This window comes from Aquarana catesbeiana, linkage group LG04 (assembly GCF_042186555.1).
Source record: "Aquarana catesbeiana isolate 2022-GZ linkage group LG04, ASM4218655v1, whole genome shotgun sequence".
Lineage (NCBI taxonomy): Eukaryota > Metazoa > Chordata > Amphibia > Anura > Ranidae > Aquarana > Aquarana catesbeiana.
In genome coordinates, this window is record NC_133327.1 from 40,757,535 (window position 1) to 40,901,713 (window position 144,179).

The following is a 144,179-nucleotide window of genomic DNA, read 5'->3' on the forward strand; positions in this document are numbered from 1 at the left end:
GCAGAGGGGTCACCATCGTCATCTTCACAACATACCTATGGACCCCCCAAACACCCCCGAAGCCCAACCAAGCCTCCATATAAGCGCAGCCGCTTCACCACCCAGGAAGACCGTTCTGGGAATCGTTGAAGGAACTAATGGTGGACTCCACATCACCACCCTTTTGACATCGTCACCTTAGGACGGGAAGTATTAACCCATCTTTTATATTTTTTTCCTATAAAAATCTTTATCATTAAGATGAAGACGTTTTTTTTTTTTTTTTTTTTTCTTCTTTCTCTCTGAGGGGTTTTATAAACTCCCGTACATGCTCCTTACAGAGCACTACCCCATCCAGCCTGTGGCTAAAGTTACACAGTTAAGAATTATAACGTTATAATGTTATAGTCATGTTAATCAATGACTGCCATAACCCCCCATTACCCGGGAAACCTTCCCTTACAAAGACACTTGAAATGTTATGTTTGTATGTATTTTCTAATTTTCGGCTACTCAAGCCTAATTTTAAGAGGAGAGCTCTCCCCTATGTTCAGTATACCTCGCCATTGATTACTTTATGCCTGCACTACCTCCTCAGGAGATCCCCCCCCGGACCACCCCCCCTTCCTATCCTACTCCCCCCCCCTCCCTATTCCCCCTTCCTCTCCCTCACCCTCCCTATCCCCACCCCCCGTTGCTACCGCCCTGCCCCTAGCTGAGGAGCTGGCAATCAATGGGAGCTACGTTGGTTAGATAGGTGAGACCTCATGTGGAAAAAAGAGAAGTCCACAACTCGAGATTTGTATTTTCTTACACGATATACTGCCTTACTAATGTTTACATATTATTGTTGCTTAGAGAAGTTTAAGTTCATGTTTGCCAACCTAATTCCTATATCTTCAGGGGTTCCGAGGCGCTTTGGCGACTCCCAGGTGGTAGATAATACATCTACTCAGGGGCTTCTATACAAGCCCCTAAACCAAAACACTTTCAAATGCCAACTATGTCACAGTCTACACCAGGGAGTCACCTAAAGTTTGTCTCATGGAATGTTAAGGGGCTACGTTCCCCCAACAAACGTATGTCCATTCTCAGACACCTGCGGCGTCTCCGGGCAGATGTGGTTCTACTTCACTAACGTTGGTTAGATAGGTGAGACCTCATGTGGAAAAAAGAGAAGTCCACAACTCGAGATTTGTATTTTCTTACACGATATACTGCCTTACTAATGTTTACATATTATTGTTGCTTAGAGAAGTTTAAGTTCATGTTTGCCAACCTAATTCCTATATCTTCAGGGGTTCCGAGGCGCTTTGGCGACTCCCAGGTGGTAGATAATACATCTACTCAGGGGCTTCTATACAAGCCCCTAAACCAAAACACTTTCAAATGCCAACTATGTCACAGTCTACACCAGGGAGTCACCTAAAGTTTGTCTCATGGAATGTTAAGGGGCTACGTTCCCCCAACAAACGTATGTCCATTCTCAGACACCTGCGGCGTCTCCGGGCAGATGTGGTTCTACTTCAGGAGACACATCTGGCTGCAGACGATCTGCAATGTCTACGTAAATTGTGGGTGGGCTCTGTATATGGCTCACCAGCAGTGGGGCGTAAAGCAGGGGTTGCTATCCTCCTGCATAAAAATCTACAACACAAAGTCAGAGATATCAAGGTTGACTCAGAGGGAAGAAAAATGACTCTACATCTGACCATAGATGACAAATACATAGCACTTACTAACATTTATGCTCCCAACTCTCCTGACACCTCCTTCTTCCAGGACTTAGTGAAATGGGTGCTGACTACACCAGAGACGCTACACCTATTGGGCGGGGACTTTAACTCAGTCATGTCCCCCCTGACTGATCGTTCGGGCCCCCCTACACACAGAACACAAACCCGTACTTCCCCATCATGTACAACCACCCTATTGGCACAAACCATTGCCTCCATACAATTTGAGGATGTATGGCGCCTAATGCACCCAACGGAACGGGAATACTCCTTTTTCTCGCCCCCGCACAACACGTTTTCACGTATAGACTATTTTTTTGCCTCCCCATCCCTGAGCTCCATAATCAGTGCACCAGACATACAAGACGCAGTGATCTCAGATCACAGCCCAATCGTGATTCATCTCACCCAAACAGCTCGCTCATCTCCCTCCCCTACTTGGCGTTTCCCCTCCTATTTAAGTGACAATGAAGACTTTAAACATACATTATACTGCGCCTGGGAGGAATACATCTCCACTAATGGAGCACACATTACGAACCCTAACCTGTTCTGGGAAGCAGGCAAGGCCTTCTTAAGAGGTAAAATAATTTCGTACACAGCCCAGTTTAAAAAGAAAGCCAAGCAACAGTATAGTAAATCAAGCGAAGCCCTACGACAGGCTCATGAGCAGCTCACGTCAAATCACACCATAGAAAACATACAAAAATGGAGACAGGCCAAAAGCACCTTTGACCTGTGGGCAGAACAACATGAAGCGGCCAAAACATCTTACTCCCAATTACATTTTCATAAATTTGGAAACAAGGCTGGTAGGCTTCTGGCCAAGATGTGCTCAGGCCCCAGACATCCCACCCGTATCTCAGCTCTTAGAGCTAAGACAGGGTCTTTGACCACCTCCCCAGCTGAAATAAGCAACCTACTCGTGGAATACTATACCAATCTATACAAAGCTGACCCGACTGACTTACCTATCACTGACTTACTACTCGACAAAATTTGCTTACCCAAACTCCACCACACACAATTAGAGACGATTAATGCCCCCATCACCGTCGATGATATTCGGTTCACGATCAAAAACATGGCCTCGGCCAAAGCCCCGGGACCCGACGGTTATACCGCTGAATTCTATAAAATGACTAAAGAATTCATCCCTGATACTTTAAAACATGTCTACGCAGCTATGTGGGACGGAGGGCCCTATCTTCCTACGGGAACACAGGCTCACATCAAATTAATCTCTAAAAAAGGGAAAGACCCCCTATTACCGGGCTCATACCGACCAATTTCATTAATAAACGTTGATGTCAAAATCTTGTCCAAAATAATTGCGTCACGGCTAGCTCCCTTACTTCCATCTCTATTGCACCCAGCTCAATCTGGCTTTGTCTCGGGCAGATCGGCCACCCTAAACATCCGTAAGGTTTTAATGGCTCTAGAATACGCCAAAACTCACCCCAACCAAGACATTGCCATCATGTCATTAGACGCGGAAAAGGCCTTCGATAACATCAGTTTCTCCTGGCTCTTTAGAGTGATGACACAATTTGGATTCTCAGGACCGATTATGAGATTCTTGCTTCAAATGTATGCATCCCCCACCGCACGTCTAGTCACCCCTGATTTCATTTCGGACACGATTCCATTAACAAAAGGAACGAGACAGGGATGCCCCCTGTCTCCACTCCTGTTCAATCTAGCAATCGAACCCCTGTCCAGAATACTAAATTCGGCTGATGGAATCAGTGGCATCACTCTAGAAAACCACACTCTTCGTTCGGCGCTATTCGCGGACGACATACTGCTATTTTCCACCGACCCTATCACAGACTTTGACAGACTCAAACGACTTTTTTCAGACTTTAGACTCTGCTCGGGATTCAGAATCAATTTTGACAAAAGTGAGATCCTACCATTACACCCCCATCTCTCCAGTAAATGGAAACACCTATCCCCCTTGACCATAGCCAACCAACACATTACATACCTGGGCATTAAAATAGGACGTGAGCCATCCTCCTTATATTCTTTGAACTACCCCCCTTTGATAACCAAAATTGTAAAGGAGTTGGAGGCTTGGGGATCCCTACCTCTCTCGCTCTTTGGGAGATGCCATTTATTCAAAATGGTGTCCTTTGCGCGCCTGCTCTACCCAATGCAGACCATACCTCTCCTAATTAAACATTCAGACGTCCAAAAAATCCAGAGGGCCCTAACTACTTTTATATGGTCTCACAAAAAACCACGCATAGCACTACAGAAATTATGTCTCCCGAAGGGCGAGGGTGGGGCGGGACTGCCCAATATGCGTTTTTACAACCTGGCATGTTTACTTAGACAGGGCTTAGACTGGCTAACCGGAGGTTCTAGATACTCTAACCTATACTTGGAGGAGGCTATGGTACACCCATATACCCTCTCGGCCATCCTTCATTCTAATCCCAATACACTACCCCCCCACCTCAAAACAAGCGTAATAATTAAAGATACGGTTATTGCATGGAGAGAAGTCAGAAAATTGCTTAAAGTTCCATCCAGCATTTACAAATACCTCAAAATACAAGGCAATCCTATGTTCCTTCCATCTCTCATTCATAAAGCTTTTGGCCAATGGAAACTTAAAGGCCTCACAGATGTCTCCTCCTGCTACCTCAACAAGCCAGGCAAATTCAAACCATTTCATACCCTAATGCGGGAATATTCCCTACCACCAACACATGCTTTCTTTTATCACCAACTCATCAATTACCTCAAATCATGTTCTGGTCCTCATACCAACCCACTTGAAACATCCTGCATTGATACTCTCATCAAAAGCAATAACTACTCCATCTCCAATATTTACTCCTATCTTATACAACATCAAACAAGGAAGTATGCCCTCAAACCCTTTCAAAAGTGGACACACGTCTTGGGTGACGAATCTCTGCCAGAAAAAATCCTTGAGGGATACAAGACAATCCGCAACCTTACTTCTTCTGAATCTTGGAGGGAAACGCAATTCAAGATCATTCACAGAGCTTATTTCCCCTTCCGCTACAACAAGGTAGACCCCACCCAAGCTCAATGTCCCTGGTGCAACATGCCCCGACCCACGTTACTACATAGACTCTGGGACTGCAACAAGATCGATGCTTACTGGACTAAGGTGATCAACTATATCAACGAGGTCCACAAACTTCAGTGCACAAAGGACCGCCTACTATGCCTGTTCAGCATACCCCCTTCACCCTCATCACCAACGAGGGTCTCACAAAATATTCCACACTGGGCTCACCTGTGTCTTCTAGTGGCCCGCAGGACTATCATGTCTCACTGGATATCAGCTACTCCTCCTTCCCTAACAACGTTCAAAACAGCTTTAACATCACTTTTTAATCTAGAAAGGCTGGACACCATCACCCTTAATTTCCGATCAACTTCCCGTTTCTTCAAAAGATGGAGGAAATACATTGAAGCTACATTCGATCCGCAGGCTATGGTCGAAATAATGAACCCATTTCGATACTCGAAATGGTACTTAACAAATGATGTCACCAATTCCCTAGGTCGACTCAAAATACTTCCCACCCCAGATTCTTTTATTTTTAACCCACCGTAGGTTATCCATAAATTTATGGTACCCCTTGACATCCACCCTCTTGAGTTTAGTCAGACGCTGCCTCCACTCCTGAAGGTACTTAGATGTTAAGATTTTGTGTCTCGAGAAAAATTCTACCCGTAATGTTGAAGGGATGGCAAACATGAACCCCCCCATCTCCCCTTTCCCTTAATTTTTCTTTTTTTTTTTTTTTTTTTTTTTTTTTTCCTATTGTTATTGTTATTGTTATTTTTATGTTATTTTTGTCTCTCTGCTACTTCTCATCTGGTCCAATTGATATGACAAGAGTTTACTTTTACTACCATGGGAAGTTATGCTACTTATAGAATGTACGTTTATTACTCTGTGACTTTTGTAACACTAAGTCCTGTACTTATATATGTCATAAAACCCAATAAATATTTTTCAACAACTTTACACAAATTTGACTTTTTCTTTGAAGGTCCCTTCATTGCCGCTTTACAGGCTTTATATTTACGCCCTTCATCCCAAGTCCAATTATCTCCATACTTATCACCAGCTTTCTCTTTAAGAAATGGTACGAGACAGGGATGTCCCCTATCCCCCTTGCTTTTTATTCTTTGTCTGGAACCCCTGGCTTCAGCCATCCGCATTCACCCTGACATTCGTGGGGTCTCACTACGTCAAAATGAATACAAACTGTCCCTATTTGCAGATGACATTCTGTTGACTTTGACTAGACCCCACATTTCCCTCCCAAATCTGCATGATCTGCTTAAAGAATTTAGTTCCCTTTCAGGCTATAAGATCAACACAAGCAAAGCAGAAGCTCTGCCTATACTCATCTCACCCTCAGATCTTATCGCCTTACAACAAAATTATCCATATCATTGGTGCACAAAATCCCTCAAATACTTAGGAATTAATTTATCCTCCTCATATTCGAGCCTTTACCAGGCCAACTTTCCCCCTCTCTTCCGTGACATTGACCGACTCTTGCGACAATGGGACACATATCCCATTTCTCTCCTGGTCCGCATCAATGTCCTGAAGATGTCTATACTGCCGAGACTCCTCTATTTATTTGAGACCCTTCCAGTTCCCATCCCAATGTCACAACTCAAAGCCACTCAGAGGTCATTCCTTAACTTTATTTGGCACTACAAAGCCCACCGAATAGCTAGTTCGGTTGTACTCGCCCCTAGGTCCAGAGGTGGGTTGGGAGCTCCAGACCTTATCAAATATTACATTGCTACCCATCTAAAGCCGACCATAGTCTGGTCGCATAGAATGGCATCCAGTATCTGGTCAGACATTGAAATGAATGTAACTTGCCCTGTCCACCCTTGTTCCATGATTTGGAAAAATTTGGAGTCCTCTATAACCCAACTTAGAAACTTATGCTTACATCCGATGATTTTCACTCTTTCTATTTGGAAAAAATGCTCCCGCCAGTTCTCCCTTTCATCTCCATGTCCACCCCTGTTAAATGTGCTGTTTAATCCTGACATACCGGATAGTTTATCATATACTAGAATGTTTCCATGGACTCAGGCTGGAATTTTTCAACTCCGAAATCTTGTACACCCACTCACCCACACACTTTTATCCTTTGAGGAAATTCAACGGAAACACCAACTCCCTAAACATCTATTCTATTCTTACCTCGAAATTAAACATTACTTTGGCTCCAAATCCCCCACCCTCACTCTAGAGAAACCTACTCCATTTGAGCTTTTATGTGCCCAGGGCCCATACCAAACTCATCTTATTTTTATAATTTATAAGTATCTACATGAGGTTCTTCCACTCACCCCCACATATCATAACTACATGAAGAAATGGTCCCAAATCATCGAACAACCCATCCTCATCCCTCAATGGCAGAAAATATGAGAAGTTACGTCCAAATCCTCACGATGTGTCAAGCAGAAGGAGACGTCCTATAAAATACTACTATTTTGGTACAGAACTCCGGAGGTCCTACATAGATACGACCCTCAGGCTCCCCGGATATGTTGGAGATGCTGTGCTGACATCGGCTCCCACTTTTATATTTTCTGGGAATGCCCCTTTATCCAACCCTTCTGGTCCTCTATTCATACATATTTACAAAACCTTTTTGAAGCTAATCTTCCTTTAAACTCAATCCACTTTCTCCTAAGCTTGCCATTCCCAGGCCTCCCTAACATGCCCAAAAACTAGCTGGCTTTATCCTTTTGGCAGCCAAATGAGCCATACCCTTGAGATGGTTATCCCCATCCCCACCCACATTCTCACAAGTCCTGCAAATATTGGAGCAAATTCGCAGAATGGAACACCTCACTGCTACTATTCACGATACACTTCCTCAATTTTCAAGGATTTGGGATCTGTGGGACCACACAGAGCTAAACCCCGGAAATACTTCCCTCACTCTCTAAGAGCACATTATTCTCTTGAATATATAGGGTAAATGCATGCCCTATCGGTCCCATCCACATATTCCCCCGGAGATTCCATGGCGCACCCCCACCTTCCCCCCTCTCTTTTCCTTTGTGGGAATCCCTTGGAACGCCTCTGTCTGCTGAGACCCCGCTAACCCCGGACCCAGTGAGCAATGACCCCTATGATGTGAACTACTAATATACCTAGACTGTCCCCTCCCTGGGTCCTTTCCCACCCTTAATCCCTATCTACACTTTCTTTTCATGATTTATATACCTGTCTTTTTGTTAACCTGTGAAATTTGGTAACACTGTGACCTGGCTTTAGAAATCTCAACTTATGCTAAATATTTTTCAAATGATTGTACTCACTTTGTACTGACAATTGTTTGATGTTACCTTTCTTTTGTATTTTCTTTGAAACTCTTTAATAAAAAATACAATTTAAAAGTTAAAATAGGAAAAATCTGTCACCCACAACTGTGTTCTGTCACTAAGGGGTTTATTCACTATAGCACCTAGTCGGCAACTAGTCAGCAAATGGTCTCACTTCCATGGATTAGGACTACTTTTATTTGGAAAAAGGATTTACTAAAGCACTTAGTCAACAGATAGTCACGATTCCAAAATTTACTAATGGTCACAAAACTTAGCGACTGTCTAAATGAGTTCCCCTCCTACAACCAGTTGTAAAGCAGAGAAAAATAATGTTTAAAACATGATCTCAGGTAATTTATACTTCCTATACTATTGTTGAACATTTAAAGAATAACTGCTTTAAAAGAATTCTATTTTTTTCTGTAATAAAGTGATATATTTCAAAAAATACAAACAAGCATTGACTTCACCTAGTTCACACATCACTATATAACTTTTACTGTGCACAGAAACACCAACATAGATAATCTAAGAACTTTTACATTTCTTTTGTAATTGTATTTAGCTGTTTTTGATTTTTTTTTTTGCTTTTATACAATATTTTTTCTCATTATTTAAACAATGCCAGTACCATGTTTTAATATTTTTTTATTTGGAACATACATTTTCTTCACTACTTATGTATGTACTGCCATGCCTTTTGACTTTTAGACATGCTTGGAAAATTTTGAGTGGAGTTACATTTTATACCTTTGTTTTAAAATAAATGGTATTATGCTATATTATCTTCTCTGCCATTTATTACAATATATGGGTACACCTTTGCTCACAACTAAAGACCCATGCAGAAGGACTACAAAGCCCAGCAATTTGGAAGATATTTACACAAGCGCGAATGACTCCTGTCATGGGGGTACATAGCAGCTGGTGCATGAACGGACACACAGTAGGGGAGGACGGACTGTACTAAATATATGTTTACAGCCCTTGGCACTTTTTTGCACAATGGAGGTTTAATCACATATACTGTATAAGAAGATTAACCTCCCTGGCGGTATGATTAATTCGGATTTTAGGTGCTGAAAGCGGTACAATTATTTTGCATGGAAATTTGGCGTTTTATATTGTAGGCCTATAATTCTTAACAATAACACACTTAAATCTGTCCAAACAAGAGTCTAGTAGATATTCCGGGTATGATGAAGTTTGAAACACAAAAATATAAATTATAATATAATAAATAAATATAAATAATTAAAAAAAATAATAATATAATAATAATAAAATTAATTTCCCCACGATTCACTATCGCTCAATTCTGCAAGTGTTCTGATTTACTATCGCTGTTTTCTAGCTGATCTAAAGCCACTTTTGACATAAAGGGACACTTTTTGGTTGCTATGGACAATCTCCAGTTTCCAGGTAGAAAGAACAGTATATATCATATAAAACTGCATGCAGGGCATGGGCCAAAGCACTGGGGACAAAAGGGATGTGAAATAATTTCATACAGTACTGTAAGTGTTATGGTTTTTACATTTTTTTAATTCGCCGCTAGGCTCCGCCCCCACGTGTCGCGCCACTCGCAGGGAACGGAGCCTGACACAGAAAGGCTTTGGAGGAGACACAGCCCACGGACACTGCGGGGGACACCCCAGTGTGTTTAAGAATGTGATCATAAATTATTGTATTCATTTATATGAGATTAGCACTAAGATTGTATATTGGGTAGCGCTATTTATACTCATGTTTATGTTTCCAATAGTTATCTATTGCAGAGCAATCCCAAATTAGGTTAATTAAACCCTCTTCAGCCCTCCTATTTCACACCTCTAACCTGTTCTGATTGAGGGAGGGCTGGCTCAGTGTCACACAATGCTAGAAGGTACACAAAAAGCTGCTGCAGTTGACAGCTGGGGCTCACAATTTCCTATCAAAACTACACACTAATGCTAAGATTCAACTTAATTGCATTGCACTGTATTCTACCAGAACCACAGTTCAGGTAAAATCCTTATTTAGTACTTTTCACTTTTGTGCACATTTGTTTTACAGTTGCTGTTGTCTGTCTACTTTGTTTTTTTTTTCTGCAAATAATTTTCTTTCACCTATTTTCTTATCTTTTCATTAAACAATATCGGAAAATCATTAAGCTCTTTCACTAAATACTCTCAACCAAAAAACTTTTACTCTTTGAAGAACGTTACAGTTTTTTTCTTCTAGAACAGGACACTTGGGAATGCTCTTATATAAAAGCTGGGATTTTTTAGGTGCCAGTAACTCAAGTCATAGTCACATGCTAAAATTCAGTCAATTTTATTAGGTATTTCAGGTTAATATGTAGACATGCTAAAAACATGGACTTAATGCCAAACATGGAATGACTTCTGTACAGAGTCATGGCGTCCTCGTCTTCATGATAGTGTGGCAACTCTTTAGTGTCCATTCCTCCCTATGGCAGAGCTTTCTTGGAATCTCTGGGCTACCCATTAGAGCTATCTGTGATCTGAAGACATATCTAGGAGATACATCACTAATCCTGGGCTTTTTTGAACAGACAAGTCCATGCTTTTTGGCGCTTGTTCCTTTGAATTCTGGTGTTGCTTGTTTGTGGCCTGGAGGTGGGACTGTCTCCAGCCTTGCCTGTAGATCTGCGCACTTTTCAGCATTTCTGATTGGTGTTGGAGAAAGGAATACATGCATCTCCCCTGACATTGCTAAATGTTCTTCTCTTATACAAATTTTGTTCCAAACCACACACATCCCCCGAATCCCTTGAAGAAGCCAATACAGGTCAAACACGTTGGGATGGGGTGAGTTTTCATACCTTGCTGTAACTGGATTTTCATTTTACTATCATTATCTGTCATATATATGATAATACATGCGAGAAGGAAACTCTACTATCAGGGGTGCTGGTTTAAGACTATCTGTAGGAACAACCACCTGTTTTTAAGGGTGTAGACCCCTAGTATGTCTTTTAATATTTTTGTAATAAAAAGCTTTTTTATCTTCAAAATTGTATTGACTTTTAATCTGAGAGGGGGTTTTTCAGCACCTTTTAAAGTCCCATTCATGATTGATATCTAGTGAATTCATTGCAGTTGCTTATCATGATGTAGAAATCCCGACATGTTTCACCATTTGACAGGTTTCCTCAGGGGATGTATGCTACCACACCTGGACAGGTAAATTAAATGTAAAGGTAAATAGATATACATAGAAATGGTACATTCAAGATCCACAGTTTGTATTCATGTAGTAGATTAGCAACTTAAAACAAAACCTGATCATATAGGAATATCAAAATCCATAAAAACATTCAAAACAGAGATTGTTAAAGGCCATCTTGCCAAAGTGAGAAATTAGCTGCATTTGACACTGAATCCATGGGAATTGTTCAAACAAGGATTAGCATCCAAATTACCAGGGAGAGGGGAGGAAAGATGGTGTCCCTCCCAGTAGGTCAGGGTAAAAGCTGTTACGCAGTTAGCCCCAGAAGGGATAATCAAGCAGACATGCTAGCTAAAAATTGGAGATAAATTACATAGGGTTTTTTTTAGTATTTCTTTTGCATATGTGAACAGGTAAGTCATGGTGAGAGTAACCTAACAATTGTAAGCATCTAAGAAACATAGGTAAAATACCTGTTCATATGACCTGCCCACAGGCCAAGCAATAATCCAAGCATAGAGATACCATTCAGGTGGAGATTCCCATCCACAGAATATCCCCAAAGGGAGTAAAGCAGCGTGCAGTAGTATACTGAGAGGGTAAAGCAATAGAGAAGGATATTTAACTCAATCAGTCTAGTTCAGCAGAAAGCAGAAAAGCCATCATGCCACAACACCATGCAGTGCATAGCTTACCTTACCATTAATACTGCAGACACCACTTGCCATAAACCTGCCTGCCACAGCCCCCCTCCAACACCGGGGCTCGCTTCAGATATGATGTAATGGCTTGGCATGGACACACCAACCCCAAAGTCGGGTGCATGCGCAGTTCTACTTAGGGCCTTTGCAGCCATCACTCGGACTCCTCTGCCAGGAGAGGAAGTAGGAGACTAGGATGCTACCCAGACCCATCTAGTGGCCAAAAAAGAGAAGGGTACCAATATCAAAACTACAGGAAAATCACAGTTGTTCACATCCACCCATAAGAAAAAAATATGAATATTGGAAGCAAAAAAAAATAAAAATGCCATGTTTAGTTAAAGTATGGTCAAGCAAAGTTCAACCAGTCTTATAGAGATTCTGTAAATTCTGCACCAGGCTGAAGCATTGGAGCAAAATGATAGGAAGTAATGAATATTGATGAGAAGGAAACTAAAGGTAGGATTTGAAACTTAGTCCTGAGGGTTTAGTAGCCTGTAAAGTGAAGATCCACTTAGTTTCCCATTGTAGTAGGAGACGATCAACATCTCCTCCCCTTTCGTGAATGGGTGCATGTTCTAATGCAAAGAAATGAATATGGGACAAATCAAAATTGTGGTACAGTCCTATATGTTGACTAATAGGTGCTTTGAGTCGCTTTTTGAATATGGGTGAAACATGATCTCAGACGCGTTGGAAGAAAGCACGCCGGGTCTTTCCAACATAGAACGCACCACAATCACATTGCATGAGATATACAACACCTACAGTCTGGCAATTAGCAAAGAATTGTGGTGTGTATATATGACCGTTGGGTAAAGTGATGGTATCAGTACATGAGAGAAAACAACGAAAACTGCACCTCCCACAGGGTGAGGTACCCTTTTTCCGTGTGAGCAATTGGTCTCTCACCTTCCACACATAGTGACTTTGCACCATGTTTAATTTAAAGATTTGGACCTCTTTGTTGACTCGTAAACCTAGTAATGATTCTGGTAGTAGAGGGATCAGTCTGTGTTTTCCCCTGGTGTATCATTTGAGATTTGTCACTATTTTTAACCAGATTGTATGCCTTCTTAAGAAAAGATCCCCTATAGTAACTTCTCTGCTGCAAACGATTTTGTAATGCTTTTTCCTCCCTTTCAAAATCGAGAGGATTAATACAATTAGGTATTGACTATAGGGGATACTGGAGATTAAGGTTGAGGATGCAAACTCTTTGCATGGAGAATTGTATTGCCCACTGAGGGCTTTTGAAATAAAGATGATCCAATACTTCCATCACTGTTGATGAAGATTGTAACATCCAAGAACGTAATTGATTTTTAATCATATGTACTTGTGAATTTGAGATAGAGATTCCAAAAGGTTAGGCATCATTTGTCCAGCTATACCGTAGTGTGACAACGGTCAGATAAAAATCCATTATTTGAAGCCACAATCATCTTTTACAAAGATCGGTGCTGGTAATGGACAGTCAGGTCTGCAGAAATAACAATCTAATAATAGTCTTGTAGTGATAAGAAGATATTTCACACCATTTGTTATGCAGACAATGCTGTCTTTCCTGTTGTGTGAATGAAGAACCACGCCATCATGATATCAGATTAACTTGGAGGAAGATCTTAGTTTCGGGGCATAGCACAGATGTCCTGAGGAAAAGGAGCATTTGTAGTCCCCATTACAGGAGTGAGATCCACAACAGTCCCAGCTGGAGCCTGGAAGGTGAAGTTTTGTAGCAGTGTGGTAAAGAAGAGGAACAGTTCCATTTTGGCCAAACTTTCCCCGGCACAACTTCTCTTACCTGAGAAAAAATAAATAAATACGATTTATTAAAAGAATTTCTGACTAACCCAAGCTTCAGAGTGTATACTTTATGCTGGACAAAATACGCATAAACACAAAATATAGGCAGCTGATCTCACATGAAATTCTTCATTTTTAATGTAAACTTGAGCTTGCACCATACCATACCACTAGGGATGAGCCGAACACCCCCCCGGTTCGGTTCGCACCAGAACCTGCGAACGGACCGAAAGTTCGCACGAACGTTAGAACCCCATTGACGTCTATGGGACTCGAACGTTTGAAATCAAAAGTGCTCATTTTAAAGGCTAATTTGCATGGTATTGTCCTAAAAAGGTTTTGGGGACCAGGGTCCTACCCCAGGGGACATGTATCAATGCAAAAAAAACTTTTAAAAACGGCCGTTTTTTCGGGAGCAGTGATTTTAATGATGATTAAAGTAAAAAAAAAAAAAGTGAAATATTCCTTTAAATATCGTACCTGAGGGGTGTCTATAGTATGCCTGTAAAGTGACGCGTGTTTCCCGTGTTTAGAACAGTCCCTGCACCAATTGTCATTTTTAAAGGAAAAAATCTCATTTAAAACTGCTTGCGGGTTTAATGTAATGTCGGGTCCTGGCAATATGGATGAAAATCAGTGAGACAAACGGCATGGGTACCCCCCAGTCCATTACCAGGCCCTTTGGGTCTTGTATGGATATTAAGGGGAACCCCGCACCCAAATTAAAATAAGGAAAGGTGTGGGGCCACCAGGCCCTATATACTCTGAACAGCAGTATACAGGCTGTAGGTTTGTTGTTAAGTAGAATCTCTTTGTAATTTTGAACGGGTACATTTTTAACGTGTTTAGCTCCAGCCAAAAAATCTTTTTTAAGCTTTTTGGAAAACATAGGGAAGGGTTATCACCTCTGTGACATTTGTTTTGCTGTCTTTCCTCCTCTTCAGAAGATTTCACCTCACTTTTTGTCCCAATGGATTGGAAAGCATCAGTGGAAAGGAGAAATGTTTTTCCCATATTAACTCTTACAGGAGAGAATTTCCCTTCCTAGGGGTAGATTTATTCTCACTTCCTGTTGTCTCCTTCCGTTTGCAAGTAGGAGTCATTTGTAAGTTAGTTGTTTGAAAGTAGGGTCCTGCCCTATATACTCAGCAGAAATTTGGGCCTTAGGTGTTGCTGTGGCCACAACACTGTAAGCCCTCACAGGGCTCTGCTGTGAAATATTAGATCAAGAATTGTAATTACATGCCCCTGTTGAACAGGAGCTGAAAAATTAGGCCTTAGGCACTGGTGCTGGTGCCACAACACTGCAACCCCTCACAGACACTCTAGTTGGAATGCAGGAACGAGCCCTGCTGCAAAGTATTGCATCAAAAATTGTAATTACACGCCCCTGTTAAACAGGGGCAGAAAAAATGGGCCTTAGGCACTGGTGCTGGTGCCACAACACTGCAACCCCTCACAGATACTCTAGTTGGAATGCAGGAACGAGCCCTGCTGCAAAGTATTACATCAAAAATTTTAATTACACGCCCCTGTTAAACAGGGGCTGAAAAATTGTGCCTTAGGCACTGGTGGTGGCGCCCAGAACCAAAAATGTTCTTACAAGCTATCAGCGTGATGATTGAGGAGGAAGAGGATAATTACTCAGGGATAGTCACTCAGCATCAGCATAGGCAGTCTTTGAAGGGATCTGAGATTTCAAAAAAAATTATTCGCTTACATCAGCATCAGGTGCTTGGTAGCTGGTGGTGATCCAAGACTCATTCATTTTTATGAAGGTCAGTCGATCGACCGAGTCAGTGGACAGACGCACCCTGTGATCGGTTACCACGCCTCCAGCAGCACTGAATGTGCGTTCCGAAAGAACGCTGGATGCAGGACAGGCCAGTAGCTCAATTGCATACTGTGCAAGCTCTGGCCAGTGATCCATCCTCAAGACCCAGTAACCCAGAGGATTTTCGGTGGGAAAGGTGTCCAAGTCTGATCTTGCCCCTAGGTATTCCTGCACCATGTAAAACAGACGCTGGCGATGGTTGCTGGAACCGATCATACCTTGGGGCTGCGGACCAAAAAATTGTCTGAACGCATCGGTCAGACGGCCACCTTCTCCACCGCTCCTTCTTTGACTGACCGAAGCCTCAGCAACACGTTGTCCAGAAACAGGAGTTTGTAACCTCCCAGTCTCTGGGAACGCGTTGCACAGACCTTTCTGCAAGGCCTCCCGAAGATGTTTCATCCTCTGCTCCCTCTGCGATGGCAAGATAAGGTCCGCAACCTTACCCTTGTAACGTGGATCAAGGAGGGTTGCCAGCCAGTATTGGTCCTTCTCCTTGATACCACGAATACGAGGATCCTTACGCAGGCTTTGCAGGATCAGGGAGGCCATGCAGCGTAGGTTTGCTGAGGCATTCGGTCCGGAGTCCTCTGGGTCACTAAGGACGACATGGTCCGCAGCCACCTCCTCCCAGCCACGTACAAGTCCATGTGTTTCTTGGGACTGATCCCTTAAAGACTGCTGCTGATGCTGAGTGCCAGGCTCCACCTCCATACTGACACAATCTTCCTCCTCCTCCTCCTCCTCTTCCTCCTCGTCCTCTTCCTGTGTGATCGGCGGGCACGCAGGAACACTGTCTGGATAAAGGGGGCCTTGAGAGCTAAGGAAGTCCTCCTCTTCCTGCCTCTGTTCTGCCTCAAGTGCCCTGTCCATTATTCCACGCAGCGTGTGCTCCAACAGGTGGACAAGGGGGACAGTGTCACTGATGCATGCACTGTCACTGCTCACCATCCTCGTGGCCTCCTCAAATGGTGACAGGACAGTGCATGCATCCCTAAACATGGCCCACTGGCGTGGGGAAAAAAAACCAAGCTCCCCTGACCCTGTCCTGGTGCCATAGTCGCACAGGTACTCATTGATGGCCCTCTGCTGCGTGTGCAGCCGCTGCAGCATGGCCAACGTTGAGTTCCACCTGGTGGGCATGTCACAGATTAGGCGGTTCTTGGGCAGGTTAAACTCCTTTTGGAGGTCCGTCAGCCGAGCACTGGCATTATATGACCGGCGGAAATGCACACAGACTTTCCTGGCCTGCCTCAGGACATCCTGTAAGCCCGGGTACCTGCCCAAGAACCGCTGCACCACCAAGTTAAGGACATGAGCCAAACAGGGCACATGGGTCATTTGTCCCTGTCGGAGGGCAGAGAGGAGGTTGGTGCCATTGTCGCAAACCACCATTCCTGCCTTAAGTTGGCGTGGCGTCAACCACCTCTGAACCTGCCCCTGCAGAGCTGACAGAACCTCTGCCCCAGTGTGGCTCCTGTCCCCCAAGCACACCAGCTCAAGCACCGCATGGCATCTTTTGGCCTGCGTACTTGCGTAGCCCCTTGAACGACTACGGAGCACCGCTGGTTCCAAGGAAGAGGCCATGGAGGAAGAAGAAGAGGAGGGGGTGGAGGAGAGAGGTGTGTCACAATCATTAGCATTTTGGAGGCGTGGTGGCGGAACAACCTCCAACACTACTGCACCTTGTCCTGCATCCTTCCCAGCTGCCAGCAGAGTCACCCAATGCGCCGTGAAACTTAGGTAACGTCCCTGTCCATGCCTGCTGGACCATGAGTCAGCGGTAATATGCACCTTACCGCTGACCGCCCTGTCCAGCGAGGCATGGACATTGCCTTCCACATGCTGGTAGAGAGCCGGAATCGCCTTCCGTGAGAAAAAGTGGCGTTTGGGTACCTAGCACTGAGGAACCGCACATTCCACAAACTCACGGAAGGGGGCAGAGTCTACCAACTGAAAAGGCAGCAGTTGAAGTGCTAGCAATTTTGCCAAGCTAGCATTCAAACGCTGGGCATGTGGATGGCTGGGAGCAAACTTCTTTCGGCAGTGCAGCAGCTGGGGCAGGGAAATTTGCCTGGTACAATCTGACGTCGGTGTACCAAAATCAGATTGCCCACAAGTACGTGGCTGTGACACACCTAATTCTACACCTTCATTCTTCTCAGTGCAGGTCTCAGAGAGGACTGAAGGTCTAGTGGGGTTGGAAATCTCAGCTGATGAGGACCAAGCAGAGGTCCTCTTTGTTCTTTGGTGTGGGCCTTTTAGATACGCTTGCCAACGAACTGCATGGCAGGTCAACATATGTCTGGTCAAGCATGTGGTACCCAAGCGGGAGATGTTTTGGCCAAGCGAGATACGCTTGAGACATATGTTGCAAATAGCAGCGGTGCGATCTGATGCACTCGTCTCAAAAAAGGCCCACACCAAAGAACTTTTTGAATAACGCGCAGAGACTGCAGCGCCCTGCACATGTGGAGCTTTGGGGTGTGATGCAGTCAATGTGCTGCCCTTAGGCTGGCCCCTGGAGGGCATCCTGCCTCGTTGGTGATGTGCCGCCTCCTCCTCCTCTCTCCTATCAGGCACCCACGTTGAGTCAGTGACTTCATCATCCCCTCCCTCCTCATCACTGGAGCAAACCTGGCAGTATGCTGCAGCAGGGGGAGCATGACTGCCAGATTGCTGTCCTTCTTGGGCACCCCCTCTGTCCGTGCTCGTGTTACTGCCTTCATCGAGCTCAGTATCATCATCAGAGCCTTCCAAACGCTGGGCATCCTCCTGGAGCATGTACCCAACACTGTGGTCAAACAGTTCGAGGGACTCCTCAGGAGGACATGGTGGGGCTAGGGAAGGAGTCACTGATGACATTGAGCCGAGGGAAGAGGCCGCTGCTTTGCCAGACAAAGTACCCTGGGCATGGGTGAGAGAGGATGAGGAGGATGAGGACGGCTTGGTCATCCACTCGACCAAGTCTTCCGCATGTTGCGGCTCAACATGGCCAGCTGCCGAAAAAAAGGCCAAGCGTGTCCCATGGCCACGTGCTGATGAGGATGCACCGTCTCCACGACCAGCACTAGACACAGAGCCTGCTTGCCCTCTCTTATTGGCTTGTGACTGTCTGCCTCTCCTTCTTGGCCTTCCAGACATACTAATGGCCTGTAGCTGCACTAAACTGGGATATATATATATATATATATATATATATATGTACTGATACTGCAGCTAGCAAAATCAACTGCCTGCCTGTAGTATGAGAACACCACCAACCTTCTACAGGTAGCTTTAGCTGAACACTGTGAGGTGGACGCACCCCACTAGCTTGTAGGTTTAGCTGAACACTGTGAGGTGGACGCACCCCACTAACTTGTAGGTTTAGCTGAACACTGTGAGCAGGACGCACCCCACTAACTTGTAGGTTTAGCTGAACACTGTGAGCAGGACGCACCCCACTAACTTGTAGGTTTAGCAGAACACTGTGAGCAGGACGCACTGCACTAACTGTAAATAGTCTAGCTGCCTGACTGTGGTACTAATAGGATCAAAAGAACACTAGTAATTTTCTTTAAAATACTGTAACAAGACAAGCCTGCCTGTCAGTAAGAAGATAACAGGAACGGATCTAGCTGAACACTGTGAGCAGGACGCACCCCACTAGCTTGTAGGTTTAACTGAACACTGTGAGGTGGACGCACCCCACTAACTTGTAGGTTTAGCTGAACACTGTGAGCAGGACGCACCCCACTAACTTGTAGGTTTAGCAGAACACTGTGAGCAGGACGCACTGCACTAACTGTAAATAGTCTAGCTGCCTGACTGTGGTACTAATAGGATCAAAAGAACACCAGTAATTTTCTTTAAAATACTGTAACAAGACAAGCCTGCCTGTCAGTAAGAAGATAACAGGAACGGATCTAGCTGAACACTGTGAGCAGGACGCACTGCACTAAATGTAAATAGTCTAGCTGCCTGACTGTGGTACTAATAGGATCAAAAGAACACCAGTAATTTTCTTCAAAATACTGTAACAAGACAAGCCTGCCTGTCAGTAGGAATATAACAGGAACGGATCTAGCTGAACACTGTGAGCAGGACGCACTGCACTAAATGTAAATAGTCTAGAAGATAACAGGAACGGATCTAGCTAAACTGAATACAGTGTATATATATATATATGCAACACCTGGGATGCATATATATACACAATACACTTTAAGTGCAGCTAACTGACTGACTGTCCTGCCTAATCTAGCTAACTCAAATGAAATGACACTGTCTCTATCTCTCTCTATTTCTCAGAACACCGGAACACACTGCACAGGGCCGCCGTGCAGGCGGCCTTATATAGTGTGGGGCATGTACTAAATCCCCTGAGCCATAATTGGCCAAAGCCTCCTTGGCTTTGGCCAATTATGGCTCTCTGTTAAGGCGGCGCTGTGATTGGCCAAGCATGCGGGTCATAGTGCATGCTTGGCCAATCATCAGCAAGCAATGCACTGCGATGCCGCAGTGAATTATGGGCCGTGACGCGCCACGCGAATTTGGCGCGAACGGCCCATATCGTTCGCAATTCGGCGAACGACCGAACAGCCGATGTTCGAGTCGAACATGGGTTCGACTCGAACACGAAGCTCATCCCTACATACCACCCACCTCAGTGCTGTTTCTTGGCCTAGGCTGACAAGGCCCAGGCCTAGGACAGCATTTTGCGGGGGGGGGGCAACAAAAAAAACCCCCTGCACAAAAAAAGCCCCCCGATCCCTCCTCCCAGCTCCCGCACCACCTCCCGCACAAATCCAGGCCCCGGTGGTCGGCTTGCTGGCTGTAGCACGGCAATTGCTAATATTATGGTGAGTGAACGGCGTACTTGGCCGGGGGGGAGCGACCGGTGCCCCCAATAAAACGTCCAGTTTCTGGTCAGACCAGGTGCATGTAATATAACTAGTGGAGGCGGCGTATTAGGCTCCACCTGCCCTCCTCCGTGCGGCATCTTTACCTTGCATCTTCTCCCTGGCCTGGTGGGGGGTCTGTCTGTGATGACGAGGAGGAGGAGAGAGAGAGGAGGATGACGGGAACCCCTAGGCGGCGGCCAGGACAGCAGCAGGTATAATCAATTACTATCAATTACCATTACAGTAATTTTGTAAGTCCTTATGTGCGGGTGTGCCAAACAGCCAGTCAATATAAAGTGCTTAGCATGGATTAAATGAATATACAGATCATATTGCAATGCAGTGTTCCATGCATGCTGCATGCATGCTCATTAAACAGTCCACACATTCAGTGAAAGTTCATGTACTTTGTTTAATAAGTTTGCATTGATTTCAGCATGCACAGAGCACTTTGCAGTACATGAACTTTCACTAAATGTGGATTGTTAAGCCTAGGTTCACACTTGTGCGATGCGGAAACCAGTGCAATTACAATGCTGGTTTCCGCATCGCATCTCTCCCGCAGGCAGTTCACACTGCGGGTGTCATTACATTGTTAATGACACCCCCAGATCAGTTCACAGATCGCAGTGCGAACTGTGAGAACACTAATGCAATCTGATTTCAGTGCGGAGGGGGGAAGTCCCAGCACTTTTTCTCCTGGGAATCTAATGCGAGTTCAGCCATACAATTGTATGGCTGAACTCGCATCTCACAGACATCGCATGTAATCTGCACCGCAGGTTGCACTGGTGGCCCCTGATGAGGCCCCTCTGATGGACACTGATGAGTGCTTGATATAGGTATTGAGTGAATGGTGTGTGATTGTGTGTGCTAATGTACAGAGATGAAGAGGTGGAGCTCTAAGAGGAAAAGGTGAAGCCGAAAAAGGAAGGGGTGTGGTTTACAGATGATAGGGCAGGTCTTAAACAGGCAGGGGCATGACCTTGACAGGAAGTGGTGGGTTGTATTTAAATTAGGGGGTGCAGGTTTAGGGGGTGCAGGTTTAGTCAGGCCTAGGGCAGCACAAAACCTATATACACCACTGACCCACCTCTTAAGCTTTCCTATTGGTCCTTTACTGAGATGACCAGCCAATAGAGAGGCTCAAAAGAGGGATTTAGGCCATGCTCAATTTTTACACTGAAGTTATAGTAGTGGCACATTGTCATTTTTACTGAAGGTAAAAAAGTTTTGTGTGTTTTTGACAGTTTACTTTTAGATATGTTTTAAATGTTCACAAGTCAATGGTACCCTGGGTCAAATAAGAGAATCATATGTGACACTGAATACTGTAGGCATCTCCAGTGTATGTGCTATCATAGGCAAGGTGTAACCATACCAGAACACTTCTTAAAAGGATGGCTAACCAAAGAATATGCTCAGATAGATGCCATGGGTTGAACAGCCATGCATTTAAACCAATGCTCAACAAGATGTTGGCTTTTGCAGGTTTCAGGTGTGTCATCCTTGTTTTACCTAGTAAGTAACTGAGTTGGAAAAAGCATGCAGCCAGTGAAGTGCAAAAATTCTGAACATCTGCCTTGTATAGTATATTTACTCTGCTGTCCCACTAGGTAGAGAAGACAAGACTTCAAAGACTGCACATTTAATAAACTGGTTAGGGGTGGCAGATACTATATTTTATTCATACAGATTCAGTCTACAGCAGTGGTTCTCAACCTCAGTCCTCAAATACCCCCAATGGGCCATGTTTTCAGGTTTTCCATTACTTTGCACAACTGCTTTAAATCAATATCAATGACATGGTATTCATAAGAGCTGTTTTATCTAAGGGAAGTCCCCAAAACATGGCCCGTTGGGGGTACGTGAGGACTGAGGTTGAGAACCACTGGTCTACAGTTCTGTCTGGAAAACTGTTTTAAATTACCAGCTGAGAAGGGTATAAATGCATCGTTCTTCTTGAAATTGCCATCAGCATCAAGAAAATGTTCTGTGTAAAACTCATCAGGCTTTGCGAAGTAAGCTTCGTCTTTCAATACAGAAGACAACAATGGCATAACTGTGGTTCCCTAGAAGAACGTTACAAATTACACAATTACAAACTAGACTTTCATTATTTTAAAACATACTGCACAGTATACAGAATTTCAAGATACATTATCAAAAGCTCAGTAAGTTGATGGAGGATCTTTGGTTTTTGATTTCTATTTAATTTGATCAGTTGAGTTGACTGATAAATTGAATGAACATATTGATATATGTAAAGGCACCATAGGGCAGATCGGGACTAGTGAAGAGGTAATGTAGTAAGAAGGTTGTCTTGGATGCCAATAGTTGTATGCTTTTGTGCTTTAGTAATGGCAATATGGTCCTGTCCGTTACTCATACCTCTCAACTTTCTGTGATGGAAATGAGGGACACCTATTACCAAAAGTATGTAGGCATGGGACACACACCCTTCCACGCCCCCCTTAAAGGAGAACTGTACAAAAAAATGATTGGTTAAACCCACAAGGGTTTAATTAACACTACTATACCTTTATATTGGCTTTTGGAATTTATAAACGCAGCAATTTAGAAATTAGATGAAAGGTTTAGCACTGGGAAGCACTTTTTTATTGTCAAAAAGTGCATTTTATATACAACTATATAGATCAGACCAAAATGAGACACATAATGAGGAAAGAGGGACAGAGGGACTTCGTTTCAAATCAGGGATGGTTCCTCAAAATCAGGGACAGTTAGGAGCTATGCAATTACTGTTTATATTTCTGTCTGTTAAAGTGATTGCAAAGTCACTATGTGACTTTACATGTATCCCCTCCGGGGCATGCTGCCATTCACTACAGTGGATTTGTTTTTTAAAAATGAAAAAGGCTAAATACCTTTTGTTAAACCGCAGCTATGCAGTCACGTGATCCCCATGTGCTGGCCGGTCCTGATCTATGGAGAGAAGTGGGAGGGGCCCGAGATTCCCCTGTGATGTCAGCCGGCCAGCACAGGGGAATCTTGGCTCCTCCCACTTCCCTCCATAGATTGGGACCGGCCAGCACAAGGGGATCATGTGACTGCACAGCTGCGGTGTGACAACTGATATTTAGCCTTGTCATAAATTTTTTTAAAAAAATCCACTGTAGTGAATGGCAGCATGCTTTGGAGGGGATACTTGCATATTAGCTGCATTTTGCAGCTGAATAGTGGCGGGAGGGGTGGACAGGAGAGCCACTCTCATGATGACAGGAAGGCAGGGGGAGAGGGGAGAGACTGATAGAGCACAGCAGTGGATGACGGACCACGGTAATTAGGGCTCAGCAGCCATGATTGCCGTGGTCAGCAGAGGCAGGGGGACACAGGAACTGGCAGGATCAACCAGGTTTTTTATAGGCTAGGAAGGGAAAAATGACATAGCACAAGCACTGTGCTATACAAGCATGCCTTAAAGGAACAGGATCTTATTTTTTTTTTTGGGTTACAACTTTAATTGTTTGTGTATTAATTTGCTTTTAAAGTATAACTAAAGGCAAAGCGCTTTTTTTTGTTTTAGATAGGGTGGAGAGGGATTAGAATGCTTGTCTCTTTTTTCTTTTTTGCTGTCTGTGTCCCTGTTAGGAAGATTCACCCTCTCTATTTGTCCTGTTTACCATTATCATTGAAAGTTAAAGTTAGAGAAAATCCCAAATTTTGGGTTGCCCCAGAAAAGTAATAGGAGGGGAAATCTTCCAACGGGGAAACTGGTTCTGGTGACCTGGGGGTTCCCAACGAATTCCCTTAATTTTCAGGGATTTCCTCTCACTTCCTGTTTGGCTATTGGACAGGAAGTGATGGGAAATCTCTGCAATGAGACATAAGTGGCCAGAAAAATCTCACAGGGGTCATAACCCTCTTTTGCTCTATCTAAAATGAAAAAAAGTTTTGCCTATAGTTCTACTTTGAGATTATTTGAAATCATGGAATCACCACAGAATTTTGCTTTTAAACAGAATTGTATGTTATATAACTAAATTTTCTCTTGTTTTTTCAAGAGTTTTGCTTGTATTTAATGAGTGCCTACGGAGCTCAAAAGATGCTTGCAATAGAAAACAGGCCTTTCTTTCTCGAACATCACGGGACACAGAGCCACAGTAATTACTGATGGGTTATATAGGTATCACTGGTGATTGGACACTGGCACACCCTATCAGGAAGTTCAACCCCCTATATAATCCCTCCCCCTTGCAGGGATACCTCAGTTTTTACGCCAGTGTCTTAGGTGATGGACGTGTAAAGATATCCTGTGCTGAGCTCCAAAAGGAATATCCTGATATCCTATACTGGGGCAAGCCAGGCGAACCGGATCCATTCAAAGTGCCCTTTTTAGGCCGAATTGGATAGTACCTGGGCCTCGTGTCCGAAGAAACAAGGTTTTACCCGTAACGCTTCTCTTTTTAGAGAGCTGGACCCCGCAGATCAGAAAATGGCTTTAAACTTCCTAATTTCTGGCGAGGTGCTTTACGGGCCCAGAACTGAAGGATCCCCCTATTCATAGGGGGCCCCAGTCTCTGACGGTTTTTTCAAACGGAGCCCACCGTGAGAGGTGAAGATTGGGTCTGTGTAAACTGAACCCTGCAGCTGGATAAGGTAAGAGGAGATTCCACAGAATTTTCTAATTCTAGTAGGTTTCTCCTTTAAGGTAAATGCATGCTATGCCTATTGTGACCACCGGGGGCTGCCAAGAGCACAAACCTTCACATGCTGACTGTCTGTCTCAGTGACTCATCACTGCATGTGTTTTCCTCACAGCGTATCAGGCCGGCTGCAAGGTAAGATGGAAGGGGGGATTTCTCATGTTTGAATGTTCCCCCCCAGGCTAGAAAGAAGCCACAGGGGTCTAGAAAGTGGTTATACCGCTCGGGCTCTGCTGCCTCAGGCCACCATCTTTGACTAGCTTCTCTCCCTCCTGCTCCTTCCCCACCCTTTCCTCTATATAAAATCATAGGAGAGTCGGCCAGCGCGGGAAGCGCTCGTTTTTTTCAAAACTCGAGGGGGGGGCGGTAGGGGGGGGGGGAATGTCAGCACAGAGTGCTTAGACTCCCACTCAGGCCAGCTGCAGGCTATTAAGGCACTCTGTACAGGTGCACTCAGCCTTCTGAGAGACACAATGCTGACGGTCGCATGTAAGGTGGGACACAGGCATTCTCCTAGGCAGCATTTACTGAAGTAACACCAGACTGAGCATTGGGTAGCAAGGCTTTTAGTCAGACTACATCGCTCAGCAGGCAGTGTTCATTTGTATACCTCACACCTTGTTGCTTTACACTATGGGTAGAAGAGGTTCAAGCACCCCAAGAACCAGAGACACTAGGGGATCTCGTTCAGGTTCTGAGGGCCCCCTGTCAGCAGCATCCTCCCCCCTCATGGGCCAGGGACGGCTAGCCAGGGAGAGCCATCGGGGTCAGGGGCTACACCTGCTTCTGGCACTTCAGCCCCTGTATATATTACACAAGAGGTTTTTTCCTCAACCATTAATGGTCTAGAGGAAAGATTAATGGCCATGATTACATCTTCACTCAGTAAAAGAAGACGCACTAGGCCTTCCTCTGTTCCCCAAGACCCTCAGACAGAGGAGCTCTGGGATAAAGGAGATGAATCCCTTTCAGAGGATCAGGATGGGACAGATGAATCCTCTTCGGAGGAATCAGGTGGAGAGGGACCCTCTGCGACTTCCCAAGAGGAGAAAGTCTTAGTGCAGATCCTCACTGGATTAGTCCGCTCCACATTTAAGTTGCCCCCACCTGAAAAGCTAAAGAATCCTCTTCTGCTTTGGGGTCACTGAAACCTTTCCAAGCAGCACAGGCTTTTCCTGTTCATAATTTACTTGAAAAGCTCATTTATTCTGAGTGGGATCACCCAGACAAACGTTTCTTTCCGCTAAAAAAGTTTTCAACACTTTATCCGATGGAAGAAACGTTTATTAAGATGTGGGGAATACCGGTTATTGATGCCGCCATTTCCTCCATAAATAATAGCCTGACTTGTCCTGTAGACAATGCTCAGATGTTCAGGGATCCTGTAGATAAAAGGATGGAATCCCTATTGAAGGATGTTTTCTCCTTAGCAGGATCAGTGGCCCAACCTGCAGTAGCAGCGTTCGGAGTCTGTCAATACTTAAGAGACCATGTTAAGCAGGTCATCAAAGTATTACCTGAACAGCAGGCCCAGGGGTTTGCTAACCTTCCAGCGGCCTTATGCTTTGTGGTTGACGCCATTAGAGATTCTATCGTGCAAACCTCCCGTCTTTCACTGGGGTTGGTGCATATACGTAGAATCCTATGGTTGAAAAATTGGTCAGCTGAAGCACCATGTAAGAAGCTACTGGCTGGGTTTCCATTTCGTGGTGCAAGGTTGTTTGGAGAGGACTTGGATAACTATATCAAGAGAATCTCTTGTGGGAAAAGCACTCTCTTACCTGTCAAGAAGAAGAGTAAGTGTCCCTCTTTCAAACGGACTCTTCCCCAGCGCCGGGGGCTTCAGCCTCCAGGCAGTCTCGAAGGCCGCCTCCATCGGGGTCCAGAGACAAGAGTCAACCCCAGGGACAAAAGAAGTCCTGGGGAAAGAAGCCTACTAGGCAAAACACTAAGACCTCTGCATGAGGGGGTGCCCCCGCTCACTCGAGTGGGGGGAAGACTGCGACAGTTCTCAGAGCTCTGGCAGGAGGATTTCCAGGACAGATGGGTAATCTCCACGGTAACCTTAGGGTACAAGCTGGAGTTTCAGGAATTCCCCTCTCCTCGGTTCCTCAGATCAGGCGTCCCCAGAGACCCAGAGAAGAAGCAGTCGCTCCTTCTAGCGTTAGAGCGACGTTTGTCGCAGGAGGTCATTATGATAGTTCCCGCAAAGGACCAGGGATTGGGCTTCTATTCCAACCTTTTTACGGTCCAAAAGCCAAATGGGGATGTCAGGCCCATTCTGGATTTAAGGGATCTGAACCGATTCCTAAGGATTCACTTCTTCCGTATGGAATCAATTCGAACAGTAGTTCCCACCCTGCAGGGAGGAGAATTTCTGGCATCGATAGACATCAGAGATGCATATCTGCATGTGCCAATTTTTCCTGCTCATCAGAAGTTTCTGTGCTTCGAGGTAGGAGGGCGCCATTTCCAGTTTGTGGCTCTGCCTTTCGGGATAGCCACTGCACCTCGAGTGTTCACAAAGATCTTGGCTCCTCCTCTAGCCAGATTAAGGGCTCAGGATATAGCTGTCATAGCATACCTAGACGACCTGCTCTTGATAGAGCGGTCGGTAGCCACTTTGAATGGAAACTTGAGGACCACAGTCAGGTATCTAGAACACCTGGATTGGATCTTCAACTTAGAAAAATCTTTCCTAAAACCAGTAAGAAGACTGGAGTATTTAGGTCTGATTATAGATACAAGCCAGGAGAAAATATTTCTACCCCAGGCAAAGATCGCTGCTTTAAGAGAGCTGATTCTGGCAGTAAGGACCAAGAAGGGTCCCTCTGTCCACCTTTGTATGAGGCTACTAGGGAAGATGGTGTCTTCATTCGAAGCAGTTCCCTATGCTCAGTTTCATTCAAGAATGCTGCAACACAGTATTCTGTCAACCTGGAACAAGAAGGTTCAGGCATTAGACTTTCCGATGCACCTGTCGCATGTGGTGCGTCAGAGCCTCAATTGGTGGCTCATACACGAAAACCTGCAGAAGGGGAAATCCTTTCTACCGGTTACCTGGACGGTGGTAACAACAGATGCCAGTCTGTCAGGTTGGGGAGCAGTTCTGGAACAGTCTGCGGTCCAAGGGGTATGGTCCAAGACAGAGAGGACCTTACCCATCAACATTCTGGAGATCCGGGCGATACATCTAGCTCTAAAAGCCTGGACTATCAGGCTACAGGGTTGTCCGGTCAGGATCCAGTCCGACAATGCCACAGCAGTGGCTTATGTCAATCATCAGGGAGGCACCCGGAGCCGAGCTGCTCAAAAGGAGGTGAACCAGATCTTAGTCTGGGCAGAGAGGCATGTGCCATGCATATCGGCAGTTTTCATTCCGGTAATAGAGAATTGGCAGGTGGACTATCTAAGTCGCCAGCAGATACTTCCAGGGGAATGGTCTCTGCATCCCGACGTCTTTTGGGCCATATGCCTAAGATGGGGGGTTCCAGATGTAGATCTCTTTGCATCCCGATTCAACAAAAAGATAGACAGATTCGTGGCAAGGACGAAAGATCCTCTTGCATGCGGGACGGATGCGTTGGTGATTCCGTGGCATTGGTTCTCACTGATTTACGCATTCCCGCCTATTCTGCTACTACCACGACTCCTTCGCAGGATCAGGCAGGAAAGGAAGTCGGTACTTCTGGTGGCCCCCGCTTGGCCCAGAAGGACTTGGTATGCAGAAATAGTAAGGATGACGGTGGGTTCTCCGTGGACCCTACCGGTACGCCCAGACCTGTTATCTCAAGGTCCAGTGTTCCATCCTACCTTACAAATGCTAAATTTGACGGTTTGGCTATTGAGACCCACATTCTGAAGAGTCGTGGGCTCTCAGGTCCTGTCATATCTACCTTGATCAATGCAAGGAAGCCAGCTTCCAGGATGATTTATCATAGAGTCTGGAAAGCTTATGTATCCTGGTGTGAATCCAGAGGTTGGCATACCAGGAAATATGTCATAGGTAGAATCCTTGATTTTCTACAATTAGGATTAGAGATGAAGCTGGCCTTGAGTACCATCAAGGGCCAGGTCTCTGCTTTATCAGTATTATTTCAGCGGCCACTTGCTTCGCATTCTTTAGTCCGAAGCTTTATGCAGGGGGTGATGCATCTTAATCCTCCGGTTAGGGCGCCCCTAAACCCCTGGGACTTGAACTTAGTCCTGGCTGTGTTATGCCCCGTACACACAGTCGGACTTTGTTCGGACATTCCGACAACAAAATCCTAGGATTTTTTCCGACGGATGTTGGCTCAAACTTGTCTTGCATACACACGGTCACACAAAGTTGTCGGAAAATCCGATCGTTTTAAACGTGGTGACGTAAAACATGTACGTCGGGACTATAAACGGGGCAGTAGCCAATAGCTTTCATCTCTTTATTTATTCTGAGCATGCGTGGCACTTTGTCCGTCGGATTTGTGTACACACAATCGGAATTTCCGACAACGGATTTTGTTGTCGGAAAATTTTATCTCCTGCTGTCCAACTTTGTGTGTCAGAAAATCCGATGGAAAATGTCCGATGGAGCCCACACACGGTCGGAATTTCCGACAATACGCTCCGATCGGACATTTTCCATCAGAAAATCCGACCGTGTGTAGGGGGCATTACAGAAACAGCCTTTTGAACCAATAAGTCAGATTCCTTTGGTCTTGTTGACAAGGAAGTTAATTTTTCTGGTGGCCATCTCTTCTGCTAGAAGAGTATTAGAATTAGCAGCTCTTTCCTGTAAGGAGCCTTATTTGATTATACACAAGGATAGAGTGGTACTACGCCCTCATCCTAGTTTTTTACTGAAGGTGGTTTCTGATTTTCATTTAAACCAAGACATTGTTCTACCTTCCTTTTTTCCAGATCCCTGTTCTCCGGAAGAGAGATCTCTACATTCGTTGGATGTAGTAAGAGCAGTTAAGGCCTATCTCGGGACAACTGCTCAGATCCCCAAGACGGATGTTTTGTTTGTGCTGCCAGAGGGTCCCAATACAGGACAGGCAGCGTCAAAAGCTACCATTTCTAAATGGATTTGACAATTGATCATTCAAGCTTACGGTTTGAAACAGAAGATTCCTCCGTTTCAGATCAGGGCACATTCCACAAGGGCTATTGGTGCTTCTTGGGCAGTGCATCACCGGGCCTCTATGGCTCAAATCTGCAAGGCCGCAACCTGGTCTTCAGTTCATACATTCACCAGATTCTATCAGGTGGATGTGAGAAGGCATGAGGATATCGCCTTTGGGCGTAGTGTGTTGCAGGCAGCGGTACAGGGTCCTCAGGTCTGATTGCACCCTACTTGGTCGTGGTTCCCCCCCCTCAGGTAGCATTGTTCTGGGACATCCCATCAGTAATTACTGTGGCTCTGTGTCCCGTGATGTTCGAGAAAGAAAATAGGATTTTTTAAAACAGCTTACCTGTAAAATCCTTTTCTTTTGAAGGACATCACGGGACACAGAGGTCCCGCCCCTCTTCTAATACACTATATTGCTTGGCTACAAAACTGAGGTATCCCTGCAAGGGGGAGGGATTATATAGGGGGTTGAACTTCCTGATAGGGTGTGCCAGTGTCCAATCACCAGTGATACCTATATAACCCATCAGTAATTACTGTGGCTCTGTGTCCCGTGATGTCCTTCGAAAGAAAAGGATTTTACAGGTAAGCTGTTTTAAAAAATCCTATTTTTTCTACAGAGCTAGGATTAAAGTGGTTGTAAACCCTTACAGACCACTTTTCCCTACAGGTAAGCTTATAATAAGGCTTACCTGTTGGTATTGGAAATATCTCCTAAACCTGCACAGTTTAGGAGATATTTACCATATACACTTGCGCCAGCATCATCGGCGCGTGCACACTTTAGAAAGGGTATGATTGTGCCCTTTCTATAAGGCCCGTATCGTGACTGTTGGCCCCATGCGCATGAGCGGGAGTGATGTCTTGCGACTCTGACCAGTCACAGGCCCCAGACGGAAGAGGGGTGAAGATGGATGCTTCCACCAGCGGGGACATTGTAGACATTGCGGGCTTCGTTTGCAGGTAGGTGGCATATAATGGACTAGCCCATTATGATTTTACTTTGCAGGGGAATAAAAAGGAAGTAAAACCCATCAGGGTTTACTTCCTCTTTAACCACTTCAGCCCCGGAAGGATTAACCCCTTTGGCGATACGGCACTGCGTCGCTTTAACTGACAATTGCGCGGTCGTGCGATGTTGTACCCAAACAAAATTGACGTCCTTTTTTTCCCACAAATAGATATTTCTTTTGGTGGTATTTGATCACCTCTGCATTTTTTATTTTTTGCGTTATAAACAAAAAAAGAGCGACAATTTTGAAAAAAAAAAGCAATATTTTTTACTTTTTGTTATAACAAATATCCCCAAAAAATATATAAAAAAACAAATTCCTGCCTCAGTTTAGGCCAATATGTAATCTTATAGATATTTTTGGTAAAAAAAATCGCAGTAAGCGTATATTGATCTGTTTGCACAAAAATTAGTGTCTACAAAATAGGGGATAGATTTATGGCATTTTTATTATTATTATTTTTTTTTAAATTAGTAATGGTGGCAATCTGCATTTTTATTGTGACTGCCACATTGCAGCAGACAGAGCAGACACTTTTGACATTATTTTGGGACCATTTACATTTATACAGCGATCAGTGCTATAAAAATGCACTGATTACTGTGTAAATGTCACTGGTAGGGAAGGGGTTAAACACTAAGGGGCGATCAAGGGGTTAAGTGTGTTCCCTCAGCGTGTTCTAACTGTAGGGGGATGGGCTCACTAGAACATGACAGAGATCACTGCTCCCGATCACTGGGAGCAGTAGATCCCTGTCGTGTTACTAGGCAGAACAGGGAAATGCCTTGTTTACATCTCCCTGTTCTGTCTCTCCATGCCACAATTGCGGGCCACTGCCGATGACGGAGTGACGTACAGGTACATCGTTTTGCGCACCCATGCCACTTTGCCAACGTATATCAGCGTGAGCCGGTCGGCAAGTGGTTAAAGTAATAATAAAGATGTAATTAATGATAGATATGCACTGCCACCTAGTGGTAAGTGAATAGAAATGCACACAATGATTGTGACACTAATGATGTATACATTTTTATAATTAGTACAAAAGATGCATTTTTTTTTTAAATAACATGTTATACTTACCTGCTCTGTGCAAAGGTTGTGCACAGAGCAGTCCTGATCCTCTTCTTTTTCGGTCTCCTGCTTGCAGTCCTGGCTCCTCCCTACTAGCCCCCAATAGCAAGCCGTTTGCTGTGGCACTCGAGCAGGCTCGACTCGAACCACACTCCTGTAAATGGACGTTGTCCATTTACACACACAGAGCAGGCCTCCCCCCCCCACTCTCTCCTTATTGGCTCACTGGCTGTAATTGACAGCAGCAGAAGCTAAGGGCTCCCGCTGCTGTGTGAGCCAATGAGGAGAGAGATACCCAGGAGAGCCGCTGCTCTCATGCACATCACTGAATCGAGATGGGGCTCAGGTAAATATTAGAGGGGGCAGCAACCAGAAGGTTTTTTACCTTAATGCATAGACATTAAAGCAAAAAAAAACTTCTCCCTTTAGAACCACTTTCAAGCTTTACTTTACAGCTTTAATTTTTTAATGCCCTCCAAACAGCTTAGGCTGGAATATTCACATTCCATCTGGATTCCTGACCTCATATAGTTCTCTCCACAAGATATCCTCAATCTTCCATGTTGAATGGCACCATGTTGAATGATACCTAGCATCACATGACCTCCTGAGGTGGCGTCACCATGGAATGCTGCATTCACAATAGAACGCTTTAGACAGCTGCATTGGTGTTATCATGTCAGTGATGCTCTCTGCATCAATGAGGACCCTGGTGAATATCAAAGAGGAGGACAATCCTGTATGTCAAGTGACCAGTCTACAGACTACTAACTTGCAGCCTCATGGACTCCTATAGGGCAGGTGGAGCCCCCATCTACATACCAATGGTTATAATGGGTGGGCACACCAGCACACTCAGCTTGCCCATCTCTGATAAGACTTAGACACAGAGGTAGAGGCTTTTTCCTTCTCAAAGCTCAATCCAAGAATTAAAAAAATATATATTTTTCTTCATTTAGAACCAATTCTTTGGAGCTCCACACTCTGCATTCATGAGAACTCTGTGCAGTTTTTAATCCTACACACACACATATTTTATTTGAATCACTCACCTTTGGAATGAAATAACCTCTGAATGTGATATCACAAGCCGTTGCATGTGGAGCATTAGTCGGGACGATGTCACCAAAACCTCACACACAACAGCATCTGTATAGGGCATGTGCTTCCTGTGCTCTATCTTAGGTTGAGCTGTGCCTATAACTTTTTCAATTTCTTTTTGCACTTTTTCTGTTGGATATTCAAAATTAAATCATCAGTATTGGTTTATATACTGACAATGTCTTCTTCAACAGTTTACTACATAATGACAGCTATCAGTGACAATAATAACTTCTTGACATAATTAATACACAACGAGCCAAACCAAACAAGAGGGGACTTGACAAGCCAGGGTGTTTTCCATACATATTCCCAAATGTATGAAACAAAGTCCTTTTTTTTTTTTTTTTAAGTGGTTGTGAGGTTCCCTGCATTAAAGTAAAAAATGTTTCAGTATGCGTATTGCCCCCTGGCCTCCCTTATACTTACCTAAACCGATCTTGTTCCAATGCGGTACCAGTCGGCCTGGTTCTCTCCTCTTCTACTCATTCTCATAGGCTTTGCTGTGATGCAGGCAGCATGGCTCAGGAGAGAGTCTGCAGGTGTGCCAAGATAGGAAGCGGCTTCCTATGTTGGCACACCAAGAAAAGGAAGATCCAGGAGTGCCGGTGTGGGACCTGAGAAGAGAAGGATCGGGGCTTCTCTGTGTAATACCACTGCACCGCAGGGGCAGCAAACGTTGATGAGGACAAAGGCCTCTTCCACACAACCCTAACTTGTTGGTTTTGGTGTTCTGTGGGTGGTGCCTATCTGAGTCTGAATGCCCCCTTTAACTTAAGCGGGCCACCACAACCCCCCACCCCCTTTTCCTCCAATTAGTGAGGGTGCATAGAACCCATTGTTTACTCATCAAAAAGCACACTATTTACTGGAGAGAGGAATGGCCCTTGGCCCCCCCCTGCCAGGACACTCTGGTCAGGCTGAGAGGGGGGACCGCTGCTGGTTTTCCAGTATGCTTGTCTGACAGAAGCTGGCCAAATGGCTTCTGTACGAACACCTAACATACACACGGACCAAATGTCGGCCGGCATTAGGCCCGTATGTACTAGGCATTACTCTTCTGGAGACAACCCAAAATGTGGGATTTTCTTTTACTTACACTTTAAATGATAAGGGTAAATAAGACAAACAGGGAGGGAGAATCTTCCTAATAGGGGCACTGAGAGCAATGAAAACTGTAAGAGGGACAATCTGCACTACCCTTATAATAAATCAACCATGTAAAATGTTACTTGAAAAAATAGCTACATTAAAGTGACAAAAAGGTGCTGCAATATAGAAACCTTGAATATTAGGTTTGAAAGCTACCTACAGTGGTAAATCAATAAATGGTAAATCATAAATGAAAATAAATAAATAATTTATAAATGAATAAATATTGAATGAATTGAACAGTCAATCATAGGGTTAAATAATGTCCTAATAGGAGGTGTTTTAGGGACAAATTCTTCTCTTGAAATAGTGCTGTCTTCACCATAAATTTTCACAGGTCAAGCAAAGGTAAAGATAAGCTGCTTACCAGATATGTTGGATCCCTACTACAGAGATGTTTCAAGGATCAGGATAATAAAAATCAGATATAGTATGTGGCGCTAATCTATCCTTAAATACCAAACTGCGGAAAAACGGATCACCAATGCTACACCACTCAGTGTGAGTACAATCGTCCTATTACCAAATACAGATATGTAGCAATAAGCCTTAAGACCACTCCAAAGACCGGAAAAAGCTCCGATTACTATCACAATATTAGCATATGACTTCTTACTTCCAAGTGCTCAGTGCTTATATCTTAAAATTGTCACAGTAAAGCCCCTGCATAACAATATTGACTTACGATTACATAAACTAGTAGAGTGCTTTGTGCAGAGTGCGACTCCTGATGCGATGAATAATACAAATAATGATAAGTGACACAGTGTGCAAAATAATCAAAAGTTGCATAATATGTGACTGAAAATACAGCCCAAAAATATTTTTAAAGTGCATAAAATTATGTATGGTTCCTCGTGCTGTGAAATGTAAAGTGTGCACTGCTCTTCTCTAAAATATAACAATAGTTGAAAAAAATTGTTGAAAAAAATGTAATGAAAAAAGTATAAACATAGCCCAGTGTGCAAAATACTCATAAATATATATCTGCGATTATAGATGCGAGGGAAAGCCCCGCATCAACATATATGCAGTAATAGTATACAGAAAGTGATAATTGTGCAATGTAGTCATACATGCGTCCCTGCAACTTGAGATGCAATCAAACACCCAACATCCACAATCAGATATTGTGATCCATAAAAGGTGCCAATAGTGCAATAAAGTCCACACCAATACTGTTATCATGCAAATGTGACTTCAAATGTCCACACAAAAAGTCTATTCAAAAGTGCAAATAAAAGTGACTTGTGCTGAATTCTTCTATTTCAGTTCTGGTGCACACACCAAATGTTTCCCCCAGGCTCTCACCTCCAGTGGCGGCCCCAAATAGGCCAAATCAAGCAGATGGATAGTGCTTTGGTAGAGAGGATGGGTTTCCTGAAGCGATTCACCTTCCCCGAAGGATGTCCGTGGATCTGGCTCTCCGTCTCAACTCCCGCCACTCACAGCAATCCCAGAGAAGTATTAAGGAAGAAAGGAATAGCTTCCATAGTGTAATAGTTTAAAATGAAGTTTATTATGACAAACGTAGTGACTTACATTAAGGTAAAAAACGAGCAGTAGAAAAGCAATAAGCTTCCGGGTTTGGCCATCCCCGGGAAGCATCGGCACCTGGCTCCTCCTACCCTGACACGTTGCGTCACACCACGTGACTTTCTCAAAGGGATGAGGAGTCCGGTGCCTGATAGCCAGTTTAAATAAGCGCCGCTGTCATAGCAACAACTTCAACAAACATTAGAAACGATCCTCCGTGCATAATAGACACGCTTGGTGGATAATATTAACAATTCATTATATACGAAGTACTTCATACATGATCAGTTAGACTAATTTCTTCAAGGTAAGTACAAACAATAAAAAGGAGTAAAATGAAGAATAAAAAATCTAATATACAATCAGCATCCATGTTTCCTGCAATTAATACACCACCTACGCCATCTAGTGGTGGCTTAATGTATATCATCTAACACAATCATATGTTACAAAAAAACAGGGGGAGAAGCAGGAAAAGAAGGGAGAGAGAAAAAGAAGTCTATGTGTATCTTAGACAACTCAGGTCCACTTCCCAGAACCTACCAATGATATTTATATGCTCAATAAAAGGCACATTGAAATCAAACCCACTGTTCACGTAAACTACATCTTTAAAAAAAAAAAACTTTTCTATGTTAATTAAAATAAAACTTTCTTCTCACAATATTTAAAATCAACAAGATGTAATCTAGGTCGTACCTGACATATGGTACCATGTGGGGAATGTTTACATCAGGACGAGGGGTACAATCTACCTATTAGTGTCTGATGTGGGAATTGTAATATTGTAAAAATTAAAATAAAAAAATCTATAAAAGCATACATATTAAAATCTAGATTAAAATATTATGTATTGCCATTAAAAATTAGAGATAAAACAGTTCAAATCAAATTCTATGTTGTGTCCTGAAGGCCATAAAGTTCGTAATTCGTGGATCCATCTTGACTCTGCCTGACTGATTTTAATAATTTTGTTATCGCCCCTCCAATGGGGTTTATACTTTTCTATTCCACATACTCTCAGTGATGAAGGGTCACTATTATGGTACTCTGCATAGTGTTTGGATAGACTATGCTTATCGTAGCTTTTTTTAATATTACGTACATGCTCTTTTAGTCTCATCCACAATGATCTCTTTGTTCTGCCGACATATTGAATACGGCAGGGACACTCCAAAAGATAGACAACTCCTTCACTCCTGGATAATATTGACAATTCATTATATACGAAGTACTTCATACATGATCAGTTAGACTAATTTCCTCAAGGTAAGTACAAACAATAAAAAGGAGTAAAATGAAGAATAAAAGTAAAAAATCTAATATACAATCAGCATCCATGTTTCCTGCAATTAATACACCACTTACGCCATCTAGTGGTGGCTTAATGTATATCATCTAACACAATCATATGTTACAAAAAAACAGGGGGAGAAGCAGGAAAAGAAGGGAGAGAGAAAAAGAAGTCTATGTGTATCTTAGACAACTCAGGTCCACTTCCCAGAACCTACCAATGATATTTATATGCTCAATAAAAGGCACATTGAAATCAAACCCACTGTTCACGTAAACTAAATCTTTAAAAAAAAAAACTCTTCTATGTTAATTAAAATAAAACTTTCTTCTCACAATATTTAAAATCAACAAGATGTTTGATTTCAATGTGCCTTTTATTGAGCATATAAATATCATTGATAGGTTCTGGGAAGTGGACCTGAGTTGTCTAAGATACACATAGACTTCTTTTTCTCTCTCCCTTCTTTTCCTGCTTCTCCCCCTGTTTTTATTGTAACATATGATTGTGTTAGATGATATACATTAAGCCACCACTAGATGGCGTAGGTGGTGTATTAATTGCAGGAAACATGGATGCTGATTGTATATTAGATTTTTTACTTTTATTCTTCATTTTACTCCTTTTTATTGTTTGTACTTACCTTGAGGAAATTAGTCTAACTGATCATGTATGAAGTACTTCGTATATAATGAATTGTCAATATTATCCACCAAGCGTGTCTATTATGCACGGAGGATCGTTTCTAATGTTTGTTGAAGTCGTTGCTATGACAGCGGCGCTTATTTAAACTGGCTATCAGGCACCGGACTCCTCATCCCTTTGAGAAAGTCACGTGGTGTGACGCAACGTGTCAGGGTAGGAGGAGCCAGGTGCCGATGCTTCCCGGGGATGGCCAAACCCGGAAGCTTATTGCTTTTCTACTGCTCGTTTTTTACCTTAATGTAAGTCACTACGTTTGTCATAATAAACTTTATTTTAAACTATTACACTATGGAAGCTATTCCTTTCTTCCTTAATACTTCTCTGGGATTGCTGTGAGTGGCGGGAGTTGAGACGGAGAGCCAGATCCACGGACATCCTTCAGGGAAGGTGAATCGCTTCAGGAAACCCATTCTCTCTACCAAAGCACTATCCATCTGCTTGATTTGGCCTATTTGGGGCCGCCACTGGAGGTGAGAGCCTGAGGGAAACATTTGGTGTGTGCACCAGAACTGAAATAGAAGAATTCAGCACAAGTCACTTTTATTTGCACTTTTGAATAGTCTTTTTGTGTGGACAATTGAAGTCACATTTGCATGATAACAGTATTGGTGTGGACTTTATTGCACTATTGGCACCTTTTATGGGTCACAATATCTGATTGTGGATGTTGGGTGTTTGATTGCATCTCAAGTTGCAGGGACGCATGTATGACTACATTGCACAATTATCACTTTCTGTATACTATTACTGCATATATGTTGATGCGGGGCTTTCCCTCGCATCTATAATCGCAGATATATATTTATGAGTATTTTGCACACTGGGCTATGTATATACTTTTTTCATTATATTTTTTTCAACATTTTTTTCCAACTATTGTTATATTCTAGAGAAGAGCAGTGCACACTTTACATTTCACAGCATGAGGAACCATACATAATTTTCTGCACTTTAAAAATATTTTTGGGCTGTATTTTCAGTCACATATTATGCAACTTTTGATTATTTTGCACACTGTGTCACTTATCATTATTTGTATTATTCATCGCATCAGGAGTCGCACCACGCACAAAGCACTCTACTAGTTTATGTAATCTTAAGTCAATATTGTTACGCAGGGGCTTTACTGTGACAATTTTAAGATATAAGCACTGTGCACTTGGAAGTAAGAAGTCATATGCCAATATTGTGATAGTAATCTGAGCTTTTTCCGGTCTTTGGAGTGGTCTTAAGGCTTATTGCTACATACCTGTATTTGGTAATAGGACGATTGTACTCACACTGAGTGGTGTAGCATTGGTGATCCGTTTTTCCGCAGTTTGGTATTTGAGGATAGATTAGCGCCACATACTATATCTGATTTTTATTATCTATTCATTGGGGTGTGGGAGTGCACTCTTCTATGTTGGCAGCTTTTTATCTGGTACCATCTTTTAATACTTAGGTTCAATGTTTCATTAATGAGGTTGTGGTTTTGCGCATTAGTCCCTGTACTTTTGTTCAGGCTCAGGATAGTTGACTCCGCAACCAGAGAACAGCTGATTCGTATCTTCTCCGTAACAGGGCCTCCTCTCTCAGTCGATGCCTCTTACGGAGAAACTCAGCGTTGGACGGAGCCTGAGGACCTGACATCACCACATACTAGCTGATCGGCTTCAGCCACGGATGTGTATTTTTTCGTTTGCAATTGTGTTTGCTTTGTGCTTTTGATGTCAGTCGTCCGTCATGTGGAATAAAGGATTTTAACCTACTGCACTATGAAGCGTCTCTCTTCCTCTCCTTAATACTATATATCACGAGTGGCATTGTCAGAGCAGTGGATACTAAGAACATTCCTGGCTGCCGCTGCAGCACTGGGAACTACCAGACGTGAAGCAAACTTTGTTTGGGTACGAATCAGCTGTTCTCTGGTTGCGGAGTCAACTATCCTGATCCTGAAAAATCTCTGTAGTAGGGATCCAACATATCTGGTAAGCAGCTTATCTTTACCTTTGCTTGACCTGTGAAGATTTATGGTGAAGACGGCACTATTTCAAGAGAAGAATTTGTCCCTAAAACACCTCCTATTAGGACATTATTTAACCCTTTGATGGACTGTTCAATTCATTCAATATTTATTCATTTATAGCAATAAAAACTGACAATGTTCTAATCCCTCTCCACTTTAACCAAAACTGGAAAATAAAAGTTTTGCCTATGTTATTCTTTAACAAAATATGAGCAAACTCATAGCCACTAGTATTTGTATTTACTCTTACTTTGGATTTCTGGGTATTTAATCATGATCAGGAGGCTCCATCTCAGAGTGGTGGATGTAGTTTCCATTCCAGCACCAAACAGTTGGGTCACCAGGGCAATTAAGTTCTCATCAGGGTAATACAGTGTAGATTCTGGTTTTCCCTGAAAAATGGAAAAAAGGCAAAATATTTGTGAGCATTTATTATCTTATTGGTTCATCAGTTGCATAGATACCAAAGTCTCATATTTTTTTCATTAAAAATAATAAACATGTTATACTTACCTGCTCTATGTAATGGTTTTGCACAGAGCAGCCCGGATCCTCTTCTTCTCGGGTGACTCTTCTGAGCTCTTGGACCCTCCCTCCTGTTGAGTGACCCCACAGCAAGTAGCTTGCTTTGGAGGCACAGGGATCTGCAGACCAGCCACACCCCATCTCTCTCCTCATTGACTCACTGACTTTGACTGACAGCAGCAGGAGCCAATGGCGCTGCACTGCTGTCTCAGTCAATAAGGAGAGAAGTCCCGGACAACCAAGTCTATCATGCAACATCACTAGATCTAGATGGACCTCAGGTAAGTATTAGGGAGCTGGGGGGGAGGGGGGCTGGAGCACACAAAAGGATTTTAATCTTTATGCATAGAATGCATAGGGATAAAAAATCTTCTGCCTTTACAACCATTTTAAAGCCACTTTAAAGCCCACCTCTGAGTTCTGGACTTCCCCACTCCCCCTAAAAGGTCTCCTAAGCTGTATTGCATATAAATATCATTGGTAGGTTTTCCCACCCCCATTCTAAGCTTGATCTATCTAACCCTGTAAAGAAAATATCACTCTATTTACCTTTTCTGCAGCCACTCCTGTCGGCTCCTGTGTAGGAAAGGTAGTTGACAACGGAAGCCTCGTAGTAAGTCTATGAGTGATGTCACTTCCCACGCATTTCCCAGCCGTTGTCAGCTTTCTCCTGCACACAGAGGACGCTGCTGGATATCAGACTGGAGCAGCTTCAGAATAGGTACGTATAGCAATCTTTTCTTTAAAGGGTTAGATGGATTAGGCTTAAAATGTGGACAGGAGTAGGTTTAGAGTTAGGTTTTGCCTTTACTTCCACTTTAACCAGCCTAGAAGATGGATGAAGTCTTCCACCAAGGTTTAGATTACTAGGCAGCTCACAAATTATTCTAAATAGCTCTGCACGTAAACCTTTTTTACTTGTATTGTTTTATTCGAATAGTATAATTGCCAAAAAGCTCTCCTGTTATTAACTTCCTTTCTTTCTTGCAACAGAAATTAAGCTAATTTGGGATTCCTTTTATAACTGTGTAGTGTCTTCTAACATGATTCGTGTACTGGGGTTGAAGGAGAGGTATTTTAGGTTGAGTGCTTAGAAAGTTCAGTTAGAGTAGGGAATGGAATAAAATCCCTGTCTTTTTTTGCAATCTGTGACCCTTGGGAGGATGTCACTTCTCCTCATGTCCTGTAGACACAACAAGAAATGAGACTCTCCATTGTAAGAATACCCCTCTTTTCTTATTCAGGCAACAAATCAACATTTTGAAACTTTACATTTTGGTGCCAGTGTACACCAGGACAATTAGAGAAAGTGAATGTTCCTTACAGGGCCACACATCAATAAACAAAATCACAGGGCTATAAAATAAATATGAAAGGAAAATTTAAAAAAATATAAAAATTAATATTGTCAAAACATCTTATTTTAAAATTCATAGTATACATCAATTTGAATAAAAAAGACAAAAGAAGCAAATACAGCCAACAATTCTAAAGCCCATCTGTTCACTTAAGAAAACTATTGGTCCATAATATATTGTTTGATCATATAGTTAGAACTTGTAAAATGAACAGGACGAATTTACAAAAAACATAAAATAGGGTAAAATTGATTAGAAAAAGCTGTATATCATACATTTTGTATTTAATTAATACATGTTGATACTAATAAAACCTTAACACATAATTTATTGATACTAGAATAACATAATCCAAAATGAACTGATTGTATTATTTTATTTTGGATTATATTTCATTATTTCTTGTGATCCTTATTATATTACAGTATATTCTATGAAATTATAGCATAACCTATGGAAAAAGTATTGATAAGGAAATTAGTCTAATTGCAAAATAAAATATAAAGGCCTGGGTTCACGCTTGTGCCACAAACTCTTCTGCCCCGTACACACGGTCGGACATTGATCGGACATTCCGACAACAAAATCCATGGATTTTTTTTCCCGACGGATGTTGGCTCAAACTTGTTTTGCATACACACGGTCGCACAAAGTTGTTGGAAAATCCGATCGTTCTGAACGCGGTGACGTAAAACACGTACGTCGGGACTATAAATGGGGCAGTAGCCAATAGCTTTCATCTCTTAATTTATTCCAGGCATGCGTGGCACTTTGTGCGTCGGATTTGTGTACACATGATCGGAATTTCCGACAATGGATTTTGTTGTCGGAAAATTTTATATCCTGCTCTCAAACTTTGTGTGTCGGAAAATCCAATGGAAAATGTGTGATGGAGCCCACACACGGTCGGAATTTCCGACAACAAGGTCCTATCACACATTTTCCGTCGGAAAATCCGACCGTGTATACGGGGCATTCAAGAACCCTTGGAGATGGCTAAAACAGAAAACTTTGAATGTGTTATGACATGACCATCTGGAAAGATATGTTGAAGTTGATCTGTACCTTGTTTGTTGTTTATTTATAGTGTGACATGCCATACTAGTCATGTTGACTAAACTGCACATATCTTTAGACCATATTGACCAACCATGTATGGGCCTTGTACACAGTATAAATACTCTTGTAAAAGAGTAACTCAGCCATGTATGTTTGAATAAACATTTACAATTATTCACCGTAAGAATGAGTGGTCTGACTAAGTTGCACAACAGTATGAATAAATGAAAGACTAACTCCATTTAGTCCACTGTTAATGTAGGGGATCACCTTATTGCCTGAACCACTTACCACAAAATGTAACTACCTCCTACCCGCCATATAAAAAAATGATGGCAGACGGGATGCTCCATTGTTCTGGAAACATCATATGACGTTGCTCCAGTCTCACCACACTTGCGCGCCAATCTTGGGTGTCACTGGGGCACGGTGCAACCCCGATTTCTGTAAAGAGCTGTGTCCAATCACAGCTGCTCACATGTAAACAAGGAAATGCCGGTTGACAGAGTGTGAGGAGAGCGGATCAGTGGCATCTCCTCACAGGAGAGACCTGTACAGATAATCAGTGCCCTGATTATCACTGCAGCCCCAGCAGTGATGCCAATCTGTACCCATCTGTGATGCTAATCTGTGCCCATCAGTGATGCAAGTCCATGCTGCCTTTCAGTGCCTATCAGTGCTTGCTCATCAGTGCCGCCCATCAGTGCCAATAAGTGCCGCCCATCAGTGTCCATCGGTCCTGCCTATCCATGTCACCTATCATTGCCCATAAGTGCCACCCATCAGTGCCACCTATCAGTGCCCATCAGTGCTGTATATCAGTGCTGCATATTAGTGCTCCTCATCAGTGCCACCTCATCAGTGTCCATCAGTGTCGCCTCATTGGTGCCCATCAGTGAAGGAGAAAAATTACTTATTTACAAAAATATTTTAGCAAAAAAAAAAAAAACAGTGTGATTAGATACCACCAAAATAAAGCTATATTTGTATAAAAAAAAATGATAAAAACTTCATATGGGTACAGCGTTGCGTAACTGTGCAATTGTCGCTCAAAGTTTGACAGCACTGAAAGCTGAAAATTGGCCTTTGCAGAAAGGGGGTAAAAGTGCCCTGTATTGAAGCAGTAAAAAAAAAAAACTTTTGGCTTTAGATACATTTTTAAAAATCATAAAAATAGATACATTTAGTTACATTTTCATAAAAATGGCCAGTTCCCTTCCTCACCATGTGAACTTTTCACATCATAAAATGTCATGCTCACCTCTTGCTGTTTTGCCAGGAAAGCATCAATAAGATTTCTATGATGATCTACGTCCAGGCCTTTCCTCTGCTTAGTAAATGTATCTCTCATAAAATCATTCAGTTGTTCACTGTTTGCAACAATTGTGTTGTGGGTTCCTGGTAGAGGATCTATCAATGTAGGGAACATGTCATACAGCTGAAAAAGAAAGAAAGGAGGTCACCTCAAAGGGTATGAATGTTTCATAACTACCACTAAGAAGCAAAAGAGTAGTGAACCTGAAGCAAGGAAAGAACTCTCTAGAAGCTAGAGATAACATACTGTAGAAACAAGAAAATTCAGATACAGTAGACCCAATTACACAGACTGCTAATTGGCTAATACCCTCTCTGTTTCTGCTCTGTCTTGCCTCAAGTTTACATAGTGTGGCTTTAATCATAAAAGCAGTACTTGACATTTTTATTAGAAAGTCAAAAATTGTGTAAATTGTGAAAAAAAAACGTGTATTTTAGTCACAGAAAAAAGGCTCCCAAAACATTGCAGTATCTTTGTGCTACATATTTGTAGAAACAAGCCCCCAAGCTGCCTAAAACATTTATGCATCTTGGGCACATAATAAAATGCACATTTTTGCCCTGAAGATTTGTTAAAGCTGCCAAACATTATATAATTTCTGAAAGCAGAAACCCTGGAAAATAAAATGGTGGCAGTTTTAGGTAATTAGAGTAGAGTTATGCCGCTAACACAGGAGCGGAATGTCCATCAGAAAAAGTCATTTGGGGGCTTTTCATCGTATGCCCCATCTGACTTTTTCCATCAAAAATTCAGACGGACTTAGATAGAGAACATGTTCTAAATTTTTCAGACGGAATGAATTACTATCGGGAAACCCGTTCGTCTGTATGCTGTTCCGACGTACCAAAAACGACGCATGTACGAGACGGCAGCTATTGGCTACTGGCTATTGAACTTCCTTTTTCTAGTCCCATCGTATGTGTTGTACGTTACCTCGTCCTGGACGGTCAGACTTTGGTGTGACCGTTTGTATGCAAGACAGCTTGAGCGGAATTCCGTCGGAACTCCGTCGGAAAAACCTTCAGAGTTTATTCCGACGGCAAAACCGGTCTTGTGTACAGGGCATAACTGTTTATCAAACCTATTTTTTCAGTAAACAATATAGTAAAGTTAATTTTTGTGATGTTATTCTCAACCAACAGCCTAGTGTACCTGACACACTTGTGGATCCCCATTTGGATACAGAGGGTTTTCACCTTCTGGATTGGAGCTGAAATTTGTAAACCCACTTGAAATGTGTGTTGCATTGTACCCCTGCCACCTTCACATTATATAATGCTGCCATGTCTGATACCCCAATTGTTTTGTGGAATATGAGAGGTGTGCACGATCATTTGAAAAAAAACAAGCACCAACTGGCTATTCTTGGCCTTCTAGAAACCCACTTGACTATAGACACTTTAAGATGTCTTAAGTATTCTTGGTAAGATAAGCATATCATTCCATCTACACCTCTTATTCCACTGTTCACTCGACTTTCAGGAATTTGATTGACTTATTAATACTGAGATCGATATGTTTTTTCTGTACTATAGGCTATATTTTCTATATTGTGTCCTGGTGTTTATTTACATACCACCACCATTCACCAGAGATGTACTGAATGTACTGTTAGAATACCTAGTGGGAAAACGTAATGCTCCTTTGCTTATACACAGAGATTTCAAGTTATCTTGACTCCTTTTTGGATATACCATCCCATAGACTGCCCCCTAGGGGAACTGTTCTTTCTCAATTTCTAGATGAGATAGGAGGAACAGATATGTGACCTTTTAGATACCCTCTTCCTCTCTCTCAAGATTTGATGTATGTCTAGGTCCCCTGACGGTAGCTCCATTGAAATTCAGTGTCTGCCCCGTGGAGTGTCGGATCACTCTCCCCTAGCCCTTTGGCTCAGATCTCAACTCCCTACCAATTTGCCCAGGTCCCCTTGGAACCTGAACGCCTTTTGGCTGCACCCCTTTCCTAAACACTAGAGAATTGAAACACAGGCTACGGAGTTTTTTCACATACACGTGGATCACCCTAACCCCTTGCTGCTATGGGAGATGTTTAAGGCTTTTCTCCACAGAGTATTTATTTAGGAAATTACAGCTGTTAAAAGAGCCACCAAAGGGCAGGAGCTATGGGTTGAACTGCGGGTAATACAATTGGAAAGGGCGTACATTGACTCCCCCTCTGATCAGTCCAGGGAGGAATGGATGGCTGCTCAGGACATGTACACTTGTTTGCTCTCCTCCACAGTGGAACAAAAATGGCTATTTTCCATGCAAGCCTATTTAGCTAAGTTAGCACAGTCCCACCAAATGTCACCATCTATTGGAGCATTGCGGGCCCGCTCAGGTATACTGGTCAACACCCCCGACCACACAATGGAGGAATTGAAGGCATTCTACTCTGAATTATCCCATTCCTAACAGACATATACTGATTCCTTGAATCAACATTTACAAGGTATTAACCTTTCCACTCTATCTGCGTCTCATAGATGTCTTTTAGATTCCCCGATTACACTGAAGGAAGTACAACGGGCAGTCAGTTCTTTCCCCAGGCATAAGGCGCCTGGGGATAATGGAATACCCATGGAGGTATACATGTAGTATGCGGACACTATTTTACCATTCTTACTAAATGTGTTTAATGCCTCTTTTCAAACACAATTCTTACCGCCATAAATGACCAGGGCCATAATTGTCCTCCTCCTGAAACAAGGCAAAGACCCTACAGACCCTAGTTTATACTGTATAGGCCAATCTTGCTTCTTTAAAGTGGTATTAAGATATTGGCAAAGGTGCTGGCACTTAGACTCAATAAGGTGAAAGCTAGCATTGTTCACTCAGATCAAGAAGGGTTCATGCCCAATAAATCCACTGTTATTAATTTGTTAACCTGCAAACTCCTCCAGACAATCCAGACCAGACCATTGTTATCCCTCAATGCTGTCAAAGCTTTTGGAGATACCTATGGGAGGTACTGCCTAGATTCGGCTTTGGGGATATATTTATCTTCTGGGTTCGTCTTTTATATCATGGTACCAGGGAGGCCGCATTAACTTCTCATCCTTTCCAGCTAGGCAGAGAGTGTCTGTTTTAAAAGCCTTCACAGATCATCAGTTCATCATTAACCATTAATGATGGCTCTAGAATTATCGCTCTCACTCTGGAGTGTAGAGTGATACACTATATTGCCAAAAGTATTGGTGATCGCTGTCATGTGTGTTGAAGCCCCTCCCCCCCACAGTTAGAATCACTCCCTAGGACACACTTAACCCCTTCATTGCCCCCTAGTGGTTAACCCCTTCACTGCCAGTGTCATTTACACAGTAATCAATGCATTTTTATAGCACTGATTGCTGTATAAATGACAATGGTCCCAAAATAGTGTAAAAAAATGTCTGATGTGCCATAATGTCGCAGTCCCGATAAAAATTGCAGATCGCAGCCATTACTAATAGAAAAAAAATTATAATAAAAGTGCCATAAGTCTATCCCCTATTTTGTAGACGCTATAAATTTTGTGCAAACCAATCAATATACGCTTATTGCGATTTTTTTTAACGAAAATATGTAAAAAAATACATATCAGCCTAAACTGAGGAAAAAAATAGTTTTTTATATATTTTTGGGGGAATATTTACTATAGCAAAAAGTTAAAAATATTGCTTTTTTTCAAAATTGTCGCTCTTTTTTTGTTTCTAGCGCAAAAAAAAACAAAACGCAGAGGCGATCAAATACCACCAAAAGAAAGCTCTATTTGTGGGAAAATAAGGACGTCAATTTTGTTTGGGTATGACCACACAATTGTCAGATAAAGCAATGCAGTGCCGAATTGCAAAAAGTGCTCTGGTCAGGAAGGGGGCAAATGCTTCCGAGGCTGAAGTGATTAAGTTCATGCATGTGTAAAGGCAAGTGTCCCAATACTTTTGGCAAATTTAGTGTATGTGTTTTAGATTTGCCATTTGGATTTGCCGTTTCACATGCATTTATGTGTGTATATGGGGGAAAAAGGGCTTTAAACATTTTTTTTTATGTATTATTTCATTTTTATTAACTTTTAACTTTTAAATATAACTTTCTTGCTTGTAGCCCCCTATGTAATAGCACATTTCTGGTCACTGGTCCTCTGCAAGGAGACATTAGGGATTTATTCAAGAAATCAACATTAGAGCGCAGGGGCGGACTGACAACTCACGGGGCCCCCGGGCAATAGAAGATTAGGGGGCCCCCAGGCTTACAGGTGGCCGCCATGCCAGGAGTAAGTAACAAACAAAACAACATATAGAGTACAGCAGTCAGGATGAGTGCCATGCTCCCATCAGAGTCCTCCCTTACACCAAAGTCCCAACATTTTCCCTCACAGTCCACAGAGTCCTACCTTATGGCAGAGCCCCTGTCACCTTCTATCAGCATACCTCACAACATTTTCAGATGGGAATGAGGGACACCTACTAGCAAAGGTATGTAGGCAGAGGACACGCCCCCTGCCACACCCCTTTAAAGGAGAATTAACCAAAAAAAGTTTAATTAAATCCACAAGGGCTTTTTTTTACCACTACTATTTATAGCATTTTATATACAACTATATAGATCAGACCAAAATGAGGGACAAATGAGGAGGAATGAGGGACAGAGGGACATTGCTCCAAATCAGGGACAGTCCCTCGAAATCAGGGACAGTTGGGAGCTATGTATCAGTGTCTCCTTACACACACCCTCTGTGTGTTCCCTTTGCACCTTAGTGCTTGGTGTGGCAGGCAGCTGGCAGGAAAAGGCCTTTAAATTAGAAAAAAAATCCACTTGTTGCAGGCTCTGAATGGCGCAAGTGAGTCTTAGAGCCAGCGGAATAGTGAACTGCTGTCGTTGGCCTCAGATCTGGCAGTGGGGTGTGTGAATAAAAGCCATGCTTGATGTGTGCCATATCTCCGCACAGGCACGCACCCAGACCTGCCCTGCCTGATCTGAGGCCAGGCTCAGCAGTTCACCATTCAGCTGCCTCCGAGTGGCAACAAGTGGATTTTTCATGGGCATACGATTGTTAGATTGACTTCTGTTTAGCGGCAGTAGGCACAAATGAAACATACAGTATACATACACACATATAGTACAAACAATACAAACTGAAAAAGAAAAACATCAATTGCAGCCACTGTGCCCATCAAACGCAGCTACTGTGTCCATCAATTGCTGCCACTGTGCCCATCAAGCGCAGCCACTGTGTCCATCAAGTGCAGCCACTGTGCCATCAAACGCAGCCACTGTACCCATAAATTGCCGCCACTGTACCCATAAATTGTCACCACTGTACCCATCAAACTCAGCTACTGTGCCCATCAATTGTTGCCACTCTGCCCATCAAGCGCAGCCACTGTGCCCACCAAGCGCAGCCACTGTACCCAAAAATTGCCACCACTGTGCCCATCAAACCCAGCCTCTGTACCCATAAATTGCTGCCACTGTTACCATCAAATGCCGCCACTGTGCCCATCAACTGCTGCAAGTGTGCCCATCAATTGCTGCAAGTGTGCCCATCAATTGCTGCCAGTGTGCCCATCAATTGCTGCTACTGTGCCCCATCAAATGATGCCAGTGTGCCCATCAATTGCCACTACTGCGCCCCATTAAATGCTGCCAGTGTGCCCATCGATTGCCTCTACTGTGCCTCATTAAATGCTGCCAGTGTGCATCGCCCAACTGTTTCACAGTGGGTCAGCGGCGGTGTCCTGTACGATCCTCGATGTCTTCTTCTGTCCTCTCTATCATGCGCCCAATCACAGTACCCGCCCATGGTTCCTGACAGAGGCAGAACGGCAGTATGCCTATGTAAACAAGGCAGATAGCCATTCTGTGACAAGGGAATATAGAGATCCTGTGTTCCTGCTAAGCAGGAACGCAGATCTCTGTTTTCCCGCAATAAAAGCACCCCCCACACAGTTAGAAAGCACTCTCTAGGGACAAATTTAACTCTTTCATCACCCCTGATGTTAACCCCTTCCCTGCCAGTGCCATTAGTACAGTGACAGTGCATATGTTTTAGCACTGATCACTGTGTTGGTTTCACTGGTCCCCAAAAAGTTTATAGCGCAAAAAATAAAAACCGCAGAGGTGATCAAATACCACCAAAAGAAAGTTCTATTTGTGGGGAAAAAAGGACATCAATTTCTTGCTGTATCGCAAGAAAGGGCCTGGTCATGAAGAGGGGGTAAACTGTCCGGAGCTGAAGGGGTTATAAAAAGCCCACAGCATATTCCAATACCTACAGTATAATTTATTTGCCGAAACAAGCCCCCAAAATATTTCATTATATATGCTTGCTGACAGAGCCATTTCTGCATTTTTTTATTGGCGCAACTATTTATCAAACCAATATTTTCACAAAAAAATACACTAAAGTTAATTTTGTACACACAAACTTAAAGCAGAGGTCTGCCGAAAAAAAAAAATATTAAAAGCCAGCAGCTACAAATACTGCAGCTGCTGACTTTTAATATATGGACACTTACCTGTCCAGGGAGCCCGCGATGCCGGCAGCCGAAGCCGATCTGTCAGTCGGCTCTCGGCTGCTGCCGCCGCCATCCTCGGTAAGGGAATCAGAAAGTGAAGCCATGTGGCTTCATTTCCTGGTTCCCTACTGCGGGTGCACAAGTTTCGCTTTGCGTCCTCACTGGTCCCTGCTATGTTCTGGGACCTGTGTGTCTCCCAGAATACTGTTGACAGGTTGCTGGGGAACTTTAAAACATTAACTTTATTACTCTCACAGAGGGGGTTGATAGTCCCTATATGATAGCTTATTACTAGTGACCAGTCTTCTTTAAAGCTTGATTCACACCTATGCATTTTTCGTGCTTTTTTGCATTTTGGAGATTTGCAATCATCACCAGCATTAGCACCTAACTTTTCCTGCAGCCTGTGATCTGTAACAACTACTCCATATCTCTTCCAACACACGATGAACAAAGGCTGCTGGGAACCATAATTTTATGAGATGAGGGCTGACAAATAAGAAAACCCCAATGATTGGCCCTTCGAAGCCAACTGACCACTGTTCAGAGATTAGGAAGTCCATGATTAGTAATTGCGGTAGCAGAGTTTGATCACAATAGTTTGCTTTTTTCTTGAACTACAAACAGCTTGGCTTTAGGATTAGGTCAACCATGAGTTTGGCCTGAAGCACATCCATAATGATGTCACTGAGGCATAGCGGTTGATTTGCTAAAGGAAAATAGAATGTTCACTAATGTTCACTACCATGAGTCTTACATTTTCATTAACACGGTTCATAAGGCTTAACAAGGTGGCATCGTCATATTCAAATCTGTGATTTAGTAGCATGGAAACTATTATATTGGCCACAGCAGCAGTAAGATTGGTCCTATTGTCAAAGGGCTTCCCTTAAAATGAAAGGAGAAATGAAAAAAAAAAAAAAAACAATGTTTGTAGTAAAAAAAAAAGTCCAGAGTCCATATTCTGACTCTAACTACAACTGAATAGCTGCCCAGACATAACAGGACAAGGTGGTAGACCATCTTGGTGTTTACCATACTTGGATGTTCTCCATAACCTTCTTCTTCGAAACTGGACTGCAAGGCACAGCAATCCTCTTCAAATGTAGTCACAGCATGTCTGGTAGAGTACTAGCAAGAAAACCCAAGCCCGTGGACCTCAGCTTTCACCCTTTTTATATCACAGTTGGGCAGTCTGGATCCAAAAAGCCTAGGAACTGAGGTACTCAAATTAAAGTGTTTGTTACCCCAGCATTTCATATTTATGATATGTTCTTGCTGTACCACGGAGTTCTATGAAAAGTATCCTGTTCTCTTTGTATTGCTTCCTTTGTGTGAATTCCCTGGTGATCCTGCCAGTCCCTCTGCTTTACTATTAAAAACTGACTACACTAAGCAGGAGAACACACTGTGGTCAGTTCTCTAGCTATGCTGGGAACTCAGCCTACTCTCCTCCAAAGATCAGACTTGTCTTGGCACGCCCACCCTGCACTGCCTTTTACTGGGAAGATCAGTGTTCTGGTGTTTCTCCACCCCCCAGCTCTTATGTTCCTAAGCACAGGAGGGAATGGGATCTAAAAAGGGAACAAAAGGGTATTTATAATGTTATTTATATCTATATACAAATGTTTTGGCTTTCATTACAACTTTAACCACCTCAATACTGGACACTTTCACTCCCTTTCTGCCCAGGCCAATTTTCAGCTTTCAGTGCTGTCGCACTTTGAATGATATTTATTCAGTCATACAACACTGTATCCATATGACATTTTTATCATTTTTTTCACACAAATAGAGCTATCTTTGGTTGTATTTATTCAATACTTTTTTTTTTTTTTTGCGCTATAAAGGTGCTTTGGAGTGGGGGGGGGGGGGCAAAGTTCTATGTTGAGGACATGTTGCCTGGTATTATTCAGGAGGGGGGGATCGTTCATCCCCTCCCTTTCCTGACCTGCCAGGCTGCATGCTCGGATAAGGGTCTGGTGTGGAATTGGGGGGAGGGCCCATGGCATTTTTTTTTTTATTTTGGCACAAACACTTTAACTCTCCCCCCCACTAACTAACTAAATCAACCCCTGTGCGTGTCTGCCCTGAGTCTGTGGGATGGATTTACTAAAGACAAATAGGCTGTTCACTTTGCAAGCAAGTTGCACTTTACAAGGGAATTTTTCCCAGTGAATGAGATAAAGCTTTGCTGACTCCCATCATCTAATTATGTACAAGCAAAAACAGACAATTTAAAAAAAATAGATCAAAACATTTAAATGTCTATATCAAATGAAAAAAGTTTCACAAAAAAAAAAATATGACTGCTGAAATTAAAGGGACGCTAGAACATCTTACCTCCATAAGATCTAAATGTTTGCACTAAGCATTCAGCTTCTTCATTAATCTTGTCTTCTATACTTTTCTTCCCCATTCCATAATCCCGTAGAGTTGATAGAGTGAATCTTCTCATTACCTTCCAGTTTTCACCATTGGAAAACATGATTCCTGATAGAAGTAAAATGCATCAGAGTGCTGAGTTATTACACATCGCACACTAAACCCTGTGAAATCATAAATATATGTAGAAACAGTATGGGGTATATTTATCAATAATATTGCCTAAATTGTGCTCAAAACTCACCCACTGTATCAAAGCCTTACTTGGCTGGATACCTACTGATTGGGAAAATGCTCATTGAATCTTTGATAAATAGTCTCCTGTATGTACAATAGATAGTAAACATCACTGTGCTACCCTACCTAAGGTGTTGTCACACAACAGCTGCTGTGTCTGAAATAAACAGTGCCCAACAATATACACAGTGGGGTTGACTAAAAGCAAATAGGCTGTTCAATTTGCAAGGAAAGTTACACAATGTAAGGAATTTTCCCTAGGGGTGAGGAATGTCGTGAAGCTCTGCTGACTTCCATCATCCAATCATGTGCAAGCAAAAATTGTTTTTTTTTTTTTTCTTTGTATATGTTAGGACATTCTCTACAAAGCGAAACTTCACCGCATTCACTAAACCCTGGTGCCAAGTCAATTTCATAGTGAAATTTTCCTTGCAAAATGACAGCCTATTTATTAACCCCCGTGAATCAAATGCAGTGTTATACATAATAATATACTGTACATTATATATATGCGTAATATATACATAACATATATTTTATACAAACCGCATACAACTTTTTACATTAAAACTTATGCTGGAAAGTGCAAAACGTAAGCTACACTATATTGCCAAAGGTATTGGGACACCCCTCTAAATAATTGAATTCGGGTATTCCAATCACCTCCACGGCCACATGTGTAAAAAAATCAAGCACCGGGGCGTGGTTTGGCTGCTGCAGATGATGGCCGCCTAGATTCTCTGCTCTCCCTCAGAACGGGGCACAACAGCGATTACAGAGCCATTATTAGCTGCCTTCACCTCCGGTTCGGAGGCCACTGCTTCTGGGACACTCCGGGATATGACCAAGAAGAAAAAGAATACTAATAGCCAGAGATCGAGCCGTTTCCAGGAGTACTTCATGAAGCCGGCTCTCTCCTCTCCACAAGATGGCGCCGAGCGGGAAAGCCGTTCGGCTTCACCCTCACCCGCACATTCTCACACAGCGTCGGACACTCTGTGGGACATGGAGGAACGAGAACAGCTGGACTCCACTGCCTCTCCTCAACCCCAGGACAGAGGTAAGAGAGCCGCTGAATCCCCGGCAGGCTCACCAGTTATATCACCTGCTCTAAAGAAGGAGCATTGGGCTGACGCTGCATACACAGGAGACAGTGCCACTAACTCCCTAGCTGCCTTCCCAGCGTCAGATAATACTCCAGCCTCAGAGAGCACCCTGAAGTCTATGCTTCTCTCATTACAAGCTGACCTGCAAAGAGATTTAAAAATATCTCTCAATCATGTCCAGAGCAGAGTAGAAAAGCTAGAGGACCGAACTGACATCATTGAACAACAACTGCACACAGTGGCTCAGGCACATAATGCAGCTATAGATACACAGGATGCTCAGGCAGCTGCGATTCACCAAATGCAGCTTAAAATCGCAGACCTCGAAGACCGCTCTAGGCGGAATAACTTAAAGTTCAGGGGGATACCAGAGTCGATTAAACCAGGAGAACTAGTGTCCTATCTCCAACAACTGTTCCGCACGCTAGTACCCAACCTGTCCACTCACGACATGATCATCGACCGAGCGCATAGAATACAAAAACCAAAACATCTTCCGGATACTGTCCCTAGGGACACCCTGGCTCGGATTAATTTCTTTCACACTAAAGAAAGACTGTTACGAGCTACGAGATCCATGCGTACATTACCAACCCCATATGCTGCAATTTCCATATTCGGCGACATTTCAGCTGCCACAGCCCAGGCACGTAAACGGTTTGCTCCTGTCACTTCGGTCCTGTAAGACAAACAGGTTCAATATCGCTGGGGCTTCCCTACAAAGCTTCTGGTTACCTTTCAAAACCAGCTGATCCCAATTCTGACACCCAAAGATGGCCTGAAACTACTGCATAATTGGGGTCTCATTCCCCATGTCCCTCCTAGCATTCCTCGATCCAAACAATCTACCAAGGTCCCGGATCCCTGGTCGCAGCAAGACGGAACCTGATGAGATGTACAAGGACCTTCCACCACGGGAACTCTAATATTTTTCTGGCTAATACCATCAGCATTACTCAGTGCCTTATGAGGGGGCACAGGGGCTCTCTAGAGCTGATCTGATCACTCCCCGATACTTCTAGTGTGCTAAGCACATACGTATCTACACGTTAACTTTTGTTTCTCTTTTATTACTTGTTTATTGTGATTTATTGTCACATATTTCCTAGAAACAGACCTAACTATATCTGTCATATCTTCTCAAGTCACTAATTTGACTGCATTTACTGGTTTATCTGGTGTCGTTAGTATTGCATTGTTTGTTGTAACATCCTTTCTTGCTACTGTCAGTCCTTTAACCAAGGACCAATCCCTGGTGTGATAAAACAAACGGTGTTGATCCCCTTCCGTGCCAGGACACGCACTTTACACATCTCTCCTGCAGAATGTTGTCAATTACTACCATTAATGCCAAGGGTCTTAATCACCCCTTTAAGCGATCACTTCTCTGGAAGGAAGCCATATACCAAAAGGCCGATATTCTGTGTGTCCAAGAGACACATTTTACCAAAAACAAAGCTCCGGCTTGTACCCATAAACAATACCCACATTGCTTCTTTGCCAACTCAGATAAAAAAGCAAGAGGTGTATTGATAGCAATACGCTCCTCCGTAGCATTCCAACTACACCAAGTTGAACGAGACCCTCTAGGCAGATTTCTCATTCTTTCTGCATCCTTTAATAACTGCCCACTGGTCATAGTCAACTTATACTCGCCTAACGTAGGACAAAAATCCTTCTACCAGAGTATACTAAACAAGCTTGCTACCTACCCCAAAGAACGTATCATTCTCTGCGGAGACTTTAACGAGATTGTGGACCACTCTCTAGATTCCTCCAATCCTCGCAGGAAAAGCGCATTGTCCTCACTCCTCATAAAGGAGGACCTCTATGATATATGGAGGTGTGCTCATGGTACGGAACGGGATTATACCTACTTCTCACCAACTCAGGGATCATATTCCAGACTCGATTTATTCCTCACATCTAAACTCCTATTACAACAAATTACCTCAGCCCATATTGGGCTCATTACCTGGTCTGACCATGCCCCGGTAACCATCTCTTTAAGCACAACGCATTCCTCCAACCCAAACAAGATATGGAGAATGAATGCCTCCCTACTGACTCACTCGTTCTACAAATCACAAATCGAGGCTGGAATAGAGTCATACTTTTCTATTAATGCTGGTTCAGTAACCAATTCCACGACGGTATGGAATGCACATAAATCGGTAATTAGAGGGTTGTTTGTCAAATTCGGTGCCCATGAGAAAAAAAAGCGATCAGAAATTACTGTCCAGTACTTAAACCGCATTAGGGATCTTGAACATAGTAACAAAACCTCTCCCAATGCACAACAGTCTAAAAAGCTTCACCAACTTCGACTAGACTTAAGCTCCCACCTACACAAAAATTTTGATTTCTACATTAAACGTCTCCAACTATCTTGGTACTCCCAAGGTAACAGGCCGGGCAAAGTTTTAGCAAACCAATACAAACGTAGAGTAATCCAATCCAAAATATTATACCTCACTGACCATCGCGGTCATAGATGTACAAATCCACTAGACATAGCCAACTGTTTCAAAACCTTCTACTCCAAACTGTACAACATCGCCTCACTCTCCTCAGAACCATCCCCCACGGACGTTGACATCCAGTCTTTCCTATCATCAGTCCAGCTCCCTTCGATCACTCCCTCCCAATTGCAAGCCCTTTCACAACCATTCACGGAAATGGAACTCAAGACAGCCATTAACTCCCTTCCCCTCCACAAGAGTCCGGGACCCGATGGATTCTGTAATGAATACTATAAGACGTATTCTGACTTACTTACCCCCCACTTATGCACCTTGCTAAACAGATTCGCAACGACGGGAGACATTCCCAAGGAGTCTCTTGAAGCCTTAATTGTCACCATTCCCAAACAAGGTAAACCCTTTGACGATCCAGCCAACTACCGACCCATATCCCTCCTTAACACTGACCTGAAGCTCTATGCCAAACTGTTGGCCTCTCGCCTAGCCACTCTCATCCCCTCCCTAATACATCACGATCAAGTAGGGTTCATCCCACACCGCCAGACCTCGGATGGCACACGCAGATTTATCGACCTCATTCAATGGACAGAACATCATCGGACGCCTTCTCTGTTCATCTCATTGGATGCAGAGAAGGCGTTCGATAGAGTGCATTGGAGGTACTTGGAAAGCGTGCTCATTAAATTTGGCTTGACTGGTACCTTCTTACGAGCCATTCTAGGCCTTTATACCAAGCCTACAGCTAGAGTTTGGTCAGGAGGGTACTTGTCGGACCCTCTCTTCATCACGAATGGCACCAGGCAAGGATGCCCGTTATCCCCACTCATCTTTGCCATGATTATCGAGCCCTTAGCGGCTGCCATTCGTACCAACCCGCAAGTTGAGGGTATCACAGTGGGTGAGTCCTCCCACAAAATAGGGCTCTACGCAGATGACATCATAGTCTCCCTCACAAATCCCAAACAATCCCTGCTAGCTCTTCAACGAGTACTTAATGATTTTGGACAGGCATCACTATATAAAATTAACCATTCCAAATCTTCTATGATGGGTATTCATCTTACTTCTATTGAAAAGAAGGAATTGTCCCAAATAACGCATTTCTCATGGGCCCCGAACTCAATGTTTAACTACCTAGGGATTCAGCTAGTTACTCCATCAACGGCGCTCCTTCGCAACAATATCAAGTTATTAACTAACAAACTCCAACAAATAAGCTCTGAACTCCGGACAGTGAAAACCTCCTGGGCAGGACGCATAGCCCTAGTGAAGATGTTTCTCCTTCCTCATATTTTATACCTCTTTAGAACTCTCCCAATCCCAATATTGCCTTGCTATCTACACAAACTACAACGTATCCTCAACTCATTCATATGGGAGGGCAAACGCCCCAGGCTACACCACTCGACATTATACCTAGCGACTAAGTATGGAGGAATGGGAGCCCCAGAGATCCAAATATACTATAAAGCGGCAATACTCGACCAAACTAAACATTGGTGGAACCCATCCTCGTCACCTACATGGAAACAAATTGAACGTACTGTGATATCTAAAGACCTTCAACTACTTTTATGTGCATCTTGGCTCAACTATCACCCACCTAGGTCCTTTTTGGACACTGTCAATGCCACGATGAGAGTCTGGCGATCAATTCCACAAAGGCTCAAAGGAATCTCCTCTCACACTCTAAAACTCCTGCCACTCGCTACTCTGGAACTTTTAACACCCGACTTAACCATACACCACTGGATTAGAGCCGGCATCTGCAACCTGAGTGACCTATACACATCTCAAGGATTTACTACCTTCCAACGTCTCTCTACTATCTTCAACATACCACGCCATGACTTCTTCCGATTCCTGCGAATTCGGCACACCCTATCATCGCTTCAGTGGTCCTCCAACCAAGCTACCAACGAACTACTACAATATTATGCCACGCGACAACCCCGTACCAAAGGTCTGTCCTTTATGTACTCACTGCTAACCACTCCTCGCTCTGAGGGTAAATCCACAGCTATGCAACACTGGGAACAAGTACTACATTTTTCCACACAAGAAGAGGTGTGGTACAGTTCTCTCAACAGCACCCGTGCCCATTCCAGGAATGTCTCTCACTGGGAAACAGTCATGAAACTCTATCATCGCTGGTACTATACTCCAACCAAACTGGCGGCCATTTTCCCCTCAACATCCTCTACCTGTTGGAGGCACTGCAAAACAGATGGATCCCTGGTCCACATATGGTGGACTTGTTCTGCTCTTCAACAATTCTGGACAGACGTGACCAGTCTCATATGCTCAGTCACGGGCGTTAAGGCTCATCTAACCCCACAATTGGCCATGCTAGGAATAGGGTTAACCGAATGGCCAACCACACTACGGTCAATACTTACCCATATCTTGATAGCGGCAAGGCTCTCAATTGCCCGCAATTGGAAAAATCCTCACCCACCCTCCATCCAATTAGTAATTTCTCTGCTCAACGACCAATGCCACATGGAATATATGTTCGCCAAAGCACATCTATTGACCACCAAATTCTTTGCCCAATGGGAACCTTGGCTTCAAGATCAAAGGAGTGACCCTCTACCATGAACTAACCTCATCATACTTGTAGTCATGACCTTCCCAATCTTGAACTGAACCAGCAGCTACACAGTCTTACACTGAGTCTAAATATTTGATTTCTGTTATATTGTTGTACATGCCTCTTTCTACTGAAATGCCCCCCTGGGTATGGCCTCCTGACATTGCATAGATGTTCCCACTACTCTCCTAACCCACACTGCATGCATATCGATTACCAACCATATTGGGTCACACAGTGTCCCTCCACTCTTCTCTGACCTTGGACGATGTCAGGAAGGCCTACCTCTAGGGCACTACTTTTTACTTACCGGCATCCCTAATTCTACTAACTCTACTCTCTGTACCTTTCTTTGCTAATCTGCTTTAACTATCTCCTAGCTTGATATTATATGTTGTCATGCATGTGACTTGTAGACTACTTATGTTATACTTTATTGGTCTCATGCCCCTTTCAGGGCATTATGTTGTCTATATGAAAAACTCAATAAAACCTTGGTTACAAAAAAAAAAATCAAGCACCAAGGCATGCAGACAGCTTCTACAATCATATTTGAATGAATGGGTCACTCTCAGGAGCTCAGTGAATTAATGTGTGGTACCGTGACAGGGTGCCATCTGTGCAATAAGTTTATCCGTGTAATTTCCTTGCTACTAAATATTCCAACTGTTAATGGTATTATAACTAAGTGGAAGCAACTGGGAACAACAGCAACTCAGCCATGAAGTGGTAGGCCACATAAAATGACAGAGCGGGGTCAGCGCTTGCTGAAGCACACACAGTGCGCAGAAGTCACCAACTGTCGGCAGTGTCAATAGCTACAGACCTCCAAACTTCGTGTGGTCTTCAGATTAGCACAACAGTGCATAGAGAACTTCATGGAATGGGTTTCCATGGCCGAGCAGCTGCATCCAAGCCTTACATCCCCAAGTGCAAAGCGTCGGATGCGGTGTAAAGCACACCGCAATCCAATGGATGGGTCTGGGTTTGGCGGTTGCCAGGAGAACGGTACTTGCCTGACTGCATTGTGCCAAGTGTAAAGTTTTGGTGGAGATGGGATTATGGTGTGGAGTTGTTTTTCAGGAGTTGGGCTTGGTCCCTTAGTTCAAGTGAAGGGAACTCTTAAGGTGTCAGCATATCAAGACATTTTGGACAATGCTCCCAACTTTGTGGGAACAGTTTGGGAATGGTCCCTTTCTGTTCCAACATGACTGCACAGCAATACACAAAGCAAGGTCCATAAAGACATGGATGAGCAAGTTTGGGGTAGAGGAACTTGACTCCATCCAATATCAATTCCGTGGCTGACCTCACAAATGAGCTTTTGGAAGAATGGTCAAACATTCCCATAAACACACTCCTAAACCTTGTGGACAGCCTTCCCAGAAGAGTTGTTATAGGTGCTAAGGGTGGGCCAAACCAAGAAATATTTACCGTGATCTTTTTGGAGCTTATAAAATAATGGTAATTTTGGTCTGTCGGCAAATTCATCTGCATAGTTGATTAGAGCTTCTTTTACAGTATCATATCCACACAGGATAACCATCTTTGACATTCCTAAATGGATGGTGTATACTGGACCATACTGCTTCGACAACTGCAAGAACATCAGAGATTAAGAAATGCAGTTAATCAAATTAAACATACATTTTCAAATGTCTAACTTATGCCATTCCAAAATATGGGGATTTTATTTTTTTCAGAGCTTCATCAACATTACATCAGTTTTGAGCGTTTACCTTTACTTTTGTAGTGTATGTGGAGTTTAACCACTTGCTGCCTGCCCACAGTACTTTTATTGCAAAGGGTGGCAGCTGCAGGCACCATTCATAACTGTTTTGCGTACTATTGTGATGTTGTGATTGGCCCACAACTATCACATGGCACCTGGGCCAATAACAGCACCCTGTACCATGTGATTAGCTGTAGCCAATCACAGATCATAGTAGTAGGCAAACGTGAAAGCCATTCATATAAGCTAACACTATTGCTTCTAACAGTGATCATCAGTGTTATAGGCAATAACCACTTGACCTCGGGAAGATTTACCCTCCTTCATGACCAGGCCACTTTTTGCAATACAGCACTGCATTGTCAATGGCGCTGTCATGCGACACTGTACCCAAATAAAATTTATGTCATTTTTTCCCCACAAATAGAGATTTCTTTTGATGATATTTGATCACCACTGCGTTTTTTAATTTGTGTGCTATAAACAAAAAAAGACTGACAATTTTGAAAAAAACTTTACTTTACTTTCTGCTATAAAACATATCCAATAATAGAATTAAAAAAAAATCACATTTCTTAAAAAATGTTGACCAATATGAATTCTGCTACATGTTTTTGGTAAAAAATCCCAATAGGTGTATATTGATTATTTTACGCAAACATTATGGCAAACTATGGGACACATTTGTGGAATTTTTTTTTTTATACTAGTAATGGTGGCGATCAACAACGTATAGTGGGACCGCGATATTCCAGCAGACTGTCGGATACTAATTGATACGTTTTGGGAACCAGTGACACTAATACAGTGATCAGTGCTAAAAATATACACTGTCATTGTACTAATGACACTGGATGGGAAGGGATTAAACATCACTGTGTGTCTAAGCAGTCTTTTTGTGTTTACTGTGTGCTGCTTTAACTATGGGAAGAAAGCAATTCTTATCTCTGCTCTACCCCCCCCCTCCCCCATCACAACTGACATATGTCTTATTTACACAGGCATATCTCTCTTGTATCTCTTGACCTTCCCTCTTAGATTGTAAGCTCTAAGGAGCAGGGCCCTCTGATTCCTACTGTATCAAATTGTATTGTATTTGTACTGTTTACCCTCAAGTTGTAAAGCGCTACGTAAACTGTTGGCGCTATATAAATACTGTATAATAATAATAATAATAATAATATCTCAGCTGTTAGTGTTTCACTAATCATCATCATTGGTGAGAGTCAGAGGAGATCGAGCCCTCGCAACTCGGGGGGCCTGGAAACGCTCCTCCAAACGCACTATGTATGTTTGCAGTGTGGTTAACAAGCACTTTGGGCTTGTTAAAACCGCACCACAAATACCTATAATAGCTGGTTGCTAAGGAGTGGGCCAGGAAGCTGGCTGCCGCGTCCTTAACAACCGATGATTAATCAGCAGTCAGCGGGCTTCCTCGCTAACAGCTGAAAAAAAATAAAATGCAGATGAAAAACCCAAAAGGGCATGGGTTACCCCAGTCCATACCAGGCCCTTTGGGTCTAGTATAGATTTTAGGGGAATCCCACGCCAAAATAAAATAATAAAAAACGGTGTGGACCCCCCCAATCCATACCAGTTCCTTATCTGAAAAAAGAAAGAGGCTTCCATCATTTCAAATGTAGAGTGTGGTGGTCCCATCCCTTACGTTAGAGACCAAGAAAGAGAGAATGCCCCCCTTAGTGGGGACTTTAATAGACCACCAACTCTTATGATAAAAAAATATATTTTATTATAATGTTATACTTTAAAAAGATGTAAAAACGTCTATAACATACAAAAATTGCATTCCATACAGAATCAGAACAAGAGGTATACAAATGATAATATTAGATGTACTCTCCTAGGGGTGGTGTACCCCGATGCCCAATGCGTTTCCAGTATTCTGATACCTTCATCAGGGGTTTGAGAGTTGCAAATATTTTAAAAATGTATAGGTTCCAGTGACATGACTCTGTGTTCAGGCAGCACTTAGGACCCCAAGGTCAAATGAAATGTTTCATGGATGCCAGGCCCAGATACTGGAGAAGCTAGATGTGTATTATGTTTCCAATATCAGAATGTGTTGAACAAGTCTAATTGGGACCAACAATCGTTAGAGCCTGTGTAATAGAGGCTGTCTAACAGGCGGATCAGTATCCAAGACGGTCCCACACTGGCTATGTCCAGGTCCGGTATGGGGTGCCTTCCAAGTATTAGTGCTCCATAAGTGCTCCACTAAAAAAATGGTCCTACTCTGACGCTGGCTCCCGCTATTATGTCAGCTATGGTGACTGTCAGTTCCTATATAGCTATGGGCAGTGGCCATCTGGTGACCCCACCCCTTGTGACGTCACCCCCCCATCATGCCCCAGGCAGTGGCATCACAAGGGGGTGGGGTCTCTGGGTGACATCACTAGATGGCCATGTCCCATAGCTATATAAGAACTGGCAGACACCATAGCATCGTATGCCAGTGTAAACTTAGTCTTAGATTAGCTCCTGCTGTGAATTATCACAGCAGAAGCAGCCCGCCGGTGGTGCGCCCGTGCCTCCTACAGGTGGAAATGCAGAATGACATTTATTGGCGGTCAGCAAGTGGACCATAATGTAAAAAAAATCCTTAATCACCCCAGGGTAGTATGATGTCCCTATGGTGACACTGAACTACTATGAGGAGAGTATTAAAAAAAGTCTTAAAAAATATATATTTAATTTTTTTTTTTTTTAACATACTGTCACCAGTCAGTTTTCCAGTTCACCGCCACACCAGTCATATGATGACGCTGTACTGCACTGGTGAAAGAATGTTAAAAAAAAAAAAAAAATTCTTAAAATGTCTTCATTTTCCAAGCACCTTAGGTGCTTCACTCTGAAGACATAGGATACGTTTGCACGTGGGGAAAAAAACCCCCTGCCTTTATGTCTATGGCTGTTTTTTTATCCAGCTAGGCGTCCATCTTCCCCTCTTTTCTATACAATAACCTTGGAACATGAGAGGTCTTTTTGACTCCATTTACAGTGAAAGTACATCTTAATGTTAGTGGCCATTTATACTTTATGTGGGTCTCTGATAGAGTGTGTGCTTCATAAGATTCCAGCTATAAACCTCACAGTGATAGTGTGGAGTTGTGACCCCCCCTGAAAACCCCCCGGAGTGGTATTGAGAGAGAGGTGTTGAGGAGATCTTTTTGCTCTTGGAGGCTTTTATGATTTGCAGATCTGGTGAGTCTGACCCCCTAGGGGGAGAGTGTTAACACATGGTGAAATTTCACTGACCGGTGGAAGGCGCACACTGGGATACGGCTGTATTGTCACTTATGGACATTCCTCTGACCACTTCACGGACTCTCTACTTCTCTGTTTGATGTTTTTTATGCGTAGTTGGCCGCATGATTTCTTATATAGCTTTGCTCAACATTAGCGCTGTTTTTTATAGTGTATGTTTACTCCCATAGTTTATGTATACTATTATGGACATTTTCATTTTATAATTTTAAAACGGCTGCTGTCTTTTTAAGTACTCAGTTTAGATACTGTAAGTTTTTTTATTCTTTATATTTTCCAGTTTGTAGTTCTATCTCTGTTTAAAACATTAACTTATCCATTTGGCGCTGAGTGGTGTGCTGCAGGCCTGAGCAAACCTATCCCTATTTTTTCATTAATATAGAAAAAAAAACCCAGTGGTGAATAAATACCACCAAAAGAAAGTTCTGTATGTATGGTGTTGCATTACTGAGCAATTGCCAGTTAAAGTAGCACAGTGCAGAATAGCAAAAAATGGTCTGGACATTAGTGGGATGTCTGCACTAGCAAATGAGCCCACAGAAACATATCTGGAGGGGAGGTGAGTGCAGGAATTTCCAATAAACCTTTATTTCATTTCAAATTTCTCAAAGTCCTGCCTAAAATAAGAGGCCTAATAATTATTTTAGTATCTGGAAATATTTTGTGCTTTTCTATTCAATAGCTATAGGCCCCTTTCACACGTGCGGACAGTATGTCCGTATTTCATCCATCCATTTTCGGATGAAATACGGACATACATGCATCTTGGCTGCTTCTCAGATTAGTGCTCTCCTTGCCTGGCCTGCCAGTTTAGGTGGACGGCCATGTCTTGGTAGGTTTGCAGTTGTGCCATACTCTTTCCATTCTTCGGATGATGGATTGAACAGTGTTCCGTGAGATATTCAAGGCTTGTGATTTTTTTTTTATAACCTAATCCTGCTTTAAATTTCTTCACAACTGTATCCCTGACCTGTCTGGTGTGCTCCTTGGCCTTCCTGATGCTGTTTGTTCACTAAGGTTCTCTAACAAACCTCTGAGTGCTTCACAGAACAGATGTATTTATATTGAGATTAAATTACACGAAGGTAGACTCTATTTACTAATTAGGTGACTTCTGAAGACAATTGGTTCCACTAGATTTTAGTTAGGGTTATCAGAGTAAAGGGGGTTAAATACAAATGCACACCACACTTTTCACATATTTATTTGTAAAAAAAATGGAAAACCATTTATCATTTTCCTTCCACTTCACAATGATGTGCCACTTTGTGTTGGTCTATCACATAAATTCCCAATAAAATACATTTACGTTTTTGGTTGTAACATGACAAAATGTGGAAAACTTCAAGGGGTATGAATACTTTCAAGGCACTGTAAAATCCATGAGATGCCTTAGTAAAAACAGCACACATAGCACACATAAACACTTGTTAGGCACACATTTAACCCTTTCAGCAATTTATATGTTTAACTCCTTCCCAGCCAGTGTCATTAGTACAGTGAAAGTGCATTTTTTTAGCACTGATCACTATATTCGTGTCACTGGTTCCCACAAAGTGTCAAAGTGTCAGTTTGTATCAGATTGTTCACCGCAATATCTCAATCCCACTAGAAGTCGCCGATCTCTGCCATTACTAGTATAAAAACAATAAATAAATAAAAATTCCAGTATATATCCTATAGTTTGTAGACACTATAAGTTGCGCAATCCAATCATTATACTCTTATTGGGATTTTTTAACCAAAAATATGTTGCTTAACCACTTCCCTACTGCTCTATTGTTAAATGACGCCCGCAGGAACCCTTCGTCCCTCCAGGTGGGCGTCATATAACGTCCTGGGACTCCCTGCATTGTGGAGAGAGCTCGGGACCTAATGCGCGTGCCTGGTGGCCGCGATGGCCGCCGGGCACCCGCGATTGCCCGTTAACCGAGCAGGACCTGTCCTGTCAGGTGAGGAGACTGATCCGTGTGTTCTCATTACAGAAGAACACCGATCGGTCTCCTCCCCTAGTGAGTCCCTGCCCCCTACAGTTAGAATCATCTCCCTAGGACACGCAGTTAACCCCTCGATCACCCCCTAGTGTTAACCCCTTCCCTGCCAGTGACATTTATACAGTAATCAATGCTTTTTATAGCACGGATCGCTGTATAAATGTCAATGGTCCCAAAATAGTGTCAAAAGTGTCCGATATGTCTGCCATAATGTCGCAGTCACGATAAAAGTCGCAGATCGCCTCCATTACTAGTAAAAAATAAATAAATAAATAAAAATGCCATAAATCTATCCCCTATTTTGTAGACGCTATAACTTTTGCGCAATCCAATCAATATACGCTTATTGCAATTTTTTTTACCAAAAATATGTAGAAGAATACATATCGGCCTAAACTGAGGAAAAAAATAGTTTTTTAAAAAAAATTGGGATATTTATTATAGCAAAAAGTAATAAATATTGTGTTTTTTTTTCAAAATTGTGGCTCTTTTTTTGTTTATAGCGCAAAAAATAAAAACCGCAGAGGAGATCAAATACCACCAAAAGATAGCTCTATTTGTGGGGAAAAAAATGATCAAAATTAATTTGGATACAAAGTCGCATGACCGCACAATTCTCATTCAAAGTATGACGTGGTTAATACATATTGGTCTAAATTTATGAAGAAATTAGATTTTTTTAAAAAAAATATTGAATATGTTTTATAACAGAAAGTAAAAAATATTGTTTTTTTCAAATATTTTTTTAAATATTGTTTGTTTATAGCGCAAAAAAACTAAAAACCCAGTGATGATAAAATAGCACCAAAAGAAAGCTCTATTTGTGGGAAAAAAAGAGTACAGTGTTGCATGACTGTGCAATTGTCAGTTAAAGTACCAGAGTGCCGTATCACAAAAAATGGCCTGATCACAAAGGGGAGTAAATCTTCCGGAGGTCAAATAGTTAAGATAGAACTTTAGCCAGAAAATAAAGTCTTGCTAGATCACTGCAGGCTGGCCCCTTTTGCAGGTATAGCTATGTAAAACATAAAAAATAGGTTTCCTGACAGACTCCATGGCAGCCTACGTGTGGGTTAACCCCGCCTCCTCTCCAATGCTATAGGACCCCCTACCCTATAAGATTGAGCTCACCTGTATAGACTGTGTTCCTTTATTGTCCTCCTCCATGGACCTACATCACGATTGTTCCTGTTGGCGTCCGATCAGAATATTTCCAGAATCTAGCATACCATCATACGGTGCAGCTCAGGACCCAGCTATAAGCGGGCGAGTAGCTTTTCATGGCACTAGATACCCCAGTCGTGGAGGGGAGGGTGCCTCGGTATGCCTGAAGGTGGACGCATCAACGGCTGGCAAGGTCTGCAATTTCCTACTACTTCCATGGCAGTCGTTTCTTTGTTTATGCTGTTGTTTGTCTCTTGTCTCCCCGGTACTCCCCAGTTCCTCTGTGTCCCCTCATGGCGTTTGGAGCGCTTCTGAGTTCCAGGCAGCCCTGCGGGATTTCGGGTAGCGGCCGCCGCTGTCGTCCTGCGCATTCACGGGGCCTTCGCGAAAGCGAGGCTTGGCTCGCGCGTGCGCGGAGTGGCGAATCCTCCAGCGGCCGCACAGGCGCCATGCGGCTGTCTCCCACAGCGCACCCGCGAGGTGGAGGAGCAGTGACATCACTCAGGCGGGGGAATTGATTGTCTGCCATCTCCTGTCAAGAAGGGGATTTCACGCAGACAGTGAGTGGCATCTTCCCCCAGCCTGGTCTGCATTGGTCTACAGAGTTTTCTCCCCTTAAAGGGGAAAATAAAGATAAATAAATAATATATATATATGTATATACATATTGTAAAAAAAAAAAAAAAAAAAAAGAAAAAATGTGTGTAAATAAAAAGATATATATATGTGTATATATAAATGAATAAATAAATAAAATGTGTATGTTTATATGTATATATGTGTGTATATGTGTATATGTATATATATATATATATATATATATATATATATATATATATATATATATATATATATATATATATATATATATTGGATACATAATCTTTCTGATTGGCTCGGTATGTGTAGCATTTCCGGGTCATCTGCAGACCAACCGTGTCGTGATGACGTTCTGTCCAGTGGTTATGGACAGGTGGACAGGTCACTGCCTTCATACAGCCAGCCCTCATGCACAAGGTACATGCAGGTGAGGAGAGGGGCCGAGGTTGCAGTCTCAAAGGATTGAGATTGCCTTTGGTGTTTCCCCCCCCCCCAATCTTTTTCAGCCCCTTCAGATCGGACCCGCAAGTCGTGGTCCGGGATGGCAGAGACCTACAAGAGGAGATGTTATCATTCCTCCTCCAACTAAAGGAGATGTTGCCATTCCTCCTCCAACTAGAGGAGATGTTGCCATTCCTCCTCCAAATTGAGGAGATGTTGCCATTCCTCCTCCATCCAGAGGAGCTGTTGCCATTCCTCCTCCATCCAGAGGAGATGTTGCCATTCCTCCTCCATCCAGAGGAGATGTTGCCATTCCTCCTCCAACTAGAGGAGATGTTGCCATTCCTCCTCCAAATTGAGGAGATGTTGCCATTCCTCCTTCAACTAGAGGAGATGTTGCCATTCCTCCTCCAACTAGAGGAGATGTTGCCATTCCTGCTCCAACTAGAGGAGATGTTGCCATTCCTCCTCCATCTAGAGGAGATGTTGCCATTCCTCCTCCATCTAGAGGAGATGTTGCCATTCCTCCTCTTTTTAGAGGAGATGTTGCCGTTCATCAGCCGCTCGGATGGCAGAGCCTGCTGGAGATGTGAGACACGAGTCCCGGAGGGCAAGTCGTTATGTGACCACTGTTATGCCTGGGCGGTTGGGGATAAAAGAGACGGGAAACAAGAATATGGAGTCTCTTGTGAAATGTGGGAGGTAGCAATCTCTAAAGAAATGGGACACACCCCACATATGGAGCCAGTTGTCAATCCCACCCGGCTTCTTGGCTGACATAGCCCAAAGGTTTTCGGGTCCTTCCCAGCCCTACGCTGCTTCTCTGGATTCTTTAGACAGCAAGTTGGAAGGTGACGAATGTGTCAGAAGCTTTGATGTCTCTCTGGTTCCTCCACGAGTCAAAGCGATTAGGGAAGTAGACCCTTCCACCACCCCCAGTTGGCTAAGCAAAGTAGTTCTTTAAGTACCGGGGGAAAGGGCGCTCTCTCTCTTTCTGCTCCTCACGGATTAAAGGATGAGGAGTGCAACTGAGTGGATAAGAAAACTTCTACGTCAATCAATACCTCTAGATTGCATCCCTTCAAGGCAGAAGAAGTGAAGTGTCTGGGAAACACTCCCCTTATAGATGCAGCATTGTTGCGTTTGACAAAACAGGTTACTCTAACTTAGAAGATGCCGTGTCTTGTAGGACAGGCTTGAGAGAAGTTAGATCAAGATCTCAAGGAAGCTTACGGGTTTGGCTCGTAACCCTGCCCTGGATCTAGCAGCTATATCTAAAGGTTATGGAAGCCTGGACAATGATCGTAGTCTTCGTACTCAGGGGAGCTTTGGAGGAGTTCTCCACAAGTTCAGCAGTTAAGGAGCTGAAGCTGGCATTAATCTGATCCACCTGTTGGCTTGGACCAAATGGTCCTCGGTCATGGTTCATCGGGCCTTATAGTTACGCCTTCCCCAGGTTAGGCGTCTGCTCGGTCGGAAGGGTCCCCAGTACAGGAGGTGCTGAATGCTCGTGAGAAGCTTGCTTTTAAAGGCCTGGCTGGGACTTCAGAAAGAATTGGAATGTCCTTCCGAACCCGCTAAGAGTAAGGCGTCCGATGGTTGTGAACCAGCTAAATCTTTTGGGTTGCGCCCGCCCAGGCAGTTCAGGCGGGGAGGCTCATCTGCTCCTTTTCCGGCACGTCAGGGTGGCCTCCATCATGGATTACTGGGCTGTCAAGATGGTTTTATTGAGCCACACATGGTCCTTCACTAATACTCCTTCCTCCAGATTTATTCCACTCTGCTAACTTGGTTGGAAGAGCAGAAGCAGGCGTTGCTGTACATGTGCCAAGGGACGAAAAATTCCAGGGGGTATACTTTCCCCTCTTCTTAATACAAAAGTAACAGTTTTTGGTGACCAGTAATAGATCTAACTTACCTATACAAGTATATAAAATTTGTAGATACAATAGAAGGCTCTGTCGACCTTCTATACGGCCGGGGGATTGGCTAATCTCAATCGACTTAAAAGATGTTTACCTCCGGTTCCAAATTGGGCAAGATCATCTGCAGTTCTTCTTCCTCCTTTTCGGGATGATAACCTCACCTGAGTCTTATGAAAAAAAAAACAAAACACTATCGTCTCGCCGGTCTACACGACCCCTATGGTCAAGTGGTTCCTGCAGAGGTTATACCCACTCCAGTCAGGTTTTCTGCAGCAAGGGAAATCAAGGGGCAACAGTCAACCTATTCACATATCATCAACGACGTGGAGCAGCCTCTTCTGGTGTCTTCAGCGCAAAACCTGCTCATTTGCCACTCTGTTGCCCCATCTCATGGGTCAAGGTCATGACCGATGCCAGCGGTACCGGTTGGGGAGCCCTCTACAGTTCGGATCTTGCTTAAGGCAAGTTGGGTACTTGTCTTCTCAACCCGGGCTAGAATGTCCTGGATCTTCAGGCAGCCTAGTGTGCCCTTCAGTTCTTCTCCTATCTCCGGGAGGGAGAGTCAGTATTATAAGAATGGATGTTACAACGGCGATCTTCTAAGTGAAGAGTCATAGGGGCACTCGAATGTCCACACTATTCCGGGAGTTCAAGCCCATCATATCTTGGGCCCAGAAGAGCCTGACTGGCTTTTCAATGGCCTATATCCCTGGAGTCCAGATCATCTGATTGGATTCCTGTCGCACAGACACTAACGAATGGTCTTCTTGTGTGCAGACATTCAAGTGTATTCTGTTCCTGGGAGTCAATTCCAAAGTGGATCTTTTTTCTTCACAGGCAACCTCAAGCTGGTGAGGTGTTACAACTCGGAGCCATTGCAGCTAGGTCTCTGGAGTGGATGCCATGACAGATCGATTGAGCTTCAAGAGGGCATATGCCTCTTTCATCACTCCCAATAATCCTCAGATTCTTACGAAGATCTCATGCGGAAGCAGTCAAAAGTGGTGGCTGTAGCTCCTTACTGGCCAAACGAGCCTTGACTTCCATTCCTGAGCCAGCTCAGCTTCCGGGACCTGGTGCCTTTTCCTCTCGGGCTGGACCTTCTTTCTCAAGGGGCAGTCCTGCACATTTGTCCGGCTCAGGTGCGCTTCAAGGGTGTTTGCCACTCTCATGAACTCTACGGGGACGAGCATGAATTAGGTCGATAGGAGAATTTGGGCCAAGTCTGTTGAATTCTCATTCTTTGGGCAGGTCATGTAGAAATCCAAATGCTCAGGATATCTTCAGCTTTTTTCTGCCTAGATTTATCTCTATCCATCAGCTCTCTTAGGGTCCAAGTTCACCCTTTAGTCCACCAGTCGTTCCATGGGCAGTTAAAGCTTAGCCCTCAAAAAGGAGACCAAGATTTCCCAATTCAGACCTTCCCCTTGTCTTTGGCTCACTGTCTGAACTCAGTAACACGGGGTCCTCCCCGCTTCCTATTGGAGACCTTTTCAGCTAAGAACACTGTCCTAGTAGCCAATACCTTGACTAGAGGGTCTCGGAGGTCACGTCCCTAGGTTACAAAGAACCTTTTTCTGTCCTTCTTTCCAGACCATATGGTCCTTATTCCTATGCTCAGCTCAAATCTGAGAATTACCTCAAGGTTCCATAAGATCCAGGGAATCGTCCTATCTACATTCAGGACCCAGGAGTCCACTAAAGTCCATCCTCTTGATGTAGACGAAATTCTGAAGGTATACCGGCAAGCTATTTCCTTCCTTTTAGACACACTGTCTACCTATTCGTCCTGCACGTTGGCAGTAACAAACTGATTCAAGCCTCGACCAGAACGACTGCGGCCTGGATTGTCCAGTTCATCCATCAGCTTTATAGAGCTAGGATCCTGACTCCTCTGGAGGCAGTGATGGCATGTTTTATCAAGAGTATAGCAGCTTCGTGGGCAGCAGCCCGGTACGTGTATCCAGACGTTATCTGCAAGCGGCCTCATGAGCCCCTATTAAAACCTTAATGTCACATTACTTCTCTGAGCCTTCTTCGCTTTTCTTCTGTGATCTTTGGTTTATAAAACCTGTCGGTTGACGGGTCAAATTAAATTTATTGCTGTTCAGCACACCCACCCGTGTGGAATGGTTATTTCCCACACGTAGGCTGCCATGGAGTCTGTCAGGAAAAAGGAAAATGTATTATCAAATACTTACCATAATTTTCCTTTCCTGATGGACTCCATGGCAGACAGAGTTTCCACCCATCGGTCAAAGAGTAGGCTAGTTACAGAACACAGTCTATACAGGTGAGCTCAATCTTATAGGGTAGGGGGTCCTATAGCATTGGAGAGGAGGCAGGGTTAACCCACACTTAGGCTGCCATGTAGTCCATCAGGAAAGGAAAATTACGGTAAGTATTTGATAATAAATTTTCCTTTTTCTATACTGTTTAAAATCCAGTAATACACTGTCTCTCCCTGCTCTGCATTTGCTCAGTGGCTCTCAGTTTGTAGGCACTGTTCCAAATTTGTAGAAGCCGATCTACTGACAGCCTAAAGATTTACTAATGCTCAGGGGCTCTGGACCTCTGTAAAATGGCAGCCTCCAGCAAGAAGAAACATGAGCAAAGCTGGAGGAAATTTACAGCAAACACTAATTTTGGTAACATAATTATTAATGTAAAATGTATGTTTCTTGCTACAGAACATCATTTTTATCAAGTTGTTATGGGTAAAGTTTTCACTTTAGGATTTTGGACTGGTAGTTCGATGGGATTTGTGACATTATCTGGAGGAAGGAGATCATGAGAGAGCTGAGATCAACTTTCTGTAAAGTTTCGGGATGCCCTGGGTTCCAACCGCAGAGGATCCCCAAGATTCCATCCTGGTTGCCGTTTTATGATATAAGCCTGTTTGACTCATAGAACGTATGTTCTTTTGAGTTCAAACTATCTGGTAAGCCTACATCTGCCTTGGTGGGAGCTTCATTGCACTGGTGTTTTCAGTTTTTATCCATTCCATTTGTATGCCAATGTGGTGAATAGGATCTTCACTACACACTATGAACTTTACAGATTTTTTCACGGTCTCTATACATGACTTTTTTGCATTTAATTTTTTAATTCACAAGGCACATGTTATATGTGGTATTTTTGTGATTTTCTGTTTATTTCAATAGTTATTATGGTTTGTAGATTTTATTTGACTCACTGATATTTTGCAATTCACTTTCCATAGTTAATAGTTGGTGTTAACCAACCCAAAAATCTAAGCGCTACACTTATACACTTCTGTTATTTCAACCAGTGGCTGCCACCAGTTTGGGCAGCCACTGGTTGCTGCCACCAGTTTGGGCAGCGCGGGGTACCTTTTTACATCACTTTAAGATGTAGATTGAAGTAACCCAGTAAAATCAGCATTACCCTGAGAAAGAAGCAGGTTTATATGACATGCCCATGCTACAACTAGTTAATAGGAGGAACCAGAGTGGCTATCAACAGGACATGCTATAGGACACATCAGAGGTGTTAAATTCTACGGCATTTGGAGGACTACAACTTTCTGCAAATCAGCCACCATACAGGTAAAAAACTGCATTTTTCACAGGGTAGTCTAGGTCTATTAAAAAAAAAATAACTTAAAGAATATTTAAGCATTCATTCAGCCATAATTAATTTTCCCTATATTTTTTTTAATATTAATATTTCCTATGATTGCAGGTGCCATTTAGTGCCCATAATATGGTATTTTTCCTGAAATAGCCCACTGTTAAAAATGCCACATTATGGCCACTAGATGGAGCTGAGGATCAGTATGAGAATCGTATTAGACAAAATTGAAGGAACATTTTTTATAAACAGACCCCTTAAACCTCAAGGATAAGTAATATGTTACCTCTATAAAGGAATTATAAGGTTTCTTTAGGTCAATTAGGTGAATACTTCCAATGAGTGGTAAAGGTCTGGGTCCTGGAGGGAGGTTTTTGTTTTTCTGCTGCTTTTGGTTGTTGTAAACTTTGGTCAAGAAAAGGATGACAACGATGGTGACAAGGATCGTCATAGGGTCAATAGAAAACATGTCTGCAGTAATGCCTGGAGGAAAAAACAAATGAAACATTTATATTTAGTGCTAATATGAAGATGCGTTATTCTTACTGTCGCTAGTATTCGCTGGATTAAATGCTTGGAAGAAATAGACCCCACCCTTTATGAACCCAAGCCCCTCCAATAATTCTCATAGGTTCAAGTAGAAACATGAAAATGTTTATCATTTATTATCTGTGTATAAAGGAAATTTGTAAATTCTGTATAAAATCGTATTCTTTTTTGTATGGTTTGCCTATGTAATCCACACTGCACTAATTGTGCAGATGGCACTAATAATGTTCTCATTACACGTTGCATTCTTTCAAGTCCTGATTAGAATTTAGCCCGCCTATGTTACGCCCCTTGGTACCATAAAAGTACAATTGTAATATTAATGTGATACCTACGTAATCATGCGTATAAAAAACTTAATTTGTGCCGAATAAACAGAATAGTTATATGGAAAGATGCTGAGTCTATCTTTTTGTGTCTGTTCCATACTGCATTAGTTAATAATAATTTGTAGCCACTAATCAATATGAGAATAGGAGTTGCCTATCTATAAAATTTCAAGAACAGTTGGCACGCTTTGCCTAGTAGGAAATTTACAGGTCGCCCTGAGAAAACGAAACAAGGAGCTTGAGACGATCTGGGAATTTTTGAAAATCAGCCGGCTGAGGTAAGCCCTTTGGTTACATTTGAGTTATCAGAATTCCTTGATCGGTAAGGCATTTTCGGGACAAAGGGTACCTATTTTACTCCCTATATTGATTGGTGGTTATATCTTATGTCGTTTGTGTCCACCGGAGTGTTAGATAAGAAAGGGAAGAATAGTGCTGTTAACAGGTTATATGAAGTACACATCTGCTGTAATAGTAGTTTAGAGGAAAGAGGGTATAAGAACATGTAGAGAAGAAAGAAGACTGGCCTGTCATTATGGGCATTAAATTAAGTAAGGGAATGAAGGGTAAGAGACCCTCAAAATGGCCAGTGCAAGAGGAGCGCTAGAGAAAGCTTATTTGTGCAGTATTTGCGCAGTGATTTTTCAAACGCAATTTTTTTGGAAAAAAAAACACTTTTTTAAATTTTAATGCACTAAAACAAACTATATTGCCCAAATTTTTGATAAATAAAAAAAGATGATCTTATGCAGAGTACTTGGATACCAAACACGATATGCTTTAAAATTGCGCACAAACGTGCAGTGGCAACAAACTACATACATCTTTAAAAGCCTTTAAAATCCTTTACAGGTTACCACTATAGGTTTACAGAGGAGGTCTACTGCTAAAATGCCCCCTATCTGCCCTCGATCTGACCTTCATGGTGATACCTCACATGCATGGTGCAATTGCTGTGTACATATGACACCAGACCGACGATTCCGTTCGCCTTTGTGCGTGAGCATGGGGTAACAGGGGTGCTTTTTTTTTAATTATTTAATTTTGCTTTATTATTTTATTTTTAAACTGTTCCTTTCAGGTTTTTTTTTATCATTTTTATTATTATGTCAGGGAATGTAAATATCCTCTATGATAGCTATAGGTAGTGACAGGTACTCTTTTTTGAAAAAAATGGGGTCTATTAGACCCTAGATCTCTCCTCTGCCCTCAAAGCATCAAAATGCTTCCCAATTTCCCAATGGCGCTGTTCATATCTGGCGAAAGCTAAGTCATGATGCTGGTATCTTCCGGTTTCTTACGCCATAGAGCTGATTGGAGCCATTCTGGTCTTGGATCAGCTCTACGGTCAGCTGGCGGAACCAACGGCTGCATTCTCGGGTTTATTGTTGGAACAGGAGAGCCCAAGAAAACCAAGGAAGGCGATGAGGGGGGGGACGTTCCTTCCCACTGCTTGTAAAAGCAGTCTAGAGGATAATTAGCCACTAGGATTGTTTTTACATGAAAGCCCACCGCTGGCTGAAAAGAATGATACCAAGATGATACCTAAACCTGCAGACATCATTCTGGTATAATCACTCAAAGTCCAGCAACATACCAGTACATTACTGGTCCTTGTTGGGCATATATTGTAATGTTCTTTTTTACATGCAGCCTGTGGGATGAACGAAAAAAAAAGATTGATCAGTGGGTATGCCCACTACCGCCCTTCATCCACCCACTTCTAATGATGGGCATACATACATGCATTTTTTTTAACTGTGGTGGTGAAATCACCTCCTACAGCGCTGGAGTCGCTGATTTACGTATTGTGAGAGCAAACGCTGTTGCTGTCAAGATGAATAAATCAGTGCTGCAGCTGAATGGCATACCTGATAAACAAATGATGGTTAACAATAAAACAAAGTAACATTACAGTATAACAGTAAGACCTGCAAAGACCAGTAAATACCTGCAAAGCAAATACAATAAAACAGAATAAAAATAAAAAATTTTAATGCAATCTGTGCCTAAAAAATATATGCCAAAGCATGGGGGTAATCCATCCCTAATGTTAGAAGCAAATCACTCCTCCACCCCTACCCCCATGCTTCGGCATATATGCTCTTTTATTTAACTGTGGTGATAAAATCACCTCCTACAGTGCTGGAGTCACGGCTTTACGTATCATGGGAGCAAATGCTGTTGCTGTCAGAATAAATAAGCCCGTGCTGCATCTGAATGGCGTACCTGCTAAGCAAATGATGTTTAACAATAAACCAACAAAGTAACATTACAGTATAACAGTAAGACATACCATACCTGCAAAGCAAATACAATAAAACACAGTAAAAATAAAACATTACAGTTCTAAAATACAGGAACATAAGAGAGAGAATAATAGATATAGAACAATAGAGAGCGAACAATAAAGCGGACAATAGAGAGCGAACATAAGAGAGAGAGGGAACAATAGAGAGAGAAGAAAAATAAAACCAAACTATTTTTGGCTTTTTATTTTTTGTGTTTTTGTGTTTTTTTTTTGTTGCACTTTTATATAAACTGTAAACTGTAAACGTTCCAGATTAGGGTCTTTCAAAATGTGATGGCCATCTCATCTTTTGAGACCCTGTGTAAGTGTGCCCTTGGACTGTGTAGTGCTGTACCCGATGCTAATACTCCACTAGTAGCGTCACCGATGCAGAGACCAGGTTGGTCAGGACAGGAGGGACATTAAAAGTGGGTGTCACGCCTATATCCGCGTTTTCTGCAGACACGACATCTTCTTAGGGATGTTCTTTGGGCAGGGGTACCAGAGAGGACATACGGAAAATGCCTCTCATGCAGCCGGCTCACTGCATTTGCGTTGGGAAGGTGGAGCATAGCACCGTCTGGACAAAAGGGCTGTGACAATCTCTTCCTGGAATTTTAGGTAGGATCTAGTTCGTCCTGAAGCTTTGTATAGCACAAAAGCATTCAGCAGAGCCAATTGGAATAAATATACAGATCCTTTTTTTTACCAGCGTCTGGCCTTACGGGCAATAAGGTACGGCGCCAACTGGTCAATGAGGTCCGCCCCTCCCATGTTAAGGTTGTATTCGTGGACACAGAGGGGTTTCTTCACAACACCAGTCGCCGTAGGAATTTGGACTGTCGTATCTGTGTGAAGGGAGGACAGAACGAAAACATTCCGTGAATCCCTCCACTTCACTGCTAACAAATTATTACACTTCAAGCAGGCTCTCTTACCCCATCTAAGTTGGGTTTTTTACAAGTCGTTGGGGGAAGCCCTGGCAATTAGATCGCACTGTGCCACATGCGCCAATTCCATAATCAAAAAGGTGACTAAAAAGTGACACGCTTGTGTAATAATTGTTCGCGTACAAGTGGTACCCCTTTCCGAATAATAGGGTGACACCAAGTCCCACACAATTTTACAAGCGCTCCCTATGTAGCCTGGGCAGTTCCCCGGCTCCACATGACTATCTCTTCCCTCGTAAACCATAAAACTTTATGTATAGCCTGTTGCCCTGTCACAGAGCTTATACATCTTGACCCCATATCTGGCACGCTTGCTGGGAAGATACTGTTTGATAGACAAGCGGCCAGAAAACTTAATCAATGCAGACAACTTGATCGGAAGTAAACAAGGCTGCAAACTGGTTGAAGTGGTTTATGAGGGGACAAAATTTGTGGAGCCGATCGTATCCAGGGTCACCCCGAGGACAACAGAGTTCATTGTCATTGAAATGCATGAACCACAAGATCTGCTCATATCATGTAGTGCCATGAAGGCAGAGAACACGGGCATATGGTGAATTGGGTCAGTGGACCAATATGACTGCAACTCACTTTTTTAAACTATGCCCATGAGGTGGGATAGGCCCAGGAAGGTCTTAAATTCGGAAACCGTAATAGGTTCCCAATCTCTGGCAAGGGTCAACTGGGGATTAGCAGCAATGAATTGACCAGCATACAAATTGCTTTGGTCCACAATAGATCTATAGAGATCTTCCGTGAAAAACAGGATAAAAATCGAAAGACGTAAAATCAACTGTTTCCACCTGAATTCCGGGTTGGCCAGTGAATGGGGGAAGTACGGGTGCTGCAGAAGTGGTGGGCTCCCAATTCGGATTGGCAAATGCAGCAGGAAGGCTATGGGCTTGAAGGGCCTGTGTTTGTCTTCTTCTTGGTTGCGTGCGAGGCACTACTTGTGCTAGCCACCTCACCTGCTTGAACTGCACTTATGGGACTCGCCACGTCACCAAGTGTTACTGCAGTGCCTGGATGTACGACCAGGATGTACTAGGCCGCTGGTGCTTGCCAGTTCACCAGAAGGATGAGCGGCACTAGTACTGGCTCTCTGCTTCATACGAGAGCCCTGCGGTTCTTAAACCTCAACAACAGCAGAAGAACGGGGTCGGGTATGCCTGACCTTGACAGGGACCACTACTCTGTCATCAGAGCTATCTGTCAGGGTGCTGCTGCTGTCTACTGGTTCGTATTCTGAGCCAGAATCAGACATATGGGTGACTTCCTCCTCACTCTCATCTGTCAGACTCAGAAACGTGTAGGCCTCTTCACAAGTGTACCTTCGATTGGACATTGTGGCCTCTAAATTTATTGGTACAACTAGTGAGTCTCACAGGAAAAAAAGCTCCTGACTGTCAGAGACTGCTTCAAAGGCTACCAAAAAAACTGTTAGCGTTTGCAGGGATCAGGCCTGACTCTGCAAATGCTGCAGTTATGTGTTTGTGTTTTGTAAGTGACAGTGATTGATTGATACTGCACTTGGGTGGGCTGGGCTGGACTAGGCGGAGGGGCTAAACGCAGGTGCTAGCATGTATCTGGGCTGATCCCGCTAATGCTGCATTTTTGGGAACCCTAAACTACTGAGTACACTAGTATAGATCTGATCAGATCAGATATTGATCCGTTCAGATACTATACTACTTAGGGAGGTGTATGGTGTGTGCGTGGGTGTTAGCGCTACTGGCATTAATATAATACTGCCTGGGGCGACGCAGACCCTGACTGACACTAAAACCCGATCTATAAATTGGCATGCTAGGGCCAATTTAGGCAGGAGCCAATTAACCTACCAGCGTGTCTTTGGAGTGTGGGAGGAAACCGGAGTACCCGGAGGAAACTCCAGGCAGGTAGCGTCATGGTTGGGATTCAAACTAGCAACCCTTTTGCTGCTAGTCAAAGGTGCCAACCACTACACCACTGTGCTGCCAGTGATTGAATGACCTCCTGAGATTACAATGCAGCAGGTCATCTGCTTGACACAGGACCCGGAAAACAGCAGCAATCACTGTAGTAGCAGTGACTACTACAAGAATTTCCAGCTTCCACAGGGATCCCACGTGTATGGCACATGCATAACTACAACTCCAGCCCAAGCTGGACCAAAATAATTGTGCAATACAAACATACCTTTTGTTCAGCTTTAAAGGATAAGTCCACCTTTCATAAAACGTTACATATTGTGAAAGAGCTGCCCCCCCCCCCCCCGCTGTTCCCCGATCCCCCATTTTGACAGCTAGTGGGGGAAATCTTCTCCCTCCACTAGCTATCAAAATGTTTAAAAAACGCAGCCATGCAAGGCTCCACCTGCCTGGCAACGTCACTCATTCACAGTGTTCTGTGAATGGAAACAACAATCCAACAGTCATAGGGGTCAATTCACTAAGCTTCACCGTATGCGTAAGGGTATTAATGTTACTCATTTGCATAAATGATCACATGTGTTAAATAAAGTCAAATTAAAAAAAAAATTAATAATATGCGGTAAACAACAAACAAAAAAATTGTCAGTAAATATTGCAAAAAATTCTGCAATAATCTGTTAAGTCCAAATCACAAATGAAACAGGAACTAAAAAAAGGTGCAATATCTAACACCACCCTTTTGGTGGCGATAACCAGTGTGGTACCAGAAAGAGGGGCCTATTTCAAACAGTCTGCTGATCACTGGTACAATGCTTTACAGGCTCCTACAACAAAAAAATAATAAATTCACATTTTTTTACCTGCAAAAAAATGTGCATTATGGAGGGCAGGAGGCGGAGCCTAGCAGAGCAGACATGCATTGTTAGAGCTCCACACCGCTGAGGAGAGAAGAGAAGGACAAAGCGGAGCCTGCAGGCTCAAAAGGTATCCATTTGAACCTTTTTGCCCCAGGGAACAAACTGTGAAAGTTTGGGCAGGAAATATGGTACTGGGAGGAAACCGTGGCAGAAATAAAAATCACCTCACAAAGAGCTCACAGGCACTCACTGCAGCTGAAGCAGCTCCAGTCACCTCACAAGATACAGCATCAGGGCGCTCTCACAGACAGAAAATGTCACAGCAAGACTCTCCATTTGAGTCAGATACAGAACAAATCCTCTCACAAACTTCTCCACAAGCCTCCTCAGCATCCCCAGTAATATTATTACAATTTAAAAAGATGCTTCATAAGGCTTTAAAACAAACCTCAGACCAAATAACAAAAAGCCTAACCAAAGAAATAAGAGAGCTGGGAAACCGCACCGCAGCCTTAGAAATAAAAATGGATGCAATTGAAATTACAACCCAAGAAAATATAACAGAATTGGAACAATTAAAAAAAGAGAATTTAATACTTCAAACTAAGCTCGAAGATTACGAAAATAGAGCCAGACGTTCAAACTTGCGCATAAGGGGAATACCTGAAACTGTGACAGACCTGCAATCTACTATTACTGCTCTATTACAAGAACTAAAGCCAGATATCCCTATTGAACGTTTAGAACTGGACAGAGTACACAGAGCCCTCACAGCCAAAAAGAAAGATGGACCCCCACGTGATATAATCACAATATTTCATTATTACAGAACGAAAGAACAAATACTAATTGCTGCAAGAGAAAAAAAGGAACTTAATTTTCAAGGACACAATTATCAAATTTTTGCTGACCTATCCCAACTTACTATTACTAAAAGACGATCCATGAAACCCCAACTAATGGAACTGCAACGCCACAACATTATGTATCAATGGGGCTTCCCCTTTTCAGTCAGATTTAACTACCAAGGTACAATTTATAGAAGCAGATCAGCAGATGAACTACAACAAACCCTTTTAAAATTAAATCTGACAGAACCCACAAGCAGCAACACTCCCACACGCAGAAGAATGGCATCATCTTCACCTTCAGGCAGCACCCAGAAAATTTCAGAACAAAATGGGAATCATCATTCTCACAAAAGAGGCCGTTATGCCACATCATCCATGGACCAAGAAGATTCAATGGACTGACATCCTAATTCCTGATATCTCTTCATTTATTATACTAAGAGATGGTTCTCTATAAAAAACCTATATTTATAACTGAATGTAACTGCATTCTGATAGTCACACACTGTGTGGGATCATGTTACATTCCAGTTATATTTCTTATTACTTCTGATTCATATAGCCTTAGAATATATAAGTGAAATAAGGAAATTCTTATTCAGTTATATATTATCAGGTAATAACAATAGATTTATTACTTTTTAGGACAAATATGTTCAATAATCCAGAAGTAATGGAAGCTTTTTCTTTCTTTTCTTAAAACAAATATATTATTACCTAACTAGTTGCTAGAATTATGTTTTTGTTTATTCTAATCTGAAGCAATACAACCTCAATTTTATGAGTTAACATATCTAAACAGTTACATATGAATAAAATATGTAATTGTTTACTCTAAAAGGGTTAAAATCCCAAAATATTTCAAACTATCTTCATCAATACCAAAGTTATTAACAGTACCTTTCTAACTGAATTATTTAGCCTAGGGCAAGACTAACCATATACAACCACCCTGGAATAAATAATTTCAACAAAAACTATATTCTGCACTCCAATTAATGAAACATCATTTTGATGTCTTTTGACATAGCACTTCTCTCCTGTAAGCGGAAGATCCGTGTACCCCCATTAGCCCTCCTCATTCTCCCAACCATATTATGTGGGAGTGTGACGAAGGCACTTATTCCCCTGAGAGAGATATTTATTCTCTTTCACGGGTAAATTGTGATTACTTGCAAAAAATAATTTATACAATGTATCATCTAATCTCATATGTTTTTTGTTTACTCTTTACTCCAGAATTCACTGGTTTCTTTTCTATCTATTCATCTCTTCAGTCCACACAGGTTGATCTGCGCAGTCAGCTCTGCATAACAAAAAGTAAGTCAAAACTATTTGATCTATTGCCATGGCACCACTGAATATACTTTCCCTGAATGTTCAGGGAATAAATGTCCCTCAAAAAAGGACCAAAGCCTTCCGTACTTTCCATAACAAGAAGGCTCACATAGTATGCCTCCAAGAAACACACTTCACCAAAGATTCTACTCCAAAATATATTTCTCCTTTTTATCAACAAATTTACACGGCTTCTGCCTGTACCAAGCAAAAGGGAACTCTAATTGCATTTCACCGATCCACACCATTCACCTTATCATCAGAAATTAAAGACCCAGAAGGTAGATACCTGATACTCATGGGTTATATAATGGATACAGCAATCACGGTGATTTCCTACTACGCTCCTAACAAACAACCTACACCATTCCTCTCACATATATTACAAGTGATTAATACACACAAAATAGGAACAGTGATAATGTGTGGGGATTCGAACCAGGTCCTCCTCCCATTTCTAGATAAATCACCTTTTACACCATCCAAAATAACCTCTAGATTACCTTTTTCTCAACTTCTTTCCAAATACAATCTGGTAGATTCATGGAGAGAAAGTAACCCAATGAAAAAGAAATTCACTTATTTCTCGCACCCTCATCAAACCTTCACCAGAATAGATCATATTTTTCTAACAATAGGAATGATACCAGAAATTATTGCATCAGATATAATTCCGATTCCGTGGTCTGACCATAATGCAGTATACACTACTATAGCCTCAGCCATACCAAAAGCGCATGACCCAACGTGGTACTTACCGGACATAATGCTCAAACACCCACTACATCAGATGGCCAATGAACAAGCTTTAAAGGAATACATATCAATTAATAATACAACAGACATCTCCCCAATAACACTGTGGGAAGCTCATAAGCCTGTCTTGCGTGGTACAATACAAAGACAAATGGCACTATTTAAACGGGAACGCAAAAATCTAGCAAAAAAACTAGAACTCAATTTTAATGCAGCCTACATATCATTTCAAGATAATCCATCTCAGAGTACAAAATCTCATCTGGAAAAATCTAGATTGGAATACGAGTCAGTTGATAAATCCCTCAAACGCTCCAAACACAATTTCTACATGAATACAAACAAACCAGGTACATATTTGGCTCGGGCATTAAATTCAACTAACAAATCTTTTAAACCAATACGTTTGAAATTATCAAAAAATGTTTACACTTGTAATCCAGTTAAAATAGTCCATAAATTTCACTCACATCTCGCAACTTTATACAAGACAAACAATGAATTTAATCCTACAGAGGCTGAATCCTTCTTCTCAAAAATAACCTTACCTGAGTTATCTCAGAATCAAAAAAGCAGTTTGGATGAGCCTATAACTATAGATGTAGTTGCTAACGCCATAAAAGACCTAAAACTTAACAAAAGACCAGGCCCAGACGGCTACTCAGCTTTATACTATAAAACATTCTCAGAAATACTCTCTCCCATTCTCACTGAAACTTTTAACAAACTTCTAGATGGACATTCTTTTCGGCAAGAAACACTAATGGCAATTGTTTGTATGATCCCAAAACCCCTTTCTGATGATACCTCCTGTGTGAATTATCGGCCTATCTCTCTGTTAAACCTCGATATTAAATTATTAGCAAAAATAATAGCAAAACACCTCAATAGCATTATAGGAAAATTAATACATAGAGATCAAGTAGGCTTCATGCCAAATAGACAGGCAGGCGATAATATACGCAGGGCAGTGTTATTGGCACATATTGCTAAAAAACAGAAAATCCCTTTATGTTTTCTATCTCTCGATATTAAGAGGGCATTTGACACAGTATCCTGGCAATATATGCAATATTCATTACAAAAATGGGGTTTTGGACCCCACTTTTTAACATGGATCAAAGCATTATATAATAAACCCAAAGCCTATATAAAATATGCTGGATACAAATCTGAAGCCTTTAATATCGAAAGAGGTACCCGACAGGGTTGCCCATTATCTCCCTTATTATTTGCCCTTATACTCGAACCCATGGCCCAATACATCAGAACAAACCAAACTATAACTGGCATTGAAGTAAGAGGTATTACACACAAACTATGTATATTTGCAGACGATATATTACTTTTTCTATCATCACCACAGGTCTCTGGTCCTAACTTAATACCAGCTCTTGATGGATTTGCAGCCCTATCCGGCCTTATGATTAATCCTAAGAAATGCCTAGTGCTTAATATTTCACTCACAAACATGGAATTGATCCCGGCTAGGGCTGCACTCCCATTCACATGGGCAGAAAAATCAATCCCATATCTTGGAATTCATTTAACAGCATCTCATTCTGACTTATTCTCAACCAATTATCCTCCTGTATTAAGACAGATCACAAATCTAATAAAACAATGGTCGCAACTTCCTTTATCCTGGATAGGGAAGATTAATGCAATCAAAATGACTATTCTACCCAAATTGCTTTATCTATTCAGAGTCCTCCCTATTCCAATTCCTTCCTATTTTTTGAGAATAGTACAAAAAAGAGCAACTTCGTTTATATGGGGCTCTTCTAAACCACGTATACCTATACACACACTACATCTTCCCAAAAATAAAGGAAGCCTGGGATACCCTAATTTTACTAACTACTACAGAGCAGCACAGTCTGTCCAAATACCATGCAAAACAGGAAATCCCATTATGGGTATTTATAGAGGCTTCAGAAAATGACCCTCTATTAATATCAAATTTATTATGGCTTGATCCTAAAGACCGCTTTAAAATTCATAATCCCATAACTAAACACTTCTTATCTCTCTGGGATAAACTAAAAACCAAATATCAGTTACAATCTCCACACAATCCTCTCCTTTCTTTTATCAGAAATCCGGCCTTTTATCTGGCATGGATCTACCCAAATTCTTTTAAAGCTTGGACAACATCAGGCATTCAGACACTAAATGACTTCATAGCATCTAAATCATTCCTTTCATTCCCATCGCTTAGAGAAAAATATGATCTACCAAACTCTGAGATATTTAGATATCTCCAAATCAAAAATTTCTATACACCATTCCTAAAGGAGGATACACCATTATCCCAATTATCCATTTTTGAATCAATCTGTACAAAAGATCCATTTGCTAAAGGTACAATTTCATCACTTTATAATCAATTATATGGAGTAGCAAATCTTAATAGACCCTCTTACGTTCAGAGGTGGGAGGAGGACCTGGAACGAATTTTAGAAGACACGGACTGGTCTAACATATGGCTCACATCTAAGTCATCTTCACCCAACATCTTAGCACTGGAGACAAATTATAAAGTCCTAACTCGCTGGTACCTTGTACCCGCTAGAGTGGCAAAATATTCACCTAATACCTCAGCTCTTTGTTTTCGAGGATGCCCAGAAATAGGCACATATTTACACATATGGTGGACGTGCCCAGTAATCCAAACCTTCTGGAAGGAAGTCTTCGTGATTGTATCTAAAATATTTAAAAAAATAATACAACCAGATCCATATTTAACTTTACTTAATCTAAAACCGGAATGGTTAACACTCTCTCAATTCAAACTTATGATCCAACTAATAACGGCTGCAAAACAAACAGTGGCCAAGGCATGGAAATCTCCTACATTGGTACTAGCAGAAACAATTCACAGAATGAATAATACAATGTCCCATGCTAAGATGGTAGCCATCGATCAAAATCAAATTCCAAAATTTGAAAAACTTTGGCATCCTTGGATAAAACAACAGTTCCTGTCAAACTTCAATGACTCTGTCCTGTTGCCATGGTAACAGATTAAATGACTTACAGAGACACCCATTCTAAGGCTTCAAAGAGAACTAAAAAGAATAATAAACTGACGAGCGGGACAACCTTGTGGACCATACCTCTGCCTTTCAACCCTTTTTCTTCTTTCTCTTTCCTTTTCTCCACCTTACGATTAAAGCTCATTATCAGAATGTATTTGACCTATATATACTCTACTTGTAAACAATATGTATAGTAGGTATAAATCATTTAAATACCTACAAAAGTAACTAAGGAAATGATATATATCTTTAATTTAGGTTTATGTGAACCCAATGTTTAATATTTGAAATTTCATGATATTTACCTATATAAACCCTACTGTAAAACAATGAGCTTACTTTATAGATCCTTGTAAACTTACTTTATGTATCTTTATAACATTGTATACTCAATAAACTTCTTTTGACAAGAAAAAAATGTGCATTATTTTGTTAAAAGGGGAACTTGTTCTTTAATTCACTCATATACTGATTTCTATTTCTCACTTTATCTTTGTACAATGGTGAAGTGTTTTTTAGTGTGTCCCCAATTACTGTATTTGTTCTGAGTCATACAGTATGAATAAAAGAACTTACAAAAAAACCCCTGCAGTCTTGCTGTGCAGGTATACACTGTGCAAACTGTGCAATGTGCACATTGAATAAAGGTCAAATAGGACAGGGGCTACTTACTTTGAGCCGTGTCAGTATTGTGATCGTCTCTTTTCTATGGTGTCAGAGGGAGTTATTTGTTCTATACAAGCCTGGTTGAAATTCTAAACTACAATCTGTACAGACTGATTGTTATTTGGCCTTAGAAGAACAACAGTCACTACTCTGCTCCACCCTCTGACACAAAGAGCAAAGTCACCTGAGTTCTTCTAGGCAATGTAGTGTACTCACTGTTGTGCATTTCCAGGGAGCAAATACTGTACGTTATTTTGTTATCAAAGTGTTCACTTTATTACATACATGTAAACCTTAGCACACACCACAAATTAAAGTGCAAACTAAACTCACCTCCACTCCAGCAATGCGATAACCTGGAGCTTCCTCACTGGCTGCTGGCATCTTTGGCCAGTCTTCTTCTGGATTTCAATCTTTGACCATTATGATTGGCCAGGCTGAGATAACATCACTCCTGTGCATGTGCAGAGTGAACAGGCAGGTAATAATACGTTAAAAAAAGAAGAGGCATAACATAACTGTACTATATTAACCACTTGTTTACCGGGCACTTTCACCCCCTTCCTGCCCAGGCCAATTTTAAACTTTCAGCGCTGTAGCACTTTGAATGACAATTGCGCAGTCATGCAACACTGTACCCAAATGAAATTTTTATCATTTTTTCACACAAATAGAGTTTTCTTTTGGTGATAATTACTCACCACTGCATTTTTTTTTTTTTGCTAAACAGACCGAAAATTAAAAAAACAAAAACAAAATGTTTTTCTTATTTTGTTATAAAATTTTTCTCCTTCACTGATGGGCACTGATAGTCTGCACTGATAAACTGCACTGATGGGCACTGATAGTCTGCACTGATAAACTGCACTGATGGGCACTGATGATGCGGCACTGATAGGTGGTACTTGTGGGCACTGATGAGGCGGCACTGGTGGGCACTGATCAGGAGGCACTTATGAGGCTGTACTGATGGGTGGCACTAATAGGTGGCACTGATAGGCACTGATAGGTGGCACTGATGGGCACTAATAGGTGGCACGGAGAGGTTGCACTGATGGGTACTGATAGGTGGTACTGATGGGCACTGATAGGTGGCACCAATGGGCACTAATGGGGCACACTGATGGGCACTGATCAGAGGTACTGCATGGATTTTCAGCACTGGCGGGCACTGATTAGCAGCACTGGTTACCGGCTGACAGCGTGAAGAAAAAAAAAAAATCTAGTTACAGTATAAACAGACACAGGAAGATTTGCGAGCGAGAGGCAAATATAAAAATATCATGTTACAGCTGTGTGTTTGTAGCCTGTTTGCAGAGAAGAGCAAAGGTAAGAAACAGTGCATAGTCCAGAAAATCAAGCTGTCTCCCAGAAAGGTCTATGTGACAGTAATTTATAGGTTTGTGCATCTATAATGTTTGCAACAGATTTACCACTGGAGATTAGACAGCTTTTCACAGCAAACATTAACCGAATTAGGTAATGGAACAAAGTCATAATAAAATCTGTCTCATTTCTCTCTGGTCTAGGTTCGTAAGGAAAAAGGGGGGGGAAAGCCTATTTATAGCCCCCCCACCCCTTTCCTCATGGGATCTGAGGAAGCGGCAGCTGTTTTAAATCTATTCCAAAAGTTTTGAAAATGGGGTAATTTCATTTGCCAGCAAAAATTATCCAATAAAAATAAGTAATTTGTAAATTTAGTATAGGATAGGTCAGTTAAGTCATGTACTCCACCAATGAATGATTTAGAGTAGCAGGGTACCTCTATAAATATGGCCTACTGGCTATGGACCGTTGACAGTTGCCATTTGCCAGAACAATTTGAAGAGGACAGCTCCCATCCCTTTTTGCGGCCATAGTATCGATGACTTCCGACTGCTCTTCTGGCACTGTCAGGTCTCTTATGCAGCAACTGCTTGAAAGAGCCGGATCCGAAGATATGGCTTGGTTAAAAACAAGTACAGCTACTCAGGGGATCTCAGGTGTCGATTCCATGGATGTCGTCCCTTCTGTTCCGGTTTCTGAGCTGCGTCATCACGGAAATGGACGGAGGCCGGAGATAGCAGAAGTTCTTGCGTCAGCTGACTGGGTATTGATGTCAAGGGAGCCAAACGAATCTGTGGACAGGACTAACAGCGGTAGTCTCGGGAAGAAGAGGCATGTTCAGAGACAAAGCTTTAGTCCATCCCCGAATGTAGCTACCTCACACCGATCAGCTGGGCTGGCCTCCTTGAAAGGTAAGCGAGTGTCTGCCAGCTCAGATGCAGTGTCGTCGGGATTACAGGATTGCAGTCGACCGCCACCTTGTGACGCATCAGGCAGAGCTTCTAACAGGCTTGCTATGAGGGATGTTAGGAATACTGTAGCTTTTCACGTCCAACTTCGGCCAGCTGTGTATCTGAGGGCACTATACCATTACAAGACAACCAAATTTCGTATCAGCAGATTCCTGTAGTATTGACACCACAGCAGTTTGAACCAGGTGAATCTCCTCACTCTACTTTGCGAGGTAGGTCTCATACTATACAATTTTTAACCAAACTGTCTTCCTCATTAAGTACCATAATTACAGCTATTGCTGTTCCCAGTAATGCAACAGATTTGAATGGAATTGGTATTTCTGAGCCTGCAGCAATAGTGTGTCTGCCATAGATGCTCTTCAGCAACCTTCACATCCGCCCAATATTGGCAATGTTGTTCCTGGTAACGATGTGGATCATAGATTGCATACTTATACAGGTTCTTCAGTTTCAATTACGAACGCCTCTTCGGGCAAGTCAGAATTATATAATAAAAAAGTAATGCCTTGTATACTATAACCGTTTTCATTTACCTATGGGTGTTAAAGAAATTATTTGGAATGGTGAATACATAGGTTTGTTAACATTATTGCCGTCTTCTAAAGAATTCCTTTTTAAAATGGAAAAAAAGGATGATAAGATTGAGGATGAATGGAGAAAGCCTATTACAAAATCAATTTTTAATTGGCTTCAAGCTTTTTCAATTTTTTCTAGCGTTCTTTGTGTGAAGTTTCCGAATAAAAGTCCAGGACTTTTCCAACATATGGACATTATTCTGGAGGCTTATCGTAACTTCGGAGGGTATTCCTGGTTTGCTTATGATGAAGCATTCAGACATAAATTGAGTGTTCACCCTTCATTACAATGATCAATTAAATTTACATTCCTTTAGAATAGGTGCAGCCACGGAAGCTGCAAAGATTGGTTTTCATGCAGATTTTATTAAAAAGTTGGGTAGATGGCGATCTCATACTTACAAACTGTATATCCATCCTAACTCTTTTATTTAACTTTATTTCAGATCAGTTAACTATTGTTTGGATTCTTGGCCACTTCTTTGTGTACTGGGCTCAGAAGCGAGCATCAGCAGGATCTTATTCTGCTAATTTGAGTCTTGATTCTTCTTTTAAAATTTACTGGAGAGGAATGAGGTGGAGTGACTTCCAATCTGAGTTTTATAGATTATTTGATTGTTGGCCACAACCTGATATTCTCATTGTTCATTTTGGTTGCAACGACATACTGTAGGTCAAGTTAAAGACTTTAGATTACATTTTTAACATTCAGCATACTCTTAATCTTATTAGATTGTCTTTTTCAAATTTAAAAATAGTATTTTCCGAAATTATACCCCGACTTCGCTGGCTTGACTCTTTCTTCTTGCGCCCTTTCGAAAAAATTTGAAAGCATGTAAATAGAAACATTAATTCATTTTTTTTGCAACCATTTGGGTTCACTTTTCGGCACTTAGAATTAGAAGGTGATTCTAGAATATGAACCCCGTCCATGAGGACGGGGTTCATTTATCGAATATTGGGCTTGATATTTTAAACAATGATTTCCAGACTTGCATCGAAAAAGCCACGTGCTGGGGTTAGGTGACAGCCAGTATGCTTACCACTTCCTGTCTGTTGGGGTAAATTGTAGAAATGCCTGCTGCCTTCTATCCCATGACTTCCTGTGCAACGGAACTGAAAACAACACCCACCCCGTCACAGCTGTCACTCAAATCAGTGCTATTTAAACTGCAACATGCATGCATGGTTGGGATCATTTTTAGCACTATGTCATTTTTTTTCTCAGCACCAGAACCTACCTTTTCTTGTGGGGAAAGCTAAGTCAGATATAGTAAGTGAGGACAGAAAATTCTTAGGGATAGACTGCAACAAGCAGCCTGAAAAACCCATAGGAATGCTGGGGGAGGAACCTAAAGAGGTGTTATACGGTCGGAATTTCCGACAGAAAAAGTCAGATGGGAGCTTGTGGTTGGATAATTTTGGACTTTTTCTGTCGGCATTTCCGACGGACTTAGATAGAGAACATGCTCCAAATTTTTCCGTTGGAAATGCAGACGGAGCTTGTCCCATTGGCAAGTCCGACCGTGTGCGCATTATTGTATAATGTTCAGTTCCCTCCTGACTAGCTTGCCACATTTATTTGATGGGCTGCCTACATTTCTATACTGTACAAAGCATTGGCTATATATACACATGTTCACTAATAGTCTGAACATTTCATATTTTTTAACATGGTTTATTGTACACAATATTGTTTAGAAATACATTTGTACAATGGTCCACCAGGATTTGCTCAAAAAGTCTAAATGACAGTAATAAAGTCAAAACTTTACCCATAACATCTCTGGCGAATTATTACATATATAATCTAAAGATAATACAAAGAATAGAACCTGGGGCAGTTATCTGGGATCCAACGTAGATGTACTATAGATTCACTCTATGGGTCTCAGATACTGTGAATCTTTTAGGGGAAGTTTTGTTCAGGCTGGTGGTGGTGTAATGGTGTGGGGGATATTTTCTTGGCACACTTTGGGCCCCTTAGTACCAATTGAACATCGTTTAAACTCCACAGCCTACCTGAGTATTGTTGCTGACCATGTCCATCCTTTATGTCTACAGTGTACCCATCTTCTGATGCACAGGTGTCAAACACAAGGCCCGTGGGCTGAATCCGGCCCTCCAGGCCATTTTATGTGGCCCTCACACCTCTCCTGCAACTGCAGGAGAGCTCCAGCCATCCTCTGGTTCTCCTCCAGACCACTACTTTCTGCTTTCAAGCAATGCATCCAGCCTCTTCCCAGCAGCAGCATAAGGAAATTGGGTGCACTGTGATGTTAGGGAAAGTAGGGGACTCAACTTTTGATGGTGGGGTGGTTCTTGACATCTAATGTAAGGGGAGGGGATGCACTGGATATCTAATCTTACAGATACAACCAGCCCTTTTGAGGACAATCATAATGCTGATGTGGCCCACGATGAAATTGAGTTTGACACCCTTGTTCTGATGGCTACTTCCAGCAGGATAATGCACCATGTCACAAAGCTCAAATCATCTCCAACTGGTTTCTTGAACATGACAATGAGGTTACTGTACTCCAATGGCCTCCGCAGCCACCAGATATTAATCCAATAGAGCACCTTTTGGGACGTGGTGGAACGAGAGATTTGCAGCATGGATGTGCAGTCGACAAATCTGCAGCAACTGCGTGATGCTATCATTTCACTATGGACCAAAATCTCTGAGGAATGTTTCCAACAATTTGTTGAATCTATGCCACAAAGAATTAGGGCAGTTCTGAAGGCAAAAGAGGGTCCAACCCGGTACTAGCAAGGTGTACCTAATAAAGTGGCCAGTGAGTGTAGATCAAAAAAGAGTTAATCTCAGCAAACAAAGGACTTAAAGCATACCTTACTCAAAAGTGAAAGTGCTGCATATTCAACTCCACACCCCTATCCCTGACACTTTTGACTTTTTCTTTTTTACAGGAGTTGGTACCCTCTCCCATTTCTTCTATGCTTGACTAGTAGGGATGAGCTTCGTGTTCGAGTCGAACCCATGTTCGACTCGAACATCGGCTGTTCGCCCGTTCGCCGAATTGCGAACGATATGGGCCGTTCGCGCCAAATTCGTGTGGCGCGTCATGGCCCATAATTCACTGCGGCATGGCAGTGCATTGCTTGCTGATGATTGGCCAAGCATGCACTATGACCCGCATGCTTGGCCAATCACAGCGCCGCCTGAACAGAGAGCCATAATTGGCCAAAGCCAAGGAGGCTTTGGCCAATTATGGCTCAGGGGATTTAGTACACGCCCCACACTATATAAGGCCGCCTGCACGGCGGCCCTGTGTAGTGTGTGTTCCGGCGTTCATTGAGAGAGAGAGAGAGACAGACAGTGTCATTTGATTTGAGTTAGATAGATTAGGCAGAACAGTCAGTCAGTTAGCTGCACTTACAGTGTATTGTGTATATATATATGCATCCCAGGTGTTGCATATATATATATATATATACACTGTATTCAGTTTAGCTAGATCCGTTCCTGTTATCTTCTAGACTATTTACATTTAGTGCAGTGCGTCCTGCTCACAGTGTTCAGCTAGATCCGTTCCTGTTATCTTCCTACTGACAGGCAGGCTTGTCTGGTTACAATATATAAAGCAACCTGAAGAAAATTACTGGTGTTCTATTTGATCCTATTAGTACCACGGTCAGGCAGCTAGATTATTTACATTTAGTACAGTGCGTCCTGCTCACAGTGTTCAGCTAGATCCGTTCCTGTTATCTTCCTACTGACAGGCAGGCTTGTCTGGTTACAGTATATAAAGCTACCTGAAGAAAATTACTGGTGTTCTATTTGATCCTATTAGTACCACGGTCAGGCAGCTAGACTATTTACATTTAGTACAGTGCGTCCTGCTCACAGTGTTCAGCTAGATCCGTTCCTGTTATCTTCCTACTGACAGGCAGGCTTGTCTGGTTACAGTATATAAAGCTACCTGAAGAAAATTACTGGTGTTCTATCCCAGCTTAGTGCAGCTACAGGCCATTAGTATGTCTGGAAGGCCAAGAAGGAGAGGCAGACAGTCACAAGCCAATAAGAGAGGGCAAGCAGGCTCTGTGTCTAGTGCTGGTCGTGGAGACGGTGCATCCTCATCAACACGTGGCCATGGGACACGCTGGGCCTTTTTTTCGGCAGCTGGCCGTGTTGAGCCGCAACATGCGGAAGACTTGGTCGAGTGGATGACCAAGCCGTCCTCATCCTCCTCATCCTCTCTCACCCATGCCCAGGGTGCTTTGTCTGGCAAAGCAGCGGCCTCTTCCCTCAGCTCAATGTCATCAGTGACTCCTTCCCTAGCTCCACCATGTCCTCATGAGGATTCCCTCGAACTGTTTGACCACAGTGTTGGGTACATGCTCCAGGAGGATGCCCAGCGTTTGGAAGGCTCTGATGATGATACTGAGCTCGATGAAGGCAGTAACATGAGCACGGACAGAGGGGGTGCCCAAGAAGGACAGCAATCTGGCAGTCATGCTCCCTCTGCTGCAGCATACTGCCAGGTTTGCTCCAGTGATGAGGAGGGAGGGGATGATGAGGTCACTGACTCAACGTGGGTGCCTGATAGGAGAGAGGAGGAGGAGGAGGAGGCGGCACATCACCAACGAGGCAGGATGCCCTCCAGGGGCCAGCCTAAGGGCAGCACATTGACTGCATCACACCCCAAAGCTCCACATGTGCAGGGCGCTGCAGTCTCTGCGCGTTATTCAAAAAGTTCTTTGGTGTGGGCCTTTTTTGAGATGAGTGCATCAGATCGCACCGCTGCTATTTGCAACATATGTCTCAAGCGTATCTCACGTGGCCAAAACATCTCCCGCTTGGGTACCACATGCTTGACCAGACATATGTTGACCTGCCATGCAGTTCGTTGGCAAGCGTATCTAAAAGACCCACACCAAAGAACAAAGAGGATCTCTCCTTGCTCCTCATCAGCTGAGATTTCCAACCCCACTAGACCTCCAGTCCTCTCTGAGACCTGCAGTGAGAGGAATGAAGGTGTAGAATTAGGTGTGTCACAGCCAAGTACTTGTGGGCAATCTGCTTTTGGTACACCGACGTCAGATTGTACCAGGCAAATTTCCCTGCCCCAGCTGCTGCACCGCCGAAAGAAGTTTGCTCCCAGCCATCCACATGCCCAACGGTTGAATGCTAGCTTCGCAAAATTGCTAGCACTTCAACTGCTGCCTTTTCAGTTGGTAGACTCTGCCCCCTTCCGTGAGTTTGTGGAATGTGCGGTTCCTCAGTGGCAGGTACCCAAACGCCACTTTTTCTCACGGAAGGCGATTCCGGCTCTCTACCGGCATGTGGAAGGCAATGTCCATGCCTCGCTGGACAGGGCGGTCAGCGGTAAGGTGCATATTACCGCTGACTCATGGTCCAGCAGGCATGGACAGGGACGTTACCTAAGTTTCACGGCACATTGGGTGACTCTGCTGGCAGCTGGGAAGGATGCAGGACAAGGTGCAGTAGTGTTGGAGGTTGTTCCGCCACCACGCCTCCAAAATGCTGATTGTGACACACCTCTCTCCTCCACCCCCATATTCTTATGCCCTGTACACACGGTCGGATTTTCCGACGGAAAATGTGCAATAGGACCTTGTTGTCGGAAATTCTGACCGTGTGTGGGCTCCATCACACATTTTCCATCGGAATTTACGACACACAAAGTTTGAGAGCAGGCTATAAAATTTTCCGACAACAAAATTCGTGTGTACACAAATCCGACGCACAAAGTGCTACGCATGCTCAGAATACATTAAGAGACGAAAGCTATTGGCTACTTCCCCGTTTATAGTCTAGACGTACATGTTTTAAGTCACCGCGTTCAGAACGATCAGATTTTCCGATAACTTTGTGTGACCGTGTGTATGCAAGACAAGTTTGAGCCAACATCCGTCGGAAAAAATCCTAGGATTTTGTTGTCGGAATGTCCGAACAGAGTCCGACCGTGTGTACGGGGCATAAGGCTTATGACACAAACACACGAGCGGAATTTCCGACAGAAAGAGTCCGATGGGAGCTTTTCATCGTATATTCCGACCGTGTGTATGCCCCATCGGACTTTTTCTGTCGAAAATTCAGACGGACTTAGATAGAGAACATGTTCTATATTTTTCCGACGGAACAAATTATGGAAAAACCGATCGTCTGTACCAAAAATGACGCTTGCTCTGAAGCCAGTACGGAAGCTATTGGCTACTGGATATTGAACTTCCGTTTTCTAGTCCCCTCGTACGTGTTGTACGTCACCGTGTTCTGGACGGTCGGAATTTGGTGTGACCGTGTGTATGCAAGACAGCTTGAGCGGAATTCCATCGGAACTCCATCGTAAAAACCTTCAGAGTTTATTCCGACGGCAAAACCGGATGTGTGTACAGGGCATTACGTGTTTCAGGAAACTAAAAACCTATCATTCTCCCAGTCCTGTAATCTGTGGGAGGGTAAAGGGACATATTGGTTAAACTGCTCAACCTGCCACCCTTGCATCCCTACAGGGTTAAAGAAGACCTTCACTTCTACAATTGTTTTTAGACTCCAGCATTAGAAAATCCACATTTATCTACAAATCCAAACAGACCTTCTTATTGGCCCAGTAATATAACACATTTCCAGGTCCCATTGCCCTCAGTGCTCTACAATCCCACACTGCCATGTTAGTTTTATGACATTTGTTGCCAGCTTTTTCTTCCTGCATTTCAGAGCTGACCCACTGATAATGTATGTGCAAGAACTCACATATGTGCCTTAGATAGACCAGCAGTCATCTGTGCAAGTGTGAAATCCTGCAAGATTTCAGCACCTATGGCTCTAAAGGCTTTTGTATCTCAGAATGCTAGGGGTGGAAAACGGTTATATAGACCTTGCCTAGGTGAGCAATTAGGAAGTAAAAACCAAATGAATCACAAATTAAATAAAAAAAGATGGGGAGTCATACCCTACAAGGTGTGCACAGGGGGTGTGCCGAGTGTGCCTGGGCAAACCCTAATCACTTCCATGGGCCACTGATAAGGCAGTACAGCTGGCCCTCCTGTACCAGGCCCGGGTCCTATTAGCTCAAAAGGGGGGCCCGGGCAAATGCTGAGCAGGAGGACCATCTGTACTGCATTTTTGCAGACACTGATCTTCTTGTTACTCTCCCTGCAGCACTGCCATCTCCTCCTCATCATCCTCCCTCCAGCTGCGCTGCAGGAGGATCGGGGGAAAGGGTCTGGTAAATATATATTACTGGCCCTTTCCTTTTCTGAATGAACATAGTGAGCAATCGATACCAATTGCTCCTATGTTCATTCATGGTTGAAGCATAGTAAACTGGGTTACTATGCTTCAGTTTGTGAATGAATAGGAAGCCTGTATGTGCTTCTTATTCACCACTGGCTTCTCCTCATCTTCCCCCCTGCAGCTGTGCTGCAGGGGGGTCAGGGAGGAAGGGGCCGGTAAACATGTATTTACTGACCCCTTTCTGTTCTGAATGAACATGGTATGTAAGTGTGCTAATCCCCGCTAAGCAGGCGGATGACAGGTCCGTGTCCGCTCTGCTATGCAGAGCGGACACGGACATGGTCCCACTCTCCTCTATGGGACAATTGGCTAGAAACTGACTGCCTGTCTGTTTCCATCCGATGCCATCCGATCCACAGGACCACCATCTGTCTGTTTCTGTTGGACAGGATCAGATTGGATCTGATGGCAAGGGGTGTCCTGTGTATGCTAACATCCGCTGCTCCATAGAAGAGACTGGAGGGTACAGTCAGGTCCACCTGAAAAACTGACAGACAGACCTGATCGGACAGCCAGGGTCAAAGGGGCCTAACTCTGCTGGTCTTAAATTCCTGTCCCACAAGGTGGTAAATCATCAGTGGGATAGTGAGACTGCTATCATCAAAAGAACATTCTCATAATAAAACCAGATATAAAAAATCACCTAAACTGCGAGGGGGAAGGAAAGAATAGGGAATCAAATTATGGTACAAGGTCTGGTAGAAGTAGCTGTAAAATGAATCAATGTGTTGAAATTAATATATCTGCTAAAGTGTACTTTTTAAGTTGTTAAGATGTTTCTGTTTCTTAAATTCATTACTATTTTCTGTGTGACCTTTGGTCAACCATCAGTTAGGTTAGGCATAAGCTGGTGCTTTCTAAGCACAGTACAGGCACCTGGCTTCTGAGGTGTGTCCAGATATGCCGTACCAGTACAACAGTCAGTAGCTATAATCATCTTTCCCAAAAACCTTTGCTGGTAATGCACAGCAATATTGCAGAAACAATCTTGGAGGAAAACAATCTTGGAGGAAGATTTTAGTTGCGTGGTATAGCACATATTTCCTGAGGCAAAGGAGCATTTGTAGACCCCAGTGCAGGAGTGAGATCCACAACAGTGCCGGGTGGAGCCTGGAAGGTGAAGTTTTGCAGCAGTGTGGTAAAGAAGAGGAACAGCTCCATTTTGGCCAAACTTTCCCCGGCACAACTTCTCTTGCCTGAAAAAAAATATGAATAAAAGGCTTATTGAAAGAATTTCTGATCAACATCTCAAGCCTTAGAATGTCTACTTCATGCTGGGCACACTAATGCCCTGTACACACGGTCAGACATTGATCGGACATTCCGACAACAAAATCCATGGATTTTTTCCAACGGATGTTGGCTCAAACTTGTCTTGCATACACACGGTCACACAAAGTTATCGGAAAATCTGATCGTTCTGAACGCGGTGACTTAAAACATGTACGTCTAGACTATAAACGGGGAAGTAGCCAATAGCTTTCGTCTCTTAATGTATTCTGAGCATGCGTAGCACTTTGTGCGTCGGATTTGTGTACACACGATCGGAATTTCCGACAACGAATTTTGTTGTCGGAAAATTTTATGGCCTGCTCTCAAACTTTGTGTGTCGTAAATTCCGATGGAAAATGTGTGATGGAGCCCACACACGGTCGGAATTTCCGACAACAAGGTCCTATTGCACATTTTCCGTCGGAAAATCCGACCGTGTGTACAGGGCATAAGAATAAATACAAAATATAAGCAGCTGAGGTTACATAAAAATCCTGACTTTTAATGTCAAATTGAGCTTGTACCTTGACATCACACATCTGGATCCTCCCTTTTGGCCAGCCTCCCGTGACCAATATGGAGGCTTAAAGGGAGTGGGATCAAGCTCAATTTTTACATACAGTGAGGAAAAAAGTATTTGATCACCTGCTGATTTTGTACGTTTGCCCACTGACAAAGAAATGATCAGTCTATAATTTTAATGGTAGGTTTTAACAGTAAGAGACAGAATAACAACAACAATATCCAGAAAAATGCATTTCAGAAATGTTCTAAATTGATTTGCATTTTAATAAGTGAAATAAGTATTTGTTCCCCTCTCAATGAGCAAGATTTCTGGCTCCCTGGTGTCCTCTATACAGGTAACGAGCTGAAATTAGGAGCAATCTCTTAAAGGAAGTGCTCCTAATTTCAGCTTGTTACCTGTATAAATGACACCTGTCCACAGAAGCAATCAATCAGATTCCGATCTCTCCACCATGGCCTGGCCAAGACCAAAGAGCTGTCCAAGGATGTCCGGGACAAGATTGTAGACCTACACAAGGTTGGAATGGGCTACAAGACCATCGCCAAGCAGCTTGGTGAGGGGGGTGACAACAGTTGGTGTGATTATTCGCAAATGGAAGAAACACAAAATAACTGTCATTCTCCCTCGATCTGGGACTCAATGCAAGATCTCACCTTGTGGAGTTTCAATGATCATGGGAATGGTGAGGAATCAGCCCAAAACTACACATTGAGAATATTGTCAATGATCTCAAGGCAGCTGGGACTATAGTCACCAAGAAAACAATTGGTAACACACTACGCTGTGAAGAACTGAAATCTTGCAGTGCCTGTTCAAGAAAGCACATGTACAGGCCTGTCTGAAGTTTGCTAAGGAATATCTGAATAATTCAGAGAACTGGGTTAAAGTGTTGTGGTCAGATGAGACCAAAATCAAGCGCTTTGGCATCCACTCAACTTGCTGTGTTTGGAGGAGGAGGAATGCTGTCCATGACCCCAAGAATACCATCCCCACCATCAAACATGGAGGTGGAAACATTATGCTTTGGGGGTGTGTTTCTGCTTAGGGGACAGGACAACTTCACTGCATTAAAGGGACTATGGACGGGAACAAGTACTGTCAAATCTTGGGTGAGAACGTCCTTTCCTCAGCCAAGACATTGAAAATGGACAGTGGATGGGTATTCCAGCATGACAATGACCCAAAACACACGGCCAAGGCAACAAAGGAGTGGCTCAAGAAGAAGCACATTAAGGTCCTGGACTGGCCTAGCCAGTCTCCAGACCTTAGTCCCATAGAAAATATGTGGAGGGAGCTGAAGGTTCGAGTTACCAAACGTCAGCCTCAAAACCTTAATGACTTGGAGAGGATCTGCAAAGAGGAGTGGGACAAAATCCCTCCTGAGATGTGTGCAAACCTGGTGGCCAACCACAAGAAACATCTGACCTTTGTGATTGCCAAGAAGGGTTTTGCCACCAAGTACTAAGTCATGTTTTGCGAAGGGGTCAAATACTTATTTCACTCATTAAAATGGAAATCAATTTATAAACTTTTTTGAAATGTCTTTTTCTGGATATGTTGCTATTCTGTCTCTCACCTACCATTAAAATTATAGACTGATCATTTCTTTCTCAGTGGGCAAAATCAGCAGGGGATCAAATACTTTTTTTCCCTTATTGTATATAGTAAATATTCACAGTTCAGTTGTACTCTGGGCCAAATGACAGATTTAAATGTGCCATTGGATAGGCCATTCTGGTGTATGTGCTACCACAGGCAAGGTTTGACTATATCCAAACACTTCTTAAAGGAGAGATAACCAAACAGATAGCTGCCATGGGTTGAAAGGCCATGCTTATTTAAATATATGCTGAACAAGGTGCTGGATTGTGCGGGTTCCAGGACTGTCATCCTTGTTTCACTACCTAATGAGTGACCTGGAACAACCAGGCAGTCAAAAAAACCTGAACTTCAGCCCTTTGTACTTACTCTACCGACTTGTTAGGTAGAGAAGCCAGTATAAAGACAGCTCCAAAGACTGCACATTTTAAACACAGGTTAGAAATGACAAATCCTATATTTTGTCCACCTACAGTTCTGTCTGGAAACTCTGTTTTAAATTACCAGCTGAGAAGGGTATGAATGCTTCGTTCTTCTTGAAATTCCCATCAGCATCGAGAAAATGTTCTGGGTAAAACTCATCAGGCTTTGCGAAGTAAGCTTTGTCTTTCAATACGGAGGACAGCAATGGCATAATAGTGAATCCCTAGAAGGAAAAAAAGTTACAAACTAGACTTTAATAAAAAAAAAACAAAAAAAACCCATAATGTACAGTATACAGCATTTCACTATTACTTAACACACAGACATTTGTTTGATCAATCAGGAACAATTTATAGGATTCCACCATGGCTAATTGACTTTAAGCTCAAATTGATCAAGAGCTCACTAAATTGTTTGAATAGAATATCTTTGGTTTGTGATTTTCTTTCAATTTGATTAGTTTAGTCACACTGAATTATTAATTAAATGAACATCTTAATACATTTGTGGCCACGATAAGTCTGACTGGGACTAAGGAAGAGGAGAGGTATTTTGTGGGTTGTCTTAGGTGCCTAAAGTTGTATGCTTTTGTGTTCTGGTAATGGGCAATCTAAAACTTTCTCTTAGGCCTCCTTTACATGAGCAATTATACGCATACACCAGATTCCAGTGGCAAAAATCAGTAGATTCTTGTGGCTGGGATGAGAGGTATGCGAATGGTGGCAGCCCCTAAGCCTGTACAAAGTAGCAAAAGGCTGACAGAAAGCCATCTACTGTATGTACAGTATCTATCAATATGCACACCAACCGGTTACCTGGGGTTAAGAACTGATGTCTGAGCCTGGACACATCTATTGCACTGAGGCTCAGACATCCATCAGTCTCCTCTTTGTGGGCCAAACTCACCTGTGCTTGCCTAAAATCCTTCATTGTAAGAAATCAGGCACCCCTTTTCTGCCAAAACTGGCTCTCCAAGTATCACATGTAGCCAAGTGCTGGCTATATCGCTTTTGTCATCATGGGATATTCCTTAACGAAGATTGCATTGAGCTTTGTTCCCTCTAGTGCCCAGCATGAGTGGTAATGGACCGAACACCCCAGGGTTCTGTTCCACACCAGAGCTCCCAAACAGGGAAAAAGTTTGGACCAGAACCCTATTAAAGTCTATTGGACTCAAACTCGAAAAACCAAAGCCTGCCCTGGGGGACATGTATCAATATGAAAAAAACTTTTAAAAAATATTGTTTTTAAATAAGCAGTGATTTTAATGATGCTTAAAGTGAAACAATAAAAATGAAAAATTCCTTTAACTATAGTGCCTGGGGGATCCTCTTAGTCTGCCTGTAAAGCGGTCCATCTGTACCGTGTATAGAACCTGCTGCAGCAAAACTGACATATATAAAAAAAAGTCATTTCAATTGATTTTCCCACCAAGCTTTCTTTATTTTGTAAACAACAGCTTGGAGAGGCAGTCTGTATGTTGAGGCCACAATTTAGTGCAATCAGAACAAGATTAGACATTTTTTGGATACATTCTGGTGTCTCTTTGGCAGACTTTGGATGGAAATAACAAAGTTTTGCACCACAGTGAGCAAGCTTTATGTGAAGACACCAAGTTATAGTACACTCAGGCTGAGATTAAGAATTTATTTTAGATAAAGTCTGGTGTCTCTTTCGCAGACTTTGGATTGAAGTAACAGGTGTGGAAAAATTGGGCCTTGGGTGTTGGTGGTGCCTTCACACCATAACCCTTCACAGTTATCTTTGGCAAATGAAGGATTGGACTCTGCTCTTAAAATTTATGTCACACAGCTGAGCTCTGGATAGTGGGCAGGGAGATAAGAGCTCTACAATCTGATGGAATAGGGTGGCTGTTCCCTTCTGTTACATGGAAGACATCCTGACTCATTGGGGTTGTTACTTCCCCCCTCACTCTCCTCTATCAGGCACCTAAGTAGGAGGTGCCAACTTAGGTAATCATTATCCCCTCCATCCTCATCACTGGAGCCAACTTGGCAATACGCTGGGGGAACTTGACTTCCAATTTGTTGTTTATCCCCTTTCCGTAGGCTCATGTTACTCCTTTCCTCAACCCCAAAACCATCATCAGAATCAAGTAATGGCTGTGCACTCTCAAGAAGCAAGTGGCTAACACTGTGGTCAAATTATTCAGCTGACTCCTCCGTGCATGATGGTGGGGTTATGGCAGGAGTATCTGTGGACAAAGAGGAAAAATAAGCCACTCTGGCAGCTGCAGTGGACTGTGAACTAGTGTCAGCTTGGGTGATAAAGGATGAGGAGGATGAGTATGGTTTAGTAAGCCAGTCCATCATCTCCTCTTCGGATCCCGGCAATATACATAAAAATCATTGAAAAAAACAGCGTGAGTCCCCCCCAGTCCATTACCCTTCAGGTCTGGTATGGATTTTAAGGGGCACCCGCGACATAATAAAAAAAAATGGCGTGGGGGTCCCCCCTAAAAATCCATACCAGGCCCTTCAAGTCTGGTATTCATTTTAAGGGGAACCCTGCGCCAAAATGAAAAAACAAAATGGTGTGGGGGTCCCCCGCCAAAATCCATACCAGGCCCTTCAGGTCTGATATGGATTTTGGGGGAACCCCACGCCAAAATAAAAAAAATGGCGTGGGGGTCCCTCCAAAATCCATACCAGACCCTTATCCAAGCATGCAACCTGGCAGGCCACAGGAAAAGGGGGGGGCGAGAAAGCAGATCCCCCTCCTGAACTGTACCAGGCCACATGCCCTCAACATGGGGAGGGTGCTTTGGGGTCCCCCTAAACACCTTGTCCCCATGTTGATGGAGACAAGGGACTCTTCCCCACAACCCTTACCTTTAGGGGTCTGCGGGCAGGGGCTTATCGGAATGTGGAAGCCCCCTTCAACAAGGGGGCCCCCAGATCCCAGCCCCCCCTATGTGAATGGCTATGGGGTACATTGTACCCCTACCGATTCACCAAAAAAAGTGTCAAAAAAGTAAAAATGACAGGAGACAGTTTTGGACAATTCCTTTATTAAAAAATAAAAAACAAAAGTGTCCCACAATGTAAATCCATCTTCAATCACAGGGCCAACGGTCCTGAGAAAAAAAAGGAAAAACTCCGCCTCCATGGGAGGCGTCCCACCGACTGCAGACTTTTCGTGATGACAGCTGTTATATAGCTGAGGCAGGGCCACCCAGTGACATAACCAGATGACCCTGCCCCCTTCTGACGTCATGTGAGGCCTGGTACAGTTCAGGAGCTTTTCCTGCGGCCTACCAGGAAGCATGCTCAGATAAAGGTCTGGTATGGATTTTGGGGGGCCCACGGCATTTTTTTTTAATTTTGGCGGGGTTCACCTTAAAATGCATACCGGACCTGAAGGGCCTGGTATGGATTTTGGGGGGACCCCCAAACCATTTTTTTTATTTTGGTGCAGGGTTCCCCTTAATATCCAGACCAGACCTGAAGGGCCTGGTAATGGACGGGGGGGACCCACACCTTTGTTTTTATGATTTTTATCTATAGTGCCGGGATCCGACAATACATTACAGCTGTGAGCAGTTTTAAATGACATTTTTTCCTTCAGAAATATAATTTTGCTATAGTACTGCTATGTACATGGGAAAGATGTGCTACTTTATGGGCAGACTAAGAGGACCCCCAGGCATGATATTTTTATTACCAACAAGTGTCTGGGGAATGCCCAGGAAAAAGCCAAAGTCTACTTACCACCAGCTTGCAGACAACCAAATTGACCTATCTAACAGTAAGCGTTAAAAAAGGGGTTTAGTCCGCACGCATTTGCAAACGCATGCGTGAGCCACAGAGTCACGTCACGGCACCCTTGTATCTGTGGTCCTAACACTAAAGTATGAGTGTCCCCACAGTGGAGGCACATGCATTTAATGGATAAATGAGAGCAGGTGGCTGGAGGGGAGCCCACCCCTCCTTAAAGGTACAGGAGCACACCAAACACCCAGCAATAGCACAATGGCTGCAAAGGTGTTGGTGCACTGCTGGACCAATACAAACACTCACGTGATAACACAAACTTGCCACCACTCTCATTTAAAGCTGGCTATCGCAGTAAGCAGCTTTGGCAGGCTAAAACAGGTACCAACAAGTGTCTGGGGAATGCCCAGGAAAAAGCCAAAGTCTACTTACCACCAGCTTGCAGACAACCAAATTGACCTATCTAACAGTAAGCGTTAAAAAAGGGGTTTAGTCCGCACGCATTTGTAAACGCATGCGTGAGCCACAGAGCCACGTCACGGCACCCTTGTATCTGTGGTCCTAACACTAAAGTATGAGTGTCCCCACAGTGGAGGCACATGCATTTAATGGATGAATGAGAGCAGGTGGCTGGAGGGGAGCCCACCCCTCCTTAAAGGTAAAGGAGCACACCAAACACCCAGCAATAGCACAATGGCTGCAAAGGTGTTGGTGCACTGCTGGACCAATACAAACACTCACGTGATAACACAAACTTGCCACCACTCTCATTTATAGCTGGCTATCGCAGTAAGCAGCTTTGGGAGGCTAAAACAGGTACCAACAAGTGTCTGGGGAATGCCCAGGGAAAAGCCAAAGTCTACTTACCACCAGCTTGCAGACAACCAAATTGACCTATCTAACAGTAAGCGTTAAAAAAAGGGGTTTAGTCTGCACGCATGATATTTTTATTGTTTCACTTTCAGCATTATTAAAATCACTCCTGAAAAAACAGCCGTTTTAAAAAAAAATTTGCATTAATACAGTCCCCAGGGGCAGGACCCAGGTCTCCATACACTTTTTATGGCAATAACTTGCATAGAAGCCTTTAAAATTAGCACTTTCATGTCCCATTGACTTTAACAGTGTTCGCGTTTTCGCTCAAATTTTTTGCCTGTTCGCATGTTCTGCTGCGAACTGAACCGGGGGGTGTTCAGCTCATCCCTACTTGCTATCAAATCTCCAATTGCACACTGCAAAAGGTTCTGTGGGAAGGAACTTTTTATAGTGTGGGGTGGGACTATGAGCACTGAGCCATGATTAGGCAAAGTCACGATGACTTTGTCCAATCAGGGCTCTCAAAGTGCTCTGTGCCCTGATTGGGCATAGCCTTACACCTGACCAGCGGTCAGGTGCATTGCTTCAGGCAATCAGGGCTTTCAGTGCACTGAGCGCACTGCAAATTCAGGTGTTCGAGGAATTTTCAGGAGGCTCAGTGCATTGCAAGCCCCGATTGCCTGAAGCAATGCACCTGACAGCTGGTCAGGCGCAAGGCAAACACCCAAATGAGTGATGTTCGGGGCCGAACTGATGTTTGGCCCGAACCATTCGCCCATTACTAAGCATTGCGATTATGACATAATTTCCTGATTGCAAAGAGAGAGAGAGAGACCACTACTGAAAGCAGGTGATTGTGGGACATGTAGTCTGGAAAACTGGGATTTCAATAAATCTAAAGCTGGTGCAAGCTAAAAATTCCAGCTGCCTGGAGAGAGAAAAAAATTTTGGTTGAACAGATAAATAGAACTGTCTGTGGAGGGGCTCGCTCTCTTGGGACACAGGATCTACAGCTGCAGGAGCAAGAGCCTATGCTCCCCTGGCCAGTGTAAGTGAGGGACGTGGCCTAAAAGGCATGGAGGGATTTTCTGTGAGTGAGCCTTATCCCAAAGGGCAGATCCTCAGACACCGGCCTCTCATCAGCAGTGTGGCTATTTGGGGCCACGTTCACTTAGGGAGAGAGAGAGGGGGTGTGAGAGAAAGAGAGAGGGAGAGAGAAAGAGGGAGAGAGGAGGGGAGAGAGAGGGATAGGGAGAAAGAAAGAGGGGGGAGAGGATGAGAGGGAGGGAGAGTGGGAGAGGGAGAGGGGGAGGGAGAAAGAGAGAGAGAGGAAGAGAGAGAGAGTGCAGATAGAGAGAGGGTGAGATAGAGGGGGAGGGGTAGAGAGAGAGGGGGAGAGATAGAGGAAGAGAGGGGGGGAGAGGGAGAGGACGAGAGGGGAAAGAGAGAGGGGGGAGAGAGGAAGGAGAGGGGGGAGAGAGAGAGAGAGAGAGAGAGAGAGAGAGAGAGAGAGAGAGAGAGAGAAAGAGGGGGAGAGAGAGGGGGAGAGAGAGAGGGGGGAGAGAGAGGGGGGGGGGAGAGAGAGAGGGGGAGAGAGGGAGATACAGAGGGCGAGAGGGAGGGTGAGACAGAGGGGGGAGGGAGAGGGGAGAGAGGGAGAAAAAGAGAGAGAGAGATAGAGAAAGGGGGAGAGAGAAGAGAGAGGGGGGAGGAGAAGGAGAGAGAGGGACAGAGGAAGAGAGGGAGAGAGGGAGGGAGGGAGGTAGGGAGAGGGGGGCAGAGAGAGAGGGGAGAGAGGGAGAGAGAGAGAGGGAGAGAGAGAGAGAGAGGGAGGGAGAGAGAGAGAGAGGGAGGGAGAGAGAGGGGGAGAGGGAGAGAGAGAGAGAGAGAAAGAGAGAGGGGGCATTTTGGAGGGTATACTGATCAGTACAATCTGTTACGAAAATGCTCATGAACACAGCCAAACGCGCATAAACTGCATGTAAAAGTGGCAAAAGGGACATTTTTAAACGTTGGTTACTATTTGTAAAGTTCCATCGTTCAGAAGAGGTTTTCAAACATCCTGTCTACATGAAGCCTAATGCCCCGTACACACGATCGGACTTTCCGACAACAAAACCATGGAATTTTGTTCGAAGGGTGTTGGCTCAAACTTGTCTTGCATACACACGGTCACACAAATGTTGACCAACAATTACGAACATAGTGACGTACTAGACGTACTACGTGGTTTTTCAGCTCTTTAGCACCACCCTTTGGGCTCCTTCTGCTAATTTCGTGTTAGTAGAAGTTTGGTGTGTGTTGATTCGCGCTTTTCTTTTTGTGTTTTTTTATTTTGCGCTATTATTATTATTATTATTATTATCACTTGAAAAAAATAGCCTTTGAAAATTTGTTTGCAATAACTCCTTCAGTATCACCAGCAAAGCTGCTTCATTATTATCTTATTAAAGAAGAAGAGAATTGTGCGCTGCATTTGGAGATTTCCTAATTTGCGACGTCACGGATGTTAATTCTCCATTATGAACGCTAGTTTACAAGACCGGCCACTTCTGCTTCTGAGCATGCGTGGACTTTTGTGCACGAACTTGTGTACACATGATTGGACTTTCCGACAGCAAAGTTTTGTTGGCGGAAAGTTTGAGAACCTGCTAGCCAACATTTGTTGGCGGAAAGTCCAACAGCAAATGTTCAATGGAGCATACACACTGTCAGACTTTCCGACAACAAGCTCACATCCAACATTTCCCGTCGGAAAATCCGACCATGTGTACGCGGCATAAGAGTTATTGGCTTTTACCGCCAGGTTCACTGTTGCTATTTCATTGCATATCTCTGTAACTCTGCTAAATTAGCAATTCGGGGAATATCCACATTTTACATTCTTCTTTCCCTTGTTAACCCAAGAGTATATAGTAAAATATAATTTGCAATCCCTGTTATTTCTTTGGTGTCTTGCATTTGTATTCTCGCTTTGCATTATGTCAGAACCCAGGGTGTCAGAAGTGTTGGAAGGATTGCAAGGTCTGGGTAACCTCTAGGGACAGTTATTTTCCAGCTGCCCCTTTAGGAGTTGTGCTACACATGTATTACATGCACTGGCACAAACAGGGATCCTATCACAATCTATTACCCAATCTATTACTGTATATACAGTACAGTATATAGTGACAAAGTCTGTGCCAAAATGGCGGACACCGGACAAGGTGGTAGATGGAAGATATTTGGTGCTCAAAATGCAAAATGCTGCTCAAAATGGTTGTGGGCTCCAAGCTAGCCTGGTGAGGGTCAATTTGCCTTTAATAGGCTGATAAAAAAAATCCTCAGTTGAGCCTGGAGTTCAGGCTGCAGAAAACATTGAATAGGTCCGCATCCTGGCCACCCCAGTCTACAAGTCTACCTGCCAGGTCACCAAGCTTGCTATAGAAGGACTTATAAAAGCCTTGTGCAAGAACACGTGGAGGTTTCACCTTTCAAACTGTGAGTTTGTTCAGGATTGGAAACCTTCTATACGGACTGATGTATGTTCTGAATTATATAGGGCTTTGTTTCTTTGCTTTTACTGCTGAAGTGAAGCTTATGTTGGTTAATAATGGACGTTAAAATATACGAATATGTGGGACAAGTAATCAACTCAAAGAAACTGTGTTGTGCGGTACCTTCCCTGAAACAGAAATACCACCTGTTCCACGTTGCAGAAAATATACAGTATGCAAAGACATGCATACACAGATTTTTATTGAATCACTCACCTTTGGAATAAAATAGCCTCTGAATGTGAGATCACAAGCCGTTGCATGTGGAAGGCTAGTTGGAGCGATATCACCAAAGCGCTGAACCTCACACACAACAGCATCTGTATAGGGCATGTGCTTCCTGTGCTCTATCTTAGGTTGAGCCGTGCCTATAACTTTCTCAATTTCTTTTTGCACTTTTTCTGTTGGATATTCAAAAATAAATCATCAGTATTAGTTTTTATACTTACAATCTCTTCTGCAGCGGTTTACAACATAAGGATATCAGTGACATCAATACCACCATCACCTACATAGTACAGTACAAAAAAAACAAGAGGGCCGGCTGGTTTCTATATAAATTTTAGAATCTAACAAACAAAGACCTAATTTTAATGAAAATTGTATAGATTTATTATTATCAATATTTATTTTTTTTTGCCAGCTAGCAGATATGCGTGCTGGAATTTTTTTGGATTGTATGTTTCTATGAAATGTTCTTTCCATGTGCACTTACTTTCTTTAATGCCTCTTGCCAGAGCCCATGACATATAAATGCTGGCCTTTTTCCCTTGGCCGGAAATCCCAGGTGCTGCATACAGCTACTCATAGACATGAATGGCTGTGTATGGCCCTACTTGTGTATATGCTGGTGCTCATGTAAACATGCATATAATGTAAAAAAAAGAAGCCACTGCCCCCACCTATTACTGGCCATTGAGGCAAGTAGCATTGGAAGACAACATATGTTAAAAAAAAAGCCAAGGAAAAATCCAAGGAAAACTCCAAGCTCACTTACCGACCAACCCGTGGACAACCAAATCAACCTGTCTAACAGTATGCGTTAAAAACAGGGGTTTAGTCTGCACACATTTGCAAATACATGCCTAAGCTACAGGTCCCACCAAGGCACCCTGGTATCTCTAGTCCTATCACTAGCTTATGAATGACTCCACAATGGAAGCACATGCATTCTGATGGATAGATGGAGGGCAGATGGACTGAGGGGAGCCCACCCCTTCTTAAAGGTACAGGGGCACACTGAACACCCAGCACATAACACAATGGCTGCCAAGGTGTCAGTGTGTTGCCTGACCCATATAACAATAATACAAAAAAAAATGCATATAATGCAAAGGCATGTGCAAATAATAGAACTATTTTTTGCAAATGCTATGTTCATATTTATGTGAGCACAGGCATATATTTATGGCCGGCAGTATACAGCACCTGGGATTTACATTTGGGAAAAATACACCTGCATGAAAGATGCCTAAAAAGCTACCTATACATTTTTTTGGGGAAGTTTCCTTTTTTTTTTTTTTCTTGCTGGATTAGCTACTATTGAGCTTTGCTGAGCTTCGAATGTGTCCTGAGCTACCTCTAGGCATATTTTCCCTCAATTTATCAATTGCTATATATATATTCTAAAATAGGAGCTACTGTATGTTAAACTGGAGTTAGGGTGGTGGGGGGGTGGGGTGGCTTCAATATATATTTGCAGATGTGTGCAACAAAAACCTCTGTTTTTCACATAAATACTTGAAACAGTGTAGCTATTTTTTGCTGGCTCGCTGACATCAGTGCTGGGAAATTGTTTTATTATATTATACATAACACTAATGCTCCGTACACACGGTCGGATTTTCCGATGGAAAATGTGTGATAGGACCTTGTTGTCGGAAATTCCGACCGTGTGTAGGCTCCATCACACATTTTCCATCGGATTTTCCGACACACAAAGTTTGAGAGCTTGCTATAAAATTTTCCGACAACAAAATCTGTTGTCGGAATTTCTGATTGTGTGTACACAAATCCGACGCACAAAGTGCCACGCATGCTCAGAATAAATAAAGAGATGAAAGCTATTGGCTACTGCCCCGTTTATAGTCCAGACGTACGTGTTTTACGTCACCGCGTTCAGAATGAACGGATTTTCCGACAACTTTGTGTGACCGTGTGTATGAAAGACAAGTTTGAGCCAACATTGATCAAAAAAAAAATCCTAGGATTTTGTTGTCGGAATGTCCGATCAATGTCCGACCGTGTGTATGGGGCATTACAATTATAAAAATGAGAACCCAGCCCATAAAACACATAACCAAAAAAGGCAATAGATGAGTAAAAAGGGGTAGAAGGAGTATTAGAAATATAAAAGAAAATATATATTTAAAGAAATATAAATTGTAATAAAATCCTGAGGCAGAGAGAATTTGGGTAGATGAGATGACATGAGTGAAGTTGTCTTATTCAATCTTAATAGTGTGCTTAAAAACCTTGATGGTTTGTGAGTGCCTGAGGACATTTGAAACACAATTCAGAGGACACCAGCATAAGAGAAATCATGGAAGGAACAATGGTAGATGGTGATTAGGGATGATTGAAATAATTTAAGGTGGTTTTAAGGAGGCAGTGGGCCACAGGGTTTATTTAAACAATTAATTCATTTATTTATTTATTTATTTATTTATTTTTGCAATTGCAGTAATTCATTTATGTTGTCATTATTATTTTTTTTAAACACTGTAAACATATTTAACAGTTCAAACAAAAGGTTTACAAAAGGCAAAAGACCCTCCTGGCTGGAGATTAAGAGGGTATTAAGATTGTTCCCCATTTTAGGATAGTTGGCAGAGCAGTGTAAATACCGTATATATCGGCGTATAACAAGCGTCGGCATATAACATGCACTACAAGTTTAGGAGGGAAGTTTAAGAAAAAAAACTTTTAGGAGGGAAGTTTAAGGAAAACATTTTAAGTGCCCATCATTGCAGCCTTATCAGTGTCCATCTGCAGCCTTGCCCATCATTGCAGAATGGTCTGTGTCCATCTGCAGCCTTGCCCATCATTGCAGAATGGTCTGTGTCCATCTGCAGCCTTGCCCATCATTGCAGAATGGTCAGTGTCCATCTGCAGCCTTGCCCATCATTGCAGAATGGTCAGTGTGCATCTGCAGCCTTGTCCATCATTGCAGAATGAACAGTGTCCATCTGCAGCCTTGCCCATCATTACAGAATGGTCAGTGTCCATCTGCAGCCTTGCCCATCATTGCAGAATGGTCTGTGTCCATCTGCAGCCTTGCCCATCATTTCAGAATGAACAGTGTCCATCTTCAGCCATGCCCAAAAGTGTCCATCTGCAGCCTTGTACAAAATTGCAGCATGATTGTTTTTTAAATTGTGGCATCGAGATAGACAGAGCCGGATGTCCCGTGTCCTCGGCTCCTCTCGGCTCGTCTCGCAGTCCTGCCCAGTCCCGCCCCTTGGCCCGCCTCCTATAATTGACACAACACCGGTCCAATGGCGAGATGTAAATGCTAGGAGGCGGGACTGGGCGTGACTGCGAGCAGAGCCGAGCCGAGCCTAGCCGAGTACACAGTACACTCAGCTCGGCTCGGCCTATGTTGGCGGCGCTTCTCTTCCCCTCAGAGACAGTGGGGATCGGCATATAACATTTACCCACGATTTTTCCCTGATTTTAAGGGGAAAAAGGTGCATGTTATACGCCAATAAATACGGTCATTCCTTTATACCCCTTGGCTTGCTGTGCATGAAAAATGCCTGACTTATAATACAGACACAGCCTAATACTATAGACTTGTTCTATATAGAAAAATCATGGAAGAAACACTGATACATGGTGATTAGGAATAAGCAAAATAATTTAATGGGGTTTTAGGGAGGCAGTGGGCCACAGTTTTTTTTTTTTTTTTGCATTTTCAGTCATTTATGTTATCAACTTGTCATTATGTTTTTTTAACAGGAACAGTTCAAACAAAAAGGATATGAAAGGCACAAGGCCTTTCTATCTGGGGATTGAGAGGGTAACAACATAGTTCCTAATTTTAGTATAGTTAGTAAAGCAATGCAAATCATTCCTTTATACCCCTTGGCTTACTGTGCATGAATAATGTTGGATTTCTTATAGTACAGAAACAGCCTAATATTATAGAGCTATTTATATTAACCTGCACCTGGCTGTTTCAGGCAAGTTGGCCAATCCATGGGATGAGTGGCTTATATGTAGTATGGTTTAGGGAGCCACAACACAAGTATCTTTCTACCATCCTAAAATGAGGACAAAACCCTCTGTTTTCAGTCTTTTTGATGGATGTACTTCATATGGTTACTGGAGTATGAGGAGCCTTGGTTCTTTTTGCCCACCTTACCAAACATGTCTAGTTATTCTTTCTAAAATATATAAAACCTTGGTGAAAAAAAACTACCATGCAGTTGGTAAATCTGTAGGGTGCCTGTTACCTTCATATAATTGAGCGAGACCGTATTGGCTTTGGATGCTGGGAATTTAAAATAGCCAAGGGTAGATCAAATAATTAACAAAATGTGAGCACACTCAGAGGCACTAGTAATTGTATATCTCTTACTTTGGATTTCTGGGTATTTAATCATGATCAGGAGGCTCCATCTTAGAGTGGTGGATGTAGTTTCCATTCCAGCACCAAACAGTTGGGTCACCAAGGCAGTTAAGTTGTCATCATGGAAATACAGTGTAGATTCTGGCTTTCCCTAAATAATGGGAAAAAGACAAAGTACCTGTCAAAGTATCATTGGTTCATCCCTTGTTTCATTAGTTGCATGCACAATAAAGTCCAATTTTAGGTTCTGGGTACAATAGGGAATGGTTAAAACATCTGTCTTTTTTTGCAATTTGTGTCCCTTGGTGGGGAGGGGAGTTCCCTTTATTTCATGTCCTGTATAAAAAAATAAGAAATTCAAAAACTCTCCATTGTAATTGGATTCTTATTCTGGTGAAAACTCAGAACATTTTACCTAACTTTAGGCCTTGGTGAGAGTGTACAACAGGACAATGAGAGGAAGTAAATTTCCCTTACAGGGGCGAACATTGCAATAAATATCTTAAACTGCAAAAACACAACAGGAGCACCAAACCAAATGGGGAAAGGGTCCAAGTAGCTGTAATGTTTAATCATATGATTATATAAAATATCTAATGCTTCGGGGTCTCAAATCACTTACCCTTCATCAGGACCATAAAATACATACAAAGGAAAAATACAAATAAATATAAAACTTCAAAGTCAAAACAATTTAAGCCTCATATAAACCTATAAATAAAATTCTACTGTGCCCAAGAGGTTAAAAAAAAGAAAAAACTCAAATAAACTATGTGAAAAAACTCTGTGAAATTGTGACTATTATAGAGTTAATACTCCTTTAAATTAGATTCAAACTCCCAACTGTGTCTGAAACAACCAAAATATACAGACCATAGGTAGCGATACACACATCAAAACATACCCATATAAAACATAAAATAACACATAATATACTAAATCAGTGAATATCAACATAAAAAGTTATATATAAAAGTGTAAACAAATTTAGAGAATCTCAAATAAGTCCCGGTGTAGTATAATCTGCCACATGCAAAATGTGCCGAAAGTTCCACTACTAGTGTCCACAAATCTACTACAAATTATCCTCCACTTTGATGTGCTCGTGATTAGCACTTCCAAAGTGTAATAGGTCTCAGTCACAGGAAAGTTTTGCATCACTATAAAGATGATCAGCAAAATGAGCTTTGTTAATATGGTTAGCTCCTGATATTTAATCAATTCTCATCTGCCATAATTCAATGCCAGTTTTAAAACTTTTTATCTCACAGTTAACCATGAAAAAGAATAGGTTGCAAAAGTGCAATCGTATCACTTTTAAATGTATTCAAACCCCATTAGAAACACTTACAAACATAATATAAAAGATTGTCATCGGTAAATAACATAAAATTGCTGTCATTGAGCTGCCCATCAATGAGCCGGATTCCTGGTGTCCCACCCACTCGCAGCTTGCATCACATCCACCATGTTACTCCCGGGACAGCGTAACTACGTAACTTCTGGTCTACTTATGTTTCCTCCACCGGACTTCCTCATAGGTTAACCTGCTGAATTGGCTAAAGCCTCTTTCAACATTAGATGACAGCTGACCATAAACTCAGGACCCGACCACTAACCAATCCTTCTAAAATAACAAAAATATCCCTTGAACTATGCAGGTTCTCTTTGCTATAACATACATGTTTTTGCCTGTGGGGAAGAGGGGTTAAAACTGCAGTCATTCATCTTTCTTGGGAGTCTCAATTTTGATAATAGTGGTGGATAATTGGTAGGCCTCCTGCTGTGCCAAATTTCCCAAAAGCGAGCATCAGCCTGGGTCACAAAGGTGCTTACAAACATATGAACATTGTACACACAAGGATCACGTCAGGAAAGGTGCATACCTGTGGCAGGAGACAGAATGGCTAGAAGCTTGGACCATGGCCAATTTGCAGGTGCTCGGGCGCCTGCACATTCGAGAACAGGTGTACGGGCACCCACAAATGCCAGGCGGACTATTTAAGCTACACTATGGCCTTGGGTCTTTGCCATTTGCTCTACTATGTTTCCTGAGTATCTGCTATCTGTTCCTGTGTTGACCTCCTGTTACCGACTTGATCTGACTCTGCCTGAATGCTGCCTGTACTGACCCATGGCTTATTTTTGGATTTAGTCTCTGCCTGTTCCTTCTGCTTATCCGCACATCTGCCTGTTGTTACCAAACCTGACCTGACCTCTGACTACTCTTCTGCCTGCTGCATTGTACTTGATCTAACTATCAGTTTACCCTGCTTACAGATTTCTTCCACGCATCTGAGTCTGCTGATCTGTGCCAGTCTCCTGCTCCAGTCTACCTGCCAGTATAGTTTCCAGCCTGTCTTCCTGCCATGCTGGGACACACAGCCTGCTCTTCAGCAACATACAGCCTGCTTATTAGCAACCTGCATTGGAAGACCAGTCAGGCACTCGTGCCCACTCTGTGCTCTGGCAGTCCTGTCGCTTAACCAGGGCTCCTGATCCAGAGGTGTAAGAGATGCCTACCGCCACACATCAGGCTCCACCACCAGGTACATTACAGTTCAACTATTATATTCAACCATGGTGATGACAAATAGGAATGATTGAGTGCTGTAGTGTACATTGTGTCAATTCGGTATGATTTATTTTATGTTCTTCATTCAAGAAAAAAATGTGGTTCTCCTCATAAATCATGTTGACTTTTTATATCAAAAATGTCATCCTCTACAACTTACCAAATAGCATGCATTTCACATGTACCCATATACTGCATTTCTTGAGTTCACATCCTATCCCAGAAATGCATGTTCCTCCTAAAGTCTGGCATTTCTACTCATCCCCGAGATTTAACACTAAAGGTATTTTATAATCTCATCCAGAATAAGCGTTCCTTCCACAAATCAGCAGCACATAAAAAATGGGAATCAGACCTGAGCACCAATTTCACAGATGAACAATGGCAGTCTGCCTTCAGGGAAATCCACAAAGCCTCTCACTGTGTTGGGAAATGACACTTAGAATAAGTAACAGATGGCAATACACCCCCTACAGGCTAGCAAAATACTTCCCTGCTACATCACCTTTCTGCTGGCGAAACTGTGGTCAAATAGGTCACCTTCTCCACATATTTTGGGAATGCCCGAGTATATCAAGCTTTTGGAGTCAGGTATTTTGTTTAATCTCCTCACTTATATAGATGGAATTTCCTCACTTACAGGTATGGTAACAGCCCCCCAACCCCTCTCTGGCAATACAAACAAAAACATTTCATCCTCACCTCTTGCTGTTTTGTCAAGAAAGCATCAATAAGATTTCTGTGATGATCCATGTCCAGGTCTTTCCTCTGCTTGGTAAATGTTTCTCTCATAAAATCATTCAGCTTTTCAGCATTTTCAACAATCTTGTTGTGGACTCCTGGTAGAGGATCTAACAATTTAGGGAACATGTCGTACAGCTGAAAAAGAGAGAGGAAGTCATCTCAAAGGGAATTCATATTTCATAAATACCACTTGAAACAAAAGGATAGTGAACCTGACATAATGAAATAACACTCTGGAAGCACCTATGGGACCCGCCACGTTACCAAGTGATACTGCAGTGCTGGTCTGTCTACGACCAGGACGTACTAGGTCGCTGGTGCTTGCCAATTCACCAGAAGGTTGAGCGGCACTAGTACTGGCTCTCTGCTCCATACAAGAACCATGCAGTTGTTACACCTCAGCAACAAAAGAATGGGGTCGTGTACGCCTGACCTTAGCACGGCCCGCTACTCCATCATTAGAGGTTCGTATAGTGAGCCTGAATCAGATTGTGATTCTGACAGTGAGGCTTCCTCTGTGCTCTCATCTGTCATGCTCAGTATCCTGTAGGCCTCTTCACCAGTGTACCTTTTGCTTGACATTTTGGCCACTAAATTTACAGATACAGCTAGTGTGACTCGCAGGTAAAAAAGCACCTGGTTGTTAGAGACCGCTTGAATCGCTCCAAAAAAATTAACTGTTAGTGCTAGCAGGGATCAGGCCTGACTCGGCTAACGCTGCAGTTTTGTGTGCTGCGTTTTGGAGTAATCTATTGATACTGCACTTTGGGTGGGCTGGGCTGGGCGGAGGGGCTAAACGCAGGTGTTGGCAGGTGTCTGGGACGATCAAGACTAACGGTGCCGCTAGCTACCTAACTAGCTAATTAGTGTCACCGTGACACTAAATACAGTGATCAGAAAATAGATCTGTACACTATATTAGTGACACTGTGACGGAAAGTGAAAGGGTTAACTGGGGGACTATCAAGGGGTTAAACCTTTATTGGGAAGTATATGGGGGGTACCCTAAACCTACCTGGACCTACCACTAACTGTTACTAACTGCCCTAATGCTGTTTAGTGTCACAAGTGACACCAATAAAGTGATCACTGAAAAATCTGAAAACTGCACTTGGTGACACTGTGACAGGGAGTGAAAGGGTTAACTGTGGGGGGCAATCAGGGGGTTAAAAGTGTGCCTATGTGTCCTGGTGTCAGTGTAGTGCTTGGTGTACTCACTGTGGATGTCTTCTCCTCTCACGTTGGAACCGAAAATGGCTCCATGAGGGGAGATGACATGGCTTCCTCTGCCAGTGTTTACATTACACAGGCAGAAGAGGCTTTTCATTCACCAGAATCGATCAGCAGGTCCAGGCCAGAAATCATTTGTCTGGACCTGTAGATCAATCGCTTCTGTAGCAAATCTGATTGCCGCAGGAAACGCAGGGGGGGGGCGATCGACGTACGGGTACGTTGGTTTGCGCAGCCAAACCGCCTTACCGCAGTATATCTGCAGAAGGCGGTCAGCAAGTGGTTAAAGCATGACATGTTAGTATCACGTGTATCTATTTACTCGGCGTAATGTCATCTTTCATATTATACAAAAAAATTGGGCTAACTTTTGTGTTTGTTTTTTTTTATTCATGAAAAATTGCTACGCAAATACCATGTGACATAAAAAGTTGCAACAACCACCATTTTATTCACTAGGGTTCAGTAGCAAAGCGAATGACCGCCCTCCAAAAATAAGGAAAAAGCTTTATTTTGTAAAAAAACATCCAACATCAAAAAATAGGTACAACAACAGCATCATGACACACACAAAGGGGAGCACGTGTCTTTTAGACACATGTCCCCTTCTATGACACTGTAGTGAGAGGAGAGCCTTCACTGCAGCATTTTTATTGGACAGCTTATACCAATAGTGTTTTACCATTGGTCCAAGGCTCCAAGCTGTCCATTGAGCTCAGTGCCTCTGACAAAAAGTCATCCTCTCAGTCTGCTGCAAACAGAGTGTGCCAGCTTGTATTTAAACTGGCCATTCTGTATGTAGCTTCTGACAGGCTGCGCAAGGAGCCCCATATCTCCAGAACCATAGGTCCCAGGAGCCCGAAATTTTAGGCAGTGGTGGGGTAGGACTTTGGCTGGTCGCCAAGCTCTGCCTCACCTGCCTCCCCTGACTGCACGTACCTGGTGGAATGTACAGTGCCACAATGAGACACCTCAGATAGAGTGGTCCCTAACTCTGAACTATCTGAGGTCCCAACTATAGGGCATATACTGTATATAGCAATGCACAGAGGGCAGATTCACCTGGAGGTAGCCATTTTCTCCTTAAGGGTACAGCACTTCAATAGCCCAATGCAAGGTATACAAGGCAGCTGAACTTGTAGTGTGTGTTTGTGTCTGCACCACAGTAATTATTTGCAACATTAGTTATGTCAAATATATGTTGAAAACTATTTTTTGGTAACTGGATAACGCATAAAGAAAACATAAATGAAAATGTAAATATACAGTATATATATATATATATATATATATATATATATATATATATATATATACAGTATCTCACAAGAGTGAGTACACCGCTCACATTTTTGTAAATATTTTATTATATCTTTTCATGTAATAACACTGAAGAAATGACACTTTGCTACAATGTAAAGTAGTGTACAGCTTGTATAATAGTGTACATTTTCTGTCCCCTCAAAATGACTCAACACACAGCCATTCATGTCTAAATCGCTGGCAACAAAAGTGAGTACACCCCTAAGTGAAAATGTCCAAATTGGGCCCAAAGTGTCAATATTTTGTATGGCCACCATTTCTTTCCAGCACTGCCTAAACCCACTTAGGCATGGAGTTCACCAGAGCTTCACAGGTTGCCACCGGAGTCTTCTTCCACTCCTCCATGGTGACATTATGGAGCTGGTGGATGTTAGAGACCTTGTGCTCCTCCATCTTCCATTTGAGAATGCCCCACAGATGCTCAATAGGGTTTAGGTCTGGAGACATGCTTGGCCAGTTCATCACCTTTACCCTCAGCTTCTTTAGCAAGGGAGTGGTCATCTTGGAGGTGTGTTTGGAGTCGTTATCATGTTCGGATACTGCCCTGTGGCCCAGTCTCCAAAGGGAGGGGATCATGCTCTGCTTCAGTATGTCACAGTACATGTTGGCATTCATGGTTCCCTCAATGAACTGTAGCTCCCCATTGCCGGCAGCACTCATGCAGCCCCAGACCATGACACTCCCACCACCATGCTTGACTGTAGGCAAGACACACTTGTCTTTGTAATCCTCACCTGGTTGCGCCACACACGCTTGACACCATCTGAACCAAATACGTTTATCTTGGTCTCATCAGACCACAGAACATGTTTCCAGCAATCGATGTCCTTAGTCTGCTTGTCTTCAGCAAACTATTTGCGGGCTTTCTTGTGCATCATTTTTGAGACCTCATAACACTAATGCCACGTACACACGGTTGGACTTTTTGACCGGACTGATCCGACAGACTTTCCAGCGGACTTTCGACGGACTTTTGACGGACTTCCAACTGACTTTTTAACTAACAGATTTGCCTACACACGATCACACCAAAGTCTGACGGATTCGTATGTGATGACGTACACCAGACTAAAATAAGGAAGTTGATAGCCAGTAGCCAATAGCTGCCCTAGCGTCGTTTTTTGTCCGTCGGACTAGCATACAGACAAGCGTATTTCTGGGTCTGGCGGAGTTACGACGTAAAGATTTGAAGCATGTTCCAAATCTAAAGTCCATCAGATTTGCGACTGGAAAAGTATACTGAAGGTCCGGTGAAGCCGTCACACGATCGGAGTGTCCGTCGGATTTGGTCCGTCAGGGTCCGTCGGACCAGTCCGGTTGAAAAGTCCGACCGTGTGTACGCTGCATTACGAGTCACATGACACCGGGGAGGGAAAATGGCTAATTGGGCCCAATTTGGACAGTTTTACTTAGGGGTGTACTCACTTTTGTTGTGAGCGGTTTAGACATTAATGGCTGTGTGTTGAGTTATTTTGAGGGGACAGAAAACTTACACTGTTATACAAGCTGTACGCTCACTACTTTACATTGTAGCAAAGTGTCATTTCTTCAGTGTTGTCACATGAAAAGATATAATAAAATATTTACAAAAATGTGAAGGATGTACTCATTTTTGTGAGATACTGTAATATATATATATATATATATATATATATATATATATATATATATATATATGTACTCACCGGCCACTCTATTAGATACACTCGCCTTCATTCTTCGTGACATAGATTCAACAAGGCGTTGGAAACATTTCTCAGAGGTTTTGGTCCATATTGACATGATAGCATCACGCAGCTGCTGCAGATTTGTCAGCTGTACATCCATGATGCGAATCTCCCATTCAACCACACCCCAAATGTACTCTATTAGATTGTGATCTGGTGACTGTGGAGGCCATTGGAGTACAGTGAACTAATTGTCATCAATAAATCAGTTTGAGATGATTTGAGCTTTGTGAGATGGTGCATTATCCTGCTGGAAGTAGCCATCATAAGATGGGTACAATGTAGACATAAAGGGATGGACTTGGTCAGCAACAATACTTAGGTACGCCATGGCATTTAAACAATGCTCAATTGGTACTAAGGGGCTCAAAGTGTGCCAAGCAAATATCCCCCACACCAGTGCACCACCACCAGCCTGAACCATTGATACAAGGCAGGATGGATCCATGCTTTCATGTTGTTTATGCCAAATTTTGACCCTACAATCTGAATGTCGCAGCTGAAATAGAGACTCATCAGACCAGGCAACCTTTTTCCAATCTTCTATTTTCCAATTTTGGTGAGCCTGTGTGAATTGTAGCCTCAGTTTCCTGTTCTTAGCTGACAGGAGTGGCACCCAGTTTGGTCTTCTGCTGCTGGAGCCCACCTGCTTTAAGGTTCGATGTGTAAGTGGGCAAACTTACAAAATCTGCAGGGAATCAAATAATTGTTTTCCCCACTGTACGTATGATCATAATAGTTTTTTCTTGAAAGTGACTTGACTTGGGTTCAGGTCAACCATGAGTTTGACCTGAAGCTCATCCTTAATGATTAGGGGCATAAAGTTATAATAACATCTCTATATATTCATAATGGCAACATTCCACTCCAGGACATGTAAAAATATCTGACATTTAAAATAATCTTTTTGTGTGCTTTACTAAAATGTAATGGTGTAGATGCCTTGCTTAGACACAAATATATGAACAAAAAGGAAGCTTACCCTGGCCATAGGTTTCCCCCTGAGTCTTATATTTTCAGTAACAGAGTTCATGAGGCGTATCAAAGTGGGATCGTCATATTCAAACCTGTGATTTAGCAGCATGGAAACTATTATATTAGCCACTGCAGCATTAAGGATGGTCCTATTGAGAAATGGCTTCCCTAAAATGAAAAAAGAAATGCAAAATAAACAATATTTTTAGTAAAAAATAGAGAGAAAAAAACAGGCATTGAGCTGTAAGTTACGTACAGAGGTAAGTATAAATTATACCCTTGTGTATATTGTTTACTGAAGTTTTTTTAAAATTTGGTTTCACTTATAACTACCACAGAGTATGAGGTGTCATCTGTTGCTATTGAAAAAATTTCCTTTCCATTTAAGACTGCAGCTAGCCATCCTGGGCGCTTTCTATTAAAGGAGGCCTATTGTTTACAGAACACAATAGCTCAAGGTGAAATTTACAGTTTCATTGACAGACAGTGTGCATGAAAGGAAGCGTTTATTGCTGTGCTGTCTTTTTAGCTAACCAATTATGCGTTGAGAATCTTTTGTCATATGTTTATTTGTAAATCAAAGATTGTTTAACTATAGTGAACATATGAAAAAAACACTTAAACATAATTAATACAAAACTATTACAATTTCACACCAATGTCAACGAAAACTTCAAACTGAAAACTTAAACAAGGTATTGAAAAGTAAAACATATTTTTTTAATTTAGAAACTCTAGTAAAGTGTATACATTCTTAGAATAGGTAATTTGTGTTTCATTTAATTATTGCATCACTTAACCACTTAAAGACCGCCGACCACATATAAACTGTGGTAGGGTGGCTCTATTGCATGAAATCACATACCTGTACATCATTTCATGCAATAGATACTGTGGGCACACGCGCGCGCCCATTGGACAGAGGGGGAGCCAATCAGCAGCTCGGCGGACATCGATGATCTGCCTATGTAAACAAGGCAATGTTGTCTCCCTGAAAATCCCTGATCACGGCCAATACTAGTAAAAAAATTAAATAAATTAAAAAAATGCCTTAAAATTATCCCATAGTTTGTAGATGCTATAACTTTTGCACAAACCAATCAATATACGCTTATTGGGATTTTCTTTTTACCAAAAATATGTAGCAGAATACATATTGCCCTAAATTTATGAAGAAATTTGATTTTTTTTTTAATTATTTATTGGATACGTCTAATAGTAGAAAGTAAAAAATATTGTGTTTTTTTCCCACATTTTTGCTATTTTTTTGTTTATAGCGCACAAAATAAAAACCACAGAGGTGATCAAATACTACCAAAGGAAAGCTCTATTTGTGGCAAAAAAATGACATCTGTATTGCGCTATACGCCTCAAGTGATATGTTCATGTTAGCGCATAGCCCCTCATAATTGGCTATAGAACAGTGACAGCCAAAGTGTTTAATTGCTCTGAGATTGTGGGGTTGACTTACTAAAGGCAAATAGGCTGTTCACTTTGCAAGGGAAGATGCACTTTGCAAGTGCATTTCTTCAGAGCTTAGTGAATGTGGTGAAGTTTCACTTTGCAAAGAACACCCAATCATATGCAAGGAAATAAAACACAGCATCTTTGCCTGCACAGGATTGGATGATGGAAGTTAACAGAGCTTCTTCCCATTCACTAAGCTTGCAGACAAATTCCCTTACAAAGTGCAACTTCCCTTGCAAAATGAACAGCTTGTTTGCCTTTAGTAAATCAACCCGTTTGTGTGTCTGTCCTGACAATATCTTTGTGCTCATTTTATGCTTGCTGTAAGTGGGGAGTTATTAATTTACATCCTGGTGAACAGTTCCTCTATCCACAGTCTGTGTATTTCAATGAGAACATGGGATGACAACAAAAAGGGAAAGAGCCAAACAGGAGGAGAATAAAACACTGCAAATAAGTTGCATGGGAGGGGGTGGAGTGCAACACTGAGGAGGAAAGCAGAGAAAGAAGTGCTGCATAGGCACATGTTTGGGCCATGCACCCGCACTATAATATTGGGGACAGCAATAGGACTGCTGGCACAGGGATGCCTGTAGAGTTTCCACCTGTCCGGGATTCGCCCGGACAGTCCGGGTCTTGAATCATGTGCCCGGGTTTTGTACTGTCTGTAACCCGGCATTTGATTCAGCCCAGACCAGGGACAGACCATTCGGGCAGGGGGGACCATTAGCACACCTACCACTGTGGAGACAGCAGCAGCGGCATTGATTGTAAAAAAGTACACTGTGCCTGCGGTTTGTGTTGGAATACAAAGCTATTTTCTCTCTCGCCCCCCTTCCAGTCTCCTGCACTCAACTCCCCCCCTGTCCAATCACCAGTGCCATGTGCTGAGAGAACCGGGAGGGCTGGCTGCTGCTCACATTACAGAAAGAGAGGAAGTGAGCAGATTTTTTTTTTCGGAGAAAAGTCTCCTTGGGTAGAAAGTTGACAAACTTTCAGGAGTATTTGTTTTGCCGGTGATGCAGTGAAGGGTTAAGGTGACAGGAGAATCATATGAGATAGTGAGAGAGAGAGAGAGTGTGTGTGTGGGGGGTTCTGCCTGATCACAGCTGACAGATACCTCCTAAGCAGCACACATGTCTATCTATACAAACATCCCCCAATCACTTAGACTAGATAATGTGTAAGAAATAATCATTCATGTAACTCTGTGTTTATGTGGTGAGTTTACACCTCTGATTGTACAGTCTCAGAGCTTGTATAACACAGGGTTACATGAATTGTCATAAATGACCTTTACATCATCTGGACATACAGAGTGCTGGGGGCTGGCATCTTATGCCCCGTACACACGGTCGGATTTTCCGACGGAAAATGTGTGATAGGACCTTGTTGTCAGAAATTCCAACCGTGTGTAGGCTCCATCACGCATTTTCCATCGGATTTTCCGACACACAAAGTTTGAGAGCAGGCTATAAAATTTTCTGACAACAAAATCCGTTGTCGGAAATTCCGATCGTGTGTACACAAATCCGACAGACAAAGTGCCACGCATGCTCAGAATAAATAAATAGATGAAAGCTATTGGCCACTGCCGTTTATAGTCCCGACGTACGTGTTTTACGTCACCGCGTTTAGAACGATCGGATTTTCCGACAACTTTGTGTAACAGTGTGTATGGAAGACAAGTTTGAGCCAACATCCGTCGGAAAAAATCCTAGGATTTTGTTGTCGGAATGTCCGAACAAAGTCCGACCGTGTGTACGGGCATTACACTGAACAAAATTATAATTGCAACACTTTTGTGTTTGCCCCCATTTATCATGAGCTGAACTCAAAGATCTATCACTTTTTCTATGTACACAAAAGGCCTATTTTTCTCAAATATTGTTCACAACTCTGTCTAAATCTGTGTTAGTGAGCACTTCTCCTTTTCTGAGATAATCCCTCCTCCTCATAGGTGTGGCATATCAAGATGCTGATTAGACAGCATGATTATTGCACAGGTGTGCCTTAGGCTGGCCACAATAAAAGGCCACTCTAAAATGTGCAGTTTTACTGTATTGGGGAGGGTCCGGGGGAGTCCGAAAACCAGTCAGTATCTGGTGTGATCACCATTTGCCTCACACAGTGCAGCACATCTCCTTTGCATAGAGTTGATCAGGTTGTTGATTGTGGTCTGTGGAATGTTGGTCCATTCCTCTTCAATGGCTGTGTGAAGTTGCTGGATATTGGCAGGAACTGGAACACGCTGTCGTATATGCCGATCCAGAGCATCCCAAACATGCTCAATGAGTAACATGTCCGGTGAGTATGCTGGCCATGCAAGAACTGGGATGTTTTCAGCTTCCAGGAATTGTGTACAGATCATTGCGACACGGGGCCATGCATTATCATACTGCAACATGAGGTGATGGTCATGGATAAATAGCACAACAATGGGCCTCAGGATCTCGTGACAGTGTCTCTGTGCATTCAAAATGCCATCAATAAAATGTACCTGTCTTCGTTGTCCATAGCATACGTCTGCCCATACCATAACCCCACTGCCACAATATTGACATCAGCAAACCGCTCACCCACACAACGCCATACACGCTGTCTGCCATCTGCCCTGTACAGTGAAAAGCCGGGATTCATCCGTGAAGAGAACACCTCTCCAAAGTGCCAGACGCCATTGAATGTGAGCAATTGCCCACTCAAGTCGGTTACGATGACAAACTGCAGTCAGGTCTAGACCCCGATGAGGAAGATGAGCATGCAGATGAGGTTCCCTGAGACGGTTTCTAACAGTTTGTGCAGAAATTCTTTGGTTATGCAAACCAATTGTTGCAGCAGCTGTCCAGGTGGCTGGTCTCAGACAATCTTGGAGGTGAAGATGCTGGATGTGGAGGGCCTGGGCTGGTGGGGTTACACGTGGTCTGCGGTTGTGAGCCCAGTTGGATGTACTGGAGTAGAATGTTGCCATTATGAATTCTCTGAATTATGGTAGAGAAATGAACATTCAACTCAAGGGCAGCTCTGGTGGACATTCCTGCAGTCAGCATGCCAATTGCACGCTCCCTCAAAACTTGCAACATCTGTGGCATTGTGCTGTGTGATAAAACTGCGCATTTTAGAGTGGCCTTTTATTGTTGCCAGCCTTAGGCACACGTGTGCAATAATCATGCTGTCTACTCAGAATCTTGATATGCCACACCTGTGAGGTGGATGGATTATCTCGGCAAAGGAGAAGTGCTCACTAACACAGATTGAGACAGATTTGTGAACAATATTTGAGAGAAATAGGCCTTTTGTGTACATAGAAAAAGTCATAGATCTTAAAGTTCAGCTCTTGATAAATAGGGGCAAACACAAAAGTGTTGCATTTATAATTATGCTCAGTGTATAACAGGAGGTTGTTTTCATCGAGTAGTACTGTTTTATGATTTATTGTTGTGTATATAGTAGTGAATGAGCACAAAAGCTTTTTTTAATTATAAACATCTATATCTGACCACTTCTCAGCCTCCTACTCCCCCAGCTTGTATCACCCCCAGACTACATCATACAACCAGCTGACACACATCACTCAGAGCTGCTTGTTACCCCCCAGCTGAGCGACATCATTCCATAGTCACTTATCTTCCCAACATCGCTCCCTAGTCACCCTATAGACACTGCAAGCAAATCCCCTCCCCATTCTGCCACTGTCATACCCTCCACATTCCTCCTGTACATACTGCCCCCTTCATACCCTCCGCACTCCTCTCCTGTATATACTGCACCCATCATACCTCCACACTCCACTCCTGTATATACTGTACCCACAATACACTCCACACTCCTCTCCTGTACATACTGCCCCATCATACCCTCCACACTCCTCTCCTGTATATACTGCCCCCATTATACCCACCACACCCCTCTCCTGTACATACTGCCCCTCTCATGCTCTCCACACACCTCTCCTGTACATACTAGCCCCATCATACCTTCCACACTTCTCCCCTGTACATTCTGCCCCCATCATACCCTTCGCACTCCTCTCCTGTACATACTGCCCTTATCTTACCCTTTGCATTCCTCTCCTGCAGATTCGGATGTAAAGGGAAACTCTGTGGATTCAGATGTAAAGGGAATCTGTAGAATCAGACATAAAGGGAAACAAACCCTGTGCATTCAGATGTAAAGGGGAACTCTGTTGACCCTGATGTAAAGGGGGACTCTTGTGATTAACTCCATATGATTAGAAATGTTATTTAATCACAAAAATATTTGAATAGTGTATACTAATGAATTTAATGTGTTACAAAAAAAATAAATAAATTGGTGTGCGTTGCTAAAGTGTTCGGGTTTAGCTTGGCGAAAAGGTGGCAACCTTAGATGCATGGAACACCTGTGCATCCCCATGCTGGTAAACACAGCCCTGCACAGGCATGGGTTGTAAGGCCCCATGTGAAATAGGCCTAAATATAAAAAGTAAAACTGAACGTGTTCCAGAAAATGCCGATACAGCTTTCAGAAAAAGCTCTTCTACAAAGGAGAGCTGGCATGATGAGTGATCATTGAAGACCAGAGTAGACAGGAAGTTGGAGCATGCTCACTGAGGCTACAAAACTGTATGAAGGTATGACAAGACATCCCCAGTGCTTCTAAAAGAAAACAAGGAATGCTCTTCTCTTTTTTTATATTTTTAGGTATCACTTCTTATTTGCAAATGGGGTCGATACAGATTAGATGCGGGAACCCCAGCACATTGTAATTGATGACGGCCCCATTGCAAGTGTGAATGGGGCCTTGAAGTTTACAAGTAAAAAAAGAAAAACATATCATTTTAACTTTTAAAGTAGACAATTTAAATAAAATGAACTCAAAACATTTACATTTCTGTATCAAATTAAAAATTAAAATCTCACAAAAAAATATAAGAATAACAGCTTACCTCCATAGGATCTAAAGGTTTCCACTAAGCATTCAGCTTCTTCATTAATCTTGTCTTCTATACCTTTCTTCCCCATTCCATAATCTCGGAGAGTTGACAGAGTGAATCTTCTCATTGCCTTCCAGCTTTCTCCATTGGAAAATACGATTCCTGATAGAAAGAATACATATCAGAAACATTTTCCTATTTACATAATGTTAAAAAGAGAACTGAGTTATTACAAATCTCACACCAAAACTTGTGAAATCATAAATACATGTTTTACATTACACCAATCAATAATATTGACCAAAATTTGCTCAAAATTCTTTGGTGAGCCATCACCCAGTGTACAAAAACAAATTAGTACAAATTCACTAAAGATTTGACCAAGATTCACACAGTGACAATATAATTCCTTGTTATTCAGCAACATCTGTTCTTCAATAGTGAAAGATAAGATCACAGTTTCAGCATTATGGAGAGTTGTTGTCTGCAAATGCACCTACAGACTAAATTTGATTCCTTGCTGATACTTTACATATGTTATTCAACAGTCATTTGATGGCAGTTGTATTTGCCCGGTGTATATTCATGCTATTGTAAAAAGAGGGAATGTTATTGAGGAATGCAAGGTATATTTAATCAAATCTCACTTGGATGAATGCTTGATAATTGGGTAATTGCTTAGTGAATCCTTAACAATTAGTCACCTGTATGTTGATTGTTAAGAAAATTGTTAAGAAAACTAAGATCATGGCAGCCGGTCCTATCAATTCCTGGAAACAGTGACAGATTTGATCTTCCTAGGCGCCAAGATCGGGACAGACGGTGACTGTACCCATGAAATTAAGAGACGCTGGCTTCTTGGGAGGAAAGCAATGGCAAACCTAGACAACATTACAAAAAGCAGAGACATCACCCTACTGACAAAGTGCCGTATAGTCAAATCTATGGTATTCCCAATAGTAACCTACGGCTGTGAAAGTTGGACCATAAGGAAGGCTGAATGCCGAAGAATTGATGCTTTTGAACTATGGGGTTGGAGAAGATTCTTGAAAGTCCCTTGGATGAGAAGAAGATCAAACCAGTCAATCTTGAAGGAAATCATCCCTGAATATTCACTGGAAGAACAGATCTACTGGACTACGGAGCAATGGAAGAAGGTGGCCTGATCTGATGAATCACGTTTTCTTTTACATCATGTGGATAGCCGGGTGCATGTGTGTCACTTACTTGGGGTAGAGATGGCACCAGGATGCGGTATAAGAAGGCAATTCGGCAGAATCAGTGTGATGCTTTGGGCAATAATCTGCTGGGAAACCTTGGGTCCTGCCATTCATGTGGATGTTACTTTGGTGTTCATGCCTCAATGGGTCAGGGCTGTTTTAGCAAAAAGGGGGCCATATTCAATATTAGGTGGGTGGTCATAATGTTACGTATGTATATATATATATTTATATATATATATATATATATATATATATATATATATATATATATATATATATATATATATATATATATATATATATATATATATATATATATATATATATATATATATATTGTATATACACACTTTATAATCACTTAAAGGAGCCATTTCAGCCAAAATATTTCTCTGTTGTAGGTAAAGTTAGGCACAGTTAGGTCTCCTGACTATTGTTTACATCTTTCCCCATTTGCAGACCATTAAAAATGAAGCTCATATTTGTATCCAAGCTCCAACTGTCACTGGCCTTTGAGTTCCAATGTACTCCATACAATACAATAGGGTACTACTGACACTTTTACATGATTGAGAACAAGATTATCTGGGACAGAATTCATTCAATAAAGAAACCAAGAAAGAGTTACCATGATCTTTTTGGAGCTTATAAAACATTGGACTTCTGGGTCTATCAGCAAATTCATCTGCATGGTTGATTAGAGCTTCTTTTACAGCATCATATCCGCACATGATAATCATCTTTGACATTCCTAAATGGATGGTGTATACTGGACCATACTGCTTAGACAACTGCAATTACAGAATAAGAAATGGAGTTAAAGTGACACTAAAAAATATCCCTATTCTCCAAAAATAATCCAAACCCATTCATCACTAAATGGCCCTATAATCTAATTTTTAATGAAGTTGTTTCTTACTGTATTTTTCTGCCTCCATGGAACATCCTCTATGAACTCCCAAACCTCTCCTTTTCCATACCACTTCCCTTTATTGGAATGAGCTCTACACACACTACAAACAGCTAGGTCTCATACAGAGCCTCAGATACCTCCATCCTAAATACTTACAAAGAAGTCAAATGAGATTGCCCAAAGGGACTTTTTGGAGGTGTAAATAGATACAAATATCATATATAAAATATCATATATTAAAAACACTTTATTACATAGAAACATTTGTTAAAAACAAAGAGATGCACCAAACATCATATATATACTTATTGCATGTACATTGATAATAAAGCACTTTAATCTTCAAGACTGATCCAGTTTTTCTGAATAATAAGGAAAGTACAGAAGTGGAAAACATCATAAATCTCAACAAGTTTCGGGAAACAATGTTCACTTCATCAGGAGTTTGATGTTTTTGACAGGATGTCTGTAGATCAAGAAAACATTGTAAGCCTTATATAATAAATGCACAAAATACACTGCTAACCAGCCAAACTTACATCTGAGTATAAAAAACCCAAAAATGCCCAAGCAATGTTAAACATAGTCAAAGAATCAGCCACCAGATGGAGAGTCTATCCTGGGAATTCAGGAGACCTGGTGGCTAATCCTTTGACTATGTTTAACATCAACTGGGCATTTTTGGTTATTTCTACTCAGATGCTTACCAGTTCCCACCATTTTTTTTTCATTATAGAAGTCTTACAATGTATTCTTGATCTGCAGACATCTTGTCGAATGTCTCTAACATCAAACATCAAACTCCTGATGAAGTGGACATTGTTTTATGAAACACGTTTATTTATTATGTTTTCTTCTTGTGTATAGCAAGACTATATCAGCCTTGAAGACTAAAGTGCTTAATCATCAATGTACATGTAATAAGTATATTTAGGATGTTTGGTGTATCTATTTGTTTTTAACATTTTTTTCCCTATATAATAAAGTCTTTGCTTTTTATAATGTATATGATATTTTATATATGTATATTTGTAACTACACCTCCATCAAAAGTCCCTCTGGGCAATCTGTTTTTACTTTTTTATGCCTACTACCAATCCTATAATGCGGTGGTTAAAAAACATTTTTAAGTAAATAGTTGGTAACTGTATTTTATATAATATGTTTTATTTATGCAGATCATTTATATATGCAATTTTAATGTTTTATAGCATATATGGTCCTGACCACATAATGAGGGTAGATTAGTTATAATAAAGCTGTATATTAGATTATATACCCCAGTGGAGCAGCATATAAGGACCGCGAGGTATGATTTGCCATTTAGATAGGAATGCTTGCTGGGATTTTTAAATGAATAATGTGACATATGGGGATTTCTATATATATTATTGTATATTTTGTAAGGTTTAGAATATAATTGTTATTTATGTGGGTAAATATTTTTAATACATTAGGTTTGTTTAAATTGTTGGTAAGGGATAGTATATATGTGTATGAGGTGCGATGTGGTGTCCTCGGAATTATACAGCTCCGTTCTGGGTAACATTATGTGGGACATGTTAAGTCATATGTTTATATTGTTGTCCGCATCTAACTAGGGTAGCAGGATGTTTCTGATCCCTCGGTCGCCTCATATGGGGCTTGCCGCTGATCGTAGGGGTTAAGGCATTACAAAGAGAAAACGGCCGTAGCCTATTACTAGTCCGTCCGCGGTCTAAGGCAAAATGGCCACCGTCAGTATATTTAGATCACAAGGGGCCCGTCCGATCAGATCCCCCTGATGAAGGCACGTGATCCCTGTGCCGAAGACGCGTAGGGGAGGGGCCAGGACGGAGCTGTCAGCAAGGAGAGATAGGCGAGACAGATACACCACACCGCACGCCGTACCAGCGATTTGGTTCTCATATACAAAGCCCTGAATAGGATGGTGCATTCACGCACCCACACCATGTGAGTACCCCTAGGAAGGGAGTGTTTACTTTTTAATAAAAGCCTTTACAATATTACACTATGGAGCTTTTTTCTTTTATTCATGATTTGGAACGCTACTAATTGTGCAAGTTGGAAATCAACACCTGCATATCGTTAGAGCCCAGGAGTGGCTCCCAAGCATGTTTTGACATAGTTTGGGTACTGTGTCACACGCTCTGAGGTGAGCGCATAGGCTTTTGGGGATAACCGGAGAGCACTGAAGCATGTTATATGTTCTGCACTGTTTTGATGAGCCTGATGGAAATCACTTTTGATGGACACTGGATTTGTGCACTTTGTATATATTTTTCACGAACGTTTATGGATTTTACATATCACTTTGTTGAAGGAGTGGATACTCTTTCTAACCTGAGTTGGCACTTGAATTTTCAGTATTTTATGCATGTTGCACTTTATTTACTGTATCACTAAATAATGTTTCACAGATTATAATATTGTTTTAGGTACATCCTTTTGACATTCATACACTTTATATATTTATTTATTCACTAATATTGTATTATTTATTTTTTATTTTCTACCGCAAACGCCTTTTTTATTCTAACTACCAGATGCGGAATGTCACTGGCCACATCACCTGCCACACTGCCTTCCGCAAGATGTGGATTGTCACTTTCCACGTTGCCTGTCACCAGATGCGGAATGTCACTTGCCACATCACCTGCCACGCTGCCTGCCACAAGATGTGGTTTGTCACTTGCCATGTTGCCTGTCACCAGATGTGGAATGTCACTTGCCACGGTGCCTGCCACAAGATGTGGATTGTCACTTGCCACCAGATGTGGAATGTCATTTGCCATGCCAGGTTGCCTGTCACCAGATGTGGAATGTCACTTGACATGCCACGTTGCCTGTCACCAGATGTGGAATGTCACTTGCCACGCCACCTGCCACATTGCCTGTCACCAGATGTGGAGTGCCCCTTGTGGTATGTCAGGCAGACAGCTGAGGGGGAGAATTATAAGTCCCAGCACACTCTACCTGTACTCCCACACACAGCTCACCTGTCACTGATGACGTCACATCTCTGTGGGATTGCCCCTCTGGATGTAGCAGGGTGTCTCCCTCCTCATGCCACAGCGGGTCTCACCTGGCAGAGGGAGGGTCCGGGACTCCTTCGGCTGTCACTCTCTGGCACTCGGCCATTCCTGATTAGCTGTCTGTGGAGTGGGGAATCTGCGCCGCTGAACAAGGAATCTTCATTTTCTCACAGCGAGAAGCCGCAGGAGAATGGTGATGCGGGGCGGGCAGTGAGAGATGATGTCATCTCTCTGCTCCCCACCGCATCTCCGACACTGAGATAGAACACTGGCACAATAAGTGCACAATAAAATAAACCATCAAAAATGTCCATAATAATCATATGTGAACAAATCTTCTTGTGTATACTCCAACACCGTGAAAATAAAGTGCACACATGCTTCAGTAAACTTGCTAAAAGTGCTTCAACCGAAGTAATAACAAAATGTGCTCACCAGATCATCTCGGCCACAAAGTGACCTCAAAGCATGACTAATGGGAAGGACTCCTCAATTCAATGCTGTAGCTCCTTTATGCAACCCATTTCAATCAAGCAATCTTATAAGGAAGAAACTGGTACCCAATCCACTTTGCAGGTATACAAATGTAGGTGTCTTTACCTTATAACATCTCACCACTGCATATATCAACTTGCATCAAGTAGGTCTGTGAAATAGCTCCCCAACAAAGAGCCACAGAAGGCAGGATATAGTGTAATACTGCTTTATATTTTATTGCTTAAAAAATAGCACTTACATAGTCCAGCATGAAATCACAAACAATCCACACAGGGGGAAGCAGAAACGCGGGTATAAAACTCGCAATGTGCGTGTTGCATCTCAGTTGTGTAAGCAATAGTATAAGGCTCCTATAGTTGAAAGCGTCAGGCCTCACCTCTAAGCATTTCATGCTAGAGCGCGCGTCATCAGGATGTGGGTCTGAATCCATTTTCTCTGAGCCTAAATAGCAGCATTGACAGTCTGCAGGAGCCTGAGATTACACCTGCAATCTGATTACAGGTGCAATGCTTTAAATGCTCCTAATAAAAAAATAATAAATGCACATTTTTTTTTACTTGCAAAAATATATTCATTTATTATTTCTTTTAAAATAGGGATAGGAAATGTGTGATCAGGGAGCCTGGTATCCGATCCAGCGGTGCTGCCGGGCTACCATAGAGCTGGTCATGGACCAGAGGGTCCTGGGAGGCCAGAAGTGACGTCATGATGTCAATTCCGGTTTTGGTAGATGTAAACACTGCCATTTTTTTTCCTGGAAAGCAGAGATTAATGTTTTTTGGGGTTTTTTTATCTCATGCTTTTCAGGGTAGAGGTGACTTATAGACCCCAGATGTCTTCATAAAAAGGACCTGTCATGCCTTATTTCTATCACAGGGGATGTTTACATTTCTCGCAATAGGAACAAAAATGGAAAAAAAAAGAAAGGGACAGTGTAAAAATAAAATAAATAATAATAAAAAAACCTTGAAGCCCCCCTGTCTCCCTGTGTTTGCACGCAAAAGCGATCGCAAACGTAGGTTGCATTCACATACGTAAACGGTGTTTGCACCACACATGTGAGGTATCACCGCAAACAGCATAGTGGGAGCAATAATTCAAGTGCTAGACATCCTCTGTAACTAAACTGGTAACCTGTAAAAAAATGAAAGCATTTAAGGCCCCCTCTAACACCCTCTTTCTGCAAAGTGTCACGGCAGTGTTTTGGAAGACCTAATCTGGACTTTTTTTTCACGTATATACTGTATGCAGATGAATTTTTTATTTATATTTTATGTTGTATTTCACTTTAATTGAGTCACCCTTCATATTATCATATTTTAGCATGGCAGTTTACACAATTACCACTTTTACATAGTTTCACTGATTATTTTTTGCCAGCAGCTTTTTTCTGTTTATATACCCAACAGTGCAGTTTTTTATTATTGTTTTATATTACATGCCTGTCCTAGAGCTGGTTTGCTGGAACTCTTTCTTGCAGAGCTCTCCATTCCTGGTGTGCAGCATAATGTGTCCTCCCAAGGACGCCTATATCACTATTATATCCTACAGTGATTAGGGGTCAGCAGGAGGAGCCAGAGTGGCCATCAGGGGGACATTCTATATGACACACTAGACGTGATGGATTATATTGGAACTGGGAGATCTGCAACTTCCTGCAACTCAGCCACGAGAAATGTAAGTGTAAATCTGAATTTTTCACCGGAAAGTGCTAATCTATTCACAGGGTCAAGTATCAGAATGGGTTTACTTTATATTAATATGAATTTTAATGCAGCAAACACTAAGGGGCCTAGATATAAAAAAAAATCAACTGAATGGATATCATAAGCATTCACTCAGCTGTGATCAATTTTCCTCGTATTTTATCTAATATGTTAATTTTATATGATCATAAGTGCCATCTATTGCCCATCATGTAGTATTTTTCCAGAAATACCTCAATTTTCCACATTAGGGCCATTAGATGGGGCTGAAAGTCATAGCAAATAATGATATTAGACAAAATGCAGGGAAAATTTTCCATACTTAAGCAAATGCTTGGTCCAGCAATTTTTTTCTAGACCCCTTAGACCTCAAGGATACGTAAAATACCACCTCTATGAAAGATTTATAAGGTTTCTTTAGGTCAATTAGATGAATACTTCCAATGAGGGGGAATGGTCTTGGTCCTGGAGGGAGGTTTTTGCCTTTCTGCTGCTTTTGGTTGTTGTAAACTTTGGCCAAGAAAAGGATGACAATGATGGAGACAAGAATCGTCACAGGGTCCATGGAAAACATGTCTTCAGGAATATCTAAAGCAAAAAAAAAAACAAATGAAACATTTATTTTTAGTGCTGTTAGGAAGGTGGGTTATTCTCACTGTTGGTAATATTTGCTGAATTTAACACTTGGATAGATACACGCCACCCATGATCAATGCAAGCCCTCCAATAAATGCCATAAGTCCAAACAGAAACATATAAATGCTCATAAATTAATAAGTATCACTCGGTGGACACAGTGGCTGACCAATCGTGCCATAGTGCAGCCTGTGTGGCCCATGCAGGGCGCGTTCTGGGGCGGACACCATGTGAACTAAGCCATATGAAATAATTGTAAACGTATTCTTTAACAACGCTACTGTCCAAAGCTGTCTCTGTTGCTTTTTCACATATAGTGGAGGCACTGTAATACAGGAGGCGTGTTACTGGCCAGATCACCACGTAAAAATAGGGGGAAAAAGATTTGAAAAAGAAAACTAATGATTATTAAGCTGCAATATAATACATTTCGGGCTTTTATTTTAATACTGCTTTAAGATTTTAGTTTTAATAAAACCTTTAGTCTGATATCAGGCACATGGTGGACCTGGAGGCCATGCAATACTTGCTTGTAGTTCAGCTTTAATTCCTGCCACATATACCGATTCGTACTTTTGACTATATCTTTGTACTGTACATCTGTAAACTGTTTTACTGTACAATTGGTACATTTTCATTGAATAAAGTTAGTTCAGCAGCTACTTACTTTGAGTCGTGTCAGTATTGTGATCGTCTCTCTTCTATGGTGTCAGAGCAATGTATCCGTTCTACACAAGCCTGGTTGACTGGTTGTTATTTGGCTTAAATAGCACAACAGTCACTACTTTTCTCCACCCTCTGATACAAAGAGCAAGGTCATCTCTGTTCTCCTGATCTGTGTAGTCTGCTTACTGTTGAGATATTTAGAAAAGTTACTGTATAGAGTATTTTCAGTGCGCATGTATGTTTTTTTTATTACCGAAGTGTTTATTTTCACTTTATTAAATATGTGTAAACCTGGCCATACATTACAATTTAAAGCAGAACTATACTCACTTCCCTTAATGGCTGCTCACATCTTTGGCCGGTCTACGTCTGGGTTTCCATCTTTGATCGTTTTAACTGGCCAGGCTGAGACGATGTCTTCCTTGAGCATGTGTGAGAGTTCATTTATCTTGGTAATGTGAACAGGCTGGTAAGAATAATTTATTGCAGAAAACACATAATGTTCCTCATGTATTCAAAAGCTTACCCGTTTGCAAATTATTTAATTTTTTTTAAATTTTTTATTTTAATTGTTACCACAAGGAAAAGGAAAGAACAAAAAGTGCCTGCATCCAAAAAATGCATTAGAAAATGTATGCTGTACTATTGTTTACTATAATGTATGCTGTACTAAATACAAACATAACCCCTTTCCCCCTCCAAATTCATAAAATGGATTAAAAATAAACAAATATGCCTTTAAAAACAGAGGTATCCTACTAAATGTAGGCTAAAATTGTCACTAATGCCGTGTACTTTTCAGCATCAAACATCCGACGGTCTTTTCGACGGACTTTCGACGAAGTTACGACTGACTTTCGAATGACCGGTCTTGCCCACACACGAACGGACTAAAGTCCGTTCGAAAGTCCGTTCCTATGAACGTGATGATGTACGAAGGGACTAGAATAAGGAAGTTCATAGCCAGTAGCTAATAGCTGCCCTTGCGTCCTTTTTTGTCCATCGGACTAGCATATAGACGAACAGATTTTTTGACCGGACTCGAGTCTGTCGGAAAGATTTGAAACATGTTCCAGAAAAACGGAAAAAGTCAGCTGAAGGTCCGATGAAGCCCACACACGGTTGGGTTGTCTGACGGATTCGTTCTGTCTGACCAGTCTGGCACCAGGTGGCTGGTGTCACTGACAACTAGCACAAGAAGAACACATTGTAGGATGCAGCTTGTTGCCACTCTGCGTGGGAGTCCCAAAGGTGCACTATGTGGGTGTCAGGCAGTTTCAGCAGATGGGGGTATAGAGGTGAAATTGGCTGCTGGAGGAGGCAGAGGGATGTATCAGAAGGGGTTCCAGCCAGCTCATCAACATCGATTTAGTTGTTTATTCTAAAGAGAGCAAGAGCATTTTAAAACAGAACTTCACTCTAAAGAGGAAGTTCCGCTTTATGCCCTCCTCTTCTATTTTTGGTGTTTTTTAGGAGGGAGTGGTACCTTGTTTTGACAGGTACCTACTCCATCTTCTGGCTGGATCTTCACGGCAGACCCAGGACTGGAAGTCCTCTGTCTGCACCCTTTTGGGACATGTCACAAGTCCCAGAAGGCTGTGGGACTATTCACAAAGTGTAGTACAGCTCACGCAAGCGCAATGGTCAGCTGGCTGTAAAGCCACAAGGAATCAGAGCCAGCTACTGACAGTAAACATGTAAAGAACCGGTTTGGGTGAGGACAGTCCTGGACCCCTGGATAGGTGAGTATCCTTGCTATAGTGCAGAATATGTTATCCCTGTCCACTTCTGTTGGTGGCCAAGCTCTTACCTGTGATCTTAGAAAACACCTAATCCAATTGTCAAGATGTTCTGATGTTCTGTTTCCCCCCATTTATGTACCATTGCTTATTTGTCTTTACAGAGCCCAAGAGGATTGTTCGCTGCTCTGCACAGTGCATTTTTATTTTTGTTCTTCTCAAAATATACAGAAAATGATTGAAACAGAAAAGTCAACAGCTATAGTATTTGTAGCTGCTGGATTTTATTATTTTTTTTTATTACTTTTCAAACAAGAACCACTTTAAATCCTATGTATGGTGTGGACTCAAATAGACTCAAATGCCACATTTATGTTTAAAAAAATGACAAAAACATCATCCTTGCTCTTCAACATCATCCTGCTTGTATAGCACAGCTAGGGGTGAGTTACCATCCCATATTCCCAGTGGTTGGTTCACTTCCATATATAAACCAGAGACACATTGCAAGCATTTTAAGACATTCAGTATCCCATGTGGACTGTCCAATGAATGTGTTATAAGCCCTCAGTTGGAAAGTCCCTACATAGCCTGTCCTGCTACAGAGCAAAATCCTATCTGGCTGGGAGGAGACCTGTTTTTTCCTGTTGCAGTAACATTTAAAGTTCTTGTCCCCCCCCAGCTTGTGACTGGACAGTGAAAGGAGAAGCAGCAGACTGAGGAGTCCATCTCTCTGTAACTCTGCATTCTGCTCCTGTAAGCATGCCCTTTGCTAGAACATGAGCTCAGCAGCACCCCTAAATGGCTTCTTGTATTGCGTCTTATATTGCCCCTCTACCAGTCTGAGCCCTGCCCTACAAGAGACTACAAGATGCTGATGCAAAATGAAATGCGGGTATTTACATTGCTTGTTTGCATGTAAAATTAAAATACATTCTTATCCTGCGTACACACGGTCGGATTTTCCAACGGGAAATGTTCGATGGGAGCTTGTTGTCAGAAATTCCAACTGTGTGTAGGCTCCATCAGACATTTTCCGTCGGAATTTCCGACAAACGAAATTTGAGATCTGGATCTCAAATTTTCCGACTACAAAACCCTTTGTCGTAAATTCCGATTGTGTGTACACAATTCTGACGCACAAAATTCCACTCATGCTCGGAATCAAGCAGAAGAGCAGCACTGGCTATTGAACGTAATATTTCTCGGCTCGTCGTTCATGTTGTACGTCACCGCGTTCTTGGCGATCGGAATTTCCGACAAGATTTGTGTGACCGTGTGTATGCAAGACAAGTTTGAGCCAACATCCGTCGGAAAAAAATCATGGATTTTGTTGTCGGAATATGCGCTCGTGTGTACGCGGCATTAAAGTGATTGTAAAGTCTCCTTTAAAAAAAAAAAAATAGCATAGCAAATAATAACAAACATGTTATACTTACCTCTTCTGTGCAGCCGATTTTGCACAGACCAGCCCGGATCCTCCTCTTCTAGTGTCCCTCTTTGCTGCTCCTGGACCCTCCCTCCTATCGAGTGCCCCCACAGCCAGCAGCTTCCTATGGGGGCACTGGAGCCGATTCACAGCTCCGTGTGTCCGTTCAGACACGGAGCTCCACCCCAGCCCCGGCCCAGCCCCCTCTCTCCCCTAATTTGCTGACTGGCTTTGATTGACAGCCGCAGAAGCCAATGATGCCACTGCTGTGTCTCAGCCAATCAGGAGGAGTGCCCAGGATGGCTTAGACATTCGTGGACGTTGTTGAAGAGAGATGGAGCTCATGTAAGTTATTAGGGGTGCTGGGGGGCCTGCTACACACAAGGTTTTTTATCTTAATGCATATAATGCATTAAGATAAAAAACCTTCTGCCTTTACAACTCCTTAAAGACCCCTTTCACACAGGGCATATTTCATTCTAAACAGCAAAGTATGAACTCACAGATCTCTTATGCCGCGTATAAACGAGCAGAATTTCCGACAGAAGGAGTCCGATGGGAGTTTTTCATTGTATATTTCGACCGTGTGTATGCCCCATCGGACTTTTTCTGTCAAAAATTCAGACAGACTTATATAGAGAACATGTTCTATATTTTTCCGACGGAACAAATTACTATCGTAAAAAACGCTCGTCTGTATGCTGTTCCAACGCACCAAAAACGACGCATGCTCTGAAGCAAGTACGAGATGGAAGCTATTGGCTACTGGCTATTGAACTTCCATTTTCTAGTCCTGTCGTACGTGTTGTACGTCACTGCATTCTGGACGGTCGGAATTTGGTGTGACGGTGTGTATGCAAGACAGCTTGAGCGGAATTTATCAGAGTTTATTCCGATGGGAAAACCGGTCGTGTGTACAGGGCATTACTGATCAGAGCAGAGAGGGCAGATAACACAACTGTGCCTATTCAGTTTCTGCATAGTGGACACAGACAGAGCCCACTCTGCTATATAGGTGGCTAAGTTTAACTGCTTGCCCACCGTGCTATAGCTGATATAAGGCTACAGTAGGACTTTCCAGTTCTGGGAGGGCGTCCCTGGAGCATGCATCGGGTAGTGTCTGTGATTGCTGTGTCCCTTAGATACAGCGGATCACAGATCAGGGTAAAGGGCCAATCACAGTGGCCCTTTACTTTGTGATCAGCTGTGACCAATCACATCTGGTCATGTGTAGACAGTCTTGCCGGTTATTGGCTCTCCTTTCCTCACAGAGACAGCATGTGAGGAAAGGAGAACTGATCTGACAGAGCACACTGAGTACAGCATTTACACTGACAATCAGGGCATTGATCATCAGTGCCCCATTTATCTGTGCAGCCCCATCACTTCAGCTTATCAGTGCCCATCAGTGCCACCTATCAATGTCCATCAGTGCAGTCTCTTCAGTGCCTCCTCCTGCATCAGTGCAGGTTATCAGTGCCCATCAGTGTCACCTCATCAGTCCCCATCAGTGCCCATATGTGCCGTCTCATTAGCGCAGTACATTAGCCCATTAGTGTAGCCTGATCAGTGGCCATCGGTGCAGCTTTATCAGCGCACATCAGTGAAGAAGAAATACTTATTTGCAAAATTATATAACAGAAACTAAGAAACTTTTTTCTTTTAACATTTTTGTTTTTTTTTTTGTTTATTTAGCAAAAAAATAAAAACCCCAGTGGTGATCAAATACCACCAAAAGAAAGCTATATCTGTCTCAAAAAATGAATAAAAATATCCTATGAGTACAGTGTTGCATGACCACGGAATTGTCATTCAAAGTGTGACAGCGTTGAAACCTGAAAATTGGCCTGGGCAGGAAGGGGGGTGAAAGTTTCCAGTATTGAGGTGGTTAAAGGGACTCAGCTGTCTGTTTACACCCGACTACCCTCTGATCTGATCTCCCTAAGTGGAAGAGGACAGATTCCCTTCAGCTTCTTTTAGCAGACTGGATAAGACTCGGAGGTAAGCGGGTTAAACGGACACAAGTCCATTTACATCTGCCTGTCCATAGGAATGTGTGGACCTTCTAATCAGATCCGCCTGATAAAACTGACAGGTGGACCTGATCGGATCACCCTTGTGAAAGGGGTCTAAGAGGATAAAAAGTTACCCTTCATCAAGTGTGTTACATATGCAGATAAGTCTGTTCACTGTTATGCCCTGTACACACGGTCAGATTTTCCGACAGAAAATGTTCGATGGGAGCTTGTTGTCGGAAATTCCGACCGTGTGTAGGCTCGATCGGACATTTTCCATCGAAATTTCCGTCACACAAAATTTGAGATCTGGATCTCAACTTTTCCGACAACAAAATCTGTTGTCGGAATTTCCGATCGTGCACAATTCCGACGCACAAAATTCCACGCATGCTCGGAATCAAGCAGAAGAGCAGCACTGGCTATTGAACTTAATTTTTCTCGGCTCGTCGTACGTGTTGTGCGTCACCGCGTTCTTGTTTGGAATTTCCAACAAGATTTGTGTGACCGTGTGTATGCAAGACAAGTTTGAGCCAACATCCATCGGAAAAAATCCATGGATTTTGTTGTCGGAATGTCCGATCGTGTGTACGCGGCATAAGATTCCTTCATCAGCATTGCATTTCTGGCCGTGGCGACTATGAGAACTTCGGCTCTCACACAGAAGAATTCCCCAAAAGAATGGGATTTTGAAGGCACTTCAAAAGCAAATATATAAAGAGTGAAGTTCATAAAAAACAATATTTATTA

General features: G+C 42.6%; 1 protein-coding gene and 1 pseudogene across 1 annotated transcript; both read right to left on the minus strand.

The window, feature by feature from the left end:
* Positions 1-13,056: 13,056 nt before the first annotated feature.
* On the minus strand, positions 13,057-88,099 carry LOC141139193 (cytochrome P450 2K6-like; annotated as a pseudogene).
* A 10,740-nt stretch (positions 88,100-98,839) lies between these two features.
* On the minus strand, positions 98,840-138,605 carry LOC141139197 (cytochrome P450 2C5-like). The gene is made up of 10 exons (XM_073625116.1): positions 138,248-138,605; positions 137,336-137,532; positions 131,421-131,583; positions 129,582-129,731; positions 123,198-123,358; positions 117,894-118,070; positions 114,626-114,767; positions 110,260-110,444; positions 102,039-102,180; positions 98,840-99,333 (listed from the first exon to the last, which is right to left on the minus strand). The coding sequence occupies exons 2-10, from the start codon at positions 137,516-137,518 to the stop codon at positions 99,155-99,157; spliced, it is 1,482 nt and encodes a 493-aa protein (XP_073481217.1). The 5' UTR covers positions 137,519-137,532; positions 138,248-138,605; the 3' UTR covers positions 98,840-99,154.
* Between the last annotated feature and the right edge of the window lie 5,574 nt (positions 138,606-144,179).

What these genes read in the sequence shown, in the direction of transcription:
- LOC141139197 (XM_073625116.1), bottom strand. Translation starts at nt 137,518, where the DNA reads ATGTTTTCCATGGACCCTGTGACGATTCTTGTCTCCATCATTGTCATC. An exon ending in CTTATAAATCTTTCATAGAG is followed by an intron (nt 131,584 to 137,335) that starts GTGGTATTTTAC and finishes CTGTAATTGCAG; the next exon opens with TTGTCTAAGCAGTATGGTCC. An exon ending in AACCTTTAGATCCTATGGAG is followed by an intron (nt 123,359 to 129,581) that starts GTAAGCTGTTAT and finishes TTTTCATTTTAG; the next exon opens with GGAAGCCATTTCTCAATAGG.